The sequence below is a fragment of the Rhipicephalus sanguineus genome, chromosome 7 (assembly GCF_013339695.2).
Source record: "Rhipicephalus sanguineus isolate Rsan-2018 chromosome 7, BIME_Rsan_1.4, whole genome shotgun sequence".
Taxonomy (NCBI): domain Eukaryota; kingdom Metazoa; phylum Arthropoda; class Arachnida; order Ixodida; family Ixodidae; genus Rhipicephalus; species Rhipicephalus sanguineus.
In genome coordinates, this window is record NC_051182.1 from 122,887,124 (window position 1) to 123,031,302 (window position 144,179).

Here is a 144,179-nt window from a genome sequence, read left to right on the forward strand (position 1 = left end):
AATAAATACAAAATTGAGATGCTGCTAAGTATTTCCTTGTGAGCGTTTCACTTCGTGTGCACAGGGCGAAAAACAAACGGATGTAAAAAAAAATGCGAAACACCACCAGAAGTGTACTCTTGCCATGTTTACCATTATGTGGGTAGTTTTTGATGTCAGTAAAGTTATCATTATAAGTACACTTTAAAAGGGTTGTGAATGTTAGCAAGGTCTTGATTAACCGCACCTACTCTGTTTAGGAGTGAAGATTGGGCAACTTGGCACTGAACCATGGCAAAAATAAACAGCGCACTTCTAGTGAGGATAAACTAAGGCCTGGGCACAATAACAGCGCTTTCACCTTGTCAAATTGTGTCAACAGTCATGATACTATGTATTGACCTTGAAAACTATGGCAACATAATGCAAAACAGCAAATTAACGAGAGGGAATAAACAAGATGATTCAACAATCTGGTTTAACAGACTCAACAGCTGGCTTATATCAATGCGATTAAATTAGCCTTGCACATCTCCTAATGGCTAAGAATATGCACATGCAACCTTGGCAAATTCCACTGTTGATACGTGACCAATGAAGTTGCATTCCTTCCATGCCGTTGAATGGCCGTTCCTTCTTTTCTGTTTTCACTGTTTTCTGATTTTCATTGTTTTCACTAGCGTAAATGTTCACCCTTTTTGATTTTGTCACTTTGCAGATGGCGTAGGTGTTTTGCCTTTGAATGTGCACGTTTCTTCTGCTTTGTCTTTCCTGTTTCTTTTTGTATGTGTATATGTTTTGCCTTTGAACGTGTACACGTTTCTGCTGCTCTGTCTCTCTTTTTGCTCTACTGGGCCTTGTGCACTTCTCAAGCTACCATTGTCGCTTTTCACTTGAGGCCCATTTCCTGTATTTTGCTGGAATAAACATTTATCCATTCATTCAATACCATAAAACGCATGTGCTTCACAATACACACTGCACTTAGCAGATGTCTGTCACATGATATGGCCGTCATTGTATAGCTTTAACATGATTTATTCGTTCTAGCTAAATGAATCCAAGCTAATGATGTTAATGTACCTTGATATGCTATTTCACTGTTCCTTGATGCATATCTATGAAGGTACAGTGCTTATGTACCTTAATATACTATTTCAGGAGACGGGCAGAGTGCGCAATGCCAAATTGTTGCCGAAAAGTCTTTTCACTTCCTGACAATCTGTGCTTCGGTGGGTTCTCACAGTTGCATGGCGGGAGAAAGATGTCCAGGGTAGTTGACTGCATCCAAGGTAGATGCTGCAAAATGAGAGCGCACGGTCTTGTCACATGTCAATGTGCGCAAATTGACACGATGACGAAGGATTAAAACAAACAAATGGAGTTGGAGAAAAGAATAAATCGAAAACAAAGTTGTCCTTTATGCACATTCCATCATGTGACAATGTGATAACCGTGGCCTTTTGCTCTAATGTATATTCCCTGAAAGTATCATGCCTCATTCATGCTTTATCGCAGGCAAGAAAATTATATCGTGCAAACAACTTTATCAGGGCGCACTCCTGGGTCGATTGACTGGTCGTATGAACCATGAGTGATATTCACAGAAGTTCCAAAACATGCATCACACATCATTGCTATCTGAGTTTAACGACTTAAATGCGAAGCATTTGTTAAACACTTCTACGACTTTGAACGGATCTATCTACCTATCTATCTAGCCGCCTACGACTCATAGCTCGTGTGGGTGTTTCGTTAATGGGATGTACGCCAAAATTCGTGTGGCATGACACGACTGCATGAAGAACATGAATGATGGGTCTTAACTTGAAAATCATGATATGCATTTCATTAACGACATGATTTACACGTCACTCTCTTGGTTCTCTTGCGACTGTTTCGTTAACTTGATATTTACCAAAATAGGTATGGCGTCACAAGAGTGTATGAAGCACATAAACGACAGTTTCTAACGTGCAAATCATGACACGCTTGTCATGTATGGCGTTATTTTGACAACATGGTCTCGGGGGTGCTAGTGGCCGTTTCGCCTGCTTCATATACACCAAAATTGGTATTGTGCAGTTTGACTGTACGTCCAACATAAATGACAGCTGGCAACATGAAAATAATGACATGCATGTCATGTACACACGCCACGCTCATGGTGCGCTCGCGGCCGGTTCGCTAGCTTGACATACACCTAAATTGATATAGCGTGACGTGATTGTGCGACGAACATAAATGACATATAGTAACTTGAAAATAACGACATGTATGTCATTTACGGCATGGAGCCTGGTGCACTCGCGTCCGGTTCTCTAACTTGATATCATACCAAGATTGGCATAGCGTGACGTGACTGTATGACGTACATTAATGACAGCTGGTAACATGGAGACAATGAATGACATGCGTGTAATGTACGGCATGGGTTACATGCCACGCTCATGGTGCGCTGGCGGGCATTTCGCAAGCTTGACATGCCGATTTTCTTTTCTTTTTTTTTTTTGCTTTTCATTGCACTTTTCAAGCGACGCAATGTGCAGAAGGTCATCTACAGGTGCATAAGCGACGATAAGGGCTCGCAAAGAGAGAGAACATCAGTATTACTTACCATTTTTGTTCCTGACTGTGCCGAGCACGCAGGGTGCCCATCATCTGCTTGGTAATGCACAGCGGCACGCTCGCTTGAGTCGACAGGCCGTCGCGATTATCGCACTCGCAGCACAGCATGTCGCACTGTCGTCAAACCACGCATATCACATCCAGCGGCGAGAACACAGTGAGGCTGCAGTGGCTGCAGGCACAAAACGCACACACACGACCAACACAGCTGATCACTTGAGAAGTGGCGTTCACAAGGCCTAGCCGCCTAGCTACGACGATCGCGCCGCCGCGGGGACGACTCCCTCTTCACGTTTCTTTCTTTTTTTCTGTTTTTTTTTCTTCGCGCGCGCATGAGGCGCGAAGCTTTATCCCATGTCACTTCGGTAGCGCCTCGCCTGGCTTGCTTTTGACCTGGCGGGGGCGGGCCGCAGTAGGCTGCTGCAGCCGCCAAGGCCAAAGGGCTTCCTCGCTTTCTCTCCGTCCGTTCGCAGGGTCTCGTATCTCTTTCTCTGGGCTATCTGTGCAAGGGATTTTTAGTGCGCTGAAGCATGCCGCCTCTTTCTTTTACTTATTTCCCCCGCACAGCTGCATGCATGCCCGGCAGCACTGAAGGCATTATGGAAAGCTTCGGAAAAAAAAGAGAAAACATGCCAGAGGAAATGAGATGGGAGTTTTTTGTTCCTCTAACTCCATTCGACGAATGGCGTCAGATAGTGAATTTACCTCCTTTCTTCCACATAATTTCTTAACGAAGTAAAATTGAGGACGCAGAACTTTATTACACCCACCTCATTACACCCTAAGGTAGTACTGCCCAGATGAAGGTAGTATTAAGGAGGATTGTAGCCCTTAAAACGCCCAATTCGGCTAGTTTGCGTTTGCAGTGTACAAGGATGTTGAAGCTTACAGGGATGTTCCACTGACCTCCACTAGGTTTGCTGGATGGCGCTTCGAGCTCTCCGGCGCACGGTCACCGGAAGTTAGAGCACTCGTCCCGGAAGTTCGGCAAATGGTCGCCGTGCAAGCGTAGCTGCTGCAACGTTCGGGTATGTTCGGGCCGGTGTCGTTCGCGTTTCGCCAAAAATGCCTGCTCGTTGTGCCGTAAACGGTACACCATTTGCTAAAATTGTCTATAAAAGCTGTAACCACTTGGCGAATCAAAGTAGAATGTGCAGACTGGGTTATTGTCCCTGAAAGCTAGCAATGTGTGTGCTCATCAAGCCAAGTTTTTCCTCTGGAGCAAAATTGTCGCCGTGGTGGGTCTGTGGCTACGGTGCTCGGCTGCCGACTCGAAATGCCCGAGTTTGATCCCGGCCTAGGTGCTCGCATTCGATGGAGGCGAAATGCTAGAGGTCCGTGTACTGTGCGACGTCAGTGCATGTGAGAGAATCCCAGGTGTTCGAACTTATTCGGAGCCCTTCTCTAAGCGTGATTCATTATTATGTCGTAATTTCGGCTCGTAACACCCCAGAAATTACTAATAATCCAGCAAAACATACCCTGGGTAACACTTTCACTACGCCCTGGTTACGAATATATTTGCATACTTTTGCTTACAGTACTGCGTGGAGTTCTAACGTATTCGCTTTTTTATTTTTATTCTGCAGGTTATTTTTATTCTCAGCATGCAGCAGCCCCATAACCGAAACTTCTTTGCCTGTCAGTTCCTTTCGCGTTGATAGCGAACTCGCTTATCGTTTTTTCGTGAGCGCTGGTTGATTGTCGGCTAAGTGATTTTACGACTGTTGATTCATTGTAAGGCGTGCATATTTACGCCAGTCGTAGTGTCCGCTCGCCAGCGTGAATCCCATTCGAGCTGCGCCTTGTGCGCTAAAACCAAGACACAAGAGACCGTTTCCTTCCTTTTCTCTGCTAAATTCTGCTTCATATTCGCGTCGCATGTTTCTGTAGCATAGTAGTTGTGGTCAGGAAGAAAATTACGTCTTCCAAAATTCAATGACGTGTGAACTACAAGCCAAAATGAACGCTAATCGGCAGCTGAGAAGCGCAGCAGACGACCCACTTCCGGGACGAGCCCTTAAACTTCCGGTGACCGTGCGCACGCCTGGCCGCGACAGCAGCGAAGCGCCATCCAGCAAACCTAGTGGAGATCAGTGGGATGTTCAAACTGAAATTTCACTGAATAAGGGTGGGTTGGAGGGCTTACGGCTGACATTCACAAATCATAGCAGGCAGTTTACAGCTGTTTTACAGCTGACCGCGCAGAACCTATATGTAATGGTATTAGAGAAGCGAGTTGGACTAGTTGGTGCGTATTGACTGCAGAAATTACTAATTAACGCATAAACCAACGGAGAAAGTGAAGGCAACAGACAGCGCTCCTGTCTAGTCTAGTAGACAGGAGTCGTGTCTGATGCCTTCACCTTGTTCGTTATTTTTTGCGCTAATTAGTTATGTCTGTAGTCAATGTGTAATGCTATGTAATATTGTAAAACAGGAAAATTCCAGAAGTTTACAACCACACCTCATGCGACAGCAATGAAAATAATATGCGTAACATTTAGAGATGGGAAGATCGCAGAGTTCTTTAGAAAACGAACAGGCATCGCCGGCATCTACTGCTCTAGATCTACTACTGCTTCTTTATGCCTGCAAAACAGATTTGTAACAGCTGGTCGCATTTACAGGAATATGTGAGCGCAGCGTTATGAACGTCTTCTTGTAGAGTTCTGTGGCAGACATGGAGAGTGAGCAGAGAAGCTTTCGTACCAAACTACACTTAGCTCTTTCTTGATATTAGCCAATATGCCATTTCGGCTGCGCTGATGTTCAAACATTTCGTTTCACTATATACTAGACATAAATGCACTTTTGCACAGAAAATTGTGCAGCGGATGTAAAGCAGATATAATTTCTAAGTTCTCAAAAATGCCTAAGCAAAAGGTCGAAATGTCATATCAAACTGGCGATATAAGAGAGAATAGGAAGCAGGGAGATTTAAAATATCGATATGTACAGTGCAATAAACCTCTTTTGCGTTTTCAACTTTAAACGATAACAATTGAATTGCCCTACATACTATTGTAATGGCCGCACCCATGTGTTAGCCGCACCCGGAACTTTGTTAAATAATGTGCCCCTAAATATATTCAAGAATTGCTCGGGTGTTAGGCGCGCACCAATTTATGAGAAGGTCTTGAGCGTTATACTTTGCGCGGTCCGAGAATTCCGCAGCTTTTTTTGTTTTTTGAGGGCAAAACAAGGTAGCAGTGGCGGCTTTTCGGCACCTCTAGGTAGCAAAGGCACAGCGTCCGCGATTTAGCGGCTGCTTCTAAGGCGCTGCCGTCCACCAAACAAAACTGATTGAATGGTTGAAGAGGGAATGCCTTCTGTGTGTGTGTGTGTGTGTGTGTGTGTGTGTGTGTGTGTGTGTGTGTGTGTGTGTGTGTGTGTGTGTGTGTGTGTGTGTGTGTGTGTGTGTGTGTGTGTGTGTGTGTGTGTGTGTGTGTGTGTGTGTGTGTGTGTGTGTGTGTGTGTGTGTGTGTGTGTGTGTGTGTGTGTGTGTGTGTGTGTGTGTGTGTGTGTGTGTGTGTGTGTGTGTGTGTGTGTGTGTGTGTGTGTGTGTGTGTGTGTGTGTGTGTGTGTGTGTGTGTGTGTGTGTGTGTGTGTGTGTGTGTGTGTGTGTGTGTGTGTGTGTGTGTGTGTGTGTGTGTGTGTGTGCTATTTGATTTTGGAAGCGTGGGCTAGTTTTTCCTTCACTACGGTGAAAAGACACTTCATGGTCATGAGAATCCCGAACAAATTCGATGGAACGGAGCACGACGTCATTTGGTGACGAGACGAGTTCATGGATGAGACGAATAAATGGGAGCAGGAGGACGAGAGCGAGAAATAGCATTATTGCAACCGCGTTAGTGTGACTAAGGTTCTTTTTCCCTCCTCGCATTAGAAGCGAGTGCTGATGTTAGATAAGGGCAAGTAGCGCTGATAACATGTACGAAAAAAAGTTGATTTTTCCTCCGTTCAATGGCTGCCCCCGCGATTTTCACTCCAAATTTGTTAAAAAACTTGCGGCTATTGCGCGAATATACAAGGTATATATTTTTACATTTAGCTTCACAAGCATTACCTATTGTGGTATCATGGTACGCAGGAAAGCTCCGGCTTAGCGGTTTACTTTACACCCATTCTGCAGGGACTTTCTTGCTTCGACTCCTAGCAGCAAGCCTGTATTGTATTTCACTCTGTATATTATGGCTCCCGAACTATGGTTACGTTATAGGAATGTATCAACTACAGGTATGTACCTTTATAGGGATGTACGGGCTATTGTATTACGGCACTCGATCACCTCGCTGCTGAAAAGAAGGTGAGCTTGTTGTGCGTTGATATCCTATGCACATTCGAAATGTTATGTTGAATAATATTGGTGCAAGCAAGCTGGCTTATTTGGATATATGCGTAGGCTGACCTCATTCTACTGTCATAGCAGGTCCCCTTGTTGCTGTAGCAAGATGGCCTAATGGTGCATTTTGAACAGACCTAGGAGTTTTGGTCATAGCAGGTCACCTTGTTGCTTTAGCAAGATGGCGTAATTATGCATTTTGTACAAACCTAGGAGCATTGCGCGTTTCATACTGTGCGAAACAGCAAACTACGGTGTGGAACAGTAAAAAAAAATTAAGGCACATTCGCCCAAGTAATGGCAAGCCTGAAAAAAAGCTGAGCGGGGCGGTCTTCCTTGTTTTTTCTTATATTTCTCTTTCCTAATATCTTTCTGTTTGTTTTGCCCATTATTTTTTACTCTGTTTCTTTCTATTTCTTTTTCCTCTCCCTGTGTGTACTTTCTCTGTGTTTGTCGCTTTTTCAGCCTTTTTTTCGCTGTCCTCCTTTTCTTCTCTTTCTCGCTCAATTTGTCTTTTATGTCTTGCTCTCCGCTTTTTTTTTATATTATTTATGTCCGTTTCTTTCTATCTTTTTCTCTTTTTTTGTCAGTGTCTTTCTCTGCCTGTATATCGTTTTCTATTTCATCCGTTTCTCCTTCTTTCTCTCTATATTTTCTCTATCTTTTTCGTTCTCTCACTCTGTACTCATTCGCGCGCCGATCCAAGTCGTTGCATACAATGCAGGACAAATCGACGCAGCGGAAGAGCGCGTGTCGGGCGCCCGTCTTCGGGGATCGAATCAGAAGAAGAAGAGGACGAAGACAGCACGCGCCTGCCATGTTATGGCGTTGCACGCGCCAAGCGTAGCTGTGCCAGGTGCAAGGCGACTAGGGATGCCATATAAGGTAGAGGCCATTCATGATTCGGACCGCGTAGCCTCGAGCTTAAACATCTCCGCTGTTTTACACAAGACGGGGTTAAACTGCTGTTCACGGAAACATACCACGAACTATGATACTGCTGCTGAAAATGTGGATCGTTAGATACACAGTGGAGCGTTCCTGTTAAGTACTACGACGTATTTATCAATAAAAATGCAAATGCTTGCTACTGATTTGAAGTTGGAAACCAGTGAAGCTGTGATAATCTTGCGACTACTACAGTGAATATTGGTATACTAAGTTCATATATTTCGATGCTGGAGATGAGTTTTTCTCGTATGCCTGCCATACTATAATGATACATGCATGGTATCTACTCATATACACGCCGTATATAAAACATGCGGCTTCAGGTCGTTTTCCATCCTATTCCCACCCACTTGCGCGTGTGTGCGCGTTGGCACTCCTTCAATTGTCGCTCTGCTGCCTATGTGTGAACCAAAGGTATCGCTTTCATTGTGAGTTCAAAGGGAAACCGGTGATGATAATGCTAGCGCGATATCTACGTCACCAAACAAATGGGCACAATGAGTGCTGGGACGTGCCTCCGTGAACCTTGCGAATCTTGTCAAAGAGGTATCGGCAGGGGCGAGGAGGTTAGGGCACCTTTGCGAAGGCACCTTATACATAAATCGATATTTATCTGCCGCCTAACATACTTCTACCCGCCGTCCGGTGTGCGGAAGCGATGCGCCAGAACCTAGCCACATACATCTTTGCTGTAGTACCATTTGTTTACAGCTTGCAGCGCTAATTAAACGATTACGACACGAACGCTGACCCACAACGCGGGGTTTGCCCATGGCTTTCGGCGATGGAAATGCCGGCAACCGCTTCGCTTCGCAACCCACTGCTCTGGTTCAGTACCCTCCGCTTTTGGTAGACCGCCCACCACTCCTAATAACCCCGTTGAAATGCGCATCTGGGGAACTAATTCATAGAAACAGCGCGCACAACGCCCGTGAGCAATGCCTTGCCGCCTGGATTGTAAACAGGAGTCTGAACAGATATCCTTGTGGTTTGAAAGACCTATCCTTCCAGTTCCAGTGCTAGAACACAAGCTGCCTTGCTTTCATTTTCTGCGTGCTGCAAAGATGCCGGAAATGCACGACCAGAAAAGAAATTTTGATATGCCGAAAATGGGAAGCCTGTAAAGGGGAAATTATGAAACTTAATAACTCGACCACTCCCGCCCCCCTTGCCGCTCTCAGAATGTCCACGCTTACAAATTTATGGAGAGAACCCTGCAAGAAAAACTTCATTACAAGAAATCACTGGAATATTTACAACTGGCGACTTCTCTATGACAAAGCTACCGCAGATGCTCAGCGGACAGATCAAGGTGATAAAAACAAGCCAGAGCAAGCGGAAGAAAAACATGCGTCAAAAACAACAAAAGGACAGGAAAAAACAAACATAGTAATTCAAAACCTCTCGAAAACTCTTAACTGACAACGTCATATTTATTAAACCGCGCCTTCTCACCAAGGGCAAGAGTCCGTTGGCTTACACGGCTTCCTACTTCTGTGTTGATGTGCAAGTCATCCATTAATCTGAAGTTTTCGGGTCCTTGAGAAAACATAGGAAAAGGTTTTGAAAAGGTTCGTATCTGATCTAAGCAAATGCCGCACATTCTATTTAATGTTTTTTTTGTAAACTTCAAATAAAAGCAATATTGTTGACAGATATCTTTAAATTGGACTCTTTTATAAGCCGTTTCAGAAACATGAAGAAGCTTAACTTTATATTAGGTGAGGAAGAAGCAAAAGTACATGAGAAGCGTATCGATAATATTAGAACTGCGACATGAAACCACGAGAACACACGGGACAAAGGAAGTCCCAGGCGGCTATTTAGAATCGCTGACCATATTGGTAACAGCTTATCGTCGACATTCCTACATCTCAGAGGTAGCAGTGAAGAATGCGAGGAATGTGTTATGTTGAAGATCATGTGTAATGTTGGACATGTTGGTGCATAGCACTAGCCAAAATAATGTGGTGCAAGGTAAAATAACAAATGTAAAAACAGAAGATTTTCGGTGAAAGCACAAGAAAATTGGGGGACGCTTAAGCTACGCCTTTAAGAGTTGAACGCGATAGCGATATCCTGACCCTAGTGCGCACTTCGAAAACTACGAGTGTTTAACAGAATGTGCGCACTAAGGTGTGTGCCTTATGAAATGGGTAGCATGCTTTAAACCAGGAGCAATTATGCGCGAGAAACTTTTTCGAAGTTGCGATGCACCCACTACGTGGTCTTAAGGGAATATGCGCAGTAATGTGAGTGCCTTTTCTAATGGGTGGCTGTCTTAAACCACCAAGTCGTTATGATATTGGCATGGTGTGACGCCCGATGGCAATGTACGCTTGTACCACGCAATATTACTGCGATATTACATCTAGTACTGTGACACCTGTATACAGGACGCGTATTTTTGGGAAGCATGAAAGTTGCTTTCAGTGCAACTCCAAGCAGAGGCGTGGCTGTGTGGTAGAACACCTGCTTGCCACGCAGACGGCCTGGGTTCGATTGTCACTGGGACCAAACATTTTTATTATTTATTTTATTTGTAGCTTTTTCGATTTTTCGGTCACGGACAAGATGATTTTTCGCTCACAACCAACGGCGCCGACACCGACGCCGACGGCGGAATTTCTGCGATACGAGCTCTTTAACGCTATCGCGTTAAACTCGATCTAATGCGAAACAGGCAGCAAGAAGCTGCGTACATCGCCTTGTTTTTGTCTGAGGCAAAGAAAGTCACTGCATGACATGAAGTTCACTATCACACGTTTGTCATGCATGCATGCATGTACAATCTAGTATATACAATGGCACTGAAACGTATATTCCGGTATATAGATTGCACGACCTCTCATTTACGTTCGTCACTCGCCCATGTCATGCCATACCAATTTTGGTCTATATTCAGCTAACAAAAGGGGCGGATACGCACCAAGAGCGTGTTACGTAAATTATGCCGTACAGGACACGCATGTCATGACTTGCATGTTAGAACCTGTCCTTTATGTTTACCATACAGTCAAATCAATGGTCGCGATCTAATCATGACAGTGGCATGTAAGCCATCCGAACATGCCATGCATGTGTAGACTTTAACGACATCACATGTCATTCATTTTGTTCATACAGTCATCATGTCGCGCAATACCAACTTTGGTGTATACCAAACTAGCGAAACGGCCTCGAGCGCTACATGAGCGCGGCATGTAAATCAAGCCGTACAATAACATGCATATAATTATCTTAATATTAACACCTGTTATTTATGTTCGTCATGCAGTCAGGTCGTGCAGTAGAAATTGTGTTGTACATCAAGCTAGCGAGCACACCGTGAACTCCCCCTTTCCCCAGCACAGGGTAGCCAGCCGGTCTGAGAACTGGCTAACCTCCCTGTCTTTCCGTTTTTCTTCTCCTCCTCCTCCTCCTCGAATGTATATCATGCCTTACATGAAATGAATATCATGATAATCGTGTTACCACCTGTCACTTATGTACATCATGCAGTCACGTTACGCAATATGAATTCCGGTGTACATCAAGCTAGCAAAACGGCCGCGAGCGCACGATGATCGTTGCATGTAAATCATGCGGTACAGTAACATGCATATGACGATTTTCATGTTACAGCTGTCGTTTGTGTTCGTCATACAAAAATGCCTCGTCATACCAAATTTCACACGTATTCATTTAATGAAGTGGCCGCGAGCACCTCGAGACCATGACATGTAAATCATAATGAACAGTACATGTAATTGACGATTTGCACGTCAAGGCCTGTCAATGATGATCGTCATACTCTACTTGATATATACAAATTTTTGTATACATCAAGTTAACGAAACCGCCGCAAAAGCACCAAGATCGTGGCATGTAAATCGTGCCGTTCATGACATGCACGCCATGATTTTTATGCTATGACCAACAATTTCTCTTCGTCATGCAGTCATGTCAAGGCATACCAATTTTGGTACACACCCCAATAACGAAACGGCCACAAAACATCCCCCTAGTCTAATTTCGGGCTATACCAAGTAAAGAATACGACCGCTAGAACACCGAAACGTAGGCGGATAGATAGATAGATAGATAGATAGATAGATAGATAGATAGATAGATAGATAGATAGATAGATAGATAGATAGATAGATAGATAGATAGATAGATAGATAGATAGATAGATAGATAGATAGATAGATAGATAGTGTGGTGTGCGTAGCACTCGAGCGCTGGCAGTTTCTTTGGCAATATGTAACGAATGTTAGATTGCTACAACTGCGCATATCGAAAGCTTCGAACGCAGTTGGCGTTGCGCAACATGAAGCTGCGCTCAAAATTCGCATTAGGGAGTATCGTAATCGGCGATAAATCTTCTTGCTTTTTTTTTTCGCGTACCCCATTGTTGAAACCTGTGTAATATTCTAATAATAACACAGGCAGCAGAAAGCTGCAGGTGTTTCTCTCAGCTTCTTTCGCTTGTTTTCGTTACGTAGATTTCTTTTGGAAACTGGACGCCTTGCATGCGGCATGATCGTGACAATACAAAGAAATATGACGGCGAATAAAAATATTACTTACGTGCTCTACAGGTGTAATATAAAAAGCGTTATTGCTCATCCTACTTTCCAGCATTTTATATATCGTGCAGCCAATTGAAGAGCCATGTATCCATTCCTCATTGCCATTTTGTTCTTCCCCTCCGTAAGCTCACAGGGGGTTACTAGCAGTGGCATACCGTTTTCGGATCTCCAAGAGGTAAGATTACTTATGGTTATGCTCTCCACTTTGCGTTTTTGTTTTCCGACATACACAAAGGGTAGCGGAACTTTATATTGTTGCCAGTGTATTTATACTATTTGGCGATAATCATACTACGTATATCTGACGATGTACTCATCGTAGTAATGTTGCGGTAATGGCCAAGTGCGTTAACTTCTTAAGACGGCGTGCGATGGCGAGTAGAGAAGGTCTGTGGGCATTGCTTGATGCACGCTTCAGTGACGCCAAAACCTATCGTCAGCGAAGAAGAGTTGGCAAGAACGTGTCTCACATGCCGTCTGAAGGATTTAGACAGTGCCACACTGCCATGCAAGAAGTTTACCATATCCAAAGAAAGCCACCCGCGTCGACAGCTACGAGTGTCCAGTGCCGGAGCGATAAACAGTAATGTATGCTTTATTTTTTCAGACCTGACTCGTCTCCATCCGTACTGAGATAGGTGCAGCTTATTGCTGACAACAGATGTACAGCAATGCATGCGTAGTATTTCCTTTACTTGGCCTAATCTATATATATATATATATATATATATATATATATATATATATATATATATATATATATATATATATATATATAGAGAGAGAGAGAGAGAGAGAGAGAGAGAGAGAGAGAGAGAGAGGGATACATATATGCAGGATCTTCCACGATTAAAAAACTGGTCGATTAGTCTTTGGAGCTGCTCTAACTTGAAAGTGATTTCATCTGCCTGAATAGCTAAAACGTGCCTTACATGACGACCAACGGCGACGTTGAGACATTACACAAATATTTCCGTGATTTGTTTCGGATCAGCTGCTGTCAGCAATGAAATAATAATTGGACACTGTCTGCAACTCGGCCGAGTCTCAGTGTGGTATGGTATGATAAACTTTATTGAGGTCCTGCAGGGCGCATCTCAACACGCAGCGGGCCGATCCCATGTAGGAACCGTAAGGCCAAGCTTCTCGGCCGCATCGTAGGCCTGCTGAACAGCCCACAGTTGGTCGGCCAGAAGTGGGCTACGGAGGGCCGTATCCCACCTGGCCGAGTTATCGACTGTAGAGTCGATAACTCGTCATCAAGTGGGGTGCGGAGGTAGGTGACGTGATTCTATGGGCCACGTTTGTTTGTGGTGGGTATTATATTTGACTCTTTGCTCTTGCGCTTCTAGGGCAGTTTCAGACCATCCGATACCGCCTGACTTCGGCCAGCGGCGTGCGAATACTTCTGCTAGATTCAAACGAGTCATGTACCAGTGATGTTTCATTGTTTTTGCAGTCGGTCCCGCTATAATGAACAACGCTACAACAAAATTTTCATCACAGCAAAAATTCATTCCATACCCCGTCAGCCGCCTATAGAAAATGCGAAGACTGCCTATTTTTTGTTTATTTTGAAAGTATACCCTTAGTAATACTAGCTCGTGATATTAACAGTACACATGCAAATTTCTTTCTTGTATGAAATCTCACAGTGCACGGTTGAACGGTCAGTGTATACAGCAGTCAAGGTGGGGTGGTCGGCCAGGTCGGAAGGTTGTGGCACGGAGGTGGCGAAGACCGTTTAAATGTAGGTTTTGGAAAGTCCACAGCAAGTGCGTCGCAGTCAAATCGTGGATTGGGGTGTCACCAAATGGAGCCTATGCACTAATGGACCGCGTTAATGTTGTGCCGAAAGAATTGTCACATATGGGTTGAGCGGAACCCCGATGCGTATAGCATCGTCAACGTAACCTCCTCTCGGCTGGTAAACCAACCAGTCAGGTCTGAGCCACACGGAGGTATAAGAGCTCGTATGGGACGTCCGAGGCTTTCATTTTCCCGGAGCATCTGTCCCTGTCCATCTTCAGGAACACTCGGAAGGGTGTACGGTGCAACTTTTGGCTGGGTTGCCAGATCAATGTTGACAAGGTCCGGCAAAATGGCCTGACACACCCACTGAACACGTATCCTTACAGTTGGGGAAGCAGCAAGATGGTGAATGCTATCCAAGAGTGATGTAGACCGATACTCTTTGTGGATATCGTGGATAGTTTGCGTCGGGCACGCACAAATTGTAGGCGAAGAATACCTAGCAGCTTGAAGAAACGGAAGCAGCACGGCTAATATGTCACGTATTGCGGCAAGCTCGGCAAGATGTGCCGGCGGTACAGGATCGGCAACACACGAGAATGACTGGGCAGACCCTGGTGTTGAAGAGCACATAAGAGCGGTATGAATCATGGTATCACTAACACTGCACTCGCCTTAGACATCGTCAGGATTAAGGCGGGAAACTTGGGCCATCGCCTGGCTGTAAAGGTGTCCAAGGGGTTTGCTTTCACTCAGTTGCATGTACCGCGCCAGTGCATGTCCGGGCGGAACGTTAGTGGCTCAATGCGTCGTGAACAGCGACGCTGTGCGCGCAACCTTACGTAGGTAAGGTTGCGTAGGTAAGGTTCGCTAGAAAGGCTCGCCTCCTTGTCCGTTCCACATTGGAGCCACGGCTCGGCTACCGCGTGTTGTTTCAGCATTCCGCGATGACTCAATGAGCTCGTCTGGAGGCGATTAACCACTGCCACGTATATCTCCTTTAATACTGCAACAGGAGCCCCAGCTCAACACTATCGACGAGTGATAAAAAATAATTACCCTCGGAAATGTTGAAATCCCAACAGCGCATTAGCATTCACGTCCGTCAGTTGCGTAGTCGACTTCGTGAGGTGTAACGTGAAGGTGTAGGCTTCTTGTACTCCCCTGAGATTTATGTCTCAATTGCACAGCTCAAAGTGAGTGTTTAGCGCTACGTGAACGAGCACAACAAAAAGTTTAGCTATAAGCGGAAGTTCCCGAGTACAAATGATTTGGATAACGCCTTGTTCATGAGCTTTATCCCAGAATAATCTCTCTCGGTCTTGGAAACTGCTTTAGCATCTTCAAACAGATCGGCGTAAAATGTGCAGATGCGTCTATGTCTGTCAAAAATTTTGTTGGCAGAATGCTGCTGAGCAGAATGCTGCTGAAAGGCAAAATTTAGTCATATACTCAGCAGACATTTCTCCCCCCAAATGGCGGTAAACGGGACACGTCATTGTCGGACGTCTTACGCCAGGTGCAAGAAGGCGGAGAACATTGCTGCCGTCTCAAGGACACTTTCTGCGTGGACCGAGTCTTCCTTCAATGCCTGTCTCAGCATCCTGTGTGCATTAGGTCTGAAGAAACTGTTGCATGCGCAAACCCGACACAAGTTTGCATCTTGAACTTTCTTCGATAATTGCTTTCCCCAGGAACAATACTACGACGAGTACAAACACGCATATGTGCAAATTTGCACTTCCAAGCAACTCCTCATCTCTGTTCTGTAAATATGATATTTCGTGAACACGAGAGACCAAACTTAAGACCTAAAAATTATGACAATGACCACTATAGCTACATGCTAGCTCATTTAAGTGGTTGCGCGTGAGCGTCGATTTCGACACTTGTAACTTGAATCTCACAAAAATAATGCAACCTGTTTTCAGAGATTAAGTTAGATAATGCATTGTTTAATTCGGAAGGGGGTTTAAAAATTGAAGATGTTTTTTTAATTACATTTCAAGGTATTGCATTTTTAAATACATCCCTTCAATTATGAATTTTTTCGTTCACGTTTGACATCATTCTCGGCAACCATATTTAGCAGAAATGTTAAACTAATGTTTGGGAACATTGGCAAATTGTCGAAATTTTGAGTATTTTAGACGCGGAGAAAACAAATATGAAATAATGCATTTTGAGCAATGTGCCGTATTCACAATTTTTAAAGCAAAATATGGGCAACAAAATTGCGAGATAGGAACATTGTATACACAGCCTTCTCATAGTATGCCAAGCGATATTTTCAGACTCACAGCTATGGCATTTGTTTTGTAGGATGACGTCAAAATCCCATTTTCGCGCCATTCGCAAGAAGAAGGGGGTTCGACTGGGTGGAGACTTTCGAATTTTTTGACTAAGGCAAAATTTTTTCGGCGACACTAAGAGTTGTTTTGTTGTCCTGGGGACTCGGGCAGCAAAGTATATAAATATTTTTCAGCGAAATTAAAGGGGCTTCGCAGACATTCACCAATGTTCTTATCTGAACACACTCAGCATCTTTAAGCTCATTGTGAACACTCATAAGGACATGTTAATAATAAAAGTTTACAACGAACAATTTTAGTTTGTGTGATCATTCTGGCGATCCCCTAACTGTACTCCACACCCTACTGCTATGCACGGAAATAGACGCTCTCAGGAAAAAGCATTTTTCATCAATATACCTGCAGTTCCCACTCCATCCCGGTATGTTCATTGGCAGAGAACCACTTTTTAAATATCAGTCTCCCTTTCGAATTTCTAAAAGATGTACATAACTTCAACGTTATTTTTCCAGGCGCTCCGTAGAGCGGCCTCATGATTGAGGCTGCTGCTGCGGTAACTCTATCAAAGGAAGCACCTGCCTCCCGGCCTTTGGGATCAAAGGCCCTGAGCAGGCACTCGTGCTCTCATCCCGCCTCTCACTTGTAAATACCATACTCACTCGTCATTTATACCACACCCATAGATCACACCACTTGTCACTGCCATAATTTTATATTCTATACACATCTTTTATGCTTCTTTACAGCGCGTGATTTTAGGCCTCTATACAGCCACAATACACCCGATCATCGTAAACATTGGTCATCGCTAACACCACTTAACAGACATGGCGCTCTTTGGCCACCCATGGCCCTTGCGCCACAAAACCCCACTAACCATCATCATCATAATTTACATTTCTGTGTGTCGGAATCTATTCCTTTCAGCAGTGCTGCCTCAAGCCAGGGTTTGTTTTGTTGGCCTTCGCAAGCAGGCACCAAGAGTGTCCAATATTACTTGAAGTTCGCGGGAACTTGTTCTTGAGGAAGGGCGATAAAATGCCTGCAAACTAAGGGAAAGCATAGAGCGCGATAGTAATATATTAGGCAATCACACGGTTTAAGAATCGTTTCATTTAAAGGCGGTGTGTATTTCAGTAATAATTCGCTTTGTGTTAAAATTTACGCGTGTGCTGTCACGCGCGCTCGAGGAAACGTGAACAGAGGTGCTAATTGACATTGAATAATCAGCGTGGTGGTGCTTTGCAAAATGAAAAGAGGTTGCTGAAATGACCGTGTCTTTGTGACTGAGATAACGTATTCACGATCAACGCACATAATGAATTGGTAGCGTTTTGCAAAGCACAAAACCTTCCCGGCGGGTCCGGACCTAGCGCCCTCAACATTTTACTTGCAAGACAGGGTGTATAAGGCGTACATGTGATATAAGGTGTATATGAGTGTATAAGGCGTGTATGCAGGCGCAGTGCAGAGAGGTAGCGAAGCCTCCACGACCGAGCTGACCAGACCTGACGCACACTAACACGACTCCCGTTTCTTCTGCCATATCCTAACGATCGCATGTATCTTCTTCATCTGATATACCTTGACCTACCTGCCCAGACCTTGATGCAGAGGAGCTGCAGGTACAGCTGCTGAAAACATCGCGGAAGGTACAGCATTGCCTTAAAACATCAACAGTGTGCGAATGTCTCACTTTAGGTCATTTTAACCAGTCCAGGCATTGTGTCATTCGTTACAGCGGGCATACTATTTATTCATTTAGCTCACTCATAAAGGCGCGCGCACACACACACACACACACACACACACACACACACACACACACACACACACACACACACACACACACACACACACACACACACACACACACACACACACACACACACACACACACACACACACACACACACTATGGTTTACCTTTGTATTACAGTTCTTGATAATCAGGCGGCTTCTTCAATCAGGTTTTCGCAAGGAATACTCAATAACCTAAGAAAGCGCTTTTGTTTTCAGTTTCTTTACACGAGCCGTAGGACCTGGATATTCGCATCATCTCAACCTGCAGTCTACCATGGCTCTAATGCGACATGCATCTACTATAGAACGAGGAACCAAACTACCACTAGCGTCACCTTGCTCTACAAGTTCGTCGTGAACATGACAGTGTGAGTCAGCTTTGCGACCTAAAAAAAGTATGAGCGTGATATTTTCCAACGGTCATTGTCGTCCATGTTAATTTTGCGTTATGGTTTGTTCAACTTTGTTGCTCAAGTCATACCACCTAGAATGACTGTTCATTTTTCTTCTCTTCACAACATTTTATTATTTTTTCATCTGTAAATTTATTCCTTTTTGCTTACGTTATATTTGTTTTGGCTAGCAGAAATACCTTGAAAGCAGTGGGAATGGGATTCCGACTGTTTATTCACAATACACTGACAGCGTGAATTGCGCGTAAAAAATCCTTATTAGGGAAACACCCGAGAGCTGAGCCAAAACTTGATCGGAGGGGGGGGGGGTGCTTCTTTGGGCGCGTCTGCACCTGCGTGGCATGACGTATAGGCTTCGTTCCGTCAGTAAGGAGTGCGCGATAAAAAAATTACACCATCTCCTGCTAAAGGGAACCACGTGTGGATGCGAAGCGGCGGGGAGCTAGTGTCAGCGCAAGTGTCGGCGCTGACGTTGACACTGGCGCTGACGCTTGCGCTTTTACTGGCGCTAGCTGTGACACTGGCGGCGGCATCGACACTGGACCTCATCGCGGCGTTGCGCAGGACAGAATGACGCGCGCGCGCTCCGTCATTGTATACGGCGCAACTACCGTGCCGCCCCAGTGGAGTATGCAGCTCTCGCACCACCTGTCGCGCGCCGCTCCGTAGAATGGAGGATTCCTAGAAGAGAGATGGGGGAGCGTAGGAGAGGAGAGAGTGGGGAGGGGACGCGCGTGCGCCGCGGGGGGTGAACGTACGCGGGACGGATGCGGGAGGACAGACGGACAAAGCCCCCTCCATAAATTGCTTCGCATCTAATAGGAGAAGGCAGAGAGGCGAAGTACAAAAAGGACTGATTGAGTACCAGTTATTTAAGCGGATAGGAGTCTGTGAAAAAATCCGCCAGCGATGAAAGGGAAAGAGGAGGTAGATTCGCACATTTTAGTCGTCAAAAATGTGCGTAAAAATATATTCACTGCATAGTGAGCCGACGCCTAATGGTGACGCTATTTGGGTAGCACTTGCATGACGTTGGCCAATCATCCGGGCATCGTAAAACAATAGCGCATGTAATTTTATTCCAGCACAGCAGCCGAATGGATGTTCTGTTCCCTTTTTTTCAGCTGCGTACATCCAAAGCAGCGCTGTCTGTCATTTCAACTACACAACTGAAGGCAACTCACCATCAATGCCCATGGAGGGACTAGGATTCAGTGACGTGAAACATCACTGAGGAGAAAGAGAAGGCGAAGATAAGAGATAGGGTTTTTTTTTCTTGCTCCTCCTCAGTCATGTTTCACGACAGGGAACTCTGGCTAAGAGTCAGTGCTAAATAGAACTGGTGCAGCGGCGTAAACCAGTCAAGAAGTTTTACTAAGACGATAGCGATAATTATTTCGAGCGTATTAGATGTCGAAACCACGCTATCCTTTTGACCACGCTGTAATCGGATGTTGCACAATAATTTCACTCTCCTATGGTTCGAAGCGATTTGTAGCGCAGGAAACACAGACACAAATTAAGACAGGAGACGACGTACGAGCGCTCGTATGTCGTCTGCTGTCGTATTTTATGCCTGTTTTCTGCGCTACAAATCGTTTCTGATGTACAACCAAGAGGTGCAAATCGGCACACTCTCCAGGGGTTCTTCAACGTATATTTAAGAATTATGCATTGGTCTTTTTGTACTTCACTCGCATAGCTGTTGCCGTTACCATTGCGGCCACCGTCACCCGAAATTTAACCTAGGTCCTCCAGCTACGTTAAATTTCCAAACGCCTTTGCTCCTGAAACCACAACGGCGAATGGTGAAAGATCACGTGTAAAGTGTTGCACCATTAGCTCGCACTCTTGTACTTGAAAGCGGAACGGGAACGCTCATGCACCAAGGAAGAAATTGTGACCTTGGTGCTGGCCTGTAGCCTGATTGGCCCAAGCACCAAGGAAGAAATAGAGACCTTGGTGCGGGCCCGTAGCCTGATGCGAATGAGGCAATAAATAGGCAAAGGGCCTGACGTACGTACATATTCCATAAAGGGCAATGCGCGCCGTTATGTAAAGAAATGCGTCCGAAAATCTTCGAAATTAAAAAAAAAATACTATATCGACTCGTTGCCTTCATAATAACCTTTTCTCTAGCGGAGGGCATCTAAATATAACTAATGACATTATTTACGGCAGTCATTGTTGAAATTTATTCAGTAAGCTTTTCACTTAGGGGAAACAGCTGATTCGGTTGAATTGAGGTAAATTCCTGCCCACAAAATTCACTTGTCGCTTTGGAATATCGAAATAAGGATATTGGTAATTTTTGCGGAATAATAAAATCTGAGAAATTCCAACGGCTAAACCAAAACAAAAACCCCGAGCAGCGCTACTTCTATGCTCTCCCTAGACGTCGAAAAGTCGAGATTTGGTGAGGGTCGTACAATACACCATCGATCGTGTGTGCGAGGGCTGTGCATGCCGTCATATCACGCTATCAACTCGTACTTTAACGAATGAAGAACCATCATCACTGCAATGGTTGTCGGAAACAGCGACGTCATTCTTGTCGGGCGCTGGGGCACGGCAGTGGCGCTCTGAGGGGCTTCTATTTCACCTGTGAATTTGGTGAAATTTCTTCACTGTACAAAACTTATCACAGAGAGCTTTTTAGAAATCTCCACGCGGCAGTGGCTCCGTCTCCCTGCTTTGTCCTTTTCTGTTTCCTTCCTTCCTTCTTTGACAAGGAAACCACTCACTTCTAAGCAAAATAATATTCATATTTACTTTTAACTACCGACGAAAATAAAATGCTTAGAAATCGAAGGTGCCTGCCGCCACATAGGAAGTAATAATGGCGGGTGCGAACCAACGCTGCTTTTCTTTGCTATACTCGCGGACAACTTTTCTTGGCAATGAAGGGAAGGCTAGAGAGCCGAACTACGCGTGTGCTACCGTTGAAGATTATAGTGCCACAATTGCGTCCGTGTTTTCTGCGTGAGAATGAAAACAATAACATTGCTTCATTTTCTACGGGGCGCTGTTTGAAGAGAGGGTCAGCGCGCACCAAGGAGATATTTATATTGATTTTGATTTCTGCAGTGTCATTTCGCGTTTTTGCACCTGTGAAAACGTCGCACCTTTTACGTGCACCTCACAGTCAAAATGGCACCTTCGTCTTCAGGTGAGCGCTCGTCACCCTCCAGCTTTCCCGACGACTCGCCGAGGGAGCTTGTGACAAATTTCACGAACAAATCGCTGTGTAAGCCTGTGACGGCCGCTCGAATAATAAAATGGCCGTCACAGGAGGTGCGGAAGGTTCACAAACCAAAACTAAATTCGAAACGCGCGCCGAACCGGACTAATTCGCGGAGCAGTACATTGTGCAGTAGCTCCGCCCCCGTAGCCTTCCCTTCATTGCCAAGAAAAGTTGTCCGCGAGTATACCCGCTAAGTTATATCTCGTCACTGGTAAAATGGCGGATTCTTGGCTTCACTTTTGAGGCATACCTTCCACTCGAGCATTTTTTAATCCTCCTTGGTGCGAACAAGTATCGCATTTCCCTTAATTTACCGAATTTTCGGAGGCATTTCTTCAAACACCCTGCATAAGACATATCAGCACAATAGTTTCATGTTCTGAAGCTGAAGGTGGTGGGCGCCATCATCATCATCATCAGCCTTTCTGCGCCCACTGCAGGGCAAAGGCCTCTCCCATGTTCCGCCAATCAACCCGGTTCTGAGCTTTCTGCTGCCACGTAATACCTGCAAACTTCTTAATCTCATCTACCCACCTAATTTTATGTCGCCCCCTCACGCGTTTGCCACTCTTGGTATCCAGTCAGTTACCCTTAATGACCACCGGTTGTCCTGCCGACGTGCTACGTGCCCTGGCAATATCCATTTCTTCTTCTTAATTTCAACTATGATATCCTTAACCCCCGTTTGTTCCCTGACCCACTCTGCTCTCTTCCTGTCTATTAAGGTTACACCTATCATTTTCCTTTCCATCGCTCGCTGCGTCGTCCTCAACTTAAGTTGAACCCTCTTTGTAAGTATCCAGGTTTCTGCTCCGTAGGTAAGTACCGGTAAGATGCAGCTGTCATATACGACGGCTCGTACGTTCCTCTTGAGGGATAGTGGTAAACTACCATTCATGATTTGATAGTGTTTGCTGTATCAGCCCCATGACTATCCCATCCTTATTCTTCTATTTATTTCATTCTCATGGTCGGGCTCCGCGGTTACTACCTGTCCTAAGTAGACGCACTCCTTTACAACTTCCAGTGTCTCGCCACCTATCGCAAAGCGCTGTTCTCTGCCAAGATTGTTCAACATTACTTTAGTTTTATGCATATCAATTTTCAGACCTATTCTACTTTCCGTATCCAGTTCAGTAATCATGAGCTCTAATTCGTCTACCGCGTTACTCATCACTGCAATGTCATCAGCGAATCGCAGGTTACTGAGATACTCTTCATTAACTCTTATACCTAATTCTTCCCAAATTAGGGCCCTGAAAATCTCCTGTAAACACGCGGTGAACATCATTGGAGAGATCGTGTCTCGCTGCCGTACGCCCTTCTTTATTGGGATTCTGTCGCTTTGTTTATGGAGGACTATAGTGGCTGTGGATACACTGTAGATTTCTTCCATTATGTTTATATAGGCTTCGTCGATGCCCTGATTCCTCAGTGCCTGCATGACTGCTGATGTCTCCACCGAATCAAATGCCTTCTCGTAATCTATGAAGGCTATGTATAGGGTTGGTTGTATTCCGCGCATTTCTCTATCGCCTGATTGATAGTATGAATATGGTCTATTGTTCAGAAGCCTGTACGAAATCCTGCCTGGTCCCTTGGTTGATTGAACTCTCGTATTAATTCTGTTAGAAATTACTTTTGTAAATAGCTTGTCGACAACGGACAGTAAGCTGATCGGCCTGTAATTTTTCAGTTCCTTGACGTCCCCTTTCTTATGGATCAAGATGATGTTGGCATTCTTCCAAGATTCTGGCATCCTCCCAGTCGAGAGACACTTCATATACAGTGTGGCCAGTTTTTCTAACATAATCACTCCACCGTCTTTCAACAGGTCTGATGTTACCTGATCCTCACCAGCGGCTTTGCCTCTTTGCATTCTCTTTAGGGCTTTCTTTACTTCTCCTGTCAATACTGGTGGGGTGTCAGATTTCTCTGGGCTATTACTGCTTCTTACGTTATCATCCTGACTGTCTCGTCTGCTGTAGAGATCTCTGCGGAACTCTTCTGCTACCTCAACTATTCTAACCATATTGGTTGTGACCTTGTCTTCCTTGTCCCTTAATGCATACATCTGATTTTTGCCTATGCACAGTTTTGTCTTTATAGCTCTGAGGCTTCTTCCGTTCTTTAGAGCATGCTCAATGCTCTCCATTTTATACTTTCTTATGTCGGCTACTTTACGCCTATCTTCGGAAGCTCCACCAGCTCTATTTTATCTGTTGCATTTGAGGCTTTGATGGCTTGACGTTTCTTAATGAGGTTTTTCGTCTCTTGGGATAGCTTACCAGTGTCCTGTCTAACGACTGTACCCCCGACTTCCTCAGCACACTCTTTAATGGTACTAGTCAGATTATCATTCATTGCGTCAACGCTAAGGTCGGTTTCCTCGGTTAAAGGCACGTACCTATTCAGAAGTGAAACTGAATTTCTGTACTTTCGCTCTCAGAGCTAGTTCATTAATCGGCTTCTTGCGTATCAATTTCGGCCGTTCCTTCATCAAGTCTAGTTGAATTCTAGATCTTACCATTCTATAGTCACTACATAGGATATTGTTAACTACTTCCACATCCTGTACAATGCTCGAGTGGACACACATTATATGTGTCCACCCGGACACAGATAATGTGTGCACGTGGTAGTGCACTTTATATGTGCACGTGGTAGGCACGTGCACATATAAAGTGCGTGGGCATGAATGCTCTCATTTGCGTGATGTTAGGGCTTATGCGTTAGATGTCGCCATGTCGGACGACGAGAACGCTGTGCTAATATTATTTTCCCATGTGTGTTTTCAGGCATAACAAGACAGTGCAGGCTCAATTGCTACAGGGCCCACCTCCCAGCATGAACATGACAGACTGGAATGGTAAATTACAGAATATTTTTTATTCGGTAGTGCACGTATAGCGTCACAGTATAATAAAAAGGACACGAAGGAGTACAAGGAACACAGTCATTATGCATTTTGAATATTGGTGTGTGTTTTATTGCGCTATTGTATAATTTATTTATTGAAACCACGCAAACTACCGCAATGAACTAAGCGGGCTCGCTGTTTTGATTTTATGGCGTTAGCTTCTAGTTCATTCTTGCTTCTTTGTTTCATCTTTCATTCTTTCATTACCTTTTCCTGCATCTTCTTTCTTTCGTCTTTCTATAATGCCATCACTCCTCGTTTCCCTCCTCCTAAGCCTTACATCGCTCCTCCTCACCTCCGCGTATATTTCTCACCACTTGCTATGCTATACTATACAGGTGCCCAATTTTTTTAACGTGGACGCGTGAGCTTCGACCACCGAGTCGATAAGCGCCATATAACGGAGCGGAGCAGCGAAATGAACAAAAATATGCACGTGCTCGCGATGAGAAGTCCTGTGCACCTGTCTACTGCTAGGCTGTTCCGCGAACGGGACACCACCCGGGACATCATCTTTTCATCACGATTAACATCATCCATTTTTTTTTATTTTGTCAACGCTGCCACAAGCTATAAACAAAAGCTCAAGCGGTCGTACTTGAGACGGATGGGATGTGATATACGCCTGCTGATTATACCACGTGCGTATCAGCATTTCTTTTTCTTTTACAGCGACGGTGTTCGAGCCTCGCTAGGTCTGTACTGTCGTTCTCCGCAGTTTTCACCAAACTTAAGAGCCACAGTTTTGCCTCAACGGCGAAGCAATGAATGCGATAGCAACAAATTGGAATGTAACACGAATAACGGAAAGCAGCTCGAAATTTCCAGCGCGTCGCTCAAGCACAAAGGACGCACGAATAGAACACACACACAGTGCGAGCGCGAACTATCGAGTGTCACAGTTGTTACCTATTTCTGTTTAAACAGCGTGCTCGTTTCGCAAACGCGTCCGCTGCAGCGAGCGAAGTGACCTTTGTACGCCCTGTAACTTCAGCGCCGACATCGCGGTGAAAGCAGAAGACATACTACTCCCCTGCTCTCCCCACGAGGCGCACGCAGGCCGCCACGCCCCGTAGGGCGTAGTGCGGGGCGATGGCCTACATGCGGGGCGATGGCCTTTAAAGCGCGCCCCTCGAGCACTGCGGGCCATCTTGCTGGTGAGTGAGAAAGCAAGCTGACGGAAATGGTGTATATAAATAGCTCGGCGTTAGCATGCTTAAACACGGTACTCGTCGTGGCCTATATATATATATATATATATATATATATATATATATATATATATATATATATATATATATATATATATATAGTGCATTGAAGACAGCGCTCGGGCACGGGCGCATGCACAGCTAGCGCGAGGAAGAGAAGGACGAAGAGCAGAAAAAGAAACAGCCGGTCCACGAACGGCCGTTCTCTCTTGCTTCTCTGCATTACAATGGCGCAGTCTACGACCATCGAACCGTAAGCGCGAACCTCGTTCATGGCACCAGCCAGTGTGCAGCCGCAGTAAGCGCGAGTTGAGGACGGCGTCCAGGCCTCCTCAGCACCTATGAAACTGCGGCCGCTGCAACCACCGTTCGGGGACGACGCCCAGGCCTCCTCGACGGTTCCACACCACTTCATCGACGCCGTGATCCCTGTTTACGACAAGGGACGACGTCCACGCGTCCTTGACAATGGATTCATCTGCTGTGAGGGCCGGGACCACCGCGTACACCGTGGACACCGCCCATGGCTCATCGGGTGCCTCAACCGACAACGGCGCGGAACTCTTGCACCACCGCGTGACTTCGCTGAACTCCGGGTTCTTGCCTGCCGTTTCACCATCGTCTTCTGTTTGGGCAGTGCCGGTCTTCCGCGGCTTCCAGGACGACGTCTTCGGGTGGGTTGAGACTATCAACTCGCTCGGCACCCACCACGCCTGGTCGGACCATCAAAAATGGCTGATTGCCGTCGACCACCTTCGCGATGCCGCCAAGGCATGGCATGCCTACGAAGGCGTCCGGCAGCGATCGTGTTCGGAGTGGTGTGCGAAGTTGACGAGTCTCTTTCGCCCGCTTTTTCATGCCTGCGACCCCCTGCCTACCAACCCACTGTCTACCGCGGATGGGAGCTGTGAGACGCACAATCTCGACGGTGCAGCTCGAGCCCCCACCCCCCTGCCCTCTCACTGTGACCGCGATCGTGAAGGGCACGGCGCAGCTGTGTCCGGTAGCTGCTCCACGGAAAGCTTCGCAGAGTGCCCTGCGGCAGTCATCGACACTAGCCGCAAGGTGGCTAGATAGATAGATAGATACGTAGATAGAAACGCTCAAAGTGCCAAAGGTTCGCTAAGAAATGCTTCGCATTTAATAAGTGATTATTTAAGGTACCAGAGTCATAGCAGGTTCTCTATGCTCATCGTATTTGCAACGCCAAACTGATACTGTGAAGATTGCAGAATGAATGCTCAGATGAAGAACAGGTTAAATGGGGCTGTACTTTTTAAAACTCGAATTTCCCAAATGCTATTAAACACTGCTGTGTTGTCGCGGTATAGGGCGGCCCAGCCTGCACATTCTGTTTGTGCGGATTCTTCCTTGATATAAGACAACAGTTTTGTAAAGCAAATCATGTAATCAAATTTGTGAATATAAAAAGTGACATCAAATTGAGAGCAAATGTAGTTCACCCTCTCTTTCTCTCTCTCTCTCCATATATATATATACATATATGCACATACGGAGGACAGAGTGAGCGACGCCAGCTCCCCCCCTCCCCCGTTCGCGAACGAGTTGATACGCCACTGCCCCGAGGTGCTTCTTCTTCTACATGCCCGGTTTCAGTTCCCTACGGAATGTAGAGAAAAGTGTTTGAGCGCCCCTAACGGCGTCGTCTATGTGTTGAGCTAACTGTTGCCTTCTTCACTTTTAGTGGACTGGTGACGGGCATACTACCATCACTTTGCAGATATGTTTCAAGAAGTGGTGTTTCAAAAAGACGATCTCACCATAGAGATCCACGCTTGTGTCTCTGGTTTTAGATAAGAAACTTGCTCGCCCTGGTGAATTCGTCGTGAATACTGACACTGCTCCTAGGCCAAATATAATGTTTTAGGCAGTAAACGAACTTTAACTCATAATATGCATAGCATGAACCGGTGGCGAGTAGTGGAAATTACAGTTTAGATGCACCGTGACGACGACATGACACGACGACAAGCCGAGACACGAAGCTGCTTCGCTCCTAAATCTAAGCATGGCTCTATCGCAAACGCAAATGAACTGCAGAGCTGGGGCCCAGGAAAAATTTAGATTAAGCGAGAACGGCTTTGCCCAGCTCTGGTGGTCTTTGGCCTTTGCGATAGCAGAGCCATGACTAATTTTTCTTTCCTCGGTTCACGCAGCAATTTCCCGAGGCATAAAAAGTCCACTGAAAGCCAAAAACGCGGCAAAAAAGCAATGGGTTGGGTACATTTCACGTAACATCCTGGCTGCCGAAAAGGTGCACCGTAATGTTCACAGCGCGAATGCGCGTATTGTCGCTCATTTCACCTCTGTGCTACGTCATACGGCGCTTATCGACTCCGCGGTGGACGCTCGCGCGTTCGGGTTAAAACATTGGACCCGTGGTGGTGCATGGTTAGTGATTCTGTCATACTTTATCCTCTGCCATCCTCCTTTCCCTCCTCCTCCCCTTGAACTCTCTTTCACACCCTCTTGCTACACTATATTATGCATGGCCATGCTATGCGAGGAGCTGCTTGGCACTATAGTCTGACGTAGCGTTCGCTTGGCATTATAGTCTGACGTAGCGTTCGCGTCAGCCCACGGCGGCGGGAGTTGGCGACGCCAGGTTCGTGACGTTACGTTGACGCGAAAACCGATAATTTTATACTGCCACTTGCTCGACGCGCTACGTGGCCTTCACGCACGCGCATATGAGCGCACTCGACGTCCCTTCATCACGAAGAGACGCAGACGCCGTGGTGTCTGGGTAATGTCGCTGGCGCGGAATGCAGCGTCTCGCATCCCGCGCCGGCTGCAGCCGGGGTAGAGTGTACTAGAATATAGCAGGGTACGCTGACTGACGCCGGGCGCGTCGGTCGCGCAGCGCGTTGGACGATAGAGTACTGCGCGCTTGCTAGCGTAGCGTCGCTGTGCCGGCAAGGACGTTACGCCGAACTATAAAAGATCCTTTCCCCAATTTCAATGAAGCATACCCGCCAAGTCTTTTATATCAGAGGCTGGGTCTGAGCTAGTTGGCACACTGACATTATGAAACCGTTAAGCGCACAAAGACGGGAACAAGAAGGTCTGAGCGCTCTGTGTGTCGTCTCCTTGTTGCCGTCTTTGTGCGCTCAACTTCAAAAATTGTTTTTAACTGAGAAACATTTGTTAGCAAACCTAAGGTACTTTGGATCTATCTATCTATCTATCTATCTATCTATCTATCTATCTATCTATCTATCTATCTATCTATCTATCTATCTATCTATCTATCTATCTATCTATCTATCTATCTATCTATCTATCTATCTATCTATCTATCTATCTATCTATCTATCTATCTATCTATCTATCTATCTATCTATCTATCTATCTATCTATCTATCTATCTATCTATCTATCTGCCGAGGTCTGGGCGATGGCCTGTCTCCATAATTTGTATTATACCAAAATTGGCGCAGCAGGCAATCAGTGTAAAACAATTCACTATTGTCAAGGCATGAATAACGCAAAATGGCCGTCGCGTACGTCATGAAGCCTTTTCTCTCGGTCACGTGTGGGTGTGTTGTGTGGGTATGTGCCACAGGTGATTGACTGTCTGAAACAACCCGATACCTGAACATACGCATTGAAATTTCCGGTAAATACCACGCATTGTGAGAATCGATATGATCACTCGCCCAGTATAAGGGCTGTGGTGTCACGTCATCTATGGTTGTAGCGTTCGCTATTCGCTCTTAGAACAACTCATAGTTAGCTCTCTTGTTAAGCATATTATTGCTAAAATATATACATCAATAAAAATTAATACATATAATGTTGCCACATGAAATGGCCGATAGGTCGGAGCGCGTGCGCACGAACAGCTGGCACATGATCTCTCGACATCACATTTTATAGATGTCATGCACGTGGTACGCCATAACTACGCAGTGTTTCCCAGGTGCCTGCAGCTTTTACACAGCTACTTTACACATTGAAAAACATTAGCGACTGAATTATGGTCCTGATGGGATAAGCGGTGGTCATTAAGGGTAACTGACTGGATTCCAAGAGATGGCAAACGCGTGAGGGGGATACAGAAAATTAGGTGGGTAGATGAGATTAAGAAGTTTGTAGGTATAACGTGGCAGCAGAAAGCACAGGACCGGGTTGATTGGCGGAACATGGGAGAGGTCTTTGCCCTGCTGTGGGTGTAGAGAGGCTGATGATGATAATGTTCCCGCAAATGTGGGTCGCTTCACTTGAGTTCAGAGCTATTGCTCACCCACTGTTTGTAGCTCAGCGAGCAGACGACCCATGCGGTCTGTGTACTATTGCGGTATACGCATGACCAAATCCGCGACACGCTACATGATATGCCACTACGCCTGCAATTGGTCAGCATGCACTAGCACGGGAGGTACTCGCTGGCAGGAGGCAACAGACAGCTTTGCAGACCACTGGTGCTTTCCGTCTATCTGCGCCATTGAAAGCATAAAGAAACGCCGCACGGAAGACAAGGTAAAAATAAACATGGAGATTCATGCATCAGCCAGTCGTCTGTGGCACTATCGCATAATGAAATACACTTGTTGGAAAAGGGGCCGGCATGCGCGTGGTGCAGCGAGGCAGCTTTCAATGGGACACATCACCCTGGTGGTGCACGTTCCTCTCTCATTCAGATAGTTTAATGTTTTGCTCGTTCTTTTGTTATCAGGCAGGGTTTTGTCGTGGTTGCTTTGTTTGTTAGTTTTCTTGCGTGTGATTAATGCGAATAAAAAGCCAGTTGAAGTTTAGCGCCTGTCCTGTGTCGTTCTAATCTTTTCTGTCTACGTTTTTTGCGCTTCGCCCACAGTGAATCCTCACCATCTAGCCCAATTTGCAGTTCTGTTAGGAAATCCAATGTAGCGCAACGATACCAAACATGCACCAGTGGCTAAAAACGTGCCACACAAAAAACGACATGTGGAAACTAAGAAGCAGACGCATGTCTGCGATGCAATTCTTATGGGCGGGAGCCACAACTAAGTTGTGCACGAAACTTTGGCCATGGACTTTATTCAGCGATGAAGGGGACGGCAGGTACTAAATATGGAAGAACTCTTTAGGGGCTACTCACGCCTGCTGATAACGACGGTCCAAGCAGCGAAAGACCACAGTACATGCGAGAGGGATTATATGCCGCGGCAGCACGGCACTGCAAAGACTGTGCAGCTGAAAGAAGCGGCGACATTGCTCTAGTCCGGCGGGAACCCAACTCCTGCGGACAGCGCGCAGGCTGCTACTTATATAATGGACAAGTGGGCCACGTGCACCGCTACTGTGTCACACGAGGCGCTAGATCAAGACCTAGGTGAGTGTGCCTCCCAGAAATTCAAGAAGGCAGGATAGGTCCCGTCGGGGTCATTGAAGCGCGGCAACCTGTTGCCTCCTAAACTCGAAAAATGGCTCCGCTCAAGTACTCTCCCATGGCCTCCAACGGCGGGGACACCGACCGTGCTGCTTGAGACGTCAGTTAGGAGCACGAGCTCAGCGGTGCGGCTTTATGTTCATGCACCTTTAAGGTGCAAATGCAGCTGCCACCCAGATGAGTATCATACAGCTAAAGCATCTGCCTTCGAGCATGTTGGTTCGTACTTAGGGGTGATATCAAGGCGCGAGGCTCAATGCGGATCTGTGTATTATATTGTCTATGTCTTATTTCGCACTTAAAGCAGGTATTAAAACGAAGGAGAAACTTTCATTTCTGCGATATGCAGATGTTTTCACATTAGATTTGATATGGATGAAGAAAGGAATATCAACTTTGGGCTACATTGGGCAGCCAAGCATTCCTAAACGTCTCAACCCCATAAGACCACAACATGACATTCACAAACCTCACGGCTGTCCTTGCATTTTTTGTAGCCCGGCACATGCTCTGTAGTGGCAAGGGGCGAAAAATGTGCACTGAACGTTTTCTTACAGCGAAAGCTGTTATCAGATCACAAATGCAGTGCTGCAGGCGTCTGACAACGCGATTGTCGCCGCCGCGGCCGGTTTCTGTAACCACTATCACGCGGAATAAAAAAATGAAATTAGAAGAAAATATATCCAGCATCTGACGTGACCTGAACAAGGGCCCTCGGCGTGGCAGTCGAGTATTCTACCACAGAGCCATGCTCGTGCCTTATACAGTCGTCATGTCGGGCAAGGAACCGCGGTAACATATGTAATATAGCGTGGCAGAGGAGTAAAAAAACGCCAGGCCTGCGCTGAAAGCTCAGCACAGTCACAGCGAAAGCTGGAAGAGCGGCGTTTCTAGAGCCCGTTAAGCTCTCTTGGGGCTACAATACAAGTACACTAGAAAGGTACCCACTACGTCATAAATAACAATTTTTGTGAAGTTGGGAAGCACCTACTAAGCCATTATTCGTCATTCTGCGGAGAAGCGAGGCACCAGCTACACGTCTGTGAGGCATTATGTGCACTTTGTTGACGCGACGACTGATGACGATAAAGAATTATGGCTCAGCCCTTTGTAATGGGTTGGAATCTTTAAACGGCCCACCAGTTATGTAATTTGCATTGGGTGACACCCGGTCGCTATTTCACTCTCCCGTCATGCTGTATAACATACGTTGACGTGGGAGAGAGACGGGGGGGGGGGCGAAGAACTTTACTAAGACCCCGAGGAAATGTACCATGCGCTTATGGGCTTCCATGACAACCAATACAAGTGCACTTGCGAGGAACCCACTACGCTATAAATCATTGTAATTTTACTGAGACCCCGAGGAAGTGGATCATGCGCTTATGGGCTTCCTTGGCAACCAATACAAGTGCACTTGCGAGGAACCCACTACGCTATATATCATTGTAATTTTTGAGAAGTAGGGCAGCAGGCACTGTGCCATTTTTCGTCATTCTACGGAGAGCGTTGGTACATGCTAAACCCATGTAAGGCATTATGCGCACTTTGTTGATGCTGTGCCTGATGACGATGAAGAATTATGGCAGAGCTCTTTGTAATGGGTTGGAAGCATTCAACAACCTACTCGTTGCGCAATTCGCATTGTGTGACGCCTGGTTACAGAATTCGCGTTGTGCGACGCTTGGTGCTTATTCTACTCTTTTACCACGCTATATTGCATATGATAATGTGGTTCCTTCCCGACATGAAGCCTGTATAGGACCTTTTTGCAAAGCAGTTTCAAGCACCGGCATGGCTCAGAGGTTGAATACTGGGCTCCCACGCAGAGGGCCCAGGTTCGAACCTCGTTCCATCCTGGAATTTTTTTCTTATTTCGTTTTTTTTCTTATTTCGAGCGATACTGGTTACGGACAGCGGCGGCGGCGGCGGCGGCGGCGGCGGACAACTACGGCGCCAAAAACGGCCGGTGAAATGATCTCATAACAGCTTTCGCTGTAATAACAGCCAGGCTTCACATAATGCTGATTGCGCACAGATGTAGTTTAAAGCTTTCCACCCGCCAGAAAGTGCTTAGCCATAACTCGTCACCGTCGTCAGCCACATGCAGCATCAGCAGAGTGCTCATAATGCCTTACAGATGGATAGCGAGTACCTCGCTACGAATAGCGGCATAGTGGGCGCTTCCCTGCTTCGCAAAAAATAAGTTGGAGAATCTATGTAGGCATTAAGTCGGGCAAGGAATCGTGTGAACATATGTAATATTGCGTTGCAGAAGAGCAAAAATAACAATTCGGCGTCACATCACGTGAATTGCGCAACGAGTGTGTGGTTTAATGTTTCCCACCCACTACAAAGTGATCAACCACAATTCTTGATCATCATCCCGCTGTTGCTGTGATGGTGCTGCGCGTCCCGCGCAGGCTTCGCAGTTTTTTTTTGCTTGTTTCTACACATCATCAAACTTCTTTAGGTGAGGAAGATTTCAGAATTTTTTTATGGAGGATGCAAACTGTTACTTACTAACCGATCAGTTCTGTAGAATGCAGTTCCTTTTTACGGAGAGTTTACAGACGTCATATCGGGCAACTTCAAAGTTTGTTTGTTTTTCGCCTAAAGTAGCCTGGCTCATACCCACGAGGAGGATTGACCACACTGACAACTATAAAGGGAAATGTAAATCCCATGAAACGTCCAAAAGAAAGAACGAAACGTGACGCAAATAAAAACGAAGGAGTTAAAAAATTGAAAAAGCCGTGGGATAAAAATTGAAAAAGCGCTCAGCAATATTTCTTCATTGCCATCCCAGCTTTCGCTGTGACTGTGCTGCGCGTTCTGCGCAGGCGTGGAGTTTTTTTTGTACACATCAAGCTTCTTTAGCTGAGCAAGATTTCAGAAATATCTTTTTTTCTGGAGGACGCAAACTGGTTACTTACTAACCGAGAAGTTCTGTGGAATGCAGTTCCTTTTTTTTACGGAGGGTGATAAAATAAAAAATTCCGCAGATCCCATGCGTTGTGGGAATCGGTTTCATGCGAAGCAGTGAGCGAGCACTTTTAAGCTGTATTTTATGGCTTTGAGGCAAATGTTACGATGTGTATAAACGAGTTTTCGTAGGTGTAGAATCTGTGTGCACATTGTGGGCTTACCAGGCACGTCGACAACACTGGCGTTTAAAGGGTAACTTAAGGTGCGACGTAACGTCAGCCCTTACGTCAGAGTACATACGTCAGTATTACCAAAACTAAGTACACTATATGTTGCAGTCATGTGAATATCATACGTCACTTTCGTTAATGTATTCCTCTGGGTCGAGCAACAGTTCAATATAGCTTGCTGAATCATAGGAATACAAATGTACTGTTGATTAGGCTGCTATAAAAGCGGAGCCAACACTGGAACCACAGACGCTAGTCTGACATGACGCCTGTATCGCAGGAGCACATATGTAGTGTTTATTCCTTTCTTGTAAAATATAAGATAGCCAGCACCACAACCACAATTGACGTTGCACCAAAATTACGCCTGCATAGACTGCTTTTCCAGACCAGTTTATAGCCCAGGCGTGGCTCTGTGGTAGAATACCTGATTGCCACACAAAACGCTTGCGTTCGATTCCTGCTAGGACCCTAATTTCTATTCTTTCCGTTCGTCGGTTCAACGTTGCCGATGTCGCTTTTTCTTAACGCTCTCTCACCTAAATTACGAATGTCTGTTGTCGCCGTTCCTGGGTAGATATAAACTGTCAATAACCTGTGGCACATACCCGTACACCTCGGCCCGTGGTAAACGGGTATATGCCAAACGTGTCTGGAGGAAAGGGTTTGACGACGTACGCAACACGATTTTCACGTTATTTATGTTATGATCCGACCGTCATATTCGTCAAATCATCTTACCCTCCCATGCCAATTTTGGTCTACACGAAGTTAAGGAGGCCATCATGAGAGCACCCAGACGTAGACGGCTAGATAGATAGATAGATAGATAGATAGATAGATAGATAGATAGATAGATAGATAGATAGATAGATAGATAGATAGATAGATAGATACGCTCAAAATGCCAGAGGTTCGCTAAGAAATGCTTCGCATTTAATAGATAGCTTGTGTGTGTGTGACGAGGGATAGCAGCCGACGCTCGGTACATGTCTGGCGACTAAGCGCGAAGAAAACGTTGATCGGCACCAAGCATGTGCGCGCTCGGGCAGCTTCGAAAAATAAAAAAAGGGGTCAGGCAGTGTTTCCTGGTATTCAGTCTGTTTGCATGTCTCTTTGCGCACCTCGCAACCCATAGAAACCGATGGCCACAAGGGCACGTCAAAGTGGGGCACTCTCGATATGCCCTCGGAATCATTAGTGATATGGTTTGATATTTTTTTCAGATATTAGCGTCATGAAAAAGCTCATGTACTACAGTAAATATCTCTGGTGTGCAATTTTCTTGGTGAACATGGTAGACGACGAACATGGCAAGTATAAGTTTATATATCATATCTAATCTATGCTTTTATAGTGCATTATGTAGTGCGGTATCCCGTGAAGGCTGTGTAGTCGTTTATGTGAAACAAACTGAACCACTGCCGAAGATAACATTAAACGCAAAAATTATTCAAACACTTTCACAACCATTCAAGCCATAAAGCTGGTAATGAGTGCTCAGTCGCGTGTAGAAGCCTTTCTATTCTAGAGAGTTTATGGGCGACAAATATTTCGTAGAATTGGTTAGGAAGTATGCAATCACCTCCCAAAAATAAGTTGGCTAATGATATGTTTCGCTTGATTTCTAATTGAGATTTTTAATTCGAAGCTTATAGCTAGCTGCCGGTTATGCTTGGCTCAGAAAAAAATGCTTGCATCATGTACTCTCATCGTACTTCTTCGTTCCAATGTATTACGATCTCTAAAACATACGCGCGACGAGTGAATGCACACTTGCTGCCTCATACCAAAACGTAATTTATTCCTCTGAAGTGCCCTCAACAAGTCAAACCGCCTGCCCGATTGATTCTTTTTCAGCATTCATGTTGACACACTTTTGTAAACATAATGCAGATTTCGCAACAGAAATTCGAGGCATATCTTATGTTTCACTCGGGTGTCTTGTGTTACGCGAGCACGGAACGCATCTATGAGCTGCGTTGTTTTATTTATTTTGATTTTGCGTATTTTATTGGGGTATTTCTTGTTATTGTGTAATATTTTCCTTTTTGTTTATTTGATTATTTGAACATTGATTTCAATACCTTTAATGCGAAAATGCGTTGCATAAGAGAGTGGCAGTTAAACCAAAACAATGGATATTTGTGAGCGGCTAGCTGAAGCAATAATCTTCAACAACGCATTTAAACGCAGGAGCACTTGGAGTGGTGATGATGGAGGCAGGAAGGTGGTTCTATTGTTTGCCGTATTGCTGGGAGACATTCTTTCACGGGAACTAATGTGTCCGCAGTCCGCAACAAAGAAATTTGCGTAATTTTTATCCACATCAATGCATTCATCAAATGATGCCGTTTGACACGGCAAAGCCACAGAATGATCATGAGGCTTACTGTACTTAGGGATTTCCGAATAAATTGTACAGCCTGGGGCTGATTATGTGAACCTGAAACTGAATACATATGCAATTGTAAATTTCACGTCCATTGAAATATACCCGCCATGGTCTTGGCTAGAACTCGTGCCTTTGTATTTAGGAGCGCACCACCATTACCGACAAGCAACTGTGCTCCTTAATATTATAGCGCATTAGGCTCCAGTTCCTGTGCTGATCGTCAACTTCGGCTTTAGTGTAATTGGCAGATGGAACGGTTACAGGGTAGCCTGAGCGAAGAGCGCACCAGAAAACGAATATGTCGGTGAGTTTCAGCTCTTATAGACGTAGTTATTATGAGCAAATGGCATGCTTGGCCTGGTTTAACGAATACACAGCGTTTCTGCAAAGTTAAGCTTTGTTGAAATTTTGATAGTAGGTTTTGTTGTTTGTCTGGAATGCTGACGAAGACGGTCTTATGGTCCGTGGCGTAGTTAGCAATGGTGGGAACTGTGGCTACGCAGATTGAGGAATGATGTGTTGCTCGCTCGAAGATCAAGTCTAAGGCTGTGTTTCATTGCGTCGTGGACGTTGCAGGGTCAAAGGTTAATGTGAGGTCGACGCGTTCTTCCATATTCTGCACAAACTGTCGCTCGGTCTTTTCGTTGTTGTTAAAATCTCCATATGGACGAGCTATGCCATTGACGGCGTACCTCGTCAATGCTTCCCTATTTAGGCACAGATGTGCACTACAGCCATGGCGTTTTCTAAACAGGCGCGAAGGGATACTTACGCTCCTCCCACGATGAAGCCACAAAACAGCCGTGGGTTAAAGTTGTGCACGAGTCTACAGCGAACGCTAGCGGAGTTAAGACCAGACCATGCTAGCGGGAATCCCGCCATAACAGAGCGCCTGTGTCCGGCGCAGTGGAATGTCAGCATCGCGAGAGGTCTCCAAAGTGCGCGGCAAGATAATACACAGCTATATTTTAGCGGGCTTAGCGGAGGAGCGGGATCGAAACACGCATGCGCAGTACGCTCAACGACGCGTAACGTTTACCGTACGCACCTTATTCTTCAGATTTAGCGTTACCATGTTTGCGTGGTTGATGTAGTGTACGTAGAACATGGCGGTGGTTTTCGACGCCCGCTTCGAACTGAATTTAGGGTTAATGTAGACGGATCCAACTACTTCGTTGCAAACGACTGTGTAAAATGACTTCGCTTGCCTTCTGGTGGCTTGGACGACCGAGTATTACCGATAACTTAGCGTAGTTTTTGAGATCGCCTGCTCTTTCGAACGTCGTATTTCGAATCCGCAACGTAAGAATGTTCACTTTTCGTGCGTAGTTCATATTTGTTTACCTTTATTGTTACTAAAAAAGTACTAATATTGCCGCGTGCGGGAATACAGACGAGAAGTCTCAGTTTTTTTCCTTTTCATTCTTTTTAATGCCTTTACCCTCCGCTAAGTGACGCCACCGTCACAGCTTGGGCACGTAAACGCTATCCCGCTAAACAAAAACGCGCTGTCCTCAACGAACGTTTGCGGCACGGTAAAGATATTCTCTTAACCGCCGCTCTGATGCTAACGCTAAACTATAGCTGTCTGATAGCAGGCTTCTCCGGAACGACATTCACATGAAACATTCTAACCTTGCACATTCGCTAGAAGAACGTGACGCGAGATGGCAGCGGTGCGCTGCATAATCTACACTCTAAGAAAAAAACAGTATGCGTAACTCTTTTCGGAGAGTTCTGACTTACCACGTATAGGACTCTCTTTAAATAGTCACGGTGACCCTCTTGGTGGGTCAGGGTCGGCTCGCTCTAGGAGAGTCCCCTGACCCTCTAGAAAGAGTGGAAAGACTCTCATCCGAAGATCACGTTACCACTTATAGGGAGTCAGACGACTATAGCCGGTAACACTTCTACGGGGGTCATGTGACCCACACCGAAGCGTCAAGCGACTCCACAAGTATTTTAAGCTACTCATTTGACCCTTGCTCTACTTTTGCGCGGCTACCGTTGAAAATAGTGGAGTATTCATTTTAAGCAAGTTCAATAATACTTGCCGTTCTGCCCAGCGACTGCAAAAAAAGAATAGTTCAGTTTTAGCATTACTTTATTAAAACTCGTCGAAACAACACATATTTTCCAGCAAAGTTATATAGAAAGCGCGAAAAGATGGTCCGTGATTTCCAATTAAGAAGTTTGGGTATTACTCATTTACATGCTTCTATGAGTATAGCCAACCAAAATGTGTGACTGTGATGTGCACAGTGTCATATGGTGCTAAATAAACAGCAGAAATCGCCATCATGTTTCCATATTTATTCCTTATGATCAAGAATACATCAAAAAGTGGTGACGGCTTGAGGCATCAGACTTGTGGCTTGCTAGGTTGTCGCTCCTGTCCAGCGTGAGCACCATGAAAAACGGTATCTGAAAAGCAGAACGTGATATTATGATGAGAAAATGAAATTGCAGCAAAGGTTTGCAAAACCTACACAATAAGTGGTTCACACAGACATAATAAAGGCTAACAACAAAACAACAAAGCAATACTCCGGCAGTCAGGGGCATGCCGTGAGCGGTTATTGACCGCATGTTTTACAAACGTAACCCATCCTTAAATACTCAAATAAACAGATGCAAGTACGAGGACCCGATCGACACCCAGCGCGTGCGTACGCCGTCTACGTCGAGATCAGACATGTCATATGCTAGAATTAGCGCACATAATTCCCACAATCATGTACACTCATGCGATTCTGTTATAACGTCCCACGTCATCGCAGTGTATGCAAACCACGAAAACAGCAAACAGAAACGAGGGAAAAGAGTGCACGGCGGCGGCCGCAACAACGCGCGCCGTCGAAAGTCTAGAGCTTTTTCACTTTACCGGTGAGGCGTGTCCAACTTGAATGACTACCGCGTACCTTCTGGAAGCCACCGTACTATATCTGCATCTCAAGCTACCGTATTTAAGCCAACAAAAACCATTATATATAGTGCGTATGAGCGTTCTGTACACAGGCTTCTTAGGGGCGAAGCTCCTTAAGGCGGCACCCGTTCGTCCCTTGTAGTAGTGCGTAACCAGTCGTAACGCTAGTACCAGATCTTGACCTCCAAGGTGGTGCCGGTGGGAGATTTTTCCTGTGCGTTGTTGAACAACAAAAAATTCGCAGCGTGCGCGTTAACTAAAAGCCGAATTCTTCTGTCTCTCATTCCCCATTAGCAGCCATTGGCATGTTCCAGTAGGAAACGTTAGTAGAAGTAGAAGTGTAAGTGTTAGCTAAAAGCCGACTTCTTCTGTCTCTCATTCCCATTAACAGCCATTGTTTACCTCCAAGGTGGTGCCTGGTGAGATTTCTCCTGTGCGTGAATAAACAATAAAAATTTTGTTCAAAACGCCGTTGATTGATGAAATAAACCAACGAAAGACGCCAGATGTTTTCTAAAAGCAAAACGAAAGAACGCCAGATGTTTCTAAAGCGAAAAGAAAAGACGCAAGCTGCTTAACGAAAGACGCCAGATGTTTTCTAAAAGCAAAACGAAAGAACGCCAGATGTTTCTAAAGTGAAAAGAAAAGACGCAAGCTGCTTAACGAAAGACGCCAGATGTTTTCTAAAGCAATGGTTTTCTAAACAATGAAAATTCACAGCGTACATGTAAAATTAAAGTGAGCTGCAAGTCGTCATAACTCTCATCGAACCTTTAGTATAAACGCGCCCGATCTCACGTCGGTGATGATGTACTGGGCAGAATTCACGGAAGATTCACGGTTTAGCGATGAACCTCCACAGCTTCGCCCACTCATCATCATTCACTCCGTGGATATGCTGTGATTTTTTTTTCACGTTCCCACGCACGGAAGCACGCTGCGCACTCAAGGTCGATGGAAATGTTCTTATGAAGTAGACTAAAGTGCATCTCAAAACGACATCTTGCACCTTCAGTAGTGCAGACACTACGTGCAATTAGCAAGAAATGACCTTCGATAATTCTTTGCATCGCTCACATTATGGGAGCTTGTACAGCAACGCGCATAACGGTGGTAACTCGTTAACTGACAGCTTTAGTTGGGCATCCGCAACAGCCCAGCGGACGCAGGCTGCTGTTGGAAATTGCTGGCAGATAACTTCAGCAAGGCTGCTGCGGACGCCCAGCTAAAGCTGTATAATTAGTACCTACGAAAGCAGTACACTCACCGTTAACTGGCTCCCGTTGTCGGTGTCCGCAGCTCCATGAATATTCCGTCCTCCAAGCGTCACTTCGTGCACAGAGCCGGCGTCAACACCACCGAAGACGCGCAACCAACGCAACCACGCAACGCATTCCAATATACGAGGAGACTGAGAGACTGAGACCTGAGACCTGAGGCCTGAGATGCCTGAGACGACTGAGAGAGGAGAGCGGCGAGTCACCCCGGCGCCAACCCCGTCTGCGTCGGCGAGCAAGGCGCCACAACGGCGCCAAACGGCAAGCGCGCGATATGTATGGCGTATAACGCGGCTCTTCCCTATACCCAAGCCAATCGAAACGCGGTTCAGGAGGGTCCAGTGACTCCTTCGAAAATGCTAACTCTTTTTCTTTGCCTGTACCTTCCAAAAGAGGTCATATGGACACCCGAAGAGAGTCATGGTTCCATGACCCTCTTTTGACTCTTTTTTCTTAGAGTGTAGGAGAGATACAGAACTAAGGATTGTGCTAAACAGACGACGCGGTGCACCGATGTAACCATGACAACCACTCCTCACCCACACTTACATGTGTTTCATAATCGAAACGCGGCTCCTGCTCGTTTTGCAAAGCTAGGCTCGTCGATGTGTCTCTTGACATCTCCGAGAGCTCCTGCTCGTCTTGCTAGACGAAAGAGCAGGAAGCATGCACACCGGCAAGTAGAAATAATGGTTCTTGTTCGTCCACTCGTCAGCGTCTGTTGCCCGTACGATGACCGCTGGAGATAGCGCATATATACGAAGACGCCATCTTCATTTTAGCGCTAAAAACACAAACGCATGAGAGACATCACAACAAGTGCTACTAAGAACTGTCTTGTTGCAATGGGTTGTAATGAAATATTGCCAAAGCCACCATGCATTACGGTATTTGAAATATTACGGCAGCCTGACTAGCTTTTGAGGCCTTGTGACTATAACGTTTGCTTACGAGATAAACGATTCTGTTTCTGTTGCAGCTGTACCTTGGTGCGAGCTCCATGTACAAGGTCCTGCACTTAGAGATTTTTTCAAAAGAGGTATAAATTTTACCGAGTGCGATAAGAAGTACAAGGAAATTTGCGAAGATAAACCTGAAATCGTACTGATTACCAAAGACTGTCCGAATAAGAAAAATGTGACTGAATAAAATAAAAATGTGGGCTGCGGTCGCTGAACCAAGACGTCACGTGCAGAAGGCGTACGCGCAGTGCTGGTGCGTGTTTTAAGCGCTTAAAGCAATAAAGCTAAGTTCATTTTCGTTAATTGCATTGCCAACAGGCAAGGCTGAATACCGCCTTTATGTATGTTTTTGCACGTGTCTTCTAAGTCATTTCACCTACACACGAGTTACCACTACTGAACTGGCGGTAATTAAAATTCTCAATTAGGCAGGCGTTTCTTCAGTACGCTCACGACATATCAAAGAACACCCTCAAAAGGGGTAATTTGAATGGGGGGAGGGCTTACCATTGTTGTTGTTTCCATGTATTAGAACTTACAGTGGAATTAGGGAGCTCCTTCTTATTAGAATTAGCGTTCACTTGTGGAATAGCTCTAATTTTTCATGCCCATGCTTGCATTCTTTGAGGACCCGACACGCATTTTTATTACTCTCTGCAGGACGTTTTTTAAGCTAAATGTTAACAAAATAGACCAGCGGTAGAGCTCGCGAGGTCACTCTTGACGAGTGTAGAAACATATACAGAAGACCGAAATGAGAGTCTACTCAGAGAACAGGTGTTTTGAATTTCTCTTCTTTCAAAAGATGCCTTTTTTTACTGGAAATAACAGCATTCTGTTTAACTCCTCCATGACATCGTTATGGCAATACATGGGAACAATTAGTCCGCCTTAAATAGCCCATCCTAACACTTGAGCTCTATCGCTGCCATCTACTTTTTAATGCTAAGAAATGACATATCTTATCTACTGTAGGAATGGAGGTCCCGCGAAGAAGCAGGTGAGAAGCTGCCCGTATCGCAACGTTCGGTGTTGAGCCAAGCGTTACGAAGCGGATCGACGTCTTTGCGTACATTCGTTAGTTTTACGCACAACGTGTGCATGACTGGCATGTTGACTACACTGCACGCCTAAAGAATGGCTTATGGTACGATATCACGTCGGCACTCTCTTCAGTGCCCAAGGTTTTATGGCGAATGTGACAGTCATTTAACATTATTTATGTCGTGACCTGTTATTCATGTTCGTCATACACACGCCAATTTTAGTATATACATTAGACAGACAGACAGACAGACAGACAGACAGACAGACAGACAGACAGACAGAGAGACAGACAGATAGATAGATAGATAGATAGATAGATAGATAGATAGATAGATAGATAGATAGATAGATAGATAGATAGATAGATAGATAGATAGATAGATAGATAGATAGATAGATAGATAGATAGATAGATAGATAGATAGATAGATAGATAGATAGATAGATAGATAGATAGATAGATAGATAGATAGATAGATAGAAACGGTCAAGGTGCGCTTGGTTGGCTTCCATTTAATAGAGCAAACATTTCTATATGGGTTTCAGTGACAGGGAAACGACATTGAACTCATCACAGGCAGCAGCTGTTTTTATAGCCATTGCGTGGTCAAGGAGTACATCATACATATGTTAATAGCCTAGATAATGCCCACCAATATTGTAGAACCACCGTGTTTTATAATGTAATAGTATGGAGAGCTGGGCGAGTTGGTTTGAGGATATTCTTGGAAACATTTCGGCGCGCACACAAAAGGCGAAAACGAAAGGCGTTCGCACCCGTTTGTCTTCTCGCCTTTCGTTTTCGTCTTTTGTGTGCGCGCCGAAATGTTTGCAAGAATAACACCGTGTTTTAAATACAAAACGCCGAGAAACTCAGATGAATTAGCAGTCCGGCAAAATCGTACAATCTCCCCAGTGTATTCCGCGGTATCCTTGCAAGAAATACTCAATCGTCTAAATACAGAAAAAATAATAGGTATTATCTGATACTATCTCAGTACCTTACGTTTGCAGATGGCGACTGACCCTTCAGAAACGATGGCCGCTAATAAGTTAAAATTTATTAAGAACGCCAGGCCTGCGCTGAAACCGCAGCACAGACACAGCGAAAGCTGGAAGAGCGGCGTTTTGAGATTCCTTTGTAAGCTCTCTTGGGTCTACTAATACAAGTACACTAGCAAAGTACCCACTATGCCATAAATCACAATTTTTGTTAAGCTGGGAAACACCTAAGCCATTATTCGTCATTCTGCGGAGAAGCGAGGCACCAGCTACACGTCTGTAAGGCACTGATGACGATGAAGGATTATGGCTCAGCCCTTTGTAATGGGTTCGAAGCTTTAAACGGCCCACCAGTTATTTAATTTGCATTGGGTGACGCCCGGTAGCTATTTCTCTCTCCCGCCATGCTGTATAACATACGTTGACGTGGGAGAGAGGGGGGGGGGGGGCGAAGAACTTTACTGAGACCCCGAGGAAATGGATCATGCGCTTATAGGCTTCCTTGGCAACCCATACAGGTGCACTTGCGAGGAACCCACTACGCTATAGATCATTGTAATTTTTGAGAAGTAGGGAAGCAGGCACTATTCCATTTTTCGTCATTCTACGGAGAACCGTGGTACCTGCTAAACGCATGTAAGGCATTATGCGCACATTGTTGATGCTGTGCCTGATGACGATGAAGAATTATGGCGGAGCCCTTTGTAATTGGTTGGAAGCATTCAACAACCTACTCGTTGGGCAATTCGCAGTGTGTGATGCCTGGCTACAGAATTCGCGTTGTGCGACGCTTGCTGCTTATTTTACTCTTATACCACGCTATATTGCATATTGTTATGTGGTTCCTTCCCGAGATGAAGCCTATATAGGACCTTTTTGCAAAGCAGTTTCGAGCACCGGTATGGCCCAGAGGTTGAATACTGGGCTCCCACGCAGAGGGCCCAGGTTCGAACCTCGTTCCATCCTGGAATTTTTTTCTTATTTCGTTTTTTTTCTTATGTCGAGTGATAGTGGTTACGGACACCGGCGGCGGCGGCGGCGGCGGACAACTACGGCGCCAAAAACGGCCGCTGAAATGATCTCATAACAGCTTTCGCTGTAAAAAGCTATTTAAATTCTAAGCCGGGAAATTAACATGGCGTTGAAAATGAATTTGCAACAGGTATGGATAATGGTAGGGAGGCCCGGCGCCAAAACGAGATCTCGCAGTTGTCGAGACCCTAAGATTCGCACAAGGATATAATTAGATGATTAACAGGAGACCTACGAAGGGTCTCGACAATTGCGAGATCTCGTTTTGGCGCCGGGCCTCCTACCATTATCCATACCTGTTGCAAATTCATTTTCAACGCCATGTGGGTCTTGCGGCGGCACAATGTGCACTTGGTTCAATCTTGTCTGCACTGTCTTACAGATTGCCGCTTGCACCGAATCCAGCAGTCGTCTTCAGGAATCCGCGTCTGCGCATGATCGTGTATCGACACCCTTCAAGCAGCTGCTCGTCCCCCCCGGATCGGATGGTCTGATACGGGATTCGTATCATCTATGGACTGAGTCACCTGACGTGCGCGACTTGGACTCTTGGGAGCCCATCCGCGCATGGTGTGCTACCTCAGTGTCACCAGCTGGCCACTTCTGGCCTGCTATAAAGCCGACAGCGAATGCTACGCTCTTCAGTGGGTCTTGCGGTGGCACAATGTGCACTTGGTTCAAGCTTGTCTGCACTGTCTTACAGGTAGTGCCAAAATACGACTTCCTTTGCAATAGGAATGACGATCGATGTGTAGTGCTGCTGCCTGACCCACTTATGACGGCATTATCGTTCTTCTCTCTCAGTAGAATTTTGTTGCTATTATCCGGCGACGTTGAGAGCAATCCTGGCCCTGACAAGTTAAACAAAAAACTGTCGCAGCTGCTCGAGGGATAAGAAAAAATAGCAATAATAGCAAAGAAATAGCAATAATCGGAAAAGAAGACGAAAGAACATTAGAGAAAAACTCGAGTGTCTTGGTACGCAGACCCCGAGCATTTTGGTAGAATATGTCTACGTTACACGGCACTTTCGATTCCAGGCACTAGCTCAGAGAGATGAAGCATATCATTGCGCAGCTCCCCAAGAAATGGCTTGAAGAGGCATCCGAGGGGCCACATCGAAGGGTCATTCAGGCGTTGTAGCGTTTTCTCGTCAACTTCGATATAGAATGAAGAATATGACTGGAATCTTATTTGAAGTCGCCGGCAGGAAATGGGAGACATATCCAATGAAGCAATATGTATTTTGATGTCAGCAGCAGTGGTGTCCGGGCTCAGCTTCGTAACAAAAATAGCCTTTGGCCGTTGTGGCCGTTGTGGCCGCTGAGCTACCGATATAGTGGATGCCTTCAATGCTCCAAACGAGGCGGGCTTCTTCTTTCTTACACCCTCAGTTACCGCTGCAGAACAGGCTGTCGCAGGCATGACACTGACACGCTCGGACGTGTCTACGTCACCTGGCGGCGAATTCGAAGATGAAAGAATTTTGGACAGCGGTTTTTCAGAGTACGCAGGTTGCTTGGAGGTCACAGATCGGCCAACGGTCACCTGCTCTGGAGGGATCACAGGTGCCTACACTGACACGGCGGCCGTGCGGCGCGTCACCTCCTCACGCAGGAAGCGGACCTCTGCACGAAGGGAGGCGACCACACGGGCTTGTTGTTCCACACCGCGGGAATGATCCTTACGGAGGCGCTCGTTTTCTTCGCGTAGTTGGGATACCTCGTCGCCAGGGGCGTAGCCAGTAATTTTTTTCGGGGGGGGGGGGGTTCAACCATACATTTTGTATGTTCGTGCGTGCGTTTGTATATGTGCGTGTATATATACCCAAGCAAAATTGAAAAATTTCGGGGGGTTTGAACCCCCCCTTGGCTACGCCCCTGCTCGTCGCTGAGGAACGAGATTCCCTCCAACGCGTCGAGGAGGAGGCGGCGCAGCCCGGTGAGATCACCACCCGGAGGGGCACACGTGGAGAGGGAACCGGTTTGAGAGCTGGAGGGCTCATCGCTGCATGCCGCCGAGTTGTCTTCGCTAGGCTTACCAGAAGAACTGCTGAGATCACATAAATTGCAGCAAAATGAGCGCGATCCAGACTTCAGATGTTGCAGCTCTTCATCAGGCCAGGTTACACATTTCGCATGAACACGTTTAGAGCAAATTTCACAGCGGAAAAACTGCTGCTTACCGAAAAACGGGCAGGAGCATAGCAAGGATGCATCCCGACTGGGAGCCATGGTGCGGGACTATAATAATAATAATAATAATAATAATAATAATAATAATAATAATAATAATAATAATAATAATAATAATAATTTCTTTGGTTTCACCTACCAAAAAATTTAGCTAGCTTCGCGCGAGACTGAAGGAAGTGCGGATCGGGGCAACCTGCCTTGTTTTCGTTTGTACTTTTATTTCTCCATCTTTCCATTTTTTTCTATTTCTTTCCTTTCTTTCTTTCCCATTCTTTCTATTTCTTGCTTCCTCTTTATTTCTATCTATATTTTTCTCTTTCTTTGATTCTCTCTCTTCCTCTTTCTGTCTTGCTTTCTCATTTTCCTATCTCTTTTTTGTGTCTGTTTATTTTAACCTCTCTGTCTATTTCTTTCTCGTCATTTCTCTCTTTTTCTCTCTTTCTCTCTCACTCTCTGAGTACTGCTTCTCTCGCCCATCAGAGTAATCGCATCCCACGCCGGACAAGTCGCGCATGTGCTCTGGAAGTGAAGCAGAAGATGAAGGGGATGAAGACGAAGAAGAAAGCGCATGCTGTTTGATGAAGAAAGTTTTCTGTCGGTCTGCACGGCATAGCGCAAAGCTTTACGGCTCCGCAATAGAACGACATGATTATGCGGCACGCCGCAGTGGAGGTCTTCGGAAATTTAGGCCATCTCGTTTTCTTCAACCTGCGCTGACATCGCACAAACACAGGCCTCCAATATTTCGCCTCCATCAAAATGCGACCGCCACAGCCGGGATGAATACCGCGACCTTCGGTACAGCAGCCGAGCACAGTACTATACAACGTCGGCATACAGGAAGTATACGGGTATGCGCTGGTGCTTTCGAAAACAGTCCATTTATCTTGCAATCAGCGCGTTATCTTGTGTGTAACTGCGTGCCCAAGAAAGATTTAGAGGTACATGAATGCGTAAAAAAGTGCAAATCGCCGCAAACGAAAGGTTTCGGAATAGAGTGCGAATTAACGTAAGCGTTCTTTCCTTGGTGCCGTCCGTGCTTGGATCGAAAAATTTGCCGAGATTGCGCTGATTGCGGAGGGTATTTGTGTAAGTTTTCTCGGGTTCACAAGGATCGCAAACGATGCATCATAACGGAAGAGCCATCCTGGGTTAGTGTCGGTTTCATTGCTTGTTTTAGCTTAGCTGAAAAGCATATTTGGGACTGTTTCCTCGCACGCGGACTTCGGACGTCACGTGTTATTGCTGGGCTTATGCTTTGCAGTCTAGAATAAATCATTCTTGGAAGGAACTGCTCTTCAAGCACTCCATCTCCGTCATCGATCATTTGAGGTGTGCCGCCTTCGAGGAAAAGTACGATTGCAAGGTGACTCGTCAAACGTGAAAGTGAGTGTAAACGGCTACGTTGATAATTTCTATTTTTTGGCACAAAACGTCATCACAAGATATAGGTTAGAACACACAATTCTCCTATTTTCGTCTTCGATTGTCTTGACTTTTTGCACGAAGATGTTGTTGAGAGTGCACCCGTCTATCCTGCCATTGCATTGTGCTGCTTTGCGCGTTGTTTTCATCCCGACCTGTGCGCGTCGCACAACGCAATGTCAGGGCCATGGCTACGCTGCTGGCAGCGTTCTCTTCATTATAATACGAGATATTCTCGGTCCATTCTTTCTGGACAATGATAACGCAACCAGTACGAAGTGTTTCTTCTGGTACTCCTGCTGCTATAAGGCAGCTGAGCGACACAAACGCCTAAATCCAGAGGTCCACATCGCCTAAAGAGTAGCTAAGCACAGCTGTCGATAGGACTCCGGAATTAGCTTTTCCCAAGCAGAAAGTTATCGACACCAAAGTGATATTATTCATGTTTCAGTGAATTTTTTTTTTGCCTCATAAGCGCGGTAAGAAAACGCATCGACGGTGGCGCGGAAATTTCGCATTATAAACTTTCTCAACCATAGGTGTATTTTTATGTACGACCAAATTTAGTAGGTTGTAAATTTGATGCGGCACGAGATGGCACTCATTAAACTACTTTGCACTTTAAATAATAATGAGAACTAACAGACAATAACTTGCATTATTGTCCGTTAGTTCTCATTAATATTGTGGCTAACGAAGAAAAACGAGACCTTAAAAGTTATCTTCTTGGGACTTAAGAAACAGTTTCAAGCATCCAAAACACCCATTCCCAAAAAAGAATTCGCAAAAATTTAGGTTTAGTGTGTTTTGCTTCCCAAGAATGCTATTTCTTTCCCTTTCTACAATTCTTTCTCTCTTATTCATTCTGTTCATGCTAGGCTGGACTCTCTCCCGTCTTCCTAACCTCGTCGTCACTCTCACTTCTCTTCCTCACATCCTTCTTTGTTAGTGATCCTCACTTACTGTCTCTGTCTCGTTCTTTCTATCTTTCTTTCGTTTTATTCTTTTTTCTTTCTCTCTGGCGCTTTCTCGTTTGCTTGCTCTTTATTGCTATATTTTTTCTTTATCTCTGTATTTCTTTCCGTTTATGTGTTTGATTCTTAATCCTTGTCTCTTCCTTTTTTTTCTGACTTTCTTTTTCTCTATTTCGCTCTTTCTTATTCTTTCTATGTAATGCTTTACTCTGATCTCTCTCTTTTCCTTCATTTTCAGCCTCGCATCTCTCCTTCTCAACCTCTTTCCCTTCCCCGCCCCCATCATGTACTATACAATACTGGAGCACTGCATAGGCTCGAGCCTACCCGAAAACCCGGGCACGGCCCAGACCGTGGGTGAGGCCGAGCCGGGTAAACTTGGTTTAACGGCTGGTCCGGGCCAGGGTAAGCCTGTACTTCCGGGCTTAGGGACGGGCCCGGGTTTGATGTGGCGGGCTCGGGTCGGGCCGGGCTTGGACTTTGCTCAGTTTTTCAAAGGTCAGTAACGTAAACACTGAATCGATTCAGACTAATAAAGTGTACTCGAGAACTCGAATGGCATTCGTTTCACCAGAAGTTGATTAAAGTGCACTTGTATTGGTTGCCGATGAAGCCCATAAACGCCCATGATCCATTTCCTCAGAGTCTCAGTAAAGTTATTTCCCTCTCTCTGTCTCGTTCTCACGTTAACATAAACTATAAAGTGTCGTGGGAGATTGAAAGAATGACCGGGTGTCACATAATGCGAATTATTTAACTAGTGGGTCGTTCAAAGCTTCCAGCCCATTACAAAGGGTTCAGCCATAATTTTTCACTGTTATCAGCCGCCGCATCAACAAAGTGCACATAATGCCTTACAGATGTGTAGCGGGTACGTACCTGGTTTCTCCGCAGAATGACGAAAAAGGGCGTAGTGGGTGCTTCCCAAGTTCACAAAAATTATGATTTACAGCGTAGTGGGTACCTTGCAAGTCTACTTGTATCAGTAGCCCCGAGAACTATTACAAGGGGTTCTAGAAGTGCCGCTCTTCGAGCTTTCACTGCGACGCAGGCCTGGTGTTTTTTAAATGCGAAGCATTTCTTAGTGAACCTAAGGCACCTTAAGCGTTTCTATCTAAGTATCTATCTATCTATCCGCCTAAGTTTGGGCGCTCTCTTCACGGTATTTTTTATTAGGTATTGACCAAATTGGCATAGGAGGGTATAAATGCATGAGAAACCCGACTGTCCACGACGTGAATAACGCAAAAAATGCGGGCGCTGCAACCACAAAAAATTCAGGTTGCAGCGCTTGCATATAATTTTACAAAAAGACAATAATCATAATTATTTACTCGTATGGGGCCCAGGTCACGTCAGCTTAACGTCAGTTTTGGCTCCAGGGATGGCTCCGCTTTAAGAACAATTTAATCAACATTACATTTTTATTCTTATGATTCAGAAAGCTACATTCAAGCGCTTGCTCGACCCCGGAGGAATATGCTAACGAAAGTTGTATCACACCTTAAAGTGTACTTCGCAACGATAATAGTGACGTATGTGCTCTAAAGCGAGTGCTGACGTTACTTCAACCATAAGTTACCTTTTGAACGCCAATGTAGTCGACGCACACGGAAAAGCCACAATGTTCGCACAACTACTCCATTTACGAAAACCCGTCGATCCACCTCATAACGTCTCGCTCAAAGCCGACAGATGCAGCATGGGCAGCTACTGGCTGATTGCTTCGCATGAAACCGATTCCCACAGTGCGTGGGATCTGCCACATTCTTTTAAAGTTCTGCCAAAATAAGATCCCTGCTTTATTCTTGCTTTTAACTGTTTGCATCACCTCTACTACTTCTTACATTTTCACATTCCACTTGAGTTTAATGCTATGTCAAGGTGAGGTTGAGGACAAATGTGTAATAATCTGTGCGTGTCTGGAGTATGCAATAACAAAGATTATCTTTACAACATCGTAAACTAGCGAATTTGAGTTTGCATTCCTTTAACGGATACTATTAGAAGCCATCTTAAAGATGTTCGGAACAAGATTCGAGAAAGAGTGTTACACTAATTGTTCTGTATTATTGCGATAGCAATTATATGGAAAGTCTCGGCTGGTTTTTGCCGTCGCCGTCGCCGCCGTCATGCGCCGTATAAGTATAAGTATGTGTATATATATAAAAGTTTCAAAGAAAAATTAATTGAGAAAAATGCTTCCGAAGCGCGGAATCGAACCAGCGACCTCTCGCTCCGCAGCGCGTGGCGCTAACCACTACGCCACAAAACGCAGATCCTTCGGGTAGCTAACGGCTAGCGTTATTCGCAACTTTCAGCAACTATAGGGGGCGCCACAAGAAATCCGATATGGCTGTCGATGCGGTGATCACCTGCACACATGGAGTGATCGCCGCATGTGTTGTCGCTGGTTGCTGCCACTTGCCGGCTAGGATTATTTTCCACCGCATTGAACTACCCATGCATGAAGTAGCTCACGCTTGAGAGCATAAACTGCGAGACACACGGCACGATCTTGCATCTGATTTGACGTCCTACGCGCTGGTGTAGCAGCTGGAATGGTGATGTTTCGCCGTACGGGGTCGCCGGATCGGGCGTCCGGCGTGCGTCAAACTCGGCAGATTTTTCTCATCCGCCCGGTCCGGCGATCGCACGGCCGTATAGCCATAGTGGCAGCAGCACGGGAGACAGGCAACGTCGTGTCGCTGGTCGGCTCCTTACCGCTCCCATCATCATGTTCGAGGATGCCGAGGTATTTGCCGGTATCGCCGCTATCGATGGCATGAAAAAGATGTGCTACAATTATTTTATCATGCAAACTAATTCCAAACTCAATAATGTGGTGCTTCCAGTGTGGCACGTATCAAAAAAAGCGCCGGCGTCCACACCACTCGCGAGATCGCGAACCACGATGCGAAGGCACCTGCGGTGCATTCGCAGATAAGCAGTGACACTGCAGGCCGTCTTACCCAATCGTCTTGCTTCACTTTCACCTTTTCTCTTAATATTGAGGGGGTCTAGAAAACTGATAGCGTATGTCGACGCCTGACATAAGAGTACAATCCCAATCGTGTTAATAAAATTTGCTCACTCTACGGCGTGCTCGCGCTCGATCGCGGACGGCAGCGGCGTCTGCCCAGCCGCCGCTCGCCGATGTCAGTTGCGGCAGGCTGTTTTGATGTGGTTCTCGCTCGCGAGGCATAGTTTTATTGACCGTCGTCTTCTAAATTAAGCAAAAAAAAAAGAGCACTCGCCTGCCGTCTCCCAGGACCATGGTAGCGCAGTACGTAAGGTGTTGCGATGCATGTTCACGCGGGTTCGATTCCCGGCCACAGCGGCCGCATTTCGATGGAGGAAAAATGCAAAAGATGACCTGCGTGCTTAGATTTAGGAGCACATTAAAGAACCCCAGGTGGTCGAAATTCATCCGGAGCTCTTCACTACAGCGCGTCCCATAATCGTATCATGGTATTGGCACGTAATATCCGAGGAATTCAGTTGCGTCCCAAAATTCAGCCGATTTGAGAAGCACGATGGAAACCATAATTTCTGTGTGACAAGCTTCCCGATGCGCACATGGATATCCCATTGTCTTTTCTGCCGCTGGTCCAAGGGAAAACCAGCCACGTTTACGACGCCTTTCACAGTATACGGTTTGAGCATTTTGGCACGCAGTACACGCGATTTCTCTTGTGCTGTTTATCCATTACTGAACCGCAAAGGTTCCACAATGTTGCACCAACAAAATCCATCGTAATTCACTGGCCACACGCACAACAAGTTGCAGGACACACCGATGACGAAGCACAGCCTGCACGTTGTCGCCAGGCAAGTTTTCGTTATATCACCGGAACGCGGCTTTCACCGGTTGCAGCGTGGCGGCGCCACCGTAGCTGAAAGTTGCGAATATACACAGAGACGCTGCCTCAGAGGCGCTGCCGTCCACCAAACAAAATTGACTCGACGGCTGAATAGGGCATCCCTTACTTGTGTGTGCCACTTGATTTTGCTAGAGTGGGCTGGGGTTTCCTTCAAGACGGTGCAGAGACACTTCATGGTCATGAGAATCTCAAACAAATTCACTGGAACGGAGCACGACGTCATCTAGGAAAGAGACCAGTTCATGGATGGGACGACTAAATGGGAGAAGGAGGACGAGGGCGAGAAAAAGCTTTCTTGGAACCGCGTGAGTGTGACTGAGGTTCTTTTTCACTTCTTCCTGTACAAGCGAGTGCTGTAGTTAAATAAGGTGAAGTAGCACTGATAATATGCACGAAAAAAAGTTGACATTTCCTCCGTTTAATGGCTGCCCCCGCAATTTTCACCCCAAATTTGTTATACCACCTCGCGGTCCATTGCACGAAAATATATGGTAAATATTTTTACATTTAGCTTCACAAGCTTTAGCTATTGTGTTATCACGGTACGCAGGAAAGCTTCGTCTTAGCGGATTACTTAGGGCTAGTACACCCATTGTGCAGGGACTTTTTTGCTTCGACTCCTAGCAGCAAGCGTACATTTTGTTACATTCTGTATCTAATGGCTCCAAAACTACGGTTACATCATAGGAATGTATCCACTATAGGTATGTACCATTATATAGATGTACCTGCTATTGTATTACGGCACTCGATCATCTCGGTGAGCTTCCAGTAGGTACATAACCGATGCACATCCGAAATCTTATGTTAAATAGTATTGCTGCAAGCAAGCTGGCTTATTTGCATATATGCGTAGGCTCACCTCATTCTACTGTCATAGCAGGTCACCTGGTTGCTGTAGCAAGATGGCCTAATGGTGCATTCTGAACAGACCTAGGAGCTTTGGTCATAGCAGGCCACCTTGTGGCTGTAGCAAGATTGGCTAATCGTGCATTTTGAACACACCTGGAAGCTTTGCGCGTTTGATACAGTGCGAAACAGGAATGTACGGTGTTGAACAGTAAAAAAATTAATTAATTAAGGCACATTCGCCGTAGTAAGCGCAAGCCGGAAGAAGCAGAAGAGCTGGCTGGTCTTCCTTGTTTTCTTTATATATTTATTTCTTTGTATCTTTCTTTCACTTTGTTTTGTCGATTTATTTTTTTTGCTCTGGTTCGTTCTATTTATTTTCCCTCTCTCTCTGTTTATTTTTTCTCACAGTTCCTCGCTTTTTCTGCATTTTTATGGCTGTTCTCCTTTCGTTTTTTTTTTGTCTCTCTATTCCTGTCTTTTTCTATCTTGCTCTCTGCTTTTTCTGTATTTTTGGGGGACAAACCCCAAAACACGGAGTTTGCCCATGGTTTACCGCTCTGGAAATGCCGGCCACCACTCGCTTCGCCACCCACTGCTCTGGTTCAGTACTCTCCTCTTTTGGTATGCCTCCCATAACTCCAATTAAGCCTGCTGAAATGCGCACCCGGGGAACCAATACACATGACCAGCGCACAACGCCAGTGAGCCATGCCTCCTGCCGTCTTGTCTTGTAAACAAGAGCCTGAACAGGTGTCCTTGTGGTTTCAAACACCTACCCTTGCAGTTCCAGTGCTAGAACACAATCTGCCTTGCGTTCGTTTCCTACATGCTCCATAGATGCCGGAAATTCACGACCAGAAAAGAAATTTGGGTGTGTCGAAAATGGGAAGTTTGCAAAGGTGAAATTCTTAACCTCAATAACGCGACCTCCCCCCCCCCCTCCCTTTCTCAGAATGTCCGCGCCTAAGAATTTGTGGAGAGAAACCTGGAAGAAAAACTTTATTACAAGAAACCACTTGAATATGTAAAACTGGCGACTTCTCTACGACAAAGCTACCGCAGATGCTCAGCGGACACATCAAGGGGATAAAAACAAGCAAGAACAAGTGGATCAGAAACGTGCCCCAAAGAAAGCAAAACCACATGAAAAAACAAACAGTAATTCCGAAACTTGCCGCAAAACTGTCGCATGACAGCGTCATATTTATTAATCGCCACGCATTGTCACCGAGGACAACAGTCCGTTGGCTTACACGTCTTTCTATTTCTGTGCTGATGTACAAGGTTTCCATTAATCTGAAGTTTTCTGGTCCTTGAGAAAACCTAGAAAAAAAGGTTTTGAAAAGATGCGTATCTGATCTAAGCAAGTGCCGCGCATTCTATTTAATGTTTTCTTATCAACCTCAAGTTGAAAACATTATTGATTACTTGAATTTTTAAACTGGACTCCTACATAACGCGTTTCAGAAACATGAATAAGCTTAACTTTATATTAGGTGAGCAGCAAGCAAAAGTAAATGAAAAGTGTATCGATAATATTGGAACTGTGTCATGAAACCACGACAACACACGGGACAAAAGAAGTCCCAGGCGGCTATTTATAACTGCTGACCATATTGGTGACTGCTTATCGTCGACATTCCTACATCTCAGAGGTAGCAATGAAGAATACGAGGAATGTATTATGCTGAAGACCATGAGTAACGTTGGGCAAGTTGGTGCATAGCACTAACCAAAATAATGTGGTGCAAAGTAAAATAACAATTGTAAAAACCGATGTAATGCGAAGCAGGCAGCAAGAAGCTGCGTACATCGCCTTGTTTTTATCTGAGGCAAAGAAAGTCACTCACAGCATGACAGCAAGCTCAATATCATACTTTTGTCATGCATGCATGCCTGTACAACCTACTACATACCATGGTACTGAAACGTATATTCCCGTATATACATTGCATGACCTCTCAAATATGTTCGTCACGCGCCCATGTCATGCAATACCAATATTGGTCTATATCTAGCTAAGAAAGGGCCGGAAACGCATCAAGACCGTGTTACGTAAATCATGCCGTACAGGACATTCATGTAATTACTTGCATGTTAGGACCTGTCTTTATGTTACGATACAGTCAAGTCAACGGTCGCGATCTAATCATGACAGCGGCATGTAAGCCATACCGTACATGACATGCATGTGATGATCTTCACGGCATCACCTGTCATTTATTTCGTCATACAGTCATCATGTCGCGCAATACTAATTTTGGTGTATACCAATCTAGCGAAATTGCTTTGAGCGCACGATGATAGTGGCATGTAAATAATGCCGTACAATAACATGCGTATCATGCATTTGATGTTACCACCTGTTGTTTATGTTCGTCATACAGAAATGCCTCGTCGTACCAAATTTCACACGTACTCATTTAATGAAGCGGCCGTGAGCACCTCGAGACCATGTTATGTAAATCATAATGTGCAGTACATATGTTTGACGATTTGCACATCAAGGCCTGTCAATGATGATGGTCATACTCTACTTGATATATAGTAATTTTTGTATATATCAAGTTAACGAAACCGCCGCAAGAGCACCAAGATCGTGGCGTGTAAATCGTGCCGTTCATGACATGCATGCCACGATTTTCACGCTATGGCCAACAATTTATGTTCGTAATACAGTCATGTCAAGCCATACCAATTTTTGTATACATCTCATTAACGAAACGGTCACAAAACAGCCTCCTACTCTAATTTCGGGCTATACCAAGTGAAGAATACGACCGTTAGAACACCAAAACGTAGATAGATAGATAGATAGATAGATAGATAGATAGATAGATAGATAGATAGATAGATAGATAGATAGATAGATAGATAGATAGATAGATAGATAGATAGATAGATAGATAGATAGATAGATAGATAGATAGATAGATAGATAGATAGATAGATAGATAGATAGATAGATAGATAGATAGATAGATAGATAGATAGATAGATAGATAGATAGATAGATAGATAGATAGAGCGGTATGCGTAGCACTTGAGCGCTGGCAGTTTCTTTGGCAATATGTAACGAATGTAAGATTGCTACAACTGCGGATAGTCAAAATTTCATACACAGTTGGCGTTACCCCAACACGAAGCTGCGCTCCAAATTCCCATTAGGGAGTGTCATAATAGTCGGTGAATTTTCAACTTCTTTTTTCACAATACCCCGTTGTTGAAACCTGTGTAATACTTTTGTAATAATAACACCTGCAGCATAAAGCTGCAGGTGTTCATTCTCTCAGCTCCTTTCGCTTGTTTCGTTGCGTAGATCCCCTGGAAAGATGGCGCCTTGCATGTGACATGATGGTAACAATACAAAGAAACATGAAAGCGAATAAAAATATTGCTTACGTGCTCCACAAGTGTAATATAAAAGGCAGTATGGCTCATCCTACATTCCCACAGTTTATATGTCACGCAGCCAATTGAAGAGCCATGTATCCCGTTCTCATTGCCATTTTGTTCTGCCCCTTCACAAGCTCACAGGGGGTAACTAGCAGCGGCATACCATTTTGGAATCTCGAAGAAGTACGTGTACTTATGGTTGTCCTCTCCACTTTGCGTTTTTGTTTTCTGACATACAGAAGGGGTATCAGAACTTTATATTGTTGCGACTGTATCCTATTTGGCGATAATCATACTAAGTGGATGTGACAATGTACTCATCGTAGTAATGTTTCAGTAATGGCGAAGTGCGTTAACTTAGTATCGCTCAACGAGCCTGATACGCTGTGCGTACGAAGAAGGCGGGCGCTAACGACTAGAGAAGGTCTGTGAGCAGTAATAATAATATCTGGGGTTTAACGTCCCAAAACCACGATATGATTATGAGAGACGCCGTAGTGGAGGGCTCCGGAAATTTCGACCACCTGGGGTTCTTTAACGTGCACCTAAATCTAAGTACACGGGCCTCAGACATTTTCGCCTCCATCGAAAATGCAGCCGCCGCGGCCGGGATTCGATCCCGCGACCTTCGGGTCAGCAGTCGAGCGCCATAACCACTAGACCACCGTGGCGGGGCGGTCTGTGAGCAGTCATTGAAGCACGCTTAAGTGACACCAGAACCTGTAGTCAGCGAAGAAGAGTTGGCAGAAACGGCGTGTTATATACTTTTTGAATGGGTTAGACAGTGGCCAACTACCACGCAAGAAGTTTATGATATGCAAAGGAAGCCACCTGCGTCGACAGCTACGACTTTCGAGTGCCAGAGCGATAAGCAGCAAGGTATGCTTCAGTTTTCTTTTTCAGAACGGAGTCGTATCCGTCCGCAGATAGGTTTCACCAGGTATAAAAACGCATGTTAATTTTAAAGTTGATTTCACGTTGCGAATTTTCGCTGTTTTGTGTTGTTGTGTGGCAGAAAGGCAAAATGCGCACTAGCCCCATATTATATATATATATATATATATATATATATATATATATATATATATATATATATATATATATATATAATTGTCGAGGTTCTGCGTCCCGAAACCACAATATGATTATGAGAGACGCCGTAGTGAAGGGCTCCTCAAATTTCAACCACCTGGAGTTCTGTCGCGTGCACCTAAATCTAAGCACACGGGTTTTTGCATTTTAAGCTCCAACAAAAATGCGGCCGCCGGAGTATCCGTTCGATGATGTAGTTTACAGGTGACGTCCGCGCAATGACACGGTAGGGTCCCTGATATTTCTAAGCAAGATTGGAGTAGAGGCCAGTAGGGACAGCTGGAACCCAAAGCCACACAAGGGATTCTGGAAGAAAGTGAAGATCAGGGTAAGGGCGGTCATCGGCACAACGAGATTTTTGTTTCCATTGGTCTACGGTTGTAAACGAGTGAGCGAGCTGACGGAAATCCTCGGCGCGGCGGGCTACATGAGAGATGGGTGTAGGTTCGGATGAATCGATTTGGTATGGCAGAACTGTGTCGAGTGTGGTCGAAGGTTCTCTGACGCGGAAATGATGGCTCACATGCTTGGACAGGTACGAAGAACACAGGACGCGGACAAGCGGACGTGCACTTGTCCGCGTCCTGTGTTCTTCGTCCCTGTCCTAGCATGTGAGCCATCATTTCAACTTCAGCCATGTACCAACTAGCCCGACAGCAAACGCTAGGAAGGTTCTCGGTCATAAAAGAGGAAAATGGCGAAAATCCTGTAGTCCTGTGTACAGCCTGTAGTAAGCGTACGCCATGAAGGGCAAAATTAGGTCCCAGACATAGCGATCAGAGGCAACGTTCTCAGAGATCATGTCGCCTAGGGTGCGGTTGAATCTTTCTGTCAAGCCATTGGTTTGAGGATGGTAGGCGATAGCAGTGTGATGAACGATGTGACGACATTCGGCAAGGAGTGCGTTTACAACCTCGGAAAGGAACACACGTCCTCTATCGCTCAGAAGTTCGCGCGGTGCGCCCTGACGGAGAATGAAGTTCCGCAGGAGGAAAGATGCTATGTCACGGGCTGGGGCAGCAGGCAGAGCAGCTGTTTCTGCGCATCGCGTCGAGTGGTTGACGACAACGACTACGCAGTGGTTTCCAGAAGCCGTGAATGGAAGGGGTCGATACAAGTCAATCCCAATGCGATCGAAGGGCCTGGACGGGCATGGTATTGCCTGGAGCGTACCAGAGACGTGCTTAGGAGGAGCTTTGCGTCGTTAGACTGTGCGCATGACTGAATGTACTTACGCGCAATGGTGTACATACGTCGCCAATAGAACCTCGAGGAAAGTCGGGTGTATGTTTTGAAGACGCCCACATGTGCACACTGTGGGTCCGCGTGGAAGGTTGAACATATTTTAGAACGAATTTGCCGAGGTATCACCAGCAACCACTTGCGGGCGTCAGACATGCATTTCCTGCGATAGAGCAGGTCATCACGAATCTCAAAGTGAGCAGATTGACGATGCAAGGCTCTAGAAGCTGAAGGAAATGCCGACAGGTTGGAAAAGAATCGGAGGAGAGCGCTGATTCAGGCATCCTTGCGTTGCTCCGACGCCATGTCGCAGTCAGCTGGGAACAGAAGCACTTTGTCCACGACAGATAGGCAGGCAGTGCTGTCAAGTGACACAGGCGAGAGTGATAGGGCGTCGGCATCGGTGTGGCGGCGGCCCGACCTGTAGACAACGTGCATGTCGAAATCTGGCAACCACAAACCCAGCGAGCTAATCCGCCGGAAGGGTCCTTCAACGTGGATACCAACAAAGCCCACGGTGGTCTGTGACTACGCGGAAGGGGCGGCCATACAGGTAAGGTCGAAATTTACCAAGAGCCGAAATTATGGCCAAACATTCCTTTTCCGTAACAGAATATATGGTCTCTGCTTTAGTGAGGGAGTGGCTTCCGCCCTTGGAATCTCTTGGAATCCAGATGTGCGCTGAGCGAGCACGGCGCCAAGTCCAACACCACTGGCGTCGGTGTGGACATCCGTCGGAGCAGTAGGGTCGAAGTGACGCAGGATTGGCGGTGAGGTGAGCAGATGGCGCAATTCTTGAAGGTCATCCACACAAGCGGGCGACCAAGCGTAACTTTTCGAGTCGCTCCGTAGGAGCTGATTCAAGGGAGCGGTGATGGCCGCAAAATTCCAAAGGAAGGGTCGAAAATCGGAACAGAGGCCAATGAAGCTACGAAGTTCTTTCAGAGACGCAGGTTTAGGAAATTCAGCACCTGTCTGAAGCTTGGCAGTGTCGGGTAGAATGCCGTCTTTGGGTAAAATATTGCAAAGGATGGTGAGCGGCTTTGCCCCAAAGAGCCATTTCTTCAGGTTGAGCTGAAGGCCAGCGTTAGTTAGGCACTGCAGTACATCCTCTAGCCCAAGGAGGTGCGTAGGAAAATCTGATGAATACACAAACACGTCATCTAAGTAGCATAGGCATGTTTTCCACTTAAGAACTCGCAAAATGTTGTCCATCATGCGCTCAAATGTTGCGGGCGCGTTGCAAAGACCGAAAGGCATGACACGGTATTCATAAATGCCATCGGGTGTGATGAAGGCCGGTTTACGTTGGTCGTCAGGCGCCACAGGGACTTGCCAATAGCCGCTCCGTAAGTCAATAGAAGAGAACTCCGGGCCTTGAAGGCCGTCAAGGGCATCATCAATTCTCGGTAAGCGGTAAACGTCTTTTCGAGTGCTTTTGTTCAGACGGCGGTAATTAACGCAGATGGGAATCGAGCCATCCTTCTTCTTAACGAGGACAACTGGAGATGCCCATGGGCTATTCGAAGGCTGTATGACACCACCCTTCAGCATGTCAGCTCTTGGTCGTCGATAACCTGGCGCTTTGTCGCAGACACACGATATGGTCTATGTCGCAGTGGCGCGTTGGTACCCGTGTCGAAGCGGTGACTCACAGCTGGCGTACGGCCGAGGGAAGCATGCTAGCAGTCAAAAGACGAACAGACTCTGTCGAGGAGGCGTAGGAGCTGGGCGCGTTGAGGAACAGTCAGCGTGTCGCCTATAGAGCTGCTCAGGACATCAGGCGTAGGCGTCTGCTGCGAGAAGCCACAGGTCACTCCGACGACTTCGTGTTCGGCGGTGGAAGCAGTTTGCATGTCCCAGCCCAAAATGACGTCCTGCGAACAAGAATTCAAGACTAAAACAATTACACCATCACCCCCTAAAGGGGACCAGATGCGAAGCCGGAGCACTTTCACGATCGCGTTCTGTTGGCGTTCGTTGGGCATGCTGCCGACCTCGGGCATGCTACCAACCTCGCGTCGTGGAACGCGAAGAGGAACACTACGCGCGTCGTGTCTTCCCTCTAGCCTGGCCGTTAATTCCCACAGGGCGAGCGGGCAATGCGGCCGACAAGCGCGCGAGAAGGATTCAGCGTAGGAGAGGAGAGAGAGCGGGTGGAGACGCGCATGCGCTGGCGCTCATCGCGGCGCTGAGAGAATTTCGAACGCGGTCGACAAGGCGCGCGAGAGGGAGGCAGTGTAGGAGCGGAGAGACAGGGGGAGGGGACGCGCATACGCTGGCGCTCATCGCGGCGCTGCGCAGGAGAGAATTTCGGCATGTCGAGCCCGCATTTCAGAGGAGTCAAACGAAGCAAGCGCTGGACTGAACGCGCGCAGCGCTCTACCACTTGAAGGAGAGGAGACTAGAGGAGGAGAGTAGCCCATGCGCCGCGATAGCAGAAACGAGAACGCAGGAGAAGGGCAAGCAGGTTCTAGTGAAGAAGTGGAGAGAGTAACGCACAGCTGTTGGAGAGAGGCAAGGACGAGAGTGGCGCATGTGTAGTGTGAGTGCGGACTACCATGCTGCGGGACATACCCCCGAGCAAGAGGTGCACTCGCATCTAAAATTACACAACGTAGAGAAGATCGTTAATTACGACGCGAGCAGACAATGCACCGTGAACTCGCCCACGCACTCTCCACGAAGCTGTGTAAGAGACCATGGCAAAAGGTTGGAGACAAGCAGTTTGCTGACACCGTCGCGAATTTCCAAAAGGGCAAGAGGCAGCGGTGAATATTTGCGGCGGACCAAGAAAGGAGATGGTGTAAAAAGTGCGCTTGACACGGCGATACTGTTGCAGGACACCGTGGCAAGGGCAAATGAGTGCGGCGGAATTGTAACGTCTTCTGCAACAAATAGCTTGTCCTCGGCTTCACGAGCGTCAAATAGCGGAGCGTCGAAAAGCGCTTCGAGCGCCACTTCAGCGCGAAAACAGTCAATGACGGCTTTATTAGCAGAGATAAGTCCCGGTCCAAATGACGTCATGTGAACAAGAATGCAGGACTAAAATTTCCACGACGTAGAGAAGATCCTTAATTACGACGCGAGCAGAACATGCAGCGGCCGGCGTGACGTGGTCCGCGCTGGCGGTACGAAGCGATATGTTGGACAGCGGCGTCGTAATTTTTTGAGCAATCGGCAGAGTTTCGCACTAATAAGTAAAACTTGCCGCACATGTATCGACAAGAGCGAGTGCCTCGATGCCGTCTACATACTCATTAATAACGTACGTCGGGGAAGGGAGAGGCCTTGATCTTATCGCAGGTTACGCAGTTCCTGCCTCTGGAACTGCGGCAATCAGTTTGCCTGCTGCGACTTAGAGGAACGACGGCGCATCGGCGATAGCGAGCGGCGTCGAGGCGATGGCCAGCGGCGGTTGGCAGGAGGGTGATGGTCGGTATATGAAGACATCTGGCCGGGGTTCCGAGACGCTCAGAACGATGGCCGCGGTGATACATACGGGTCGGGTTAGAAGCTCTGGTGGCAGGGACGTTGTCGATGATGGTAATATCGAGCCACGCGGCCAGGTAGCCCACACGCGAAGCATGTTGTCCTGTTGCCGAATGTGCGCCATTGTCCACTACCCTGGAGGTACATGACCTCATCGAGGCGTGTAGTTGGCCGCAGTGGCACGGCGGATGGTAATGGCGCAAAGGACGGAGGCGGCGACCGTGTGGCAACTTCGGCGTAGCTTAGGGGAGCATTTACCTCGGCACAGGCAAAAGGGTTCGGCGCTGGCGAAGTGTTGCGGCCAGAAGGCAGAGCCGCGGAAACTTGCTCCTGTTTCCACTGGCGTATGTTCACTGGCAAAGGCGAAGGTGGTTGGCCGGCTGTTCATGCAGCGAAAGCTGACGAGCGACCTCAGCACGGGCAAACACCTTGATCTGGGAGAACAGTCACTCGAGGTGAGGAGCGCTAGCCACGCTCGAGATGATTTCGTCCCACGCGTGTTGGCGGCCAGTGAGAAGACGCTGTCTTCGGAGCTCGTCGAAACTTTGGCAAAGCTCAATGAGTTCAGAGACAGTGTCAGGGTTCTTAGATAGCAGCGCTTGAAAGAGATCATGGGAAATGCCCTTCATAATGTGGCGCACCTTTGTGCCGCCATCAAGTTGACCCGGCCGCAGAGGTCAAAAATATTGTCACGGATTCGTGACGTCGATGAAGGCAGCAGTCGGCGTGTCCAAGATGAATCTTTTAATTTGGCCGAACTTGTTGCCGGGAAATGAAAACTCAAGCTACAGCAATACACCGTGTACTATGATAGCGGCGAATAGAGCGTGGGCCATCGATAGTAGTAGTAGTAGTAGTAGTAGCAGTAGTAGTAGTTGTAGTACTACTAGTAGTAGTAGTAGTAGTAGTACTAGTAGTAGTAGTAGTACTACTACTAGTAGTAGTAGTAGTAGTAGTACTATCGTTATCTTGTTTCTTGTAATACAAGAAAAAGAAACGGAAGCAAAAGGCGGTTCATACGCCAGACAAAGGCCTCGGTACCTGAAGTTCGCAACACATACACATTCCTTGTACATATGCACAATCGAGAAAAGTTTTGACGCATCATAAATAATAATAATAATAATAATAATAATAATATTAATAATATTAATAATAATAATAATAATAATAATAATAATAATAATAATAATAATAATAATAATATCTGGGGTTTAACGTCCCAAAACCACGATATGATTACGAGAGACGCCGTAGTGGAGGGATCCGGAAATTTTGACCACCTGGGGTTCTTTAACGTGCACCTAAATCTAAGTACACGGGCCTCAAACATTTTCGCCTCCATCGAAAATTCAGCCGCCGCGGCCGAGATTCAATCCCGCGACCTTCGGGTCAGCAGCGGAGCGCCATAACCACTAGACCTCCTTGGCGTGGCCGCATCATAAAGCCACATGAGCGCTAACAAAGGAGTACTGCAATCAACACAACCAACACATGACACGCTTAAGATACTGCAGATACGCAAGTCTTACACACATAAAAAAACAAGAACAGAAAACTCGATGCATCGTGCAACCACATGAACGATAATAATATTAAAAAATATATATGTCTTTTAGAAAAGGATCAATGACACACTTTCCGTACGCAGCAAAAATTTTATACCACGATGCCGCTACAATTTCTGAGCAATATTTCCTAGTGGTGATAAGTTATTTCATTTTTCAATATAATTTCTTTAACTTGTTTTTTAAATGCCTTTAGAGAAGCTTCAAAGTGTAAGCTATTGTCCAACTCATTAACTATTCACATTGATTGGTATTTCACAGCTTGTTTTCCATAATTTGTCCTAGTTGTCGGTAAACACTGTAAAATTGTTCTAGCACGATAACGGTGATTTTCTTCTGGTTTATAGCACTAATTTTTGTGCACCTCTTGTAGTAGTATAAAATAGTATATTTGGTTTGCCCTTAAGCTTTTGTGCTTATAAGAGAGCACTGAAGTGCGCAGCCTATTCTACCAATGTAATTTTCATAACTACGAAGTATTTTCTTTTGTAGAATAATAAGTGTGTTGTATTTTTTTGTTGTTATCGTCCCCCATACTAGTACACCGTAAGAAAGTCGCGAATAGAAGAGGGCATTGTACACATTTTTCTTTCGCCAAAGAGGAACAAGTGATCCAATTCTGCACAGGCATCCTACCGTTCGCGCAAGTTGCTTAACTAAACGATATTCCACGTCAAGTCTTCACTGAACCATACCCTGAGAAATTTTTGGTGTTTTTTTCCCGCTTTATAGTGCCACCGTTAAAGCTTATTTTTAAGTCATATTTTACATGTTTATTTAATGCGCGGAATATAATATATGTCGTCTTCTTGACAATTAACTCCAGCTTGTTTTGTTTAAGCCAGTTTGAGAGTGATGTCATATACTCGTTTACGTTTTTTTTTTCTAGCGTTTCTATGTGTCATGATGTAAAAAAACGCCAGGCCTGCGCTGAAACCGCAGCACAGTCACAGCGAAAGCTGGAAGAGCGGCGTTTCTAGAGCCCGTTAAGCTCTCTTGGGGCTACAATACAAGTACACTAGAAAGGTACCCACTACGCCACAAATCAAAATTTTTGTGAAGTTGGGAAGCACTCACTAAGCCATTATTCGTCATTCTATGGAGACGCGAGGCACCAGCTACACGTCTGTAAGGCATTAGTGCACTTTGTTGACGTGGCGACTGATGACGATGAAGAATTATGGCTCAGCCCTTTGTAATGGGTTGGAATCTTTAAACGGCCCACCAGTTATGTAATTTGCATTGGGTGACGCCCGGCCGATATTTCCCTCTCCCGTCATGCTGTATACGTTGACGTGGAAGAGAGACGGGGGGGGGGCCGAAGAACTTTATTGAGACCCCGAGGTAATGGATCATGCGCTTATGGGCTTCCTTGGCAACCAATACAAGTGCACTTGCGAGGAACCCACTACGTTATAAATCATAGTAATCTTACTGAGACCCCGAGGAAGTGGATCATGCGTTTATGGGCTCCCTTGGCAACCAATACAAGTGCACTTGCGAGGAACCCACTACGCTATAAATAATTGTAATTTTTTAGAAGTAGGGCAGCAGGCACTGTGCCATTTTTCGTCATTCTACAGAGAGCGTTGGTACCTGCTAAACGCATGTAAGGGATTATGCGCACTTTGTTAATTCTGCGCCTGATGACGATGAAGAATTATGGCAGAGCCCTTTTGTAATGGGTTGAAAGCATTCAACAACCCACTCGTTGCGCAATTCGCAATTGTTTGACGCCTGGTTACAGAATTCGCGTTGTACGACGCTTGGTGCTTATTTTAATTTTCTACCACGCTATATTGCATATGCTAATGTGGTTCCTTCCCGACATGAAGCCTGTATAGGACCTTTTTGCAAAGCAGTTTCAAGCACCGGCATGGCTCAGAGGTTGAATACTTGGCTCTCACGCAGACGGCCCAGGTTCGAACCTCGTTCCATCCTGGAATTTTTTTCTTATTTAGTTTTTTTTCTTATTTCGAGCGATACTGGTTACGGACACCGGCGGCGGCGGCGGACAACTACGGCGCCAAAAACGGCCGGAGAAATGATCTCATAACAGCTTTCGCTGTAAAATACGTTTGTGTCGTCTGCATACATAATAAGCTGTGGGGAGGTTGGTATGCATAAAATATCATTTACATAAAGCAAAAAAAGTAAAGGGCCCAATACCGAACATTGCGGAACCCCTTAGGTCAACTGTAAATGACTTGACGTAGCTGTTTTCATTTGCACTAGTTGGTACTGGTTATGTAAATAGTTTTGCAAAAGCGTAAGGGCAATCCCGCGTATGCTGTACCGTGACAGTTTCCGTAATAATATGTCATAATGTATCGAATAAAAGCGTTTTTAAGGTCCAAGAATAAACAAAGCGTAAATTTCTTATTTTCCATGCTTGCAATTATGTGATCTTTATTAATCTTTAATGCTTGCTCAGTAGATTTATTTTTCTGAAAGCCATATTTATGTGTTGTGATAATGTCATGCTTGTTAAAAAAGGATAACAACCTGTCGTGAATAACGCCTTCAAAATCCTTAGATTTCATTTCATTTCATTTCATTTCATTTTATTATACCCCTCAGGGCCAGAGGCATTACAGAGGGGGAGTGGTAACAACACTTTGACACAGAAAACAAGAAACAAAGCAGCGAAAAAAGAAAAAACAAAAAAAGTAATAGAAAACGCACATGAAACAATAGAGCAAAATGTTAATTTACAGTGAGTTTACAAAGAGCCTGAGTATACAATGTTAGCTATGGAATTACGGAACTCTTCATGATGAATAATGTTCACGACGTCCGCGGGAAGGCCATTCCAATCGCGAGAGGTTCGTGGTAGAAATGAATGATAAAAGTGCGCAGTATTACATGAAGGGAATCCGACTTTATGAGGATGATCTGTGCGATGGGATACATAAGATGGCTCAGGGATGAGGCGATCGCGTAGTGCAGGATGATGATACGTCTTATGAAACAAGGCAATGCGTGACACTTTTCTGCGCGATGATAATGATGGGAGGGAAAGGTTTGATTTCATGGAAGTTATACTGGCGGTGCGGCTGTAATTAGAGTGAATGAAACGTGCGGAGTTATTCTGAACCATTTCTAGAGCATAAATTAAGTTTGCTTGGGTGGGATCCCAGACCGGTGTAGCGTATTCCAATTTCGATCTAATTAGTGTTTTTAAAGATAATGTCGTAAGTACTGATACTGGTGTATAATTTGACATGTTGTTTATGCCACTGCCTTTATAAATTGGGGTTACCTTTGCAACCTATAACTGTGCTGGAAACACGCCTGTTGTCAGTACAAGATTTACTATGCAAGCAAGCACCTCAGATATTAGTAGACCTATCAGCTTTAGTTCAGCTGCGGTGATGTCATCTATACCTAGGCGCAACATTGATTTTAAGTTTATTTATTTGGTTAGATATCTCAGCCCTGTCAGTGGGAAGCATAAATATGAAATTCTGTATTGCCGCCGTGTCTTCGAAACAAAAGCCGTGTTCGCTTTCAGAACAACAACTGTACGCGCCCTCATTGACAAAATGACGATTCATAGCATTGGCTAGAGCGTCGCCGCGCAGCACCACGTTTCCTTCCTGTATTTCTGTGATAATATATCTTGCTTTCTTTCTTCCAGTAAGGGCATTAACCATTTCCCAGACCTTCCTTGGGTTATCATATATTTTCTCGAACTTTTTCTGATAACATTTTTCTTTAGCTTTGTTTAAGCCTGATGTAAGTGTGTTGCGGTATTTTTGGTACTCTATGAATGCTTCAGAATCTCGAAAGTACAGAACGTTTTCAAAAAGGTCATTTTTCATTTGAATACGCTTACAAAGTGTGCTGTTTATCCGAGGTTTCCGGCAATTTTTTCTCTTTCGGAAGGACGCTTGTTCTCGAGGAAATGCCTTGTCGTAACAGTGACGCAATAAATTCAGAAACCCATTGCAGGCCTCGTCAGCGTCTTTTACCTTGTATATTTCACTCCAATCTAGTGATTTAATCAGCTGAAAAAATGAATTTTCACTATCGTCATTTATGTTGCGTCGGACGAAGGTTTCCTTCTCTTGCTTTTGGCGTTTCGATGGTATGGGTATAAAACAAAACAGTATCAATGATCGCTAAGATCACTTGATACGATACCGCATATGGTCATCGATGGGTTAGAATTAGTGATACATATGTCGAGTAAGGTTGCACTGTGCATAGTCAATCTAGTAGGATAACATATATGATTTGCACAACCAAATGCAGAAAGCAATGTCTCAAAATGCACAGCGGAAGTATCTTTTACGGCAAGATTAATATTTATGTCCCCCATAATAATATAAGAAATTTTATGAAGTAATGGGGTAGATAGGAATGAGTCTACAAATTCTAAAAAAACGTGTTTTATGCCTTTCAGGCGGCCTATAAACGACAATTGCTACAAGTTTATCCACTTTTACAGCCAGAAATTCAAAATCTGCTGTGATTACCGACAGTTCTAATTTTTGATAAGCATACTTTTCTTTTAAATAAATTGCGACATCACCTCCTTTTCTATCAACGGGGCACAAATGCTCAGGCCGATATCCTGGAAAACAAGGGACATCACTACCATCGGTTAACCACGCTTCGGAGAACATAAGCATATCAAAGTTTACTGCCGCGGTCTCTATAGAATGCTTATGTCATCGATTTTATTTCTAATACTTAAGGCATTGACATGTAATGCAGAAAGCAAGTTGGTAGTTCGTGGGCAACAAAATTTTAGATAAAGAACTTTGTAGTATTTAGGAATTTCACTGAAAACACTCATAATTAACAACGAATAACAAAACTGGTACACAAAAGATAACGAAATCAGCACACTTTTTGTATGTCATCTTGACAGGTGACATGAATCAGAGCAGAAGATTCATCCCTACGTGCAAGCACTCTACCTGCAGAAGTCCAGACGAACTTCCATTTTTTTTCCTTTTTCCTTTGGTTGGCGATTGAAAGCAGCGCCTTGTTCTCCTGAGTTAGGTGTTCATGTACAAAGATGGCAGCCCCTGGGCTAAGACCAAGAGTTAGAGTGTTTAATCTCCTTTTTCTGCATTTTGCCAGGAAATCATTTCTTTTACTACGCCTTACGAACCAAACAACAATGTTCTGGACTGTAGGTTTCTGTGTGCGAACCCAGTGACAAACATCAATGTCCGACGTGTCGACGGTCTCGCCCATGCTTTTCCTAATATTTTGAAGAACAGTGAGCGCATCACGATCAGGCGGTACTCCCTTTATTTCTATGCTATTTGAACGCTGATGCTGTTCTAGCTCCTCACACTTCTTCGACAAGCGCTCATTTTCTGCCTTTAGTTTCCTGTTTTCAGTAAGCAGTTCCTTCATTTCTTGCCTTAATATCTCAATGTCTTCTGCCACATCTTTAACATCATTGCACACATCAGAGCAAAATGACACTCCTTCCTTCAGTTCTTTAATTTCTACCCGGAAATCACGTTTGAAATTTTCAAACGCCTTGAGCAGGTCACGTAACTGCTTAGAATCTGTAGTATATTTTCCAGAGCCCTTACTTCGCATTTCCAAAATGTCAGGTACAATAGCAATGACGCTCTGTTCGGCAGCAGTGCACTCCTATGCCAGAGAAACAAATGAACCAAGCCTCACCTGCAAAAGCAGTAGGTTGAGTGTCAAAAGTACGCATTCCTTGTACACTGCTGTCGAACTAAGCGAGCCGCAGGATTCCACCGTCTTTTCTACTTTTCGCCGTTGCTCTCCCGGTGTCAGCTGACCAGATGGGCCCGTGCGCTGAAATGGCTGCGCAGAAACACCGAAGCGATGCCCGGGCTTCCAGCGTGTTCACCTTGTTTTCTTGAAAAAACCGCGGTCTTTCCACGACGCTCAGCAAAGCGCAGGCCGATTGACAGGGAAATCTGCAAAAGCAGTAGGTTGAGCGTCAAAAGTACGCCTTCCTTGTGCACTGCTGCCGAACGAAACGAGCCGCTTAGTTCGGCAGCAACTGCTCATGGATGGGACGCGCCGTCTCTTATGCATCATGCATCGAACTTTCCAGCCTTATCGCTGGTGGTTGCGCAAGCTCTGGAATAATCTTGACTATTCGCGTGATGTGTTCAATATTGACAAAATTCTCTACTACAATCTGGAATGTTCCCGGAAATTCTGGCGTGGCCCGCGCAAGTCAGCGATCACACGTGGAACGGGCCAGTTACAAAAACATACCGAAAGGAGCGTGCGTGGCAATATCCTCCACGTAGCTGGTGAACGTTTCACCTGTTCGCTGGGACCAACTTCGTAGGCGTTGTTCTTCCCGATGTTTGCGCACACCAGGGCGTCCGAAAGCTGCTGCGATGTTGGTTTTGAAGGTCATCCAAGTGGGGAATTTAAGCTTGACTTACGTACCATGTATCTGACTTACTTCCAAATGAGATTCTAACCGTCGCATCATCGGCACCTATGCTAGATGTAATAAGAGAATCATTTACCTAACAGAAGATCTTTTGGCATACTCTTACGTATGCCAAAAGATCTACCTGCTAATTTATTCAAGAAGTTATTTTAATGATAATTTGATTGTTAGCATAAGTACTCTCTTTGCTGTCCCCCATCTGCATCCCATACATTACCTAGGCATCTGCATATTTTTTGCCCGTCTGTTTACTGTAATATCCTTTAAAGCCTGCTGCTAAAATAAGTTGTCTGTCTTGTTCTTATTATTTTAAGTGTCTGCGTTACTGCTACTATTTGCATATCTACATTTAATGCGTGTTTACTGTTATGTCAAGGCGACGTTGAGGACAATGGTAAACAAATCTGAGCGTGCCTAGCATTTACGGTAACAAAAGTTCTGCTTACGACTTAGTAAAATAGCGAACTTGTTTGCATTTTAATAATGCCAATTATTAAAAAATTCCTGAAGGTGTAAGGAAGGGGATTATAGAAACATAACACCCAGTACCTCATTTTTTTCATGATCGTCCTCACGAGCTCTTTTATGCTATTTTCCATAGGCACTGAGTTTTTTTATTCTCGTACCTTAATATCTAAATAGACGATACATCATGCTCTATTGTCATAGCTTTCAAAGGTACCGCCTATATCGAGATTATGTAAGGTGTTCCGCGTAACTAGAACCAAATATTTACAAAGTGGCTATCCTCAACTGAATAAAAGCGACGACATGGTGTACTATAATGTGGCTCTCGTTTTGGCATTTTTATGTTGTGCTTAATTTGTTATTGAAATAAGATATAATATACAACATTTATGATATTCACTTTAGGGTTTAAGTGTGTTTAGTTGCCTGGTAGAGGTCATCCCAAAAGGACCGATCCAATTTTTTGTGGAAACGTACAGGGGTGAGCAAAAGTATGCAGAACACGGGATCGCGTGGAAGAAGGCATCGATGCACCATCTAGCGACGTGATGCCTGCTGAGGTGCGCATGCGCGTCCCGTCGTACCAGTTGGCTTCTCATGTCGCTCTGTCTGAGACGGTTACGGCGCTCGTAGCCAAAACGACAACTGGGTGACGCTTTCTCTGCTACATCAAATTTGCGCCGTTCTTTTACGTAGCGGCTGCTACGGGGCCGGTTCCAGCGCCGCTCTTGAGTCGTTTTGACATCGGTTGATTAGCCTAACTAGGCGTAGCTAGCATCGCACAACCTGATGAAGCCAAGCGCACAGAATTAGGTTTTCTCAGCCCAGCTTGTTTTTGTTGGGTTACGCCAAGTTAAACCTAAATGAGCCTAGTTAAGTCAAAGGAGGTGTAGCGGAAACTAATCAAACCTAGATGAGCACGGTATCACCTTATAAAGTAAGGCGTAAGTAGGAAGCACAGTCGAGATTACTGTTTTCATGTTAAGCGAAGTTAAGCTTAGATGGGCCCAGATGAGTCGAGGTAAGTATGGCCAAATCGAATAAAGCATAGTTGATCATGCTATCCCTTAGAGGGCCCCTCACCAGGCCACATAGCAAATTTTAGTTAGACGTTGGAAGTTGTTGTGTGCCGAATGAAGAGCAGTATGCCGCAAGAATTTCAAATCGGTTCATTACGAGCTGAGAAAAACAATAATTTGTAGCGGCGCGAAACCATGATGCGAGGAGGCGAGTTTCAAACCCTTGCCACTCGCCCCGTATAGCCTTCGCAAGCCAAATCCCTTCCCTGCCCTCTTCACTTGACACATACGCATGAACACGTCATGCGCATGCATGGTCACGTGCGCATGACGTGCCCGAGCCAGCCCGAGCACGCGAGCGGCGTTGCACGGCCGCTACATTTTTTTTTTATGTAGCGGCCATGGGCGTTTTGTCGGCGGTCTCTGTGGTGTACTGCCTGTTTCTGCGGGACAAGCATGAAAGTTGAGACATTTGTACGGGCACTAGAGTGGCGGTATCATGAGCCAGTGCCGCATTAAAGTTTACTTGGACGCGGTAGAATAAACGAGCATAATGAGTGCTCGAACCCGCCAGAACATTACTTTCGTTTCCAGGGCTGGCGTCTGCTCGATGCGCTAGCCGCGGGGACACGAACGCATAGGAAAACAGGCACATTAGCCCCGCATCTCTCTGCAATTCACGAAAAAAAATGAGAAAGACGCACACATTCCCTTTGTGTGTCTCATTATTTCTCTCAAGTTTTATTAATCTATTCAAGCAAAACATTACACAAACTAGACATGTCGTGCCAAATAATTATCGCCGCGTCACGTGCTACTGTTGGCGTCATCAGAGCACAGTCGTCTACGTAGAGGAGCGACGTCACAGCACTACCATCTACGTAGGGCCATTTTCTCATGTACATCATCCCCTCATTCTCTAAAGCGCGCGCTCGCGAGAGGAAGGGCAAGCAGCGTTCACCTTGAAATTTGACCCATTTCCGCGGCGCGCAGCGTTGCAAAATTTGGCAGACGTGATCGTGAACGCCCAGTGTATGCATTGCGCTCGTTAGCTCAGAAGTGTCAAACCTGGTGGGGGGCCCTTTAATTTAGCCGAGCAAAGTTAGCCTAAATAATGCAAACCGAATCGCGGCTAATTAATCCAAGTCGACTTCCCCATGAGCCCAGAGAAGCCAAGCCCAAGAAGATACTAATTAGTCCTTACCAACTCCATACTAATTAAGCTCATTTGTGCGTACGTTGTGTTACTTAAGATGAATAATAATTACGCCTGACTAATTAGCCTGAGATCCAACTAATTATCCTGAGATCCACACCCTAGATACTCGGCTTTCAATTGATATATTTGGGCTAATGATGCATAACTAATAACTAAACTAATGAAGCAGCGCCAAGATAAGTATGAATAAATCTGACTAAGCATGGTTGATCATGGCATCATCAAACTGAGTCGATCATAATTAGTGCGCATTAATGAATATCTCAATAAACCAAATTAATTAAAGTAATTTGAGTCAAATTCCCATGAGCTCAGAGAATCCAAGCTCAGGAAGATACTAATTACTCTCCTAAATATTTGGGTTAAATGATATATTGCTTATTGCATACATGCATAATGAGATTTATCTATACTTACCTTGGCGTTGCTTAGTTACCATCACTGAACACTAATGAATTGAGAGCGCTTCGAAAAGCACAAAACCTTCCCGGCGGGTTCAGACCTTGCGCCCTCAACATTTTACTTGCAAGACAGGGTGTGCAATGCCCATATATGATTCACCGCGCGGAGAGCTAGCGAAGTCTCTGCGACCAAGCTGACCGGACCTGACGCACGCTAACACGACTCCCCTTTATACTGCCGCATCCTAACAATCGCATGTATCTTCTTCATATGATATACCTTGATCTACCTGCCAAGACATTGATGCAGAGGAGCTGCAGGTACAGCTGCTGAAAACATCGCGGACGGCACAGAATTGTCTTAATGCCATCAATAGTGTGCGAATGTCTCACTTTAGATCATTTTAACCAGTCCAGGCATTGTGTCATTCGTTGCAGCGTGCATACTATTCTTATTCATTTAGCTCTCGTATGCAGGTGCACACAAACACACACATGTACCGACCAACATACACGCACACACAGAAACAGTATGGTTTACCTTTGTAATAGAGTGCTTGATAAGCAGGCGGCTTCTTCAATAAGGTTTCCGCAAGAAATACTCAATAACCTATTAAACTACTTTTGTTTTCAGTTTCTTTTCACGGGCCGTAGGATCTGGATATTCGCATCATCTCAACCTGCAGTCTATCATGGCTCTAATGCGACATGCATCTTTTATAGAACGAGGAACCTAACTAAAACTAGCGTCACCTTGCGCTACCAGTTCGTCGCGAACATGACAGTGTGAGTCAGCTTTGCGACCTAAAAAAAACATGGGCGTGATCTTTTCCGATGGTCATTGTCGTCCATGTTAATTTTGCGTTATCGTTTGCTCGACTTTGCTGAGCGAATCATACCACCTATAATGAATGTTCCTTTTTCTTCACTTCACAACACTTTATTGGTTTTTCTTATGTAAAGTCGTTCATTTTTCTGACGTTATATTTGCTGTGGCTAACTGCAATACCTTGAAAGCAGTGGGAATGGGACTCCGACTGTTTGTTCCCGTTATACTGGCAGCGTGAATTGCACGTACAAAAATCTTTATTACGGAAATACCCAAGACGTGCCAAAACTTGTTCGCGCGTGCCTCTTCAGGCGCGCCTTCACCTGCGTGGCATGACGTATATGCTTCGCTACGTCATTAAGGAATGCGCGATCAAAAAAGGAGAAGGCAGGGAGGTGAAGTACAAAAAAGGACTGATTGAGTACAAGTTTGTGAAGCGAATAGTAGTCTGCAAAAAAATCCGGCAGCGAAGGAAAGGAAAGGGGTGATGGATTCGCGCATATTACTCACCCTAAATTAGCGTAAGAATATATTCTCTGCATAGTGAGCCGACGTCTAATAGTGACGGCGTTTGTGTAGCACTTGCATGACACTCGCCAATCATCCAGGCATGGTAATGCGACAGAGAGTGCAATGTTTATCGAGTACAGAAGCCGAATGCATATTCTGTTCCCTTTTTGCAGCCGCGTACATCCAAAGTAGCACTGCCTGTTATTCAACATACACAACTGAAGGCAACTCGCTACCAATGCCCACGAAGGAACCAGGATTCAGTGAAGTGAAACATCGCTGATGTGGAAGAGAAAGAGGAAGAGATGAAAAGAAATAGCTCCTTTTAGTCGTCCTTTTCCTCCTCCTTCTCCTCAGTGATATTTCACGTCAGTAAATTCTTGCTAATAGTCAGTGCTTAATTCAATATTTCCACTGGTGCAGCGCTCTAAACCATATTCAAGGAGTTTCACTGGATCTAAAGACAGTAACGATAATTATTTCGAGTGTCCTACGTATTGAAAGCATGCTATGCTTAAGACCCACGCAGTGGTTGGAGATTGCACAATAATTTCAACCTACTAGGGTTAGAAACGATTTGTAGCGCAGGAAACACAGACATAAATTAAGACAGTATGCGACGTACGAGCACTTGTGTGTCGTCTCCTGCAGTATTTTACGTCTGTGTTTTCTGCGCTACAAATCATTTCTGATGTGCAACCAGGAGGTCCAAATCGTCACACTCCTGGGGTTCTTCGAGATGCATTTTAGAACAATGCATTGACGTTCTTGTACTTCGCCACACCGCTGTTGCCGTTACCATTGCGGCTAAAGAGACCCGACATTGAACCCAGGTCCTCGAGCTGAACACCCCAACACCTTTGCTGCTAAAAGTACAACGGCGGATGACGAAAAATCACGTGTAAAGTGTTGCAATCGCCTCGCACGGTCGTACTGCAAAGCGGAACGGGAAAGCTTTGTTCTGCCTAAGCAACTTTTTTTTACCTAAGCATCGTCATTTATCCCACAACTACAAGGAAAAAATACGGAGTAAACCACGTGGCCGCTATATTTGGTATTGCGGTGTGCTTTGACGACATCGTATGTCAGCTGCATAAGCGTATTTACCAGGGAAGTCTGGAAAAAAAACGCTGGCACTCCCGTCTCCCCAACACACACTCTCAGAAGTAGGAGGTGTTAAACCAAATTTTTTTAGCGTGGACACTACCAGCAGCATACGGATAAGCCAACAACCCAGGCAACCTTTCCTTTCAACAATACAGTCACATAACTAAATAGGTATTTTTTATGAGCTGGTTTGCGCAGATACACATCATGACACCGGTTTCACAGATAGGGCACGCAAACTCGCCCGTAAAGAGGCTGCGGGACTTGAGAGGACATAGTGCCTATACAGACAACATGCGTGCATCGGCAGCGCCACCCCTAAATCTCTTTCCAGTAGCCGTCGCATGCGAAATCATTTGCGCTTTAAGTATTGCTCGTTTAGCGCTAGCTGGGACGCGTTCAACGCTGCTGGCGAAGTGTGCGTAAATATAACCTCAACGAAAGTGTTGTGAGTAGACGAGCGTCGAAAAAGTAGCAGTAAATGGCACTGACGAGAGGGAAGATTTCAAAGCGGCAACAGCACGAACGAGAGAATGCTTCATCGCACAAATTTGGATTGCAAACTGGCGGACTGGTGCAAAAGTCTTGCTATATTTTGAAGTGGTATACAGTAAACCCACTGCATATGGCTCTAATATTGAACTCTAATTATTAGTTCAAGATTAGAGTGCCTTGAAGAGGCTCTAATCTTGAACTGAAGTGTATTATTGTTCGCCGTAGACGTGATCGCATGCGGTGTCTTGAATTAGAGTGTCCTGTTGCCCACAAACAACCGCGCCACCAAAACAGTTGGGTATGTTAGATTAATCGATATCGATATGCATGTGGTTGCTCTAGCTCTCGTCCTAGGGAAGTAAGCTGATTTGTGTTAAGGCAGATAGGTAGTACAGAAAATACTTTTCATAAGTCCAGAAATTTTTGGGTGTGCTTCTGAGTGGCCCAAGCACCAGCGAAGAAATAGGGACCTTGGTGTGGGCCTGTAGCCTGATGCGAATGAGGCACGAAATAGGCAAGGCGCCTGACGTACGTACAGATTCTCTAAAGGGCAATGCATGGCGTTGTTACAAAGGATGTTTTAAGAAATGTGTCCAAAATTCGAAAAATAGAAAAAATACCATATCGACTCATTTCCTTCATAATCACCTCTTCTCTATCGGCGGGCATCTAAATATAACTAAACACATGATTTAAGGCAGTCATTGTTGAAGTTTATTTATTAAGCTTTTTGCTTAAGAGAAACAGCTAAGTGGGTTGAATTGAATTAAATTCCTGCCAACAAAAAGCCCCTTGTCGCTTTGAAATATCGAAATCTGAACATTGGTAAATTTTACGGAATAATAAAATTTCACAAATTCCGACGGCTAAACCAAAACAAAAGCCCCGAGCAGCGCTACTACTATGCTCTCCCTAAACGTCGAGGAGTCCAGATTTGGTGAAGGTCGTACAATACATCATCGATCTTGTGTTCGAGGACTGTACATGCCGTAATATCACGCTGTGCACTCTCACTTAGTTAATGAGGAACTTTCACCACTGCAATGGCTGTCGGAAACAGTTACGTCATTCTTGTTGTCTGCTAGGGCGTGGCAGTGGCGCTCAGAGGGGCTTCTATTTCACCTGTGAACTTGGTGAAATTTCGTCACTCTACAAAAATTTCCACAGAGCGTTTTTTTAGAAATCTACAAGCGGCACTAGGCTCACCCTGCCTGATTTCGTTCTTTCTCTTTCCTTCCTTCCTTGACATGGCAACCTGGCCCTTCTAAGCAAAATAATAATCATGTTAAGCTTCAATCATCCACGCAAATAAACTACCTAGGCACTGAGGATGTCTGCCGCCAGAGAAGAAGTAATAGTGAAAGCTGCGAAGAAGCATCGCATTTTATTTAACTTTCCAGATTTTCAAAGGCACTTCTTCAAACACTCTGTATAAGGCATATCAGGAGAATCGTTTCATCTTTTAAAGCTCAAGGTGGTAGGCACGTGCACATATTAAGTGCGTGGGCTTCAATGCTCTCATTTGTGCGTTGTTCTTGCTTTTGCGTTAGATGTCGCGAATTCGGAAGACGAGAACGCTGTGTTAATATTACTTTGCCCATGCGTGTTTTCAGGCAAAGAAAGACGGTGCAGGCTCAATTGCTAAAGGACTACCTTCCCAGCATGAACATGACCGACTGGAATGGTGAATAACGCAGAATATTTTTATTCGGTAGTGCATATGTATGGCGTCACAATAGAATAAAGAGTGCACCAAGGAATACCAGGAACACAGGCATTATACATTGCGAACTTTGGTCACTGTTTTATCGGGCTATCGTATGATTTAATTAATAAAGCCACGCAAACTGCTGCATTGAACTAAGCAATCAATCCATTTTGATTTTATGGCGCTAGCTACTAGCTTATACTTTCTTTATATCATCTTTCTTTCTTTTGTTCTCTTCCTACATCTTCTTTCTTTTGTCTTCCTATAATGCCCTCTGTCTTCGTTTCCCTCGTCCTAAGCCTTACATTGCCATTTATGATGGACCGTGACGACGACATCACACGCCGACAAGCCGAGACTCTAAGTTCTTTCGCCCCTAAAATTAAGCGTGGCTCTATGGAAAACGCCAAAGAACTGAGGAACTGGCGCCCAGCAAAAATTTAAATTAAGTGAGAATGGCTGTCCCAGCTCTGGTTGTCATTGGCCTTTGCGATAGCAGAGCCATGACTACTTTTGTTGCGATAAATATTATATGGACACCCGCCACGGTGGTCTAGTGGTTATGGCGCTCGACTGCTGACCCGAAGGTCGCGGGATCGAATCCCGGCCGCGGCGGCTGCATTTTCGATGGAGGCGAAAATGTCTGAGGCCCGTGTGCCTAGATTTATGTGCACGTTAAAGAACCCCAGGTGGTCGAAGTTTACGGAGACCTCCACTACGGCGTCTCTCATAATCATATCGTGGTTTTGGGACGTTAAACCCCAGATATTATTATAATATTATATGGACACTCTCGGCTGATTTTTGCCATCGCCGTCACGTCCCGGATATGTATGTATGTATATGGGAAGGCACAAAGAAAAATAAAGCATAAGAAAAAAATCACCATCTTCCGCTAAAGGGGACCATGAGGCGATGCGAAGCCGGAGCACTTGCACGATCGCGTTCCGTTGGCGTTCGTTGAGCATGCTACCGACCTCGCGTCGTGCAACGCGAAGAGGGACGCTACGCGCGTCGTATCTTCCATCTAGCCTGGCCGTTAATTCTCACAGGGCGAGCGGGGAACGCGGTCGACAGGCGGACGAGAGGGGGGCAGCGTAGAAGAGGAGAGAGAAGGGGAGGGGACGCGCATGCGCTCGAGCTCATCGCGGCGTTGCGCAGGAGAGAATTTCGGCATGTCTAGCCCGCGTTTCAGAGGAAGAGTGGAAAGGGGTATAGGAAGGGGAGGGGGAGGAAAAGTGGAGAGGGGAAGTGGTGAGGGAGAGTGGAGAGGATAAGTGGAGAGGGGAAGGGGGAGGGAAAATGGATTAGAGAAGGTAAGAGGGTGAGTGGAGAGGAGGCGTGTGGAGAGGGTATGCGCATGTGCAGTAAGGGTGGTCACGCCGCACACCACCACCACCACCACCAACACCACCGGATTGAGCTCCGCCTTAAGATACTTCGCATCTAAAATTCCGAAGCACCCGAGAGGGGATTCGAACCATCGACCTCCTCAGCTTGCTGCATTAGCCAACTCAATCATGCCGCATGCATGCGCCAGTGAAAAAAAGGGGGCCTGAGGTGATGCGAAGCAGCGTTTTGGCATGTAGAGCCCGCGTTTGAGAGGGGGAGTGGAGAGGAGAAGGGAGTGAGGCAAAGGGGAGAGAAGTGGAGAGGGGGAGGGGGAGAGGGAGTGGAAAGAGGGTGGGGAGAGGGAAATTGGAGAGGAGAAGTGGGGAGGGGGAGGGGAGAAAGAGGGAAGAGAGAGGGGTAGGGGAGAGAGTGAGGAGAAAGGGGAATGGGGAGGGGAAATGGGAAGTGGAGAGGGAGTGGAAATGTGTGTGGAGAGGGCTTGCGCATGCGCAGTAAGGGTGGTCACGCCGCACACCACCACCACCACCACCGGATTGAACTCCGCTATAAGATGCTTCACATCTGAAAGAAGAGCTATTTATATACACCATTTACCGCTGGTAGTAAGCAAACCTTGGAGGAGCTTGAGCGTGTTTTCTATCACGCAACGTTCCGAGTATTTTTTTCAATTTGAAAACTGCCCTTTAAACGCACACGACAAAGTGGCCCCTGTCTGTACCCACTCGTGATGTGGAAGAAAAAAAACAAAGTACAACGGGCACACCTTGCATCGAACGGCCCCGTGTGGCAGGAAACGCAGGGGGTCACTCCACGCGCCGCAATTTAAAAGAAATGAAATATCTAAGCGCATCTGATTCTCCATTGTCGACACTTGCAGCACGTTGCTCAAGCACAAATGCGAACAACTGCGACAGTTCGCGCTTGTCCTGTGTGTATAGGTGCGTTCTTTGTGGGCGTCGTTCTTTGTGCTTCAGCGGCGCGCTGCAAGTATCGAGCTGCTTCTCGTTCTTCGTTTAACATTTCTTGCTATCGCATTCATTGCTTCGTGCTTGCGGCGAAACTGTGATTTTTTTTTCCTTTGATACACGCAGCACTTTCTCGGGGCAAAAAACATCTGCCACTGAAAGACAAAAAGAGGGAAAAAATTACGCCATCTCCCGCTAAAGGGGACCATGAGGCGATGCGAAGCCGGAGCACTTGCACGATCGCGTTCCGTTGGCGTTTGTTGGGCATGCTACCAACCTCGCGTCGTGGAACGCGAAGAGGGACGCTACGCGCGTCGTATCTTCCATCTAGCCTGGCCGTCAATTCTCACAGGGCGAGCGGGGAACGCGGTCGACAGGCGGGCGAGAGGGGGCAGCGTAGGAGAGGAGAGAGAAGGGGAGGGGACGCGCATGCGCTCGAGCTCATCGCGGCGTTGCGCAGGAGAGAATTTCGGCATGTCTAGCCCGCTATTCAGAGGAAGAGTGGAAGGGGGGAGGGGAGAGGGGTATGGGAGGGGGAGGGGAGAGGGAAAGTGGAGAGAGAAAGGGGAGAGGGGACGTGGAGAGGGGAATGGGAGAGGATGAGTAGAGAGGAGGTGTGTGGAGAGGGTATGCGCATGCGCAGTAAGGGTGGTCACGCCGCACACCACCACCACCACCACCGGATTGAGCTCCGCCTTAAGATACTTCGCATCTAAAAGTAGGTGGGTTTGGTACATTTCCCATAACCTCCCGAATGACGAAAGGTGAACCGTAATTTTCTCTGCGTGAATGCGTGCATTCTCGCTCATTTTGCCGTTTTGCTCCGTCATACGGCGCTTATCGACTCGGTGGTGGACGCTCGTGCGTTCAGGTTTAAAAAAAAGGTGGCGGTGAATGGCTAGTAGTTTTGCCATACTTTACCCTCTGTCCTTCTCCTTTCCTTCCTCCTACCCCTCACAACACACCTTCTCCTCTTCAACTCCCTCTCGCACCACCTTGCAGGGTTGCCAGTTCGAAAAGAAAAAAAGTGGTCAGAAAACTGTAAAAACGAGCCAAGAAGTAGCCAATTTGAGCCAAGTTCAGTAAAATTAGCCAAAAGTAGTGACGCATGTGTGAAAACCACTTCGACATCGTTGTTTCAATGACTAAATGCAAAAACCTTTCGGCGAAAATGTAAATATGTGCTGCGTGAACACTTAAAAACCAGAATTCCTGCGATTCCAGCATAAGTTATTTACTTTAGCAATCATTTCATGCATGGTGACGTAGTGTTTGCGCTGTTGAAAAAATGACTCTCTCTTCACGCATATCGCATGGCTTCGCTTGAAATGACGACAAGTTGCGACAATAAAACTGAGTTTAGTACATGATTAGTGCGCTGAAAATCACAGTTGCTGGCATTGAAGCATAAATTGTACCTACTTTCGCAATCATTTCTTCTGTGACGATGAATCCAGAGTCGCAGTCCGTATCTAAACCTAAGAAATCATACAAACAGTTCGTAAAAGTTGACTGACTGATTGTTGGAAGAGTTCGTACGACAATCTAAAGAGCACTAAGAAACCATGACGCAAGAGGCGATGGCGACAACACAAGCGCTCACTAACAAACTGTTGCAAGCAAGCGCTTGTGTTGCCACCATTGTCTCTTGTGTCATGGTTTCTTAGCGCTCTCTTGAAATGTCGGATATCCGATTTCTAAAGTCGATGAGTGCAGAGCGCCTTCAATTCCTTTTCACCTAAATATGTGGTTTAAAAACGCATTCAGCAATAGGTGATCAGCAAAATAAGGCATCATGCGACATTTCACGCCAAGGCCCAACCGTGTATTCATTTTTTTATATGCGCTAGGCCTGCTTGAATGGCAGACTATAAATGCGCAGTGTTTTATTTATATTTATGTTATGATCGCCACCATCGACCCTTACGCTTGCTTAGGCCACTGCGCAATTCTTTTCATCAAAGAGGCCCTGCAACACTATTTCAGTATGGTCAGAAAACGCTGCCGATCGGTAGTCGAGGCTCCTGAGATCACATTTTAGCTCAGCACGTGGCCTGTAATTTAGAATTAATTCTCAGTCAGGTAGAAATCGTTCCCTCTTCTTTCTACAAATGATAACATATACCCAAATGACCCAAATTCCCAAATATATTCAAATTCACGGCCATTGACTGATATGAGCATCGTGAGCTGCATAGATACCGCTGCCGCCGCGGGAGGCCGCCACGTGCCCGCGCGCCCACTCGTGCTCACACTGAAAGTAAGCAGCGCGTTCGCAAAAATAAAAGAAAGAGTGCGCAAGGTGGTGACGCACGCGTGACGTAACTTCCTTCCCCCGTGCCATCCTTTCCTGCTTAGCTTCTAGCGCGCTCCTCAGGAAGAGAGAAGAGAACAAGCAATTAAAACGTGTGACAAATCTCTAACTCCACTCATACTTGACGAATTCCAAAAATTTTTCCAGCAGTCGATCAGGGACGCAATAAACTCCTTTAATGAAGCCAATCGATAATTGCTAAAATATTGATGCAGGGCCCCTTTAAAGTTCCTTATTTACGCAATCAAACTGCCCTATTCAATTATCGGAGCTGAAAGCACATTTTGACTACCATGTTTTTGCACCATATACTCGAGCACCAGCGGCTACGACGTCACTAAATACCGATAATTTTGCTCAAATTCAGGGAAGACAAAAGTAGCGAAAAAGGAGCCAAGTAGCCAAGACGATTTCTCTGCTGCCACCGGTATTGGCGGCGAGATCGAGCAGAGTCGGCACCTAGCGGCGAGCGGACGAGACCCCGCAGTGTGGATGGCTCCTTGCGTCGTGTGCTAGCCACACCGTGTTCGCCTCAGATTACAGCTTATTCCCTTGTGCTAGCACAGTATGAAATGCTTGTGCGTATGCCTACACGATACACACAAGCATTTTGCCTTACGAGACATGTATGCACTCTAATAAGTGAGTGCACGCCCGTGTCGGTATGGCGCTAGGTCTAACCATCGTACCGTCCATTCGCCGAAATCATTTCAATATGGATACCGCTTTCTCGTCCAAGCATGTCACATAGTTCATTCGGCGCCAGCCTGAACGAAAAAAACAGTACTAAATGTCGAGGTGTGAATGCAGAATTTTAGCGACGCCATTTCGTGATGTGTTGGCAATATGGAAATCCTTGTGATACCGCAAAAGCATGAACTATCGTCTGCAGAGGATGGCAAGCGGTAAAAAAGACCTGAAGCCACGCATTTCTACAGCAATACGCGTATTCATGCAAACAGAAACGCAGAGGGCACAAAGTTCTACTTCATCTAATTACGCAGAAATACAGGTTCTCTTTCTTTGTAGCCGCTAGAGCAAGAAGTAAATACTTGAATGGCTCAGTCGCGCAACACAGTTTATATTGTGGTATAGGCAAAACACAATGTAAAAACGTGCAAATAAAGCAAGAAAGAACATCGAGCACGGGACAAAACACGAATGTGACTGAAGGCCAGTACCCCATTCATTGGCAGATTGCACTTCTCTCACAATTAATAGGTACGTTAGAATGGTTGCGTGCATTGATGTGGCAATGGAGGGCACATACATCACCATTAGGCTGCAGTCAACGCGCTTTACTGCGAACAATCGGCTCAAACCGCATACAGCGAAGCGTCACTGCGTACATTTGTATACGTTCCGCCGACCGCCTATCCACACAAACGCGGCAACGGTGCTGCCACCTATACCCCGATCTCGCGGCGAATAAAAAAGTAGACAAATTGGCGTAAAGTAGGCAAACCTGGCAACCCTGGCCCCTTTCAGTACTGTACTATGCACGGCTATGATATGCTAGGAGCTGCTTGGCACTCAAGGGCCCATATAGTCCGACGTAGCGTCCGCGTCAGCTCGCGACAGCGGGAGTTGGCGACGCCAGGTTCGTCACGTTAGGTTGACGCGCAAAGTCGAGAACTCTATACTCCCACTTGTGCGACGCGCTACGTCGCCTTCACGCATGCGCATTTGAGCGCACTCGGCATCCGTTCATCACGAAGAGACTCAGACGCAATGGAGTCTGGGTAACGTTGCCGGCGCGGAATGCAGCATGTCGCATCTCGCGCCGGCTGCAGCAGGGGCGCGCTGATTGACGCCGGACGCGTCGGTCGCTCCTCGCATCGGACTATAGAGGGCTGCGCGTTTGCTAGCGTAGCGTCGCTGTGCCGAGCGCGACTGTACGTCGTCGTTACGTCGGATTATAAAAGACCCTTCACGCCCTTTCAGTGGAGGATACTCGCCAAGGTTTTTTAACTGCGAAGCATTTCTTAGCAAACCTAAGGCAATTTGGAGCGAATCTAAGGCACTTTGGCCGTTTCTATCTATCTATCTATCTATCTATCTATCTATCTATCTATCTATCTATCTATCTATCTATCTATCTATCTATCTATCTATCTATCTATCTATCTATCTATCTATCTATCTATCTATCTATCTATCTATCTATCTATCTATCTATCTATCTATATCCGCTGAGCTGAGGCCTGGATGCTCTCCTGGTCAAATCCATAACTTTTAATATACCAGAATTGGCACAGCAGGGTATCAGTGCAACACGATTCACTAGTCACGACATGAATAACGCAAAATGCCTGTCGCGTACGTCATGAAACCCTTTCGCTCAGTTACGTGTGGCACATACCTGCATACCACTGTTAATATTATGCGGGTATGCGCCACAGGGGATTGACAGTCTCAAACAACACAGGATCAGCGAACATACGCATTGAACTTTCTGGCCGATACCACGCATTGCGAGAATCAATGATTACTCCCCTATAGTATAACAGCTGTGTTGTAACGTCATCTGTTGTTGTAGCGTTGGCTATCCGCTCTTACATATCATAGTTAGCTATCTTGATAAGTATATTAATTCTAAAACATATACATAAATTGGAAAAATTTCACCATCTCCCACTAAAGGGAACCATAGGGGAATGCGAAGGAGCGCATGGGTCGACCTAAAGTACCGTTCATCACGGGCACCTACCCCGATGTTAACGCGTCCTTGCATGTGGAGCACACCATCAATTCGCTGTAGTTGCTGTTGATGTTACTCGTCCCCAACTCTTGTTGAAGCACGCCACGCGGGTTCATCACGCGTCTGCAGAATCTCGTTCCCCGACGCCATCACGTGATTGCTGAGGGGGAGAGGCCACAGCGGGGGGAAAGGCCACAGCGTCTTACCCAGCCCCTTGCACAGTCCCGAACGCGCTAGCGCATGCCAGCACACGTGGTTTTGTCGTTACGCTTAGCTAAGACAGCATACGGCAGCCCGGGCCCCTAAAGTGCTCTGCACGTATCATCATCAAGGCCGTCGAAGAACAAGACGAAGAAGACATCTGCTTGGCGCGAGCGCGCGCTCTGCACGTATTATCGTCAAGGCGGTCGAAGAACAAGACGAAGAAGACTTCTCCTTGGCGCGAGCGCGCGCTCAATATTACCGATGGCCATTGCAGGTTTTAGAAAGCGGACGGTCGCCAATGGAACTACGGACAAAGCCTAGCGCAAAAGCTGCTTCGCATCTAAAATTAATACATTATGTTTACCACACGCAATGGCCCGTCGTTCGGAACACGTGCTCACGAACAGCTCACACGTGGTGTAAGGCGTGGGGTTCGGCTGGTCTCGTAAGGTAGCTGGCTCCCGCCGTCCGTCCCGATAGCCGATAATTCCCAGTGAGGAGACGCGTTCTTTCAAAGAGGGAACGTAGGGGTACATGATTAAGTGAATAGTGTTGAAAAGAGTAAACAGAGTCAAAAGTCTTCGGCTTTTAGGGCCCTGAGACTATCAATACTGAGGCACACGCAAACCGCTGTCAGCGTCTCTCGCAAATCCGGTGAACTGCCGTCCTGGCGTCCGACCTCCCGAAAGGAGGCAATGAGTCACACAATAATCTCGCCACGCCCCGACGATTCGCAGATCGGAAGGTCGGCGAAGAGTTTGAGTCCGAAGGAGGGTTGCGGTGAAAGGCCGATCACCTCTGCTTCCACTGCCGGGAACACTTGGAATAAGCGTTGATTGATGGCTGCCCTCTGATGAAGGCCCCCAACTGGGTTGATGAGAGCGTTTACAATGGCGCTGTCCTACGCTGACCAACAACAAAGAAGGTGTGTCGAATTTCGGAAGACAGGCAGGCCGTCTACTCCGGCACAGGGCATATTTTCCCTACTGCGCTAGGGTACAAGGATGAAATGGCTTGGGGAGAATCCCTCCAGCGGTGCTATCTCACGTTGGAAACAATGAGTGAAAAAGGGGATTCCGAACTGCAACGTTCTTTTTCTGTGAAATCTATCCACGGCGACCTGTACGCTCGCTCGGCATAAGCACCTTCAGGGAGACGTGGGGTTCCGTGCATCCGTCTAAGCGCCGATACGGGGGGGGGGGGGGGCGGAGACAACATTCCGGCAGACAACTGCATGCTCAATATCGTCTGCCTCGATGAATTCTCATGGCAAACGTAAGAGTGGTCTCTCGACTATCCAATTCGCTTGTGCCCTGCACAAGCTCCGCCAGAACGACGCAGTGGTCTCTTGTTTTCTTGCAAGGCTGGGCGATGGCCTCATACTGACCGCGGATGACGCCCTATTGACTGAGAGCCGCTTTGTTGACTAAGACTGCATGGGCCACATGCGCCCAGAAAGTACACGAATACTATAGGCACAACTTGTAGGTTTGGGCGAGTCGGTCCATGATGCGAAAACTAGAAGCAGCGCGAAAAAAACTACGACAAAAAGCGGAACACACACAACAGGACTAGCGCTGTACTGCCAACTGAATGTTTATTGAAACATCACCACTTATAGCTATGCCACCAAAAACGCCTTGTCACACAAAAAACGCCACAGAAAATCAACAATTGCGGACATGCGTATTGCTATACTAGCAGGTGTTTATCGATATAAGATCTCTCTCAAAATTTTTAAAATCCAACAAAGAAAGAGAAATCGTGGAAGCTTATTTGTTTGGAAAATCCAAAAAAGAAAGAGAAATCGTGGAAGCTTATTGTATCAATAAAGCTGGAGATAAGTGTGTCAGCGCGGCGTCACTTAGTTTAGCTACTCATGAGAGATCTTTTCTCGATAAACACCTGCTAGTATAGCAATACGCATATCCGCATTCGGTGATTTTCTGTGGCGTTTTTTGTGTCACGAGGCGTTTTTGGTGGGAACTAATAGACAGCGATGTCAAGGAAAGTATCGGGGGTTTTATTTGTAGTAATTAGAATATAAATGTTAAGAAAGTAAAGTGGACGAAAAGATAACTTGCCGCCGGCAGGGACCGAACCTGCGACCTGTGAATTGAAACTTAGGAGTGTCAGTCAGCGCCAGTCGCAGCCATGGCGGCGAGTGTGGAACACTCAATTCACATATATACCCTATAAAGTGGACGGGAGGATGACCGCCGCCGTAGCTCAGTGGTAGAGCATCGGACGCGTTATTCGAAGGTCGCAGGTTCGGTCCCTGCTGGCGGCAAGTTATCTTTTCGTCCACTTTACTTTCTTCACAATTATATCCTAATTACTACAAATAACACCCCCGATACTTTCCTTGGCATTGCTGTCGGTTAGTTCCCATTAATATTGTGTCTAACAAAGAAAAACGAGCCCTTAAAAGTAATCTTCTTTCCTTCATTCAAGGCGTTTTTGGTGGCATAGCTATAAGTGGTGATTTTTCAATAAACATTCAGTTGGCAGTACAGCGCTAGTCCTGTTGTGTGTGTTCCTATTTTTGTCGTCGTTTTTTTCGCGCTGCTTCTACTTTTCACTATACGTACCATCCAATGAGCGTGCGTGCGTTCTCCGCCATATCGGACAAATATAGGCACTACATATCAGCTCAAGACTCCTTGTGTTGGTACAGCCATAATCATACTTGTCTAGACTAGTGGAGTGCGTGGCTGTGGAGGCTGTTGTCCACCGCTGCTACCATACGTTAGCTACAAGCTTCAGTTCATGCTTGAATTATAGCTCAAGAGCCTATAGTGTACAGTTTGACTATGTTAGGCGTCGGTCTTTGCATATTGCGCAGAACACGATAGCTGAAGTGGTTGGCTAGGCGATCTAGACAAGTGTGGTTCCGTCTTTACTACCCACGTTGCTGTTGGCCTCGTTACGCAACTGTAAGCAACTGGTCATACAACAGATACATGACTCTTCAGCATAAGTGTGTGCGTATAGCATTTGTACATATCTTTAGCCGTCAGTTCGTAACGTTTCGCTCAATAAAAATTGCGCCACAGCAACTTTCCCATCGAATGCACCGCATAACAAGGATTCTCACGGTACGTGGGACCTGCCGACCTTTTTTTGGCTAAGACACCGGCCATGCTCCGACCTTAAACAGCTCAGCTGTTAACATTTAGTTAGCCCCATAGTTAGTTACTTAAAACTTAAATAACAGGGCCACCTAAACTCTTAGAGCACCGCAAAATGTTTTTGGGTCCGCCGTAACTCAACATGGCAAAGTGATGTTTGGTGGAACAGTGGAAGGCCAATGACAGGAGTCGAGTCATGACGTCTGCTTCCCAGGTAGCTTACACAGCTATTTTACTCATTGAAAAAAAAATTGGCGAGAGATCTAGGGTTCTCATATCCCTGAAACGTGGGTCGGTCTACTCGACGTCACAGCTATGGCTCACCCACTGTTTCTAGCTCAGCGAACAGACGACTCATGTGGACTGTGCACTCATGCGGTCTACACATGACCGTATCCACGGCATGCTACACGATATGCCACTCCTACGCCTGCAGTTGCTGAGAATGCACAAGCACGGGAGGTACTGGCTGGTAGGAGGCAAGAGACACCTTTACAGACCGCAGGTGGTTTCCGTCTACCGGCACCATGGAAAGTAAAAAGAAACCCCGCGCAGCAATGAGCAAAATCAAGCGTGTAGCGCAACGATACCAAACATGTACCAGTGTCTAGAAACCTTCCATACAAAAAACTACCTACGGAAACTAAGAAACAGACGCGCATCTGCGATGCAATTTTTACGGGCGGGAGCCACAACCAAGTTGCGCACCATACTCTGGCCATGGACTTTATTTAACGATGAGGGTGACGGCAGGTACCACATGTGGAAGAACTCTTTAGAGGGACTGGCGCCCGCTGATCACGACGGTCCAAGCAGCGAACGACCACAGTACATGCGATTGTATGCCGCGGATTGTATGCCGCGGCAGCACGGCACTGCAAAGACTATACAGCTGAAAGAAGCGGCGACATTGCTCTTGTCCGGCGGGAATCCCACTCCCACGGACAACGAGCAGGCTGCTATTTATATAATGCACAAGTGGGCCACGTGCACCGCCACTATGCCACACGAGGCACTATATCGAGACCCAGGTGAGCGTAGATCACAGGAATTCAAGAAAGCAGGGAAGGACCCGCTTTAGATGACCGAATCGCGGCAGCCTGTTGCCTCTGCTACTCGAAAAATGACCCCGCTTACTCGGACGTGGTCTCCAATGGCGGGGTCACCGACCGTTGTGTTTGTGACACAGTTAGGAGCACGCGCTCATCAGTGCGGCTTGTGTTCATTAGGGCGTAAATGCAGCTGCCACCTAAATGAGTATCATACTGCAAAAGCGCCGGCCTTCGGGCTAGCTTGTTCGTACTTAGGAGCGATATTTAGGCGCGAGGCTCAATGTGGACCTGTTTATTATATTGTCTGTGTTTTATTTCGGACTTCAAAACAGGCATTACAACGAAGCAGAACCTTCCATTTCTGCGATATGCAGATGCTTTCCCATTAGATGTGGGATATGGATGAAAAAAAAGAAGTACCAACTTCGGGCAACATTGGGCAGCCAGGTATTTTGAAACGTCTAAACCTCTAATACCACAGCATAACATCCGCAAACCTCACGGCTGTCCTTGCATTTTTTGTAGCTAGGCACCTGTAATGTCAAGGGACAATAAAGCTGCACTGAACCTTTTATTACGGCGAAAGCTCTTATGAGATCACAAATACAGTGCTGCAAGTGTCCGCCACCGCCGCTGTCCCCGCCGGTGTCAGTAAACACAATCGCGCGGAATAACAAACATTCAAATTAGAAGAAAATATATCCAGCATGGATCTGAACCAGGGCCGTCGGCGTGGCAGTCGAGTATTCTACCACAGAGCCACGCACGTGCTTGAAACTCCTTTACAAAAAGACGCTATACAGTCGTGCCGTCGGTCAAGGAATCGCGTTAACATATGTATTGTAGCGTGGCAGAAGCGTAAAATAGCAGCCAGGCGTCACATAATGCTGAATGCGCAACCAGTGTGGGGTTACATATGTAATATTGCGTTACAGAAGAGTAAAATAGCAATTTGGCGTTACATCATGTGAACTGCGCAACGACTGCGTGGTTTAAAGCTTCCCACCCACTACAAAGTGATCAACCATAAATCTTCATCGTGATCCCAGCTTTTGCTCTACTGGTGCTGCGCGTCCCGCGCAGGCCTGGCAGTTTTTTTTTGTTTGCTTATTTCTACACATCATTAAGCTTATTTAGACGAGAAAGGTTTCAGAATTTCCTTTTTTATAGAGGACGCGAACTGCTTATTAGTAACCGAGTAGTTCTGTAGAATGCAGTTCTTTTTTACGGAGGGTTTACAAACGTCATATTGGGCAACTACTAAGTGCTCAGCCATAATTCATCATCATCATCCCAGCTTTCGCTGTGACTGTGCTAGGTGTTCCGCGCAGGCCTGGCATTTTTTTTGTACACATCATTAAGCTTCTTTAGCTGAGGAAGGTTTCAGAATTTTTTTTATAGGGGATGCAAACTGTTACTTACTAACCGAGCAGTTCTGTAGAATGCAGTTCCTTTTTACGGAGGGTTTACACTCGTCATATCGAGCAACTAAAATGTTTGTTTGTTTGTCGCCTAAAGTAGCCTGCCTCATACCCACGAGGGCGATTGGCCACAGTGAGAAGTATAAAGGGAAATGTAAGTCCTATGAAACCTCACAAAGAAATAAGGAAACGCCATGTAATTAAAAAAATGAACGAATTAAGAAATTCAAGAAGCCGTGGGATAAAAATTGAAAACGTGCTCAGCCATACTTCTTCATTTTCATCCCAGCTTTTGCTCTGACTGTGCTGCGCGTTCTGCGCAGGCCTGGAATTTTTTTGTGCACATCATTAAGCTTCTTTAGCTGAGGAAGATTTCAGAATTTTTTTAGGGAGGATGCAAACTGTTTTTTACTCACGCAGCAGTTCTGTAAAATGCAGTTCATTTTTACGGAGGGTGATAAAATAAATAGACAGCTTGTGTTTGTGTGAGGAGCGATAGCAGACAACGCTCAGTGCATGTCTGTCTTCTAAGCGCGAAGAAAACGTTAATCGGCACCAAGCATGTGCGTGCTCGGGCAGCTTCGAAAAATAAAGAAGGGGTCAGGCAGTCTTTCAAGGTCTTCACTCTGCTTCATGTCTTTTTGCGCACCTCGCAACTCATAGAAACCGATCGCCACAAGGCACGTGAAAGGGGTGCAGTCTAAGATATGCTCTCGGAATCATATTTAGTCATATCGTTTGATATTTTTTCAGATATTAACGTCATAAAAAAGTTCCGGTACTATAATAGATATCTCTGGTGTGCAATTTTTTTGGTGTCCATGGAAGACGACAAAAATTGCAAGTATAAATTTATACATCATATCTAGTCTATGTTTTTATAGTGCATTATGTAGTGCGGTATCCCTTGAAGGCTGTATAGTCGTTTATGTGAGACAAACTGAACTATTGCAAAAGATAACATTAACCGCGAAAATTATTGAAACACGTTAAAAGAATTCAAGCCATAAAGCTGGAAATGAGTGCTCAGTCGCATGTAGAAGCCTTTTCATTGTAGAGAGCTTCAGAGGAACAAATATTTCGTAGAACTGCTTAGAAAGTATGCAATGACCTCCCTAAACTAAGTTGGCTAATGAGCTGTTTCGTTTGAATTCTAATTGAGTTGTTTAATTTAAAGCTTATAGCTAGTTGTCGGCTATGCTTGGCACAGAAAAAAAGGCTTGCATCATGTACTGTCATCGTACGTCTGCTTTCCAAAGCATTACGACCTCTAAAACATACGTGCGACTAGTGAATGAGCACTTGCTGCCTCATACCAACAGGTAATTTATTCCTGTGAAGTGCCCTGAACAAGGCAGACCGCCTGCCCGATTGATTCTCGTTCAGAACTCATGTTGACACACTTCTGTGAACATCACAATGCAGATTTAGTAACCAAAAGTCGACGCCATCCTAATGTTCCACACAGGTGTATTGCATGGCTCGAGCAGGGGACGCATCTATGAGCCGCATTTTCTACGTTGTTTTATTTATTTTGGTTTTTGTATAATTTATTGGGGTATTTCTTGTTTTTCTGCTACTATTTCCTTTTTATTTATTAATTTATTTGAATATTTGTTTATTTATTTCAATACATTCAACGAGAATGCGTTGCCGAAGGGAGTGCCAATTAAGCCAAAACAATACATATTCGGAAGCGGCTAGCTCAAATAATAAACAGCAACAACGCATTTAAATGCAGGAGCATTTGGATTCGTGATCATGGAGGTGGGAAGGTGGTTCTATTCTTTTGCAGTTTTGCTGGGACACATTTATTCACGGGAACGAATGCGTCCGCAGTCCGCGCCAGAGAAATTCGCGTAATCTTTATCCATATCAATGCAATAATCAAAGTATGCCGCTTGACACGGCAAAGCCAAAGAATGATCATGAGGCTAGCTATAGTTAGAAGTTTCTGAATAAATTTCCTGAAACTGAACACACGTGCATTTGAAAATTTTACGCCCACTGAAATATACCCACCATAGCCTTGGGTGGAGCTCGTGCCTTTGTATTTAGGGGCGCACCACGATTACCGACAAGACACTGGGGTGGTTAATATTATAGCGCATTGTGCTCCCGTTCCTGTGCTGTTCGTCGACTTCGGCTTTAGCGTAATTGCCAGAAGGAATGGTTAGAAGGTAGACCTAGGCAAAAGGGCACCCGAGAATGAAAGTGTCGGTGAGTTTTAGCCCTTATAAACCTAGTTATCATGAGCGAAAGACATTTTTGGCCTGGTTTTGCAAATACAATGCATAATGTTTTATTAAAGTTAAGCTTTGTGGAAAAACTGATAGTATGTTTCCTTCTGTGTCTGGAATGCTGACGAAGACGGTCTTATGGTCCGTGACGTAGTTAGCTATGGTGGGCACTGTGACTACACACATTGAGGAATGAAGTGTTGCTCGCTGGAAGACCAAGTCTAAGGCTGTGTTGCATTGCGTCCTGGACGTTGGCAGGGTCGGAGGTTACTGTGAGGCGGATGCGTTGTACCATATTCTGCAGAAACCATAGCTCGATCTTTGCGTTCTTGTTAAAGTCTTCATACAAAAGGCATAGCTCGTCAGTGCTTGCCTATTTAGGCACAGATGCGCACGACAGCCATGACGTTTTCGAAACAGCCACGAGGGGATACTAAAAACTGTCACGATGAAGCCACAAAATAGCAGAGAGCTGAAGTTGTGCATGCGTCTACAGCGAACGCTAGCGGAGGTAAGACCATACCATGCTAGCAGGAAGCCTGCCATAACAGCTTGCCTGTGTCCGGCGCCGTGGAATGTCGGCATCGCGAGAGGTCTCCAAATGCACGGCAAGATATTAGGTAGCTATAGTTTAGCGGGCTTAGCGCAATAGCGGGATCGAAACGCGCATGCGTAGTGTACTGAACGACCCGTAACATTTACCATACGGAAGCTATTTTTCAGATTTAGCGTTACCGTGTTTGCGTGGTTAGCGTAGTGTACGTAAAACATGGCGGTGTTGTTGCACGCCCGCTTCGAACTGAATTGAGCGTTACTGTGGACGCATCCACTTCTTTCTCGGCAAACTACTGTGTAAAACGGCTTCGCTTGCCTTCAGGTAGCTTCCACGACCGAGTATTACGAATAACTTAGCGTAGTTTTTGAGATCGCTTGCCATTTCGAACGTCCCTAGAGCTAACAAGAAGGTCGGTGTAAACAAATCTGCAACGTAAAAATGTTAACTTTTGGTGTGTCGTACATATTTATCAAGTTTACTTTCCTGTCCGCAACGAAAGTTTGCGGTACGGTAACGATATTTCCTTAACCCCCGCTATCACGCTAACGCTAAACTATAACTGCCTAATAGCAGGTTTCCCCGGAGTGGCATTTACATGAAACATTCTAACCTTGCCCACTCCCTGGATGAACGCTACGCGAGATGGCAAGGGTGTGCTGAGTAATCTACGGAGAGATACAGAACCAAGGACACTGCTAAACATAAGACGCGGCGCACCGATGTATCCGTGACAACCACTCCTCTCGGACTATTACATGCGTTTGATAAACGAAACGCGGCTCTTGCTCGTTTTCGAAAGCTAGGTTTGTCGACTTGTCTCTCCACATCTCCAAGTGCTCCTTCTCGCCGTGCGAGTCGACAAAGCAAGGATAACGCACACCTTCTAGCAGACAAAATGGTTCTTGTTCGTCCACTCGTCAGCGTCTGTTGCTCGTACAATGTACCGCTGGGGATAGCGGAAATGTACGAAGACGGCATCTTCATTTTAGCGCTAAAAAGGACAAACGCATGAGAGGCATCAGGACAAGCACTACTAATAACAACTGTTGTATTGCAGTGGGTTGCAATGAAATATTGCCAACGCCACCATTACGGTGTTCTAAATATAACGGCAGCCTGACTAGCTTTTCAGGCCTTCTGGGTATAACGTTTGCTTATGAACTAAACGCTTCTGTTTCTATTGCAGCGGCACCGTGGTGCGAGCTCCATGTACAAGGTATTGCACTTAGAGATTTTTTCAAAAGAGGTGAACCTTTTACCGCGTGCGATCAGAAGTACAAAGAAATTTGCGAAGAGCGACCTGAAATCGTACTGGTTAACAAAGACTGTCCGAAAAAGAAAAATGTGACTGAATAAAATACAAATCTTTGCTGCGGTCGTTGAACCCAGCCGCCATGATCAGAAGACATACGCGCAGTGCTGGTGCGTGTTTTAAGTGCTTAACGCAATAAAGCTAAGTTCATCTTCGTTAATTGCATTGCCAACGGACAAGGGTGAATAGCACCTATATGGATGTTTGTCACGTGCCTTCCAAGTCAGTTCACCTACACAAGAATGACCACTACTGAACTGGCAGTAATTAAAATTTCCAATTAGGCAGGCATTTCTTCAGTACGCTCCTGGCGTATAAAAGAAGCTGATTTACACCTCAAAGGGGTATTTTGGATGTGGGTAGGGGGGGGGGGGGCTGCTATATGTGGTGTTTTCATGTGGGAGCACTTGTAGTGGAATTACGGAACCCTTTCCGATTAGATTGAGCGTTCACTTGCGGAACAGCTGTAATTTTTGATGCCTATTGTAGCCTTTTCTTGAAGACCCAACACGTATTTTATTTACTCTCCGCAAGATGTTTTTTAAGCTAAATATTAACAACATAGAGCGGCGACCTATCTCGCGAGGCCGCTCTCGACGAGTGCAGCAACAAATGCAGAAGACTGAAATGAAAGAGTCTACCGAAAGGACAGGTGTTTTGTGTTTCTCTTCTTTCAAAAGATACATGTTTTTTTTTTCCTGGGAATGACGGTATTCTATTTTACTCCTCCATGGCTTTGTTATGGCAATACATGGAAATAATGTGTACGCCTTAAATAAGTCGCCCGAACACTTGAGCTCTATCGCTGTCATCCACTTTTTAATGCGAAGAAATGGCAGATCGTATGCATTGTGGGGATGAAGGTCGTGCGAATACGTAGGTGAGAATCTGCCTTTATCGCAATGTTGGGTGTGGAGCCAAGCGTTACGAGGCGGATCGATGTCTGCGTAAATTAATTAGTTTTACGCACAACGTGTGCTTGCCAGGCATGGTGACTACACTGTAACGCCTAAACAATAGCTTGCAGTCCGATTTCACGTCGGCACTATCTTTAGTGCACAGGGTTTTATGGCGAATATGAAAGTCATGTCACATTATGTCATGACCTGCCATTCATGTTCGTCATAAACACGCCAATTTTAGCATATACATTACACAGACAGACAGACAGACAGACAGACAGACAGACAGACAGACAGACAGACAGACAGACAGATAGATAGATAGATAGATAGATAGATAGATAGATAGATAGATAGATAGATAGATAGATAGATAGATAGATAGATAGATAGATAGATAGATAGATAGATAGATAGATAGATAGATAGATAGATAGATAGATAGATAGATAGATAGATAGATAGATAGATAGATAGATAGATAGATAGATAGATAGATAGATAGATAGAAAAGGTGCGTTTAGTTGGCTTCTATTTAATGGAGCAAACACTTCTATATGGGTTTCATTGACAAGGAAACGGCATTGGACTCAGAGAGATACCAGCTATTTTATAGCCATTGCGTCGTCAAGGAGTACACCATACATGTCATGTTGGGGGATCGGAGGCCCGCGGCGCAGGAACCACAGGAGACAGCGGCTAACGGGAGACTGTGTTTATTGGCTTTCCTTAGCAGCGAACGAGAGGAGGCTATAGCGAAGATACAAGAGGAACACGTGATGTAGGGGTTGGGGACGAGAGTAGCAAGGAATGCGCCGTGCGCGCGAGCATGTCGGGCAGCACCAGCATGCGATGCGCAACACCAGGAGTGGCCGTTTGTCGGTTGACGTGAGCGTACACGACAATACATATGTTAGTAGCCTAGACAGCATCCACCAATATTCCACAGCCACCGCGCTTTTAAACATGAAGCGGGGCGAAAGTCCGATCGAGTAACAGTCCGGCAAAAATGTACAATCTCCCCAGTGTATTGCACGGCATGCTTCTAAGAAATACTCAGTCGTCCATATATAGAAAAAAATAGTAATAATTATTATCTCATACTATCTCAGTAAGTTACTGTTTGCAGATGACGATCGACCCTTCAGCAACGATGGCTGTTAGTAATTTAACAGTTATTTAAGAAAACAGATTTAAAATCCAAGCCGGGAAACTTAACATGGCGTTGAAAACAGATAAGCAACAGGCCAGGATAATGGTAGGATGCCCGGCGGCAAATCGTGACCTCGAAATTGTCAAGAGCGGAAGATTAGCAGAATAACATAATAACATTATTAACAAGGGACGCACTAATGATAGGAAACTCGAAAGAAGAACGGAGCGCTTACAGATCACATTGGAAAATCATAAAAGGCAATTTTCCGCTTTGCCAAGGTCTAAAATGTGCATTCATTCTACAATTCCAGCACTAATATCAATAGTGGAAACTTGGAGGATAACAAAGCGAATAGGGAAGCTAACCTCGCAGCGTGCGATGAAATGGACAATTATTGGCGTAGCATTAAGAGACAAAAAAAAGAGCAAAGTGAATTAGAAAACAAACAGGGACAGCCGATATTTGAACACATGCAGCGGTGGAATTACTGTGCCCCATCCATTTCCCCTGTGCAGGTTAGCATGCTGGTCATGCTAAACTCGTTAACATCCACGTTTTTCCTCCCTCTCCTGTTTCCCTTGTTTCCTGCAAACCAGTTATATGACGGCGGGTAGCACCTGCGAGGTTATGCGGGTGTAATGTGAAGAGTGCCTACTTCCGCAGTTTTGTGCATTTCTGTGACATAAAGCTGAGATTAAAACAACATTTAATTTTTTCCGTATAGCAGGAAGTATGCGATTTGCGCAGCAATGGTCATCCAGACAACATTATTGAATGCAAATTAAAGACACCACGCACGAGAAGGATACACACGTGTGTAGCCATGGGCGTCGCGTCCTTTTTTATATTGATCTTTTACAAAGATATTGTAATGCACAAACTACGTCCTCACAAGCCATTTTCATGTTCCAGCATGTTTAGTTCACAATATGCTGGATATTTCGCACCTGGGTACGGAAAACAGACATAAGTTCTCAGATTGGCCTCAAAACTTGCGATCAGTTTAAATATCATATGAAATTTTTCCTATAAAAATAAATAGCAAGCCTAAGGTGGGGAGTGTCAAACGAAAGCTCATATATACATTACGTATGACGTGTTTCTTATTTTATTCAAGTGAAATTGAGGCAACGAAGTGAAGGGTCTTTGCATATTATGTTTCAGTAGCATTAGCCATTGTGTTATCCTGGTATGCCGGAAGCCTTCGGTTTCACAGAAGTCGACACAGGTAGCGCTCATTGTGCAGCGATCGTTTGTCTGGACTCCTAGCAGCACGCATCTGTTTTGTTTCTTTTTCAATTCTTAAATTCAGAGCTGTTTTTGTCGCAGAGAATTGTATTTCCCGTTTTATTATGCTATATTATAAAAGTTATTATATTATGATATTATATAAACGAGGGAGCCTCGCTGAGCATTTATAAGGGTCACGCATTCAGAGGCTCCTTATATTAAATTATAACCAATCAACGTACAGAATCACCTTGTAGCTGCAAAAAAGATGAATTGGTTGTGCACAAATAACTAACGCACACTAAAGAGACCATTGTATTTGATCACTTGAATTAAGCAAGCTGCCTTAATTGTGCATTTTAACTTTACGCGTATTCAAATACCCCTGACGCTCTAACGCCGTACCAGATCACCTTGGCATTGTAAACAAGCTGAGCCAGTCGTGCCTCCTGAGCTGATCTAGGAGCCTTTGCGTACTTTGTGCTGTGCCACTCACCAAGTTACATTGTTTTAAAGTATTGACAAAATGCCTTTCTGCAGGACAGCGCTAACCTACTTCTCATTGAAAGATACCGCGAACCTTGATACATTAGTGCAAACTGTGGCGCTCCAAAGAAACAGTTTTAGTCTTCGAGTTTAGGACAACGACCTATTCTTCAGTACACCACCACTAGGCTTAAGTGAAATGGATTACTGACCCTTAGTAACATGGATATGACAAGTTATTGGCTGCAAGATCGACCTATAGGTGGCAGCACCGTCGCCGCGTTAGTGTGGAGAAGCCGTCGGCGGCGCGTATGCAAATGCACGGAGCGGCGCTTCGTTGTGAACGGTTTGAGCCGATTGTCGGCGAATAATATGCGTTTAGTGCAGCTTACTGCTAATATATAAGCTATATAAGATCTTCATTGTTGAATCGATGCACAAAGATCATCCAACGTTACTATTACTAGTGAGAGAAGCGCAATCTGCTGATGAAAGGGATGCTCGCCCTGGATGACACTCTGCGCTTACCCATTATATGACGTTTTTGGTTGTTTTCTCTGTACGTGTTTAGCTTGTGTTATGTGTACTACGCACTGCTGTAGCACGACACGACTGAACTACTTAAGTGTTTTCTTCTTGTTCATTTGTATACCAGCCCATATTCATGTGCAATGAGTTCAATAGCACTGTTCGCGCGAATAGGCATACGCATACGCATTTTTTTTATTGTTCAGTTCTCCATGAAATGTAGGACAGTTGATAAGTTTATTGAGGAAAGCTATGTGATTGACAGCGCTTTAGCGCCACGGAGACGTATAACGCGCGCGCTCTTGTTCTTGCTCCAGTAACAGAATAAAAAGTAAGAGTTTAGCACAGAGCTTTCATCGATTGATTACGTGCACAACAGTGATGCAACAAAGGTCCGGTTATTTTATGGTATAAGTGTCTTTCCTTTTTTTCGAAGTAATGTCCGCTGGCTTCCATCAATTTATAACAACTCCACACAAACGCTCAAGATAATGTAAAAAAAAGGATGAGGTCTTGCGTGAAATTATACGACAGGAATGTAAGGCACGCCGTCGGGATTAATTTTGAACATTTGGGTTCTTCAAAGCATACCTAAATCTAAGCACACGGGTGGTTCTGCATAAATTTCGCCCCACGTTAAAACAGCGCGCGGCAGCTCCGTTTTATCACTGCCGTGTCGTTCCACTGTCTGCTTTCTTTTTTTAGGGGACAGTTGGAGTACCGAAGTGTCAGATTTCCCTTGAAAGAAATATTTCGCAGTAGCGGGGCCACAACCGTATACAATAAAAGGACATCTTAAGCACAACTGAAGCTCATTGCATAGCCGAGGAACTACAGTGGCGCCGTTATACACCTAAAAACAACGCGAAAGTGCATGGCCTAGAGCCTCGTCTTTGTTAACGAAGGAGTCGCTAAAACGCTGCATTCATACACTATTTAATGCTCCTTATGTTTCGGACTATGCCAAGGGCACTTTAGGATGTGCTTGAACCAGAAAGCGGCACCAACACTGAAATGATTCTGGCGAACGACGGGTACGACACCAATACACAACCCTCTCGAAAGTCGCACTCACTGATCTAATTACAATGCGCATGCAGCCGAGCAAGCCCATTTGCTTCTGTACACCATGTCAGGTATACGTACGAGCAGTTAAACTCGCGCTAACGCAACGGAACAAACCGCCCTTTGCGAACGTGCAGGACGTACGCGCACGTGCAAACACGACGTGGCTAGCAGACGACGCAGGGAGCAATCCACACTAGGGGCGCTTCAGCCAGTAGCCGCCAGGCGGCGACTCCGCTCGATCTCGCGGCCAAAAGGACGATGCGTGGCACACAAGGTGGGTCTGGTGTTGTTCTGGTAGTCATATGTCGTGGTATGTTAAACATTTTGTGACAAACATGGACACACTGCGACAAGAAATTATATGGATACTCTCAAAGGGATTTTGCCGTTGCCATCGCAGTCTCCGTGGTAAAGTTTTTTTTAAAACCGGATATACCCACGTGGGGGAAAACTGACGGGCTGTTAATTAAAATTTGTTTTCTCCGAATGTGAAGCACAATTCCTTGGTTGCTTTTACACTATTGTCGCACAAACAAAATTTGCAGCACTTCCGTTTTCGACCTTATGGCCGGCATTCCACTCCTTACCGCGCAAACGCTATGACACGCATTTAAGCTTGGCGTTTCGTTCCTTACCATGCAAACGATGCACGTCAGTCAGAAATAAGTAAGCGTCCGCCCTTACTTTGCATGGGCGGCAGGCGCTAACGCAACGGCAGGGTCGCAGTGACACCACGGCGATGCAGAGGGAGGCGGAAACAGCCGCATTGCGAAGGCCGTAAGGAGGAACGCCCGCGCGCCTCTCTAGCCCGACCCTCACAACGAAATGTTTGTTTACGGGACAGAACTGGCAAGTGACATCTTTTGAACAATCGGGTATACATTTCTATCAACCCAAGAAACTCCGTGTAGCTAAAATAAGAAATACTTCTGAATTTCACGCCATTTAACGTACATTTTTTACGCTGTTATAGCCGGTTCCAACCAAAGAAAAAGTGCTAGCTCCACCCACAGGACCGCAGAGCGCCTACCCTTCACCTGTGAAATAGTCATGCTAGCTGGTTTCCGTTAAAACAGTAGTACTTTTTCACGGCTAATGTAAACATTACGCATACTAGGAGTCAAAAGATTAATATATATTACCTAAAAAACCATACGTTTGGCTCAACAGGGATATCATATTCCCTGGCGAAATTTACAAGCTTATTCAAGCTTCTCGCCTAAACTCTGACACAAACATACGCTTGCATGGGCAAGTACACTCGAGATGTGCTTGACGTCACGAAAATGAGCAATTGCTATTGGATGGAACATTTAGGCAAATTCTGTTCGGGAGGGACAGCGATCACTGTGGTCGGAGCTGATATTTTAACTGAGGGTGTAACCGAGTATAGGTCAATTATTACCACGGGTCCTACTAATGAATATCTCTCGAGAATATGGGTGGCCTGGAGGGCTTACTGCCGACATTCGCAGATCATGACAGGTAGTTTACCGTTTTTTTTTCTAAAATTGAAAGTGCACAACCGCTGTGTAGTGCCAGCACTAGCATACAGGGCGGAAACATGGAGGATAACAAGGGGACTCGTCAAATTAAGAGCAGAGCCGAATGTGATGGAAATCGGAGTAGTGTGCGTAACACTGAGATATTGAAGTGGAGCAGAGGGCGTTAGATAACAAACGGGGATAGCCCGCATTTTAGCACAGGCATCACAGCTACTACTGCTTTTTATATGCCTGCAAAACAGATTTATTACAACTGGTAGCAATTACACGACTATGTGTGAAGACAATGAAGAGAAGCTTCATGGTCATGGGAATCTCGAAGAAATTCGATGAAACGGAGGAAGACGTCATCTGGGACAGAGGCCAATTTATGGATGGGACGAGCAAGGAGGAGCAGGAGGACGACGACGAGGGCTAGAAATAACATTCTTGCAACCGCGTGAAAGTGAGAAAGTGACTAAGGTGCTTTTTCGCTTCCCCCAGTTCAACGGAGTATTGTACGCAAGAAAGACTCGGCCTACCGGTTTGCTTAGCGCTTGTGCGCCTATTGTGCAGGGACTGTGTTTTCGACTTCAAGCAGCAAGCGCATATTTTATTTCCTTCAGTGTTATACGGCTCCAAAGCTACGGTTACATTATACAGGTGTGTCCGAAGGTACCTGCTAGTGTATTTGGCCCTCAGTCACCTTGCCGTGTTTTCATAAGCGACGCACATTCTAAACTTTATTTTAAATAGCATGACACTCGTTTGCCTTGTTGCTGAAAACGAGCTGACTCATTGGCGTTTATGCGTAGGCTGAGAAAGCACACGAAAAACCGCATTGTACTGTAAAAGCAGGTCACCTTGGCGCTGTAGTGAAATGGACTAATCCTGCATTCTGAACAGATCCAGCAGCTTAGCGTGATTCATACATTGCAAAACAACGAAGTACGGTGTTGTACAGTAAAAAGAAAATTAAAAAATTAAGGCACATTTGCACTAGTAATGCCAAGCCTGAAGAAACTGCGGAGCTGGTCGGCCTTCCTTGTTTCTCTATCTTTCTACATGTCCTTCTTTCTCTTTTGTTTTTTCTATATCATTTTTCGTCTGTGTTTTCTCTATTTCTTTTTCCTCTCTCTCTCTCTGTCTATTCTTTCTCTCAGTGTTTTGCTTTTTCCAGTATTTCGCTGTCCTTCATTTCTCTCACTCTATTTCTCTCTGCTTTTTGTATATCTTTTTTGTGTCTCTTTCTTTCTATCTCTTTCTCTCTAAGTCTATTTCTTTTTCTGGCTTCTATCTTTATAATAATCTCTGGGGTTTAACGTCCCAAAACCACGATATGGTTATGAGACTGTAGGATTGGGCGTGTTGGTACAACATGATTATGAGTGCAAATCAGCGCAGCCGACAGGAGGGGACAGAGGGGACAGGACAATCAGCGCTCTGTGTCCTCTTCTGTCCCCTCCATTCGGCTGCGCTGATTTGCTAGATATGGACGCCATCGGGCAATACATCGGGAAACATGACTGCTGTGTTGCGGGCTGGTAGTCCCAGCGCAGCAGCAGGCGAAGACCGGCGGTGACCAATGCGACCGGCGGGGACGCCAGCTAGCCCGAACACGCGGTTTGGCGCGAAGCGTTGAAGCAGAAGAAACGTCCGCACTCAACGAGTACTCTCCACACACTCTTTTATTTACACGTCGCCTGGGTAAAACAGGAATGCCAGAGCGGCGCCCCATGGCATTCGTACAGTGCAATACAGAAGCGAAACCGAAACACAACAATGAGCTCGCGCAGAGGGCACGGAGCAAGGCAAGTTTCAGCGCAGTCGCATTTTCAGCGCAGCTTAAGAAACTAGGGTCTTTAGAATTACGTATGTATGCATTTTCTATTAAAGGAACACACCACCTAATACTTACCTAGTGATGTTGCGCCTCAGATATGCGTAATGTTTGCTTTTTGATCGACAATGCACAAAAGTATGAACCTAGTCAGCCGTTCAAGGTGGCTGGCCCTTCGGCAAGTGGTTCAACTTTGGCTGAGTGGCTGAATCGAGTGACGCGCCGACAAACAGAAAGACAGAAAGACAGACCAAAATTTCTCCGTTTAAGTATCCCAAGAAAGACTATCGTCTTTAAAATGAGTATTGTGGTCCCTCCGAACTTTCAGGAAGAGCACAGCTGTAAGTGTTATTGAGGGCTAAGTTCACGCAGTTCGTTGCCATACTGCGCTTGACAAGTTTCGAGTTAGCGGTAAGGCTTTTTGCGATCTTGGGTTGTATAACCAACAGATAGGATTAACAGAAAAAACGCACCTAACGTCCAAAAAAAAAAAACTGAAGCACATTATTTACTGGCCTCTCATACTTAAACTTGAGACTTTGGCCTTCTTTCTGAAGCACACTCACAACACCACGAATGACTGCGTCAATGTCAGAAACCTCTTTTAAAAGCACCAAGAAATCGTCCACATGTCTAAAAATCACACAAGTCTGGAGCGACAACCGAACCGATATAAATTCCTTGTTTTTGCACGTAGAATTTGCTGTTGAATTGGACCACGGCGTTTATGAGCATATCGTTAGCTTGGCCGCTCATTACTACTTTCGCAGTCCGCTGGCACAGCCGGCCAGTTACCGCGTATGTTGCACTGTTTCAATGCGTCTCAGTTGTTTGGAGGACTCATAAGTGCAGATTGCTGATGATATAATAATTGTTGGGGTTTAACGTCCCAAAGCCACGATGTCATTAGGAGAGACGCCGTTGTGGAGGACTCTGGAAATTTCGGCCACCTATGGTTATTTAACGTGCGCCTAAATCTAGGTACACGGGCCTCAAGCATTTTCGCCTCCATCGAAAATTGGCCCGCCGCTGCCGGGATTCGATCCCGCGACCTGCGGGTCAGCAGTAGAGCAACCTACCCACTAGGCCGCTGTGGTGGGTCAGAGCGGTGTTTGGCGTCTCTAGGATGCTCGCGTTGAAACAAAAGTTACTTGTACTCATCCGAAAGTTTTTCACAGCATATGACTAACATTAGGTGAAAAAACAGTGACAAGAAATATACAGCACAGAAGTGAACATCAGTTGAGGGAACAGAAAAACACGCTCATCATAAGCACTACCCGCATTGAAAACCCGTACGAACAACGTAAAAGAAAAGCGCATTCGGTAACTTGCGGCGACAACCTTACAGCTGTTCTTCAAAGTTCATACGCCGACCTTCGCCTTACGCATATGACCACATTTTAAAATATTTTATTTGCTGACAGCTGGTCACGGTCAATTTGGCCTTCCAAGCCAACGTATGCACTGTAAATTCTGGCTTATCGCTCCATGTCTCCCACATAAATTCTGCCTCACTCTCTATCCCAGCCATAACTACCTACGTTGTCAAAATAATCGGGACCTACTACACACCATTTTGGTTCTCTACAGTCAATACCACACTAAAAAGAATTCCAAACACTAACAGAAACATAGCCCAATGGATCCACTCCGCTCAACTCGGATCCGGCCTGCCAGAAATGGCTAGAGCGCCGTGGCATCAGAAGTACGGCAAAGCCAACCGTAGGCCCGAAATAGAGGGTCCACCCAAGTTCTTAGTTTTGTAATAAATAAAATTTTCTTGCCCTGTGGTTGACGGAAACAATTGGTATATTTTTCAGAAAATAAGAAATGTATATCTGGAATAACGTAAAGATATCTATTTTCCGCGAGTTTCGAGGAGCGCACAATGGATGCGTGCGCGTGGTGTCTTGGTGCGACCATGACTGACATCCCGGTGCGAATTTGGGCTGAACACGTGTCACTACATGTCACGTCTAAGAGTGCAGTGGAGTCACTAGGCAATCAATCAATCAATCAATCAATCAATCAATCAATCAATCAATACTTACCGAAATATTGCGCCCTTGTCCAGAACATCAGTTGTTCACGCACAGCAGAAGCTATTCACCCTTTGCGGCCGGACGCATCGTCCCTTCGGTCACCGAGTCGCAGGAAGACCGATGCAGCCGACGTTTATGTGATGCTTATAAGTCATTTCACTTTTCAATGAATTCCTGCACTCACGAAATTGCACATATCTGGAACAGCGTGCTCAGCAAGAAAAAAAATCAGGCCAACTGAATTCAGATAACACGCGGAAAACTGGAGAACAGGCATTGTGGGCGTATCATATCATACTAACTTTATTGACACGTTTTTATGAAGCGACGCGAACGCCCCATCGTGTTTGCGAAGGCACTAATAAAAATACGCATTTTATAAGCAGTACGCATAAAAAAGCAGTCGTTTATTGTTCACACATTACACCTATGTACACGCGTATACCAAATAAAATAAATCCCAGTTTTTGTATTGGCTACTTGAAATTTGATTTTGAAAAACATTCGGCAGATCCCACGCGTTGTGCGAATTGGCTTCATTCGAAGCAGTCAGCGAGTACTTCTATGATGTGCTTTATGGCTTTGAGCCAAGGGTTACGAGGTGGATCAACATGTTTTTGTAAGTGTAGTAGCTACGTGCACATCGTGGGCTTACCAGGCACGTCGACAACACTGGGGTTTGAAGGGTAACTTAAAATGCGACGTAACGTCAGCCCTCACGTTAGAGTGCATACGTCAATCGAAACTAAGTGCACTTTATGGTGCAATCATATGAATATCACACGTAATTTTCTTTAATGTGTTCCATAGGGGTCTAGTAATGCTTCAGTATTGCTTGCGGAGTCATAGGAATACAAATGTAATGTTTATTAGACTGCTATAAAAGCGGAGCCAACACTGGAACCCCGGATGTCAATCTGATATGACGCCTGTATCGTAGGAGTGCATATGTAGTGTTTATGGCTTTCTTGTAAAATTAAATAGCCAGCACTACAGACACAATTGACGTCGCACCGACATGATGCCTACATAGGCTGTTTTTCCAAACCAGTTCATAGACCTGGCGTGGCTCTGTGGTCGAATACCCGATTGCCACGTAGAATATTTGGGCTCGAATCCTGCCGCGATCCTATTTTTTATTCTTTCCATTCGTCGGGTCAGCGCTTCCGATGTCAGTTTTTCTTAACGCTTTCTCATTTAAGTTACCAATGTCTGCTCTCGCCGTTCTTGGGTTGATATAAACTCTCTATCACATGTGGCGCATACCCGTACACCGCGGCCCGTGGTAAACGGGTATGCGCCGCACATGTCTGGAAGAAAGTGTTGGACTACGTACGCGAAAGGATTTTCACGTTATTCATGTCATGACCAGACAGTCCTATTCGTCAAATTCTCCTACCCTCCCATGCCGATTTCGGTCCACAGCAAGTAAAGGAGGCGATCATTAGAGCACCCAGACGCAGGCGGCCAGGTAGATAGATATATAGATAGATACGTAGATAGAAACACTCAAAGGGCCAAAGGTTCGCTGCGAAATGCTTCGCATATATTATAATACACGGCAAACGAATATCCCATCCCCAAGATAAATCAAATTACGAAGATGGAATAAATGTTCACAGCAATGAAATCACGATGCTCTATTCTATCTCGTAAGCTGCTTGCAGCAGGGTGGAAGCTACGAGGTTTAAGCAAGCCAGATACTGTCGCGGCTGTTTGTATTACCTCACTATTGACAGCGTTCAGATATTTGTATCTGCTTGGCACGCGCAGCGCCACAGCGATGCGTGGTCGTCGTATACCTTTCATTATGTTAACGGTAGCCGCCGCTAATAATGATTCAATTGTGGTTTCGAAGCAACATGGGAGCGCCCACGCAGATCCACCCCCTGCATCCATCCGAACTCGTGGTTGCTACTTTCCAACTTCCCGGGCAGCAATAAATAATCACTCTTACGCTTATAAATAAGCACACCTTACGCCGAGCATAAGTGCTGTCCTTATTATTGAGATAAGCTGTTTGCTCAGCCATGCCTGCTAAGCCTTGTCTCTGAGATATTGAGAGGACATCGTGAACAGGATCTTCGATACAGCGCAAAATATTTTGTTGAAGCTTCAGACGCAAATATCAAAGAGATACAATATACATTTTAGAGCTTAGCGTGACAAAGGAAATGAAGATTACTTGATATATATTTGAGACGGAAGACAGGCGCTTTTAGCGGTCCCGCCATGCTGCTTCTTTTTTTTCCTTACGCCGCTGTCGGCTTGCACTCATAGTGCATGTCGGCTTGCACTTACGCCGCGTCAGCTTGCACCCTGAAGGCGAAGCCTACCATATGACGGCGCGTGGATAAGTACAACTTAAGCAATGGTTGCTGTTCCTACTGGTTAAGCAGCCGTGTAGCCTCCACAGTACTACCACCAACTTGTAAGATGTAGGACTAAAGTAATCACTGAAAATAAAGCCGCGGCGTTCCACTTGGTCCTAAGGGCAATGATCGAAGGACCAAGGAGACCTTCATGAAGATGTTTTTAAAACGCATCTTGCTGCGCAATAAACAAGAAGAGGCAACTGACCGAAAGCTTTCTCACCTGGTGACGGAGGCATCGGCGACTGGTCCATTTTTCCACCACGTGATTTTGATCAGGTCAGCCTATTTCAGAAGAAAACAACTAATCCGAAATTTCTCTCTAGCTCAACGCGCATTTAGGTACGCTAGGAAGATACTGGAGTGTGGAATAATCTTACACCAGCTTCACCCAGTCTAAATACACGGGCCTCAAATAATTTCGCCTCCATTAAAAATGCAGCCGCCACGGCCGGGATTCGATCCCGCGACCTTCGGGTAACGCTGGAATCTTCAATGGCACATGTATAAATGCTGACGTGCTTTACCGATTGGCAGACTATACTCGACGGTCGACGACTGCTCTCGCCGCTATCAGTTAACAGTGTGAATTTTGGCCTTTCATTTTCTGGGGAAAAGTTCGCCCGAATAAAGAATTTCATCTTTGAACACGCTTATTTCCTCCTTCTTTAACGTAACGACCAAGCGACTATATGAATAGAGTGCAGGGGCATGGGCGAGCCAGCCTGCGACTTACCTGCATAATAGAGAAATCAAACGCATCAGCTACCTCTCACGTGCCTGACTGACCGGTGGCGCTAGCACACCGCCGAACACGCTGCAAAGGGCCGACAGTTCGCCCTGTCAATTGATAGTCCGCGTTAATATCTGGTTCTATGGTCTTGAGTCCATGTGTCCGCGCCTTTCCTTCTTCCTTGACGAATACCTACGACCTGCACTCCAAGAAAAAAATTGAGTATATGTTACTTTCTTTCGGTGAGTCCTGGCTTGCCGTCTATGTGCTCTCCGTAAAGAGGCACGTAAACTCTCTTTTGGACCACGCGACTCTCCGACGAGAGTACAGAGATCCTCAAATAGAGTTCGGATATCTATTTAAAGAGTCATATATGTACGTGCAAGTCAGAACTCTCAAGAGAGTGTCAAAGGTCTTTCTCTTTTCTTCTTAGAGTGTATTTGAAGCTTTTGCCGTTATAAGCTGCCGGCTGTTCTATCGTTCATTGGCAGATCCTGTTTGCTATCGCGTGCGCGACGTCACATGTTAGTGTGCCTTCGTATAAACGTCTATTGGAAGCCAGTCGTAGTCTTTGTCATTCGTTAAGTATACTTTGCGCGTTTGTGCGCTAGTCATATCCGTGTGCAAAAGGAATGGGCCAGTTGGTATACCATGGCGAAGTGAATCGTATGCAGGACAATGCCATGCGGACAACGAAAAAAAAAGGAACAACTCAGGCAGCGTTTTACTTACGAGGGGTATTGAAAAGTTTAAAATATTATCATGAAACAAAAAAAAAAACGCCAGGCCTGCGCTGAAACCGCAGCACAGTCACAGCGAAAGCTGGAAGAGCGGCGTTTCAAGAGCCCGTTGTAAGCTCTCTTGGGGCTACAATACAAGTACACTAGAAAGGTACCCACTACGCCATAAATCAAATTTTCGTGAAGTTGGGAAGCGCCTACGAAGCCATTATTCGTCATTCTGCGGAGAAGCGAGGCACCAGCTACACGTCTGTAAGGGATTATGTGCACTTTTGTTGACGCGACGACTGATGACGATGAAGAATTACGGCTCAGCCCTTTGTAATGGGTTGGAAGCTTTAAACGGCCCACCAGTTATGTAATTTGCACTGGGTGACGCCCGGTCGCTATTTCCCTCTGCCGTCATGCTGTATAACATACGCTGACGTGGGAGAGAGACGGGGGAGGGGTGCGAAGAAATTTACTGAGACCCCGAGGAAATGGATCATGCGCTTATGGGCTTCCTTGGCAACCAATACAAGTGCACTTGCGAGGAACCCACTACGCTATAAATCATTGTAATTTTTGAGAAGTAGGGCAGCAGGCACTGTGCCATTTTTCGTCATTCTACGGAGAGCCGTGCTATCTGCTAAACGCATGCAAGGCATTATGCGCACTTTGTTGATGCTGTGCCTGATGACGACGAAGAATTATGGCAGAGACCTTTGTAATGGGTTGGAAGCAATCAACAACCTACTCGTTGCGCAATTCGCATTGTGTGACGCCTGGTTATAGAATTCGCGTTGTGCGACGCTTGGTGCTTATTCTACTCTTCTACCACGCTATATTGCATATGCTAATGTGGTTCGTTCCCGACACGAAGCCTGTATAGGACCTTTTTGCAAAGCAGTTTCAACCACCGGCATGGCTCAGAGGTTGAATACTGGGCTCACACGCAGAGGGCCCAAGTTCGAACCTCGTTCCATCCTGGAATTTTTTCTTATTTCGTTTTTTTTCTTATTTCGAGCGCTACTGGTTACGGACACCGGCGGCGGCGGCGGCGGCGGCGGCGCCGCCAAAAACGGCCGGTGAAATGATCTCATAACAGCTTTCGCTGTAAAACATATAATAGACAGCTGCAGCGGTGAAAGTTAGTTCTTGTCTACGTTGTCCACCTGCGGAGTCACACATTTTCGCCAGCGTTTCTTCCGCTGCTTCAAGCTATTCTTGTAGAACTACTCCACTTTGCTCGAAAACCACTGTTCCACTTCGAAAATGAAATCCTCCCTAGCGTCAAATCACCAACAACGAAGCGGTTTCTTCATCTCGGGAAAGCAGAACAAGTCGCTTGGCGCAAGAACAGGAGAATGAGATGAATGCTGCAAAACTTCATAGCCTAACTGGCGGGTGGTGACAATAGCTGCTTGGGCCCTATGGAAGGGTGCATTGTCCACCAGGAGACGGATGCCTTTGCTGGTGCTGCCAGAACGTTTTTGTCTCAATGCATCACGCGGTTTCTTCAGAAGATTGCAGCAATATTCGCTGTCGAGGGTCTCGCCCTTCGGAAGGTAATCGGTTAAGATGACCCCGCGGCTATCACCCCCCCCCCCTAAATAACGGACATAACCTTCACTGCAGATTTCTGGACCCTCGCCTTCTTGGGAGGGGGGCAGGATCATTTGTCAGTTCTTCTGGGAAAAGTCGTGGCGAGATGGCCTTTGCAGGGGAGTCAACAAGCGCGGTACACAGCGGGCGGACACCTTATACATCTGCAGTTTTTCATGAATAATCCTCCGCCAGTTCCTGTAACTTAGTCCACTCTCTGCCATCACTCGTTTCATGGCCGATCTCCTGTCGTCGATGATAATAACGACTTCCACTTTCTTCACCATGGCAAGATCATCCTTGACTGAGGGTCTACCCGCTCGTGACTCGTCCGTCAGAAACATGTGACCAATTTCAAAGTTGCTCTTCCACCTCCCAGCCGTGTCATATGATAGTCTTTCATCCCCGTAGGAAACTTTAGTCGTGGATGTCGCGTGCGTTGTTGCCTTTCAAATGGAGGAACTTTGTGGCACTTCGGGCTGCAGTTTTGTTCATCATGCAGGTTCATGTCCTCTACAGATTGTGGAAGTAAGACTACTTTAGACAAAGATTTGATATTTGCGAAAGTATGCATGGCGATGACACTAATTATGCAAAGAAAGTTTCATGTAAATCGTTCCAGACTTCTTTATGATAGTTAAAGCTTTTGTATACCGCCTCGTAGTTATTATTTACGTCTCTTGCCGACATTCACGTGCTTCACTTCACCATTATGCGCACGAGCCTTACTGCGTGCTAATATAATCGAAATGACGCCCATTTCTCTGTCTAATCAGCCCACAAACACGTGCAAAGCCACAGCCACCCCACCACGTTGTATAGTATAACATTAACACTCCTAATTCGTCTGCACGCGAAATAAACCTACACATAACCCATGTTTAAAAAAGAAATCGGGAGGTGACCGAAAGCATTGGCTTAGGTGACAGTGGCATTCGCACGTCGGCGTTCGTGTGTCCTGGTATATTTCTTCGGTTAACGTTGTGCTTCGCGCGCTGCCGATGCGCATCACAGAGGCTGTATAGGAAGAAGCGCTTAGTTGAAACCTCATCCGTCAGGTGTCGCAAAATCCCAGATACACGCAAAAAAGAAACTATTTTAATTAGCTCACTCAATTAAATTTCATTCATTATAGTACATTTAACTGGCCTTCATCTTTGGAAGAATTATGCTACGATATCATACGTATCCAATATAACTGTTCACTTGAACCAGAAACATCGATTTCGTACAAGTTACATATTTTAAACGTATTTTCTAAATTTTTGGAAAACAGGAAGAAGATGCTCGACCGGAAGTGCTGAGATGAGAAACAAAGGTGTCACTTGTTGTTCGTGCCAATAAAAAGCCACAACTTTCGTAATTTTGTTTATTCCTGACGTTTGAAGTGTTCAGCGGGGGCTAATGCATAATCTAGCTCTCGTATTCCTCGGAAGATCTAACGCGATTAATGTTCCCTGTACCACATCGTGGCAGTCGTCACGCCGCTTTTCCTTCCTCTGTTGTATCCTCGGGTTCTTTGGAAAGGGTTCTTCGCAGAACTCCTGCCTCCGGGACAGGAAGGCGCTCTAAAGAAGCGTTAGATCTTGGAGGCCACGTTGCGGCTGATATGCCATCCCTGAACCCGTAGGAGGGCACCGCCAGCGGCAGCCTTCCTCTGTCGTGCGCAGCGGAACGCTCGAGCTGCGGCTGCACGATCCGGCTGGCCGGAACACCCAGCTGAATTTCCGGCTCGGTCGTTCTTTCCGATCTCCGTGATATTCTCGCTACACATGGGAATGAGACGGCAGCAGAAATGCAATGGCCAGTTTGGAATGAAAGATTTTGTTTATATACAGCTGTTCTAATATACGTGTAGGCACAACCAATTGAATCCAACAGACAATCAGGTCAAGAATAGCATGTGGGCCATTAATTGTTGTCCTTAACCATGGTTTAGTAGTCATGACGTAAATTGAAATGAATTAAAAAGTTATCACTCTCTCCGTCCGCAGGATGCGAAACCACAACTTTCTAATCTAGATGGTTGTGGGTTGACCCACCTGGGCTGTCTAGAAGTTACGGTGCTTCACTCCTGACCCGAAGGCCACGAGATCGAATCCCGGTCGCGGCCGCCGCATTTCGATGGAGGCGAAATGCTTCAAAAAGCCCTTCAAAATGGCATCCTTATGATCATATTGTGCTTTTGGGGCATAAAAACCAAACAATTATTGAAGTTGCTGGTTCAGATCCCATCTACGGATATGGTGCTTTTTAACAGCGTACTATTTAAGCTCGGTGAAGCCCCGTTAGTCACCAAGAGAAATTATTATCATCATGAACCGGCACGTGCCTTCTTCGTCTTCTTCTTCATCTTCTGCTTCGCTCCTTGAACACGTGCGCTGGTTTGTCGGGCGTGGGATGCAATGACTCTCATGCGCGAGAGAACGAGTACAAAGCGAGAGAGATAGAAAGAACGAGAATGAAAGAAATTCTTGGCGAAGAAAGTTTCTTGACGACGCGGGATTCGAACTCGCGTACCGGCGATCCGAACAAGAGCGCAGTTACGGCTCGGCTAGCCAGGCACGCTAGCAGAGCAAGCATCTATGGGAACCACATCATTGCATTGCTATTGGCGAGAGAACGAGATGATAGAGAGAAAGAGAAGTAAAGAGAGGGGGAAATAGAAACAGAGAGCGAAAGAAACAGATAGGTAGGAAGAGACAGAAAGAGAGAAGAAGAAAGAGAGAAATAAAGAGGAAGGGAGAGAAATAAGGCAAAGCGCAGCCATTTAGAGTAAGGTAAATTAAGAGAGCGGCAAAGAGAAGTGAGGGTGAAGAGGAGGGTGAGGGTAAAGCGCAGCATAGCCATGAATTTAGCAATGAGGTCGGTAAAGGAAGTGAGGGTGATGAGGGGTGATGTGATGGTGAGGAGGAGGGTAAAGTGGAGGGGAGAAGGTACAGCATAGCATACTCTTGTGTAGAATAGTATAGCAAGGGGTGGGAAAGAAATGTGAGGGTGTGGAGGAGAGAAAGCAGGAGGGGAAGGCCATCAGCTAAACTGTTTTGTTAGTGTTCGCACCACTAGTGCGCAGCTGTCTCATTTTTATTCGCCTACTTTAACTTATTAGATGCGAAGTATCTTAAGGCGGAGCTCAATCCGGTGGTGGTGGTGGTGGTGGTGTGCGGCGTGACCGCCCTTACTGCGCATGCGCATACCCTCCCCCCACACCTCCTCTCCACTCACCCTCTCCACACTCTCCCCTCCCATAACCCTCTCCACTCCCCCTCTCCCCTCCCCCTTTCCACTCTTCCTCTGAAACGCGGCTAGACATGCCGAAATTCTCTCCTGCGCAACGCCGCGATGAGCTCGAGCGCATGCGCGTCCCCTCCCCTTCTCTCTCCACTCCTACGCTGCCCCCCTCTCGCCCGCCTGTCGACCGCGTTCTCCGCTCGTCCTGTGAGAATTAACGGCCAGGCTAGATGGAAGATACGACGCGCGTAGCGTCCCTCTTCGCGTTCCACGACGCGAGGTCGGTAGCATGCCCAATGAACGCCAACGGAACGCGATCGTGCAAGTGCTCCGGCTTGGCATCGCCTCATGGTCCCCTTTAGCGGGAGATGGTGTAATTTTTCCATTCACGCCATTATTACACTACTACAGTCGAACACAACAATCAATGGCCCTTGTGATTTTCCTGACCTAATTATCCGTTGGATACATTTAGTTGCCTCTAACAATTAAAAGAGACCCCCGGAAAGTTTCCCCGTACGTTCTAATATACGTGAACACAGCCGGGTAGCCAAGACGGGACAGGTTAACACAATTCGTGCCCGCAGACATATCTTGAGCTTCGGCGTCGCGACGACACGCGAAATGAAAATGACTGGGTGAAGCAGAAAGACATCACCTGAGAGATTCGGGCGCTGACGATTGCGGCGTCGATATAGCAGTCAGGGCACCAAAAGCCCATCCAACACGGGCTAGCTTTCTTCCTTACATTAAGTCACATAGGTTTGGGCATGTTGGTATTTAATTAGCATCTAGTACAGAACACAAGGCAGGGCCCTGAAAACAAATGTGTTTCAAATTACCGCCTGTCTTCGTCGGCTGCTACTCGGTCCTTGTTCTGTGTTATGCGCTGGACGCTGAAATGACAATGCTTCTTTTCCTCCAATAACTATAGGCAATCATTGAAAGGCCGCGAAAAGTAACTTTCTTTGATAGCTTGTTCTCGGGAGTCACACGTGTGCTCTGATGCAGAGGTTACGTAAGATCGCACGTGAGAATCATACCCTAGCGCTCTCGAGCGCGGTCTCCTTCTTTCATCCCTGCTATCTCTTACCACTGTTTCGTGTGATGGATTTGCACGCAAACTGCCGGAGTGGCTACAGTATCGAAGGAGAAGCGGAGATAAGCGGTATATCAAAGGCAGGAGAGAACATATACCTGATACAAAAATATCGATTGAGTGTGTCTACAAAAGTAATGAGTTCCTCCTGAAATTTCTTCGCTCAAATATTTTCAGGTGCGTTAGCGAATCAGTTCTCGCTCAGCTGAACATTGAACTATGTAGCTTGAAAAACCTTTCTTACCCCACTGAAACCGTCCCTTCGTGCAACCGTGAGTGCTTTGCGTTAAAGTTTGCATTTTTGCATGAAATAAAAGTCCATCTGAAGTGAGCTACCGCCAGTTGCTCTCTTTACGTGCGGTTCCTGATTTTTTTTTTTTTTGGGGGGGGGGTACTGTGCAAATACCTCCAGTGCCCATATGCAAACTCTCTTAATCTTTCGTCGGAAATAGACAGGACAGCCTGCAACATTCACGGAAATAGTGATGCTCTCATCTGCGCATTGAACAGAGACGTTCCAGGCAGTTGTATACTACATGAGATTACGTACCCGTGTTCTAGCGGAAGCAGATTTGCCGCTTCTAGCGAAGGCAAATCTCTACGCTACAGGTTAACGAAATATGGGGACTTTTTCTCGAAGGGATTGTTTCTTTGTTAGACTCAAATAAATGACCCGGAAAGACCTAAGCTAACAAGCTAAGCAAAGTGTAGGGGACAGTATGTTGTATTTTTAACATTAGCGTAACAATATTTACGCTCATTGAAATAAATTAAAGTGGACGTAAGATCACATTTTCGATAAGTGGGATCTGAACCCACAACTTTGGAGTTACGCGTCTGATGCTTTATTAATTGAGCTACGAAGGAAGGCCATGGAAAATAACGTGCCATGTGACGCCCTATGGCGTGAAGAGTGTACCGCAATCGCCTCCTTGGCTACGAGCGGCGCTGCTTAACCCTTCCAGGAATAACACGCGCAGAAACACTCACCAAATTGGACGGCGAAGCCACTTCCGTCGTAGCTTAATTGCTAGAGCATCAGACACGTAATTCAAAGGCTCTGGCTTTGAATACCGCCTACGGAAGGTGTGCATTCAGTCCCCTTTATTCGTTTCAATTTACGCTATATTTATTACACCACAGTTAAAAACATCAAATATTGTTCTCTGCCCTCCTTGCCTTAAATGGCAGTTTTGTTCATTTCGCTTACGCCACATATGAAGTCCCTACGCTACAACCAGCCCACTCGTGCCCTCACCTTCAGTCGTCCAAAGGATAAGCACCGCCGAGGACATCAGCAGAGCCGCTATGGCCAAGGTCGTCCCCCAGACGAACGCTTTTCCTGGCAGCGATGATCTGATAACATAATGCACACAAGTTTCCTCTCAAATCTTCAGATATGCAATAATATCTTCTACTCTCAAGACAAGCTTAGTTGGTAGAGGTATAACCCCGGTTACCTCTCCACATCAGCTATTTTCACACACTTACGCGTTGCCTTCATGCTGAGCTGAAAAATGAGCAAGTAGTTGAGAATAAACTTCAGACATATTAGAGTGTCGGTCATAGGCATAGTATTTCACACGACAGAGTTAATTAAATTCTTATAAAAGCAGATATCATAGAAACAGCTAAGTGCCAAATTCGGCTGTGCACGCTTTATTATCTTCTGCAGGACGGGCAAACGGTTACCTAGTCACCGCAGTCGCTAACAGATTCTCAGCAGCGATATAAGCGACTGATAAAAAAGGTTTTTGCCTTCGAGTCGTCTCAGGCAAATGCATGAGGCACCGTGTGTCTTTTTCGTAAATATTTGTAATCACCAGTCTTTAGCATAAATTCTGATTTTAATGCAAATTTCTTCCAGATAGAAATAAAATTATCCCTTGATAACGAGGCATCAGCACCGTAGCCAGGGATGACAGTGCTAAGAGCACAGGGTAGTTCCTATACCTTCTATGTATTTTAAGGATTCTTTAAAGGGCCCCTAAACCACCCAGAGGTCGAAATTTAGTTGTGACGTTGCAGATGTGCACGAGTCTACACCGAACGATGGCGGAGTTGCACGCGCTTTCTCGTTTCGCTCTTTCCTTCGCTAAGCTGCGTTCGTCGGCTCGTCTATCCACCTCTCCGAGTGCCCTTCCTCAGCGTCCGAGGTGGAAACGCATGAAGCGCGCGCATCTGCTAGCAGAAAACAGGCTCTTGTTCGCCCATTGACAGTGTCTCTTGCTCGCGACGTCACGTAATCATACAGGTGACGTCACGGCGGCTGTTGTCGACAGAGCAAAGGCACGGAGAGGAGCAGGCGAACGTCTGTTGGTGGTCTGAGAAGCTACCTGTTTTGGTTTTTTAAAAAAATCACTTGAGGCAGAAAGGTCAGGTTTTGCGAGGCGCGAGAAAATGGAGCGTGGATGCTCGTCAGTTGGCCTTGAATACCTGGTCCGTTTGGCTCAGTTAAAATGTGGGAAAATGTGTGGGGCCACTGGATATTTCTTAGGAAGGCCTTATCACTCCAAGCAATCAAAGAAGCAAATTTCGATTTGTAAAATAATTTTACCCTACCCTGTGTCCTTAATTGGCGCGATATAATTGACAAATTAGCAGATATCCATTGGAAGTCACTCGCGCAGGAAAGGGTAAATTGGCGATCATTTAGATGTGGATTTTTACTTCCTGGGACCTGAAGCCAGGATGTTAAGCGTAAGAATGACTATCACGAGTTTATAAATCAAGCGTATAGAGAGCAGGCCCTTTGTACCTTCATTCTTGGCAGGGAAGCCTACTTCAGGACGAGCGAAGGCAACAGGCACAAAAGCCGGAGCAGCGGGAGGATGGGGCGGTGGAGGTGGCGGGTGGGAGTAGTCGGGATGATAGGGAGGGTAGTAGTACATTGGCCACAACGGTGGCGACCGCGGGTAGTCGAGGTACGCCGTCTGGTCTGCATCAGGATCGGCAAGAGCAATATAGTATTAGAATAAAGAATCTTGCAGAAAAATATAAACGTTTCTTATGTTCTTTCTTCTTGAGCAAATTCACGTAGTTACCTCAGCTTCGCCATCTTTTTGAAAACATATCCACGTTATCTCCATTCCAAACAATAAGATCGCCCCTGTACAACTCGGCCGAGATCCGTCAACCTTCCGGCTTCAAGAAACGGCTCCATGTTCCCTTCCAGACGTAGGTGCTCATTTTATAAAGGCAGCGAAACTTGCCGAGTGGCTCTTACACCGCGACTTAAGAAATCCCTGGTTGCTCCACAGCTTTTCCTTTATTTATTTTTATTTCTACTCCCCTAATAGCCCGAGCAAGGTGTTTGGGTCGTCCTCTGTTGAGAGACATTTGCTGCACTGATCTACTCCATATTTTCTTTATGTCTCCAATATATGTATCTAACCTCTCCCGTCAGCATATGACCTGAAATTCAAGTATTCTAACGTGATAATTCAGAACAACGGTTTGTCTTCAATTAACGACCGTTTGTGCAAGCTTTCTTATATTTTCTAACGACGGCGAAGGGTCCGAAGTATATTTTTTTGTCAAATTACACACATCATTTTTCAGTAGCAATACATTGTGTCCCGGTGTTCACATATGTAGAAAAAACATATATGCGAGGCCTGATTAAGCTAGGCAATGTCCCTTCTTAAAATCAATTTGAAATGTTGGCATTATGCCAGAGTAATTACAACACGCCCACCTATTTTAACCCAAGGCAATGGTTAGCTTAATCACCCTTCTCTAATATGTTTGTCCACAAATGTGGACTCCAGGATGCAAAGGCCTAATAGCCGAAGTCGGTAACCTGGTGACGTCGTAGCCGAAGAGCGCAGATGTATAGCTGATGTTATCATGAAAAGAAGAAAGGAGCTCTAGGTAAGGTGGAGGATTAATCACAAATCATCGAACACCGAATGTCTCTGGAACGAACGTTTCAACAAGAGAACTTGTCTTCTTCAAGGCAGCAACTGCTTTATGTGTAGTAGCTGTTTCATGCAGCCTTAAACTCATTTAAAAGCAACTGCAGCAGGTCTACCAGACGAAACGTTCTATTTGTTCTCCTTGTTATATAATTTATCCCCACTATATTGCGTTCTATAGCAGGCTAAGATACCGCGCTGCTATGCTTGAGGACGTGCGTTGATTCCCGACCAAAGCGTATGCATTTAGAAAGGGGCCGTATGCGGGTATGTCCGAGATCTTAAATTTATATGCACGTAAAAGGACCCCAAGGTATTTAAATTAACCGGGAATCCCCGTTACGGCGTTCCTGATCATACTTGCGCGTGTGCTGTACGTGGACTAAAATGACGATGGGGGAGGGGGGGAGGGGTTAACGGACTCCGTCTAGTGGGGTTGTTGAGACCCTTCTCGTTCTGCAAATTTGAACAGCCTGTTTCTCTGCCGCGTGCGTAGTGTGCTTGTCTTTTGTTCGTGTAGTACCGCGACAATACCATGCATTTTGTGCGTGAATACTTTTTGCACCTACATCCTATCATGCTTCTTCCACGTGAAATCGTGGAAGTCACCATTGTTATTATTTGCTTCCGTTGCAAATGCTAACAACGCATATTTCTACTAAGCCTGCTCCGAAGATTTCACCCATCACGGAGCTGAGTGGCAGGTTGTAAATGTGAGAAGACAACCTGAAGACACTGAGTAAGGTTGAAAGTTGGGCAAGTTGGTGAGTGTTCATATTTACGTGGGAAGCAGCGCACGGACACAAGGCGATAAAGAAACTTACCGGGCAATGGCTTGTTCGGGTCGAAGGGACCTGAAAGGAACAAAAATGAAAGAATATTCAGCACTTACACTGAGTTTCATAGTGATCAGCTCGCCAACACGCAGTTTCGGTTCGTCCTTTCTTGTCTGAGAGTCAGATTCTTCTATTTAAAAGCGTACAATTAGTGGAAGAAAAGTACGCAGAGCTAGACATGGAAGAAGAAATCAGAAGCGCAATAAGTTGGCCGTGGACACTACACTGCTACGGCAATGATTGTGACGTTCTTATGAATGGAACATCTGAACACAATGGGAGCTTTCAGAGCTAGTAGACCTATGTTAGGAACTGCGGGGTAAACGTCTGCAATGAGAAAAGCAGCTTCGAGAAAGAATAATTTGTTCCAGCTTCGAGAAAGAATAATTTGTTCCATGCAGAAAGCCTATTTCACTGAGCGAAAAAATTTTTCCATGAATAATACATTGGCTAAATACTTACGGAGCGAAGCTTGGTAGATCTCACTAAATAGAGCTGCGCAAGTAATCATTTTTGAGAGATAAAGACGTGATTATTAGAAAGGAAAAGAAAAATCTATCAATCATTTTACACAGGCTGTACTTAATTCGTAAAGTGCGTATGTATTGCTGCACCGTGTGACGAAATGTTAATAGAAAACTATCTCTGATATGTCGCATTCTTCGCAGTGAGTACTGTGTTTGAATGGCGGGCTTACTAGAGTTACGCATAAAGGATGGCATGCTGACGACGTGTTTACGTTACTAGATTTTGAAATTTCGAAATACGAGCTTAACCAAATAGCGTGCTCAAGGAGATCTTGTATTTTATGGCGATCATGGAGCCTGCAGGAGTACCAGCTTCCTGTTATCGAAATAAGGTAGAAGTTCAAGGAAAAATTGAAGCTTGAAGAGATGAGAAAATCTTGAACACGGGTTGTCTTGTCGCTGGAGATGGCATACCGACAAGCGGACTTGTCCTCTTGTCTATTGCAGCCTTGCATAAATGTTTCGCTTCTCGGATCCTTCACTCCAGCGGTACCCTGTGCTCCAAACATTTTTCATAGGCTTCTTCCTACGTCTTTCAACAGGCCTGAAATATACAGTGGCATCCTGAATCGTGACCTATCTATCTATCTATCTATCTATCTATCTATCTATCTATCTATCTATCTATCTATCTATCTATCTATCTATCTATCTATCTATCTATCTATCTATCTATCTATCTATCTATCTATCTATCTATCTATCTATCTATCTATCTATCTATCTATCTATCTATCTATCTATCTATCTATCTTACACTGCATTTTTTAGACTGTCAGAAAGCATTAGGGACCAGCTCGCTGAGCTACAATAATTGCATAAGATTCTCCAATACAATTTTAATACAAACAATAACGACCATCAAATACCGCGAGAAATGTCAGCATGCATCAGACAGAAACTGCAAACACGCTAAATGTGCTTTTTCTGTGATCTTTGAAATAAAACAAAAATACACGTGGAGCACTTGCACTCTCGGCAACAATTGCTAAGGGGCGGCTTAAATCTAACCCTGAAGAGTTCTTGTACCTCCCGCACTGAATGTCACTTATGAAAACAACGGTGTCTTATGCTGCTTCTTTGAAACTGTGGTTGAATCTCATCGTTACGATATGCCGTTCAATTTGAAAGCTACGACGGAACAGCGCGGTGGTCTCTCTGTTAATTTTAGTTTTGTTGAAGTCAACGATACATCAGTGAAAACCGGGCCGCGTTATCGTGGCGGCGCTATGAAACAAGATTTCCTTACTGGCAAGCAAATCTAATGCTGTATTGAACTTGAAACGGTAGCGCCTACTCACCCATCTCGCTGTTCTTGTTCTTGATGACGTTGATGGTGATGACGAAGAAGAGGGATTTCGAACGTGGCATATAGTCATCCCTCATTATGGACGAGTTAAGGACAAGTGTTTAAAAAAACTGTAGATATTTTAAATACCGTGATTATAAGAATATCATAAAAACAGAGAAACCGTATAATACAAAGTTTTAATGAAATATCGAACTACAACTGTCGCAAGCATATGTTGCTGGCGTACGTCGCTAGTGTAGTCAGTTTTGCCTGTAGGCTGTAGACGCATGTAGTATACGAGAATAAAACTCTGCAACAAACTTTCCCACGTTTAAATGACTCGCGGTTAACGGTATTTCTTACGTCCCAGCCAATTTTCATAGCCAAGCTGTGTTTGGCTGGGAAAAACTAAATTCGTCCATGCTGTCTGCGCAAAATATCCTAACGAGTATATGCTGCGAAATTGGGCAACTACTCACCGCTTGTCTAGTAAAGATGAAGAAATCTGCGAATTTTGCAAGTTATGTTTTATAGAGTTTACATTTCCCTTTTTAATCGACAGTGTGGCCAATCCCCCTAGTGGGTATATGCCAGATTTCTTTCGGCTACAAATAAAAACAATGCAACATGCTCTACCATATGATCTGGGAATGTAACAAAAATCCACAAACAAAGCCTCTACAATCACGAACAGAGCAGCGGTGCATGGCACAGCTGACAAGCCCACATCGCGAAGGCTAGGTACTACTTGTGAAGAAGGCTAGGCTGTCGGCTCAAGCCCACGGCTACTTGGACTGAGGTGGCCGCCCAACTCCGGGCGCAAGCAGCTTGGTTGGTCGGTTGGCTGTTTCTCAGCAACCTAGCGCATCTTACCGTGGGGGTGTGCTAATAAATTCACTTGTTCAAGGAAATAAAGTTTCATTCTCTGTCTGAATTCGTCGGTTTCGGCACGTTCCACCGCCAGTAATTATCATCATTAGAGCAGAGAGTGATCCATTCGATTATTCGCGCTGCATCGGTCAGCCGTACCGTCGACTGCCATGGCAACGAAAGCCCTTGAAATTCACGAGCACAAAACGCTCTTCCGGCAATCCCTCGGTATCCTCGCCCTAGTGGTGGTGCTCTCCTTTGTCGTCTTCGTGCTCAGGCCAATGAAGTTCTTGAAAGGTCCATTCTCCTTCGGTGCGGACCAGCCCCCCGTGGTCATCGGCATGTCTGTGGAGGCTGCGCTCTTCCGTTACCGCTGCGACCAGGCGTCGGAAGACGCGCGCGAGGCGATCGACTACTACGTCGATCCTTGCGAGGACTTCCACGCCTACGCTTGCGGTCGGTTACGAGGAAAGGACAGGGCACAGGTAACTGACAAGGGTGGCACGTTGGGCAAATTGGTAAAGTTCAACATTGACTTCTTGAAATGGGCAAGGTAACCAGGACAAAATAAAGAAGGTACACTTGAGAGGCGCTGACTTCGAACCAACATTTAGTTAGAAATTATCGCATTATTAGTGAGATACCTGAGATTAGTCAGTTATGTAGCAGACTAAAGACTGTACAACGCTATCGCTTTACATGTGCGTCTGCGCTTTTCAGGGTAGGCGAAAGATAATATTGTTGCACAGTTTTTAGTCCGTCAGACAATTGTGAGATATCTGGGATTCGATCAGTATATAATACGTGCGCACTCCTCAATAAATCTTGATGTGAATTAATAATTGTTAGGGTTTAACGTCTCAAAACCACGATACAATTATGAGAGACGCCATAGTGGAGGGCTTTTTCGACCACCTGCGGTTCTTTAACGTGCACCTAAATCTAAGTACACCGGGGTCAAGCATTTTCGCCTGTATCGAGAATGCGGCCCCCGCGGCCGAGATTCGATCACGCGGCCTTCGGTGTTGGTTTGAAGTCAGCGCCTGTAATAACTCACAATGCAACGCAATGATTTTAACGATGTTTCACAATAAGTCACTATGCAACAGGTAGCGCTTCACAGGGTCAGCATAGCTAAACATCCACTAACCTTGGTAACCAGATGGCAGTTTCGCAAGGCGGAACATTGAAAGCGACCGCGGAGTTTAGCCCAACGCGCCGGCTAATCAATATAAAGCCGGTTGTCATAATTGAGAACAAAGATTGGTGTATCCTGAGGAAATTCATACCGGTCCTCGTTTAATGTTGAATCCTTTCCTTAGCCCCCGTGTTTCTGGCCCAGTACATACCTACGGGGCCGAAACCTGGGGGCATACGACAAGAGTTCAACTTAAATTCAGAACGACGCGGCGAGTCATGGCAAGAAAATGATAGGTGCAACCTTAAGGAACAAGAAGAGAACAGAGTGGGTCAGGTAGCAAACAGGTGTTAAGGACATAATAGTCGAAATGAAGAATAAGAAATGCGAATAGACAGGGCTTGTAGCCAAAAGGCGAGGAAACCTGTGGTCATTAGGAGCAACTGATAGTATTTCAAGAGAAGGCAAGCGTACAAGGGGGAGGCAGAAATTAAGGTGGGCAGATCAGATTAAGAAGTCTGCGGGGATAACTAGGCCTCAGCAAGCACGGGTGGCGCATATTCGCGAAACACGGGAGAGACATTTGCCCTGAGGATGATGATGACATATAGGTACCATGTTTGATCCCTAAGTAAGTACGAAATGAGACCATTCTTAATATTTATCGCTGCTCTCGCGACAAGAGCGCCATTGTCCTGCCTTGCTGCGAGATATTAACAACGAAAAGCATGCTTATCGTTATTCTTGTGGTGATGTTGTACGAACAAATAAGAAATCATCTTGGTGGTTCTTACTTCAATTGCCATGATCAACATAATTGCGCTGTGATAAACTCAGTCTATTTTTCGCACTGATTTCCACATATTTCAGCTGGAGGACGACAGAAGCAGGCTTCAGCGCGTGCTGTTCCAGCTGTCTTTGCTTAACGACAGCAACCACGTGGCTGTGCAAGCTGCCGTTCTTTTCAAGTCTTGCCTTAATATGCCTCTGTCCCTGGAGATTCTGCTTCGAGAGAACATGCTGCAGTTTCTCAACGTCACTAAATTATCCGCAAAAACGATGCTTGGTGAGTAAGCAGTCCCGCAAGCTTGGCAGCAACAATACTTGCAACGTCTTAAGTTACCGCTAACGTGCTTTCTGCAACACTTCAATTTAATAGCCTGCAGTTTTGTTGGATTATTCCTGCATAGAATAGGTTTGTAAAAAGACAGTTGTGTGAGTCAATCTGTACAACAAAATATTGTTTCTCTAGGATTATTCAAGGCATCCTACGTACGATAGGCTATGTTCTGACAAAATATTACGCAATGAGATGTTAAACAGCGGATGCTTAAGTATCTTAAATTGCTGAGTATTACTACTATAAAAACATCAAAAATTACTGCTAGGGAACTCAGTACTGGGTAGTCTTTACGCTCGTCGAAACCTTATGGATGTGTAGTGATTGCCAGTTCTAGTAAATGATGCGTTGGCCTCAGTATGTTTAGTACGGAAGGGTAGCCATTTCGTCATTACTGCTCTTTACACACAGGTAGGTACTGTATGCACGAAAAATAGTTTACGAGAGAGCGATATCCAGAAGCATTAGTGCCTCAGCTTTCCCAAGTCTCATAGGGAATGAAACGTTGCAAATATGGTGATAAATATCGAGTGTTCGGCGTACATTGCTTGCGAATAATGTGATTTCATATAATGGTACAGCCTCCATGGTCTCCCCGAATATGTCATTCATGAGTACGTGAAGAAAACGCAACTTTTATTAAAGTAGTGATGCGTTTTACCACTAGAGAATTCCCTCCGTTCATTTAGACGAATGGGTTTACGTTGCAGGTTCTTTGAAGACACCGCAGGACGTAGCCAATTTCTCAGCTCTGCTTTCTTGCGCTCACGGAGTCAGGTCGTTCGTACATTTTGAAAGCGCACTCAATCAAACAGTGGCGGTCAGCTTTTCACAACCTTTCTCAGCGTACCTGGATAGACGTGCTGTGCATGCAGTTGTGGAAGGAGTGACCAAACTTCTCGACATTTCCGAAGACCAGCGCTACAAGGCGGTCAACCTCATGCTTGCCGACCTGGAGCTCACGACAGTTTTGACCAACATGAACACATTTCACGCCACGATAGAAGACCTCGCAAGTGCCACTGGAGGAGCAATTACCAGCTTTGTCTGGAAGAATATTCTGCAGGACTACGGTACACAAAGTGCGCACGAGGCAAGTTCAGCGCCTACTAATAGCGTGGAGCGTCTGAAGCAAGTATTCACCGTCATCTTCTCAAAACTCAGCCTACGAGAAGCTGCCGTCTACACAATGGCGCACACCCTCCTTCCAACGCAAATCCTCGAAGTCCTGTTCGACGACCACCGCACGGACGCCTGCTTCCGTCTGGTCGGTGAAATCTTGGGCACGACTTGGCACGACCTCCAATCCTACGTGTTGGGGTTCTTCGACGAAAAACACGAAGCACAGTCCGTTGCAGACTCACTCATCTCCACGCTCCAAAATATGCTCGAAGATAAAGCTGCACTGGACAAAGAGAAAAGTGATGCTGCTATCGACACGATGAAAAAACTCAGATTTGACATGCCCTCGATTGAGGAAGTGGCGAGTCTGGTGCGGAGTACGGCGTGTCGGGCTAACTTAAGGGATCACAGTCTGTACAGAAACCTCATGAAATGTCGAGACTTTAGCCAGAACGTACCATACGAAACGGCGCCATACGTAGAAGGCGCCATAGAACGGCGCCATAGGAAAGGCGTCATACGTAGAAGCGAAAGGTCAAGCCTCTCCACCACTACTATTGTGTTACCATTGGAATCCTTGAGTCTTTCTTCTTTCTGCCACGGACATGAAAGCCTGCTGAACTACGCCACCCTCGGAACGGAAATGGCAGCCACGCTGCTGCGTTACTTCGTAGAACCACTGGATGGCGCTGCTTTTTCCCATTCAACGGCAGAAGGGAAAGAAACTCTCCTCCCCGGCCTAACCAGTAACATCTCAACGTGCCTGTCGAGATCTTCGCAAAACCGGCTGCTCGACAAGTTGTTGGACCATATAGCGTTGCAGACAGTCGCCTTCCAGGTGGCGCTGCGAGCCAGCAAATCTTACGCCAGTGCCTGGACCCGCATCGAGAATGCTGCCGACGCTCCTGCCTGGAAACAGACGTACTTCGTGAAGTACTGCCAGAGGTTATGCAGCAAGGACGCGTCTCGCTCGTCCACGGCGGCGTTAGACGCAGCGATAGTCTGCAACTCTGTGGTGATGAACTCTCGCGAATTCGCGCAGTTGTTCAGATGTGAGCGCGGGGACCCGATGGTTCCGTCCGCGTATTGCTCGGCGTTGTGAACGAAGCGAAATGCAACAGAAACGTTGATGCTAGTGTGTGCAAAACGTATACATATGAAGAACAGTTCACTGACCATACTTTGCCATTGCCGATATTTTTAAATAAAACAATTACATGAGATATGCGAATAAAGGTTTGCGCTTGCTAGAATCTTCTCGCGCCCACTGCCCGAGCAATAGAATTCCGCAAGTGTGCTTCGCTGCACTGCATCGTCGTGCTTCGAGTGTCGACGAGGTACTAGTTGCACGTGCTGTCGCTTGTCTATCTTTCACGTTTATGTCAAGAAAGCCGAGTCTACATTTCCCACGTCGTAGCCCAAGCAAACTGCGCTTGCATACGCTGTTTGCGGTAGGTGGCCAGCCGCCATTAGTTCGGCAAACTGCTTAGCAGGAAAGCTAGCTATAGCATTATGGAAAACGACCGCCTTCGTGCACCGACATGGGCTGTCTAACGCGGTAGCGTTAGAGAGCCTATGTAACAGGTGTTGCAGTTTGATGTCGGCGCTAGCTGTGAGCGAAAATTTGGCGTTGTCCGTGAGCGAAATAGTCACAGTTTCGAAGCAAGGGCGAAGCAATGAATGTGATTGCAAGAAATTGAAATGTCACACGAACAACCAGAAGCAGCTCGACACTTGCCGCGCGCCGCTGAAGCACATAGAACGACGCCCTAAAAGAATGCACAGGCATGCACAGGGCAAGCGTGAACTAACAACTGTCACAGTTGTTACGTCTATGTGCTTGAGCAACGCGCTGCAAGTGTCGACAATGGAGAATCAGACGCTCTTAGATACTTCTTCTTCTTTTAAACTGCGGCGCGTGGAGTGACCCCCTGCGTCTCCTGCCACACGGGGTCGTCTGACTCAAGGTGTGCCCGGTGTCCTTTGTTTTCTTTTTCCTTCCTCATCACGAGTGGGTACAGAAAAGGGGCGCTTTGTCGTGCGCGTCCAAGCGCAATGTTCAAACTGAAAGAAAATTAGGAGCGTTGCGTGACAAAACACACGCTCACGATCCTCCGAGATTTGCTTACCGCCAGCGGTACATGGTGTATATAAATACCTCGCCGTTACTTCGCCGGCGCATATACATGGCGTGTGGTTGAGTTGTCTAACGGAGCGTCCTGGGGAGCGAGGGGTTGCTCGTTCGAATCCGCGGTCGGGTACTTCAGATTTGTTTTCTTCTGCTTTATTTTTCTTTGTACCTTTTTTTATATATACATACATATCCAGGGCACAACGATGACGGCGACGGCAAAAATCAGCCGAGAGTGTCCATATAATTGCTATCGCAATAAAATTGCGATCGATGCAAAGAATAAAAATGTAGGGTTGGAGCCGGAGCGGAACACTGGCATTCCGCGCGGCATTCAGCTGTTCTACCACAGTCCCATGACAGCACTTCAAACTGCTTAGGAAAAGAAAAAAGAACATGCGTCATGAGGGAGAAGCGTAGAATCGCGCCAAGCGTCACGGCGTGTACTGCGCAACGAGTCGATGAGTTAAAGTACGACCCATTACACAGCGCTCGGGCATAATTGATCATCACCATCAAGCACAGCGTCAACAAATTGCGCAACTGTCTAGGGGCGCGTATTGTCTTAAGGACACGTGGTCAGTGCTTCGCTACTTCGAAAGATGATGAATTGTGAATAGGCCTCCGTGTTTTCGGAACTTATTTTCCTTGAAATTTTGAGGGCGTGTTTAGGAGCTTATTCCCTGGCGTAAATTCGGCATTTATCGCAGTTGATGTTTCGTAAATCCCCAATTCTGCGAAACTCGGTATTGAATTTTGCAATATTCTCAGTAATCTGATATCCTAGTTGAAATGATGTTTGAGCACTAAAACATCAGAAGACACGAAGCGTATTTTAGTTGTCTGGAAGGCTTAAGCGCACAAACACATAAGCAAATGCACAGACACTTGAATACAAAACACATACTCTGGGGCGTATTACAACTTTAGAGCTTGTTGTAATAGACGCAAACATACCTTACGAGTTCCGTATATTCAATGCCGTCTGGCGTGCCCTAGTGCCGCCAGGTTGCCTCATATCAAGATGTCTTGCGCTCCCGGGGCCATACATACGCTCATGTCTCTCGCTGCTTGCGTGACAAGCCCTTTCTTAAATGTGCTATGGGTGCGGTCTACGAACTACTGTTGTAGGGAAGTTCATTTTATATCGGCCAAACCGGACGATGTATCAATGACGGTTGATATCATGCCCTTCCCATAAAGAACGGAACAGGGTCATATCCATGTTGATCACATAAAACCAAATTGTCAAACATTTTACGGGCGAGTGTTTATCAGACTTTTTCGAATTCATCCGAAAACACGAAGCGTAAATTATTGCACTTTGGGCACTTTGACACTTTCCTTCCATTAAGCTTTCTCGGAGAGTTTAAAACAGCCATACTTGCGATTGAGGTGTCCATCGAAAAGTAAATAATGGTAAACGAATGAGAACGCGATGCAAACGAGCCCCAGTTACGTTGGCGAGTTCCAATCCAAAAGGCAAAGCTGAAGCGTCCATTTTTTTACTGATTTTCCGCCACACATCTGTGGCATACGTAAAACTATACTTTGAAGAAAAGCTAGACAAACAACAAGCCGATCACTTGTTGCCTGGAAGGTAACGTATGAACGTGTATTTCGCATCAAGTGCATTGTTATTTATATTGTTTAACTCACAGCTTTAGATGTATGCTTCAAGGCTGCGTAATAATGCACAAAAAAATATCGCGTGAGCGCGTTAGTAGCACGTACGATTCTGCGAAATTGCCATGACTTAAAAATAAAAAAGAAGCACGTGAGCACGCACGCTGCGCCTACACGTCGTCTTCGCAGCGCTTTCGTGGCAATGGGCCGGTTAAACTTGCCCGTTCAGTCAATGCATACACGTATGTGTACGCGAAATTCAAGATTTTTTCCAGCTAAAGATTTCGTTTTTCCCGCCTAAAACGCGGTGCTCTCGGCTGTGCGCCTTTCGGCTTGGGACCCGTGGCGCCATCTACCATATCCAGCAATAAGCGGACTAACAGGAGCGCCAGTTTCAAGATGGACGCCAGCACCTTCTTCGGTGAACCCGGCACGTTCTTTTTCTAACTCGTTATAAACGTCTTTAGGTGGCTTTGTGAAACAATTTTTACCGTTCTGTATGCGGTTGCGAGGCTAAAAGGAAGTATGAACAGTTTAGGGGAACTAGGCTATCATATTAGCGTTTGAAAATAAAAGTCGCGTGCACGAGTGCACATTTGTGTACACGGTGCCGGTATCGGTACGGATAAGAAAACATGCTTTATTTCGTAGCAGCGTGTTTTCTCGCTACAAACATCGTAACGTTTGCGTTCGAGACTTACGAAATCATGCCAGAAATAGAATAAGGCTCGAGGACAGCGCGGCTGAAAGGATGTTAGCAAAAATTGGCGACAGAAACACGTCAGACATTCGGCCTCACTGATGATGAAGAGGATGACGTTCGACCCGAACTTCAAGTGAGTTGGATTTCCGCTCTGCAATGGCTGCATTTTTTGCGTTATATTCTCTTTCTTTCGTTTTTGCCTGATGTGCTCTTTCAGTGCTGCAAGAGGGAAGGGTACACGTCAGGAACCTGCATACGATGCCGGAAATGCAACGTGTTTCTTTGCCTGTCCGCAACAAACTTCACAACTAGTAGAACCACAAGACAGTAGCAGATTGATAGAACGGGACATGAGATTTTGTCCGAAATAAACTGCTACAAGTGTTTCAATAACGAACGCAATCTTGTCTTTCTGTATTGACAGCGGCACAACGTACACTACGTGTACGAATTCTAAAATTGATTCAAAGTTGTGTAAAATTTTTCTTCCTTGTATTACGTTCACCAGTGGGCCTCGTTTGGCGCCAGAAAAATACCCATGCATTTTTAGAATCGCCACATTTATTTCTTGACTGAAGGGGATAGCCGCACCTAGTACTTTTCACCTTCGTGTCGTATTATGCTAATTGTGGCCTCCGCGATTATCTCCGGCAAAGCGCAACAGCACGTTGCCAGTACCAATCACGGAGGCCACGTGTGAACACATAAGTGACCCCAAGAGCTTTACGGTGAAGCTGTATACCGCAACTTCGTGAACCTTAACCCTGCGAAAATTAACCTCCCGAATAGAAAAGCCCCAGCGCAAGTATGTGCCATAGAATTTGGGCAAACCCAACTACCCACCACTGGTTCACTAGAAATTAAGCAGTTCTCCGCGAGTTAACACGCATGTGACACAGAAATTTGGACCAGCCCACTACTCATCATTGGACATCTATAAATGAAGAACATAAGGGCGGTGAATACCATCGTATGCGCCACACAAAATGGGCGAAGACCACTACTCACCAATGGTCCACTAAAATGTCCCAAAACGAATAATACGGGAAAAAAGACGCATGCTGCTCAATTGGCTCCTCGAAGATTGCGCACAAAAAGCCAAGCGCATGCGACAAGCCAGACAAGTCGACGCATGTCGCAGCCGTAGCTTGGTGGGGTCATGCGGGGACCCTGGGACGTACGTGCCCAAATCCCTTGGTCAAATAAAGTTTTACCTCCTCCTCACGCTGCTCAAACAAAAATTTCGGCACCTTTCTGTACTCTTCATCGAAATTCTGTGCTTTTCAATTCCTTTCCTCAAATTTCTGCCACCTTTGTGCCGTCTCCTGCACAGCTTCGCTGGCCATCAACCTTCGCGGTGTAGAATGGCTCATGAATTTTTATCATGCAAAGATTAAGCGAATGCAGAAACATATGTTGAAGCGTACTGCGAACATATTTTCTAGTTACGCGATCTATTTTTTTGTGCTAGCTCTTACAATATGTGGGGTTTTACATGCCAAAACCACGATATGAATATCGGAGGCACGCCGTAATGGACACCTCCGGCAATTTCGACCATCTGGTGTTCTTTAACGTGCACTGACACACCTAACCGTGCACGGGCCTCAAGCATTTCGACTCCATCGAAAGAAGAGGAAAGAAGAAATGCCGCGGTTGGGATCCAATACACGGCTTTTGGGTCAGTTAACAAGCATCGTAACCACTGTACCACCGAGGTGGACCATGCCTACATGTAAGAAGTGTAAGCTAGCTGCTTGCGTTTTCAAAGTAGTTTGGACGTTATTAACAGTAGAGACAAAATTATACTGTTCGTGTAATTACCTAAACGAGCGCACAGATGTCTTTCTATAGTGAGGCTGAATGGCTCCGCCAACACAAAATATATTCAAAAGCGTGTAAAACTGAAAAGAACGAAGAAAAACAGCCCAGACTGGGGTGACAGAGGATCACTCTGGCGAATACTTGAGCATGTACGACGTCTCGTAGATGCGCCTGAGCAGCGGGTACGAGCGCCCACACTGGCCCCGGACGTCGTCGAGGTCGACGTCGACCACGGCGACGCACAAGACGTTCCAGTGACGGAGAACCTTGGCGGTCTTCTCGAAGACGGTGAACTGGTCCTCGTGCGACACCCACGTGTAGTTCTCGGAGGTGTACGCGACGTCGTCCTCAATCTTCTTGACGCGGTTCGGCGCGTCTTCGCATACGTTCGAGAAAGAGGCCTTCCCAGGCCGTCTCGGTATTACGGGATCGCCTACGTCACACTCTGACGGAGACCTGGTCCGTACAAAAAGAAGTTTACAGGTTGTAGATTTGGATGCTGGAGCACTATGCTGGTTTAACGAAAGATTTGTGGCTCAAAATGATAATCAAGGGGAAAAAAACAAGAAGAAGATTGGGCAGGACGCTAGTAACTTGGCATCCTATCCTGTCTTGTTGTTTTTTCGGTGATTCTCAATTTGCGCCACAAATCTTTTAGTAACCTATGCACGAACTCGCCCTACTTAATACTCTGCTACGCTGCTATATATCAGTGTATAGTATTTAATACTCTTATTATAATGCCTCAAAATTGAAATCTTGGATAATAAGGCGTGGATGAAACCTGAACAGAACGTTGGCGCATTTCAGGTACGCCTTAGTTAGCTGGTACTCGTGGAGCGAATCATGACATATCACTAAGTGAAAAATTCACTAATAAGTTACTCGAAAAGCTAAGTTTAAAGTCAAGCATTTTAACATTTTTTACAACCCTATTCTTTATTCTCAAAAGTAAACGCGAAGAGGTTGCTTTGTGCCTATTTTCGAAACTAAGGGCAACAGATAGCACTTATTTCCGTCGGTGGGATCTGAACCCGCAACCTTCAAAGATTGTGGGTTCAGGTCCATCCGTCAGAACCTCTTCCCTCCTGCGAACCACACAAAACCCAAGCGCTCTATGAACAAAAAAAAACTTCATTCTTGAAGAATATATACAGCGTACTTCTATCGCGTTATATACATGCATCCTGTTCGCACCGGTCTTGCTTCCTTTATGTATGCATTGAATGACTACTGACATGAATTTTAGGAATTTTTGTTTTGTTGGTCTCAGTAAAAGTACTGATGTTAGAACGCTAAGAATTGTATCGTGGCTGCTCGGAACGCATTTATTATATTTTATAGCGCGTTCCTAATAAACCATATTTGTTTGTTTTGTTTTTATATCATATTTAAATATCTTTCGTACGGGGATTCTCGACCTTTGTAAAACACTAAAACGAAGCATGTGGCGAGATTGACAGAAAGCAGTTCTAGTTGGTGTTGCTCTATTTTCTCATACTGTTGTTCATCAAATTGTAATTCTCGATAATGAGAAATAGTATGCAGCAAAAAAAAAGACGGCAGATCCCACGCATTGTGGGAATCGATGTAATGCGAAGCAGCCAGCAAAGAGCTGCATACATCGTCTTGTATGTCATTGAGGAAAATGCATGTCATGGTTTTCATGTTAACTCCTATTTTTTATGTTCGTCACACAGTAACGTCGCGTAATGCCAACTTCGGGGATCAAGCTAGCGAAACGGCCAGCGCACCATGAGCGTGGCACGGAAGTCATGCTGTACATGACATGCGTGTCATGATTTTCATGTTAACTCGTGTGTTATTTATGTTCGTCACACAGTCACGTCGCGCAATACCGATTTTAGTGTATATCAAGCTAGCGAAACGGCCGCCAGCGCCACATGAGCGTGGCACGAAATCATGCTGTATATGACATGCATGTCATGATTTTCATGTTAGCTCGTGTTATTTATGTTCGTTACACAGTCACGTCGCAAGATACCAATCTTGGTGTATATAAATCTAGTGAAACGGCCGCCAGCGCGCCATGAGCGTGGCACATAAGTCATGCTGTACATGACATGTGTGTCATGATTTTCATGTTAACTCGTGTTATTTATGTTCGTTACACAGTCACGTCGCAAGATACCAATTTTGGTGTATATAAAGATAGCGAAACGGCCGCCAGCGAGCCATGAGCGTGGCACGTAAGTCATGCTGTACATGACATGCGTGTCATGATTTTCATGTTAACTCGTGTTATTTATTTTCGTTACACAGTCACGGCGCAAGATACCAATTTTGGTGTATATAAAGCTAGCGAAACAGCCGCCAGCGCAGCATGAGCGTGGCACGTAAGTCATGCTGTACATGACATGCGCGTCATGATTTTCATGTTAACTCGTGTTATTTATGTTCGTCACTCAGTCACGCCACGCAATACCAATTTCGAGATAGATCAAGCTAGCGGAACGGCCGCCAGCGCACAATGAGCGTGGCACGTAAGTCATGCTGTACATGACATGCGTGACGTGATTTTCATGTTAACTCGTGTCATTTATGTTCGTCACACAGTCACGTCGCAAGATACCAATTTTGGTGTGTATCAAGCTAGCGAAACGGCCGCCAGGGCACCATGAGCGTGGCATGTAAATCATTCTGTACATGACATGCGTGTCATGATTTTCATGTTAACTCGTGTTTTTATGTTCGTCACACAGGCACGACGCGCAATACTAATTCCGGGGTAGATCAAGCTAGCGAAACGGCCGCCAGCGCGCCATGAGCGTGGCACGTAACTCATGCTGTACATGACATGCGTGTCATGATTTTTATGTTAACTCGTGTTATTTATGTTCGCTACACAGTGACGTCGCAAGATACCAATTTTGGTGTATATAAAGCTAGCGAAACGGCCGCCAGCGCGCCATGAGCGTGGCACGTAAGTCATGCTGTACATGACATGCGTGTCATGATTTTCATGTTAACTCGTTTGTTATTTATGTTCGTCACACAGTCACGTCACTCAATACCAATTTCGGGGTAGATCAAGCTAGCGAAACGGCCGCCAGTGCACCACGAGCGTGGCACGTAGTCATGCTGTACATGACATTCGTGTCATGATTTTCATGTTAACTCGTGTCATTTATGTTCGTCACACAGTCACGTCGCAATATACCAATTTTGGTGTACATCAAACTAGCGAAACGGCCGCTAGCGCACCATGAGCGTTGCATGTATATCATGCTGTACATGACATGCGTGTCATGATTTTCATGTTATGACTTGTCATTTATGTTCGTCATACAGTCATGTTACGCCATACCAATTTTGGTGTAGATTCGATTAACCAAGCGACCAGGATAGCACAAAGTCGTAGGCGGCTAGATAGATACATAGATAGATACGCTCAAAGTCGCAGAAGTTCGCTAAGAAATGCTTCGCATTTAAAAAAATCACTCATATTTTCATCCATTCATTTTGCAGTCGAAGTTTGTTCAAATCAAGCAGATTATCATTACGGGCTACAAGAGCTATGTGGCAGTCATGCCGCATACTTTACTTTTGTGTGTAACCAATCGAAGCTGTCGCAAAGGACCGTAAGGAATATACTTTTAGAACTTGCATAGGATTTGTTCTAATTCAGCTATTACAAATCCATTTAGATATTTCGAATCCCCAGAAAGAACTGAATAAGTTCTTTAAATGACATGTAGTTTACCCCACAAATATTTTTTTAAAGATTCATGTGTCCGCTTACGAATGTTAGACAAGAATAAACAGACACAAGCTTGTGTTTCTTTCTTCCTCTCCTACGTTCTCAGAATAACAAAGAGCTGAGTAAGTTGTTAGGTATTAATGTTAAAAGACTGGGCGTCCGAACACGGACACAAGAGAAGAGTGACGACAACGTTCTCAATCAGTGCGACAACAACCACATGACGAATAACCATATGACCAACTGGCCCAAGCCTCTGCCCTTCATCTGTTATTCACGTCGAAGTTAACGACTCACCACGTTGCATCCACTACTAATGGACATAGATTGCTTACTTAAGCGTGAAAACCGTTCCCGAGAGGGCGACCGTGAAGCACGTCTTCCTCCCAAGGTTCTCGTCCAGTTCCTCCAGGATACCCATGACCGTGCGATGGTTGGAGCGACGGTGCGCCAAGCCGGCGTAGTCCAGCGGCGCGGTCAGCTGCGTCGTAGCCGAGGACTCGTCCATGAGACCATGGGTCTTCACGAGGATGCGGTCGATGGTGAGGGACAGCTCGTCCAGCAACAGCACCGTAGCCGCGTACGGCATCATGGCAGACAGGGTCCGGTTGCCCCAACGCTGGTCCGCCTTGACAGAGGCGAAGAAGGACGGGACTTCGCTGGAGGCGTCGATGTCTCCGAGAAAGGCGTCGTCGGCGAACTCGAAGTTGATGCCGTCGACGCCGCGGCGACGCTCTAACCAAGAAAAGAGCAAGTCCATCAACTCGGTTTGCCCGTCTTGCATTTTCTTCGTCGTGTATCCGTCAACGAAGACGTTCAGGACGATTCTCCAATGAGGGTAGAGGGCTTTGCGAACGCGGTTCAGTTGGTAAATAATGGCGTCGTCCGTGGCATCGGCCAGCAGGTGAAGCGTGGCACTGTCGAACGCCATGCCGTTGTACACGATCTCGTTGCAATAGAAGCCCGGGAACTCGCGTAGGATGAAGGTGTCCGGAGGTGGCCTTTGCAGTGAAAGCAAGACGTAAACGGTGAAGCAGAAAGATATTGGATCTTTTAGCATAGAAATCACACTGAATTTATATAGCCGGCGCACATCAATGTTCATAAGGGAATAATAGTGGTAGAGCAGTTCATATCACAATTACTACGTAACGGGAGCTCGCCCGTCCATATATCCAACTTCACCTATGCATTGTAGTACTTGCGCGAAAACAAACGGGGACGAAGAAAGGAGACACACGGACAAGCACAATCTAACAACTGATTTATTTTTGAAAAAAGCGTTTGCTTAAAAGCCCAACGTGATCTGCGCGCTTCCGCCTGAGAGCACACACCATCTGCGCATATAACAATCAATAGACCACAATTCCCGAGATCATCGCGTCCACACACACAAACACACACACGAAAAAAAATTCCCCCGCACCTCCCCGAAGGGGATCGCGAGGAAATGCGAATGCATTTCCTCACGATCCCCTTCGAGAGACGAGAGTGTGCACGTAGAGGCGTAATGCTCGAGTTGCATTGTGTTACACTTCGTCCTAGAGGTATCATTGCCACGAGAGATTCGACTTCACCGACTTCCATCGCTATCAAGACACCAAAGCGCGCGCTCCCTGCATGATATATGTAGGTCCGAGCGCGGAGAGGAGAAGCTCCCGAGCTCTCTCTCCGCCGAGCGAGCTCCGCGATGCGAGCGCCCTCACCGGGTACACTCCTCCTCTCTCTTACCCTCCGCTGCTCCGCGATGCGAGCGCCATCACACGCCCGCGCGCTGCTCCTCTCCCTTACCCTCCACCGCTCACCACCTGCTCCGGTTGCTAGGCGCGGCGCAGCTGTTGCTAGGGGCGAGGAGGAGCGCGCGCGGAGAGATAACACCTGTGCGCACGCCGGCCAGGGACGCAGGACAACCCCCGACTAAGAAATGCATTCGCATTTAAAAACCCCATCCAAGGCACCTACATCGACAAAATGAAAAGGGAACGTCATTAAAGATACGCGGACAGCAGCGATGGGCTGTTTTGTTATGGGCTGTTTTCAGCCCATAACAAAATAGGAAAGGTGTGTGCCAAGGTGAAAAAGATGTTCGAATGCAAGGAACGAACAAAAAAAGAATGCAATATCAAACATCCGAGCAAGAACCAGTGTGTGGAATGCGCGAATAATGCTGTGTATAACATTCCTTTGACGTGTGGTCATGCGTACGTAGGGCAGACTGGACGTTGCTGCAACACTAGACTAAGGGAGCATTTGTCCAGCCTGAAAGGTCGCCCTAGTACGCATATGGCCATGCATTGTAAGAAATGTGGGTGCATACCTCAGCCTGGAGGCACTGGGATTCTGTTCAAACAGCGGAACAAGACTGCGAGGGAAATAGTTGAGGCGCTTTGGACTGATAGACTAAAAGACAAGTGCATCAGCCATCCATCTGTTGCTTTATTAGATAAGGAGATTTCGCTGCTGTCCGCGTATCTTTAATGACGTTCCATTTTCATTTTGTCGATGTAGGTGCCTTGGATGGGGATTTTTTTTTCGTGTGTGTGTTTGTGTGTGTGGACGCGATGATCTCGGGAATTGTGGTCTATTGATTGTTATATGCGCGGATGGTGTGTGCTCTCTGGCGGAAGCGCGCAGATCACGTTGGGCTTTTACGCAAACGCTTTTTTCAAAAATAAATCAGTTGTTAGATTGCGCTTGTCCGTGTGTCTCCTTTCTTCGTCCCCGTTTGTTTTCGCGCAAGTAATACAATGAATTCGTTCCAACTAGGCCGGCTAGCAGTTTTGTTTCAGTTCACCTATGCATCGTAGTACTCGCGTTTCAAAGCAAAAGCCTTAGGTGACTGATCACAATGCTAAAAGTGACCGCCGATGTCAACACAAGTGACGCAAAAAGCCTTCATCATTTGATGACTTCAGCATGACGTCACAGACTGCACAACTGTGTGACGTAATCATGACGCCACATGATGACGTAATCACGTGACATCGTCGACTGGTAAAATATGGACCAATCCCGGTGGCATTGCAAAAACACGTGAGTGGCGAACAGCTTTCAATGATGATACTGGGGTCAGTGCAAAACCACGTTGAGTGCAGACAGCTTTCGGAAGGAAGGGGGGGGGTTGAATATCTGCCTAAAAAGAAAATGAAGATGGAATTCGCTTTCGAGTCGTCTTAGACAAATGCCTAAGGCACCGTGTGAATTTTTATCCTCGCAGCATCGTCCCATACGAACTCTCATCCTCACTTTCAGCTTCGGTGTACGAGGAAACAAAGTGTTTAGCCTCGCCAGAAGCTCTGCGACAGGGGCCATTAGGTTATCCGTTGTTTTAGGCATTAGCGCTGTAACGTAGAGGTGAACGTGCATGGGCACACAAAGCATGAAGCGCTAACTCGCATTGGACTTACCAACACAAGCGTTTCGAGCATTCCAACCTCACCACATGACGTTACCACAAGGTATTTTAAGCGCCATTCTTTGCAATGGAAGCAACATATGCAGTAAACTCGAGTTGTTGCCCAACCAGCAGGAAAGAAGGATAGAGACAGGCTTCGTGAACTGATAATAAACAGTTGGTAGTGTGCGCTCTTTCCTGTCTCCCTTCTTCTTTTCCGCTGGTTGCGCAGCAAGTCGAGTTGACAAAAAACCACCTGGTCCTCAAAGAAGTATTACTGCAACATATGTGGCTTAACGCTGTTTGAAATGCTCCTAATGGCGTTGTTTCCATTTTCTTGCCAAGTACACCCACTGAAGCTCGCTGCTGCTTCCCAGAGCATACCTTTTTTCATCAGCATCCGGTGTCGCATACTTTTCTCTCACGACCAAGTCAGAAATGCAGACAGCGATAACAACACTCCTAAAGCTTAGCGTATCATCGAGGAAACCAGTATGCTGTGCATAACATCATAACTTACCATCGAAAGAATGCAGGACTTTAAAAAATGTACTTCTGAAGCTACTACGAAGCAGATTGCTACTGCAGGTCAAAAATAAAGATACGTACAAATTTAAGTGGAATTTTAAGATAGTGAGCCGCTGGTGTAGCAATACCTCAAAATGCCTACCCCCGTGTACTATCGGCGTCAAATGAAGCGTGAACAGCGGCAAGCATTCGCAGTGGTACTCGCGCCGTCCAATCATGACCAGGCACAGGCGCCCGCATCCCATTTGGCACCACTGCGATGGTGATGACTTGATGATGAAGATACATGTTGTTTAATGGCACAATGGCCATTGATGGCCAAAGAGCGCCAGGAAATGATATCGGATGGGCACAATGATTATGATGACTGGATGGCGCGCACTACACCATTGAGAATGCTTGCCGCTGTTCGCGCTTCAGTTGACGCCGATAGTACAGTAACAGCCAGCAGCCGCGACATGGCCATTAGAGCACTGTGCTGTCAGGAGCCGGCGGCCGCAGAGAGGTGTAGTGCGTTGGAACATGGGCAGGCTATAAAATTGTTCGTAAATATACCGAGCCTGATATAAAATGAACCACGTCAAAAGGCCCTGGTATAGAATACAATTTGCACCAGATACTACACCGAAAGGCCTTGAGTTTCTTATGCATAATATAAGCGGCGGCAGAGCGGACTCGCCCGACACAAGGAACTCGATCATGGTGCGTCTGTGTTTTTGACGTATGAGCTACTAAATATGGCGCAAACATTGCAGAATTTCTCTTTCTCCTTGTTTATGCTTGCACCAGCACGGACATAACATAAGTTGCACTACTGTGACGATGGAAGGCAGCGAAGCTGTGAATAGGATGGGTCTTATATGGTGAATATTGCTATACTGAATTTACATATTATCATCATTGGCTATATCGAGTGAAAACATTGAAAGAACCCGGTGTTTCTCTTGTGCATGACGCATATTACTTCATCTATGGTACCGAACGGTGGTCTCAAAAAGAAATACCGTAGTACATAAGAAACCCAGTTCTTTCGAAAGTAGAAACAATCAGCGCAGCTTGCACTGAGCTGCGCAAGGCTAGGTCACCGCAGAGCTGGTTGGCAGGTATCAGCTTCTCTTATCAACCATCGCTACAGAATGCTTGGGCGGTGATTGAGCTCGTTTCAGTTCATGTTGATGATAATTTTCTATCTGCGACACACGGCGAACCTCGACCATAGACCAGCTGTAAAAATGGCATGCCATTCGTTTCTTTATGCAAGTGGTCTTGTCGTCGAGGCAAAATTGATCACGTCATTCTGCCATGTCCGAGAAAACATACACTTTTACTTTTATACCATGTCTGTTTTCCGACGCGAAAATGCTGGTTTACTCAGTGAATCGGTTCGCCGGGAGTTATTGTTCAACGCGTCTTTCGCCTTCGGACGCCATGCGCCAGAACCTAGTCATACAGAGCTTCGGTGTAGGGCACAGTATCATACCTGAGAAACCCCTCGCGGTTGAGGAAGCACAGGATGGGCCTAGGGCTCGGCATGTACGTGCGCCACTCTTCGGCCATCCGATGGTCAAGCGCATCGTTGGCGTCCGGCAGGAGCACGGCGGTCGATGCCTCCAAGGTCCCCACGTGCTCGCCCTTGGCAGCGCGGAACGAGGCAACACCGACGCCGACGACGGTGACGCACGTGGCCAGTACCACAATGGCGCTGAGCACGTTCACCTGCGATCGGCCAAGGCAGCGAACGAGTCACGACTTCCCGCAGAAACTCCCGTCTTGGCAGAAAGCGCCCGTGAATCGCGGCGAGTGACATTGGCTGACTGTACCAGCAACCTGGAGATATATGTCATGCTCAAGCAGTGCCCCCGCCCTTTTGTCCACATTTTAAGTAGCATTCATATCGAAAATATTTCGATCATCCCTTGCCATAAGCCACCATAACGATGCAAGGTCATCCACCATAATAGTGGATAGCGTAGTGGACATGGTGAAAGCGTGGTGGGTGATGACGTGTTCCCCTCTGAGCGTGTGGGAAATATTTGCCTCTTTGTCCAGTGACTACCCTTACCGGGT

General features: G+C 45.9%; 1 protein-coding gene and 1 long non-coding RNA gene across 5 annotated transcripts; both read left to right on the forward strand.

Annotated features, from left to right (window-relative positions):
• Nucleotides 1–12,506: 12,506 nt before the first annotated feature.
• Nucleotides 12,507–42,564, forward strand: LOC119399824 (uncharacterized). Of its 2 annotated transcripts, none has more exons than XM_037666676.2 (5): nt 12,507–12,655; nt 18,564–18,715; nt 24,803–24,873; nt 35,912–35,998; nt 42,263–42,563. In XM_037666676.2, exons 1-5 carry the CDS (start codon nt 12,563–12,565, stop codon nt 42,430–42,432), a joined length of 573 nt encoding a protein of 190 aa, XP_037522604.1. In that variant the 5' UTR covers nt 12,507–12,562; the 3' UTR covers nt 42,433–42,563. The 2 variants fall into 2 exon arrangements, with proteins under 2 accessions (XP_037522604.1, XP_049273814.1); XM_049417857.1 differs by lacking the exon at nt 12,507–12,655 and adding an exon at nt 17,998–18,196 and having other exon boundaries at nt 42,263–42,564.
• A 3,149-nt stretch (nt 42,565–45,713) lies between these two features.
• On the forward strand, nt 45,714–93,591 carry LOC119399825 (uncharacterized). 3 transcript variants are annotated; one of them, XR_007416928.1, is made up of 4 exons: nt 45,714–46,029; nt 75,603–75,754; nt 79,523–79,593; nt 93,512–93,591. It is a non-coding gene; the product is annotated as an uncharacterized LOC119399825 (long non-coding RNA). The 3 variants fall into 3 exon arrangements; XR_007416930.1 differs by lacking the exon at nt 45,714–46,029 and adding an exon at nt 58,066–58,235; XR_007416929.1 differs by lacking the exon at nt 45,714–46,029 and adding an exon at nt 58,634–58,931.
• The last annotated feature ends 50,588 nt before the right edge of the window (nt 93,592–144,179 follow it).

What these genes read in the sequence shown, in the direction of transcription:
- LOC119399824 (XM_037666676.2), top strand. Translation starts at nt 12,563, where the DNA reads ATGTATCCATTCCTCATTGCCATTTTGTTCTTCCCCTCCGTAAGCTCA. An exon ending in GAACATGACAGACTGGAATG is followed by an intron (nt 24,874 to 35,911) that starts GTAAATTACAGA and finishes TATTTTTTTCAG; the next exon opens with ATATTAGCGTCATGAAAAAG. An exon ending in CATGGTAGACGACGAACATG is followed by an intron (nt 35,999 to 42,262) that starts GCAAGTATAAGT and finishes TTTCTGTTGCAG; the next exon opens with CTGTACCTTGGTGCGAGCTC.